Source organism: Pipistrellus kuhlii, unplaced genomic scaffold (assembly GCF_014108245.1).
Source record: "Pipistrellus kuhlii isolate mPipKuh1 unplaced genomic scaffold, mPipKuh1.p scaffold_m20_p_8, whole genome shotgun sequence".
Classification (NCBI taxonomy): domain Eukaryota; kingdom Metazoa; phylum Chordata; class Mammalia; order Chiroptera; family Vespertilionidae; genus Pipistrellus; species Pipistrellus kuhlii.
This window is the reverse complement of record NW_023425584.1, coordinates 68,538,988-68,673,734: the sequence shown is the minus strand read 5'-3', so window position 1 is coordinate 68,673,734 and position 134,747 is coordinate 68,538,988. Positions and strand designations below refer to the sequence as shown.

The window sequence follows — 134,747 nt, the reverse complement described above, 5'->3', positions numbered from 1 at the left end:
GTCCAACACGTATTTATAGAGTGCCTACTATGTGCCCACTGTGTCCCTGGGGAGGCACTAGTGACCCACGATGGTCCCTGCTCTGCACGAGCTTGTAGCTTGTTGAGGACAAATGGTGCTATTATAGAAGTGTGGATAAGAGCATCATTCCTAAGGAAATGACACCAAAGGCGAGCCTGGCAGGTTAGGTAGGGTCATGAAAAGAAAAAGGAAAGCAAAAGACAACATATGCAAAGGCTCGGTGGGCAGAGAGAGCACGGCTTCATGGAGGAACAGAAATATTTCGCTCCCGCTGGAGATGGCGCGTGGGCCTGGGCAGGAGGTCAGGAAAGGGAGAGGACGCATGGGCAGTGGAGGCCTGACCGCACACACTTGAGTTGAGACTTTATCCTAAGGAACTGAGGCTTTCAGCAGGAGAACAAGATGATCAGTGAAATATGGTAGCAACCATACTTGGGTAAAAACTACTGTTTGAATTTTAACCCTACTATTCTGACTTCGACCTTCACTTACTTGCTTTGTTCATCGCGAGATGGGCTTAGGGAGGATGAGTTCAAGTTCTGGGCAAGGTTACAGGTTACAGAATTTTCTTTTTTCAATAAAGAGCCAGCCCTATGTACACTTAGTGGTTATCTCGATGCTGGCTTCGAAAACAATGCTGTTCTGTCCAATTTAAGAAAAGTGCACCTAGCATGGTATTGAGATTGTGGGCATGTCTGGTCTCTGGCCTACAAGGTCAGACAGCTAAGTTTCTCTTCATCATTCTTCAAACGGGCTAATGCAAACTAGAAAGCAACATTTTGTCTGGGAAGAACAGCAGAAAATTCCAAACAACAGTTTGTTGTAGAATGGGGGTTTTCCTTCTCAGAACCTTTAAAAATAACTACCTGCCCCTAAAGTCTCGCAGTCGTTTGGAGTCCGCCTGTGTGTGGTGCTCTTGCGGCTGCCCTGGCCAGTTCAATAAATCCTTGTTTGCTTTTTAAAAATAAATTATCAGCCTCCGGTGGTCTTATTTTGAACCCAGGGTTCGACCCCACAACAATCAGGATGTGGGCTGACTGAACGAGAGAAACACAAGAGGGCGAGGAGACTGTCAGAGGAGGCTGTTGGAGTGAATCAGGCAGGAGATAACAGGAGTCTGGCTGTGGAGGTGAAGTGAAGGCAGAGAAGGGGGAAGCAGGTACCTGTGGGAGGCATTGGGAGGAGGAACCAATAGAACTTGGGAATGGTGTGTGGATGTAGCAGGGGAAGAGGCTGCTTTGTGGATGGGTGGAGGAGTAACTATTTTAGCACTAGGAGGAGAGATGGGCTAGTTGAGAATGGAATCTATGAGAAAAGGGCCAAACCAGGCCCCTGGAAAGGCTTAGGATGGGAAGGCACCAGGTAGGAAGGAGGGCCGGGGGAGGTGTGGGAGGAAGATGAGAGCATAGATTAGAAACCCACCTACCTTCAGAATGCTAGCAGCCAGATACTTAGTCCTTATTCTTAGGATTTATTCTTAGGAGAAGAGAAGAGGTTATGGACTTGGGGGCTCCAGGCACCAATAGTGAGGGTAAGTGCAGGGCTGAAAAGCAGCTGAAAAGCAGCAATTAAAAGTCTGACTATGGAGCAGGCAGGCCTCCAGCCCCTCCCCCTCTCACCCTGCCTGCTGATGGGCATCCTTCCCACTGGCGGGAAAACAGGCTGCTTTAGAGAGAGTGAAAAGTCTCCAAGAAAAAATCTTCCAGATAGTAATATTTAGGAGGAAGGTGCTTCTTCCAAAGAAATGGCAGAATCTCATCTCAGTCCCCCTACAGTCATAAGCAACACAGAGCATCCAATCAACGTGTGTACTTCCTCATTCTTCAATAGGAAGAGACAACATAGCTCATATGTTCCCAGAAATATGAAAGGTCATAAAATAAGAACAGGGTGCTACGAAGAAGGTACACTCATTTAACTGGAAAATCATTCTTGGCAATTAATAGGTAAAATAAAACATTCACTGGAAGAGTTTGACGATTGAGGATGTTTCCCAGAAGGTAGAACGGAGAAATAAGAAACAAGAGAGAAAATGGGGGGGAAAAGAAATTATCAAAGAAATAGTATAAGAAATGTTCCCAGACTTAAAGAGTACATGTCACTGGATTAAAAGAATCTGCCCAGGGTCTAGAACAAAGAATTTTAAAAGACCTGAACCTGAGTGCTTGATCCTAAAATGTCAGGGTAGCAAGCTGATAGCAAAAAATGTAAAAGCTCCCAGAGGTGCAATAAAGAAAAAAATCACACATGGCATTAGACTTCTCCGGAGCAACTGTATCTTAAACTACGACAGAATTATTTCAGTTTACATTTCTGTACTGAGTTAATCTATCGGCCACGTGTGAGAACAGGAAAGAAATGTCTTCCAAGCATACAATGATTCAGAAAACTTCGTTCCCATCCACACTCTCTTAGGAAACTATGGGAACATAGATGCCAGCAAAACAAAAAAGTAAACCCAGACAGAAAAAGACATAGATTCCAGGAAATGGGTTTGTAACCCAGAAGAGTGGTAAAGGAGTCTCAGAGGACATTCTAGAGCCGATCAGGGGGTCACCTCTCCAGGCAGGAGAAGAGTGGAGGGTCCTGAAAAGGAGCTCTCTAGGAAAAAACTAAACTTGAAACATAAATAAGTTTTATTAGGGAGCTTCTGGGAAGAAGTATGGAAAATTATGCAATTACAAAAGGCAATTAAGAACTCCAGGAAAAACAAAAAGCTATGCCGGAAACAGAATGCAATCATAATGTGCTACTTGACTCTGCCACAAACAATATTTACAAAGTCTCAATGATGGAAACCCTGATTACTGACAAAATATAAAAAATAGTGCTTCAACTACAGTATTTTGAAAGCATAGGGAGACAAGAGGTGGGGGAGGTAGTAAGTGAGCTAATATCTCATATACTATCATGAAAACTATCAAGATATGTCACTTCAAAAAGAAGCAGTATAGACATATTATTTTTATACTATAAGGATAACTAGCAAAAGAAATGGGTGAAGCCTGTCTGGGTTGGCTCAGTGGATAGAGTGTCAGCCTGTGGACTGAAGGGTCCTGGGCTCGATTCCGGTCAAAGGCACCCGCCCAGGTTGTAGGCTCAATCCCCAGTAGGAGGGTGTGCAGAAGGCAGCCGATCAATGATTCTCTCTCATCGTTGATGTTTCTATCTCTCTCTCCCTCTCCCTTCCTCTCTAAAATAAAAAAAAATTAAAAAAATGGGTAAAAGTGGTTATCTGAGTGATGGGTGAGGGGACAGTTTTGGAATTTGGGGAGAAAACAGACAGCGACTCTTTTTCATCACAGACTTTTAAAACACATATGAATGTTTCTTAATATAACTTTTTAATTAACATAAATTTAACTAAAATACCCCCCCTCCCCATTTTCACCCCTTAGAGTAGGGGTGTCGAACTCAATCAGAGAAGGGGCCAAAATCTAAAATCCAGCCTAAATTGCGGGCCGAATGGTTTACTGAACAGTCATAAACTGTCATTGTGATGGAAACGCAGCGGAGTGCAGTGATGACAGCGCGGTGCGGGCCACATTGCAAGGCCTGGCGGGACGGATTTGGCCCTCGGGCCTTGTGTTTGACACATGTGGCTTAGAGTGTGGAGAGAGTTCCAGCAGAGGGGTAGCCCTTGCCTTTCAGTCAGGAAGAGAGAGAAAGGCAGGTTGCTGAAAGTACATCCATAGACCAGTGTTTTTCAACCTTTTTGGGCAAAGGCACACTTGTTTCATGAAAAAAATCACGAGGCACACCACCATTAGAAAATGTTAAAAATTTTAACTCTGTGCCTATATTGACTATATATAAAGTAATTCTCTTGAATAGGAATCAAATAAACACAAAGAAAGTATTTTATAATTACTTTATTATGAAATATTAAGTAAACAAAATAGTGAAAAATTATAAAATTCTTGTCTTGTCTGCACCTACGGCACACCAGGCAATATCTCGCGGCTCACTAGTGTGCCGCGGAACAGCGGTTGAAAAACGCTGCCATAGACTATGACTATCACTTCTTAGTCTGTTGGTGAAGATCAAGTGTACAGTCTGTGACTGTCTTCTGAGTGGGGGGCTGTAAGATGAAGTTGGTAAAGTATCCAACACAGAATAAATCCTTAAGAATGTGAATTTTGCCTTCCTTCCCTTTGAAATAAGAACTTTCCATATATTTGTTTATTTAATTGAACAAACATAGTTGAGAAAGGCAAAGGGCCAGGCAGGATCAGATTCCAAAAACCAAGGTCAGAAGCAGACAGAGGGCATGGTTTTCATCTGTGTGACCATCAGAGTCACCTGAAGGGATTTTTAAGACAAGACTTCTGGGCCCCACTCAAGACCTGGGCTAACTCAGACCCAGGGAGGAGGGCGAAGAGACCAGGCCAGACAAAGGCAGGACTGGAAAGAGGGCCCGGCGTCCTGCCCACAACGCTGTGGCCTCTGCACACCCACCTAGGCTTCCGTGCCATCCTGGTTTTCTCATCAATGCCCCCAGTTGGGTCCAAGCAACCTCTACCATGGATCTTTTTGGATAGAGCTGTTGAGATTTGGTGCTGGGGATGGGAGTGGTTGAGGGGATGCTTCCAGGCCCCTGGAAACCAGCTTGGACTCGCCTGCCCAACCTCAGATACCCCCAGACCAGTGGAGCCCCTTTGCTATGTGGGCAGCTGCTTGGCTTCCCCAGATGCCCTCTGTGCCCAGAGGCATGGGATGCTGGCCCAGGGCTGGAGCCAGCAAATCCAGCTGTGGCGTTTGCATGGCCAGGCTAGTGCTGGTGCCTGGTTCCAGCCAACTCTAATTCACGCACTTTACCCAATGGCCAGGGTCCCGCCCACTGCCCTCCTCTCTTCCCTCCCTGCAGGTCTCCCTCCCTGCTGGCCCCCGCAGCTCTTGCCCAAGGACACAGATGTCAGGATCCCCAGGTCAGCAAATTCAGTGGTATGTGGTTGCAGAAAAATCAAAGAGAGACTTCTCTTAGGCTTGCATAATTGCCCCACACTCCTTTTTCCTATATTCTTATAGCTGGGGGCCAAGAAAAATCCTCTTCAGGAGAAGGAATTGAAAATAAAAACTATCGAGGCTTACATTTGCACATCATTTTCTGCGTACAAGCTTTCATATATATTATCTCAGCTATTTGAGCCTCACAAGCACTCTTTACAGTTGTTATTGGAGGCTTGACATCCAAGGACTTACACCGCCTGCGGCCTCGCAACCTCTTCTCTTGTTTCTGCTTCCCTACCTTTGGGTGGAGGGAGAAGGAAGGCTGTTTGTCAAAGGGGGTGCTATTAACACTTCAGAGGACCTCCTGCTCCCCTGGAAGAGCTGGGAGGCAGGCTAAGGGAGGCACCAGAGCAGGAACAACCCAGGCAGAAAGCAGTAGGCACAAGGGGTTTAATGACTTTTGGAAGGATTATGGATGGTTTAAAGCATAACAAAAGTAGACAGCAATGGACTACGATGTATTGATCCCCCAGATTTTTTTTTTTTTAATATTAATTCACCTGGCCAGTGTGGCTTAGTGGTTGAGCCTAGGCCTATAAACCAGAAGGTCACGGTTCAACTCCTGATCAGGGCACATGCCAGGGTTGCAAGCTTGGTCCCTGGTGAGGGCTGTGCAGGAGGCAGCCAATAAAAAGATCAACTCATGGTCACACTTTCTTCCACTGTACCATTACCCACTCCACTGCCCATCTCCACTGCCCATCAACTCCATATTATGGAGTATTATTGCTCCATAATACTTTTGAAGCAAATCCATACCATCATCAAATAGTCAGTGTTCAAATTCACCCTAAATGTCCATATAGCATTTGGTTGATATGTCTCTTAAGTCTCTTTGAATCTATAGGTTCCTGCTCCTCTTTTTCCTTTTTTTCTTGTAAACTTCATTTGTTAGGGAAGCCAGGTTATTTTTCCAAGAGTATCCCATATTCTGAATTATGCTAGTCACATTTTAAAAACATGTTCTTTTGACAGGTATTTCCTGTAAACTGGTAGTTAGATGTATAGATGTGAGGTGTGATTTTGAGCAACGTGCTTCATAGTCACATGATGTTGTACCATTAGTAGGTACATAATGTCTACTGTCTCTATTTTTGTGATGTTATTGGGTATGGATGATCACTATCTAGGTCCATTAGATCATAAAGGCTTCAAAAAAAAAAAAAAAAAGTGATTCTAGCATTGCGTATTCACTTACCAGCTAGAATTCTTTCAAAGAGAAACTTTTTCTCCTCAAATAACAATTACAGTTCCTATATGAAAGACAAAGTGCATTTTTAATTCCCTTCCTTGTTTTTTAGTTTTCAGAATGAGTGGGCTCCCACATGATATTATCCCAAGATGGCCTATGAATTCTCTTTATTATTTTTACCAGAGGCCTGGTGCACAAAATTTGTGCATGGGGAAGCAGGGGTCCTTCAGCCCAACCTGCACCATCTCCAATCTGGGACACCTCGATATGGGAGTATTGGCTCCTAACTGCTCACCTGTTTACCTGCCTGATCACCCCTCACCACTCTGCTTGCCTGCCTGAATGCCCCTAACTGCCCTCCCCTGTGGCCTGATCTCTCCTAACTGTCCTCCCCTGCCAGCCTGATCACCTCTAACTCCTCTGCCTGCCTGCCTGAACACCCCTAACTGCCTCTGCCTGCTGGCCTGATCACCCCTAACCGCTTCTGCCTACCTGCCACTAACCACCTCTGCCTTGGGCCCCTCTACTGTGGCTTTGTCCCAAAGGAGGCCCGGATGACCAGAAGATGTCCAGTCGACCCGGTCTAATTAGTATATTAACCTTTTATTAGTATAAATTATTATTTTGAACTCTGAATTTTAACAATTTTTTTTGTTTTGTTAATCCTCAGCAGAGGATATTTCCTCCATTGATTTTTAGAGAGAGTGGAAAGGAAGGAGGGGAGAGAGAGAGAAGAAAACATTGATGTGAGAGAGACACATTGATTGGTTACCTCCCACACATGCCCCAGCTGGAGTCAGGGATAGAACCTAAAACCCAGGTACATGCCCTTGACCAAGAATCAAACCCGAGATCCTTCAATTCATGGGTCAGAGGAGTTAGGGGTGATCAGGCTCTAACCACTAAAGCCAAACCCGCCAGGGCACACTTTAGTAATTTGGATGTGTTTCCATCTGTTGCACTTATTTCTATTTGTGCTCTAATTGTCCCATCTTTGACCTCCTTACGTTATTCTCCAAATTCTTCTGACCCAAGCTCAGTAGTCTTTGGTAGTTTCCTTGCTTTTAGGAATGGTAAAATGTTCTTGGCTTATCCTGTATATTCCCTGCCTGGGACCTCTACTCTGGCATTCTTTTTTAATATATTTTATTGATTTTTTACAGAGAGGAAGGGAGAGAGATAGAGAGCCAGAAACATCGATGAGAGAGAAACATTGACCAGTTGCCTCCTGCACACCCCCTCACTGGGGATGTGCCCACAACCAACGTACATGCCCTTGACCGGAATCGAACCTGGGACCTTTCAGTCCGCAGACCGATGCTCTACCACTGAGCCAAACCAGTTTTAGCATACTCTGGCTTTCTTTAAGGAACTCTGACTCCTTTTGGTGGAAAATGGTATTTAGAATTGATCATCTGGGCACAGGAGACACTCATTGCTACTAGTCAATCACTGCTTTTGAGTCACTTTAACAGACAGACCTAGAAAACATACATTTTTTAATGCTATCATTTTATAGTTTTGAAAAAAGAAATCAAATTTATGAAGTACAAAGTTGCAAGTAAAGAACAAAGAACTTTCCTCAAACAAATTGAGAGTAAACTGTTGGCATGAGTGTTGCACAGACTCACTTTAGTTGTATTGCCAACAAACAAAAACATTTTCCTCCGTAAGCACAGTATAACCACCAAAACCAGGAAATGAACATTGGTACTTCATACCACATTAGGGCTGTTTTGCTGTGGTCTCAACAATGCCCCTGATGCCAAAAACCCAATTCATAATCATGTGTTCCATTTAGCTGTCGTGCTTCTTTAGTTTTCTTCAACCCAAAACACTTCCCCGTCTTTCCATGAATTCCATGACCCCTATGAGTCAGGCACCCCTAGGTCTTGGGGGTACAGAGTTAACAACAATCCCTGCCCATATGGAGCATGTGTGGAGTCAAGCTCAACAGACACAAAAAATACGTAGTGTGGCAGATGGTGAGACATGCTAAAAATAAAGCCAGGAAAAAAATGTTTAAACCAAAAAACAAGTTTAAAAAATAAAGCAAGAATGAGAGCAGGGCTGGCTTACTGCCCACACAGGCTGTGCGTTTCAGTGTTCTGGCCTTTGGCAATGATTGATAAAAGAACAATGAGATCAGCCCTGGGGCCCTTTGGTGAGATAAAGCTGGTGAGACTGGGGGCTGTGCCAGGAATACTCTGGACTGCAGCTTGACCTTAATTCAGGAATGATTCAGATGTGGTTTGGCTTTGATGAACTCAGTTCACAGGTGATTAAGATTTCTCAGTAATCAATGTGCATTGCTAACTTGCCGGTGTAAAATGGAATGAAATGTTTATGAATGCTAACTCTAAACATAAGGATGGCATACCAGTAATACATTTGTAGACATGAACCAAGTACATATTAGGTTGTGCTGGTTTCTATTTGATTTGGAAAGCCAATGCGTGCTTTTAAATGCCCTGGAAAGGGTCCTAGGTATTGTGCTGAGAGGATAAAACATTTTGTTATGAATTCTCCCATGGGGACAGGTACTCCTGTGGGCGTGAAGATGAAGACCCAGCAGACCTGCTTGCAGAGCACTCATTGTTTATGTCCTTATCTCGTCTGGGCTTCTGCATCCACAAAAAGTAGAACATCTTCTCTCCATTGGGTTGAAGTGTGAGGCTTCAACAAGATTGACCACTCCTGGCCCCCATGCAGACTTGCCAACTCTTTTACCCACAGATCTCTCCTAGTGCCGAAACTGATTTGGTTCAGTGGATAGAGCATCAGTCTGCGGACTGAAGGATCCCAGGTTCAATTTCGGTCAAGAGCATGTACATTGGTTGAGGGCACATCCCCAGTAGGGGGTGTGCAGGAGACAGCTGGTCGATGTTTCTAGCTCTCTATCCCTCTCTCTTCCTGTCTGTAAAAAAATCAATAGGCGGAGCTTGAAGATGGCGACCGAACAGTCGGACTTGTTCTGACTCTGGTCCCAGAACAGATAGAAACAGCGTCTGAGTCGCTCAGGGAATGTTGATTGGCAGCTAAGGGGCTTCGGAATTCTCTAGGAAGGTAAGGAAAGGTCCGTTGGACAAGATTTCCTGACCAAGAGGCCAGCACTGCCGCGGCTGCAGCGGCTCTCCCAGCGAGCTCTCGCGGAGAGAAGGCAGCGCCATCTTACCAGGAAAGGAGGAGCATCCCTGAGGCCTGGAAAAACACGCAGCGGGGAGGTCCATCAAGCAGCTGAGAAGCCCGAATCGGCACGGGCGCGTGGAATCCGGGGAGTTCTTCGGTCACCCACGGAAAGGTCAGAGTTTGCGGGGACAGCCTAGGGGACCGGGGTCCCGCGGCCCAGGCGGCTACGGTAGCCGGGGAGCTCCAACCCCTCCCTCAGGGTAGCCGGGAGCGCGCACTACCGGCCGCCGAGCAGCACCCAAAGCAGGCTGCAGCGACACCTAGTGCTGGGTTTGACGTAATCCTCCCCAGAAGCGGGACTTGTTTAAAACGCCACAGGTCACTGGACAGAGCGTTAAGAATCTCGGCTGTTTCGCCAAGGGCGGAACATCTGGACACCTTGGTGCCTGATCCCCTTCACCCCCTTGCTTCTGAATACTAGGGAAGGACTGCCCAGTTGGACATATCCGGGGAAATTGCAGGGGGAAAGTGCCTTCCTGGAAACAAGGGATCTGTACCAGAAGAGATAGTCTGGGAGCCAGCTGGCACCCTGCCAGCTAGAGCCATAGAGAAAGAAGACCAGAGCAACCAAAAAGACTGGGAGGTCAAACCAGTAACACTGACACCTAAGAGCTGAATTACAAACTGCCTTTTTTTTTTTTCTTTTTTTTTTTTCCTTCTCTTTTCTTTTCTTTTATCTTTTAATTAATCAAAAATAAATGGACACAAATAACTAAGATATAGTCTACTTAAAATTAAGGATTACCTTACAAATCTGAGGTGCAGTGGAATGCTGGGAACTGCAAGACTTTTTGGGCCGAGAATCAGGAGTGCCAAATACATTAACAGAGGAAGTGAATGACCACTACTGGACATTTTTATGCTAATTTTACTATTATTTTATTTTCATTTTTTACCTCTTTTATTTAATCTTCATTTTTTATATCTTTTACTTAAGAAACGATTTTTTTTCCTTACTTGATTTTACCTTTTTAATTATTACATTTTTCAATCTCTATCATCACTATTACTACTGCTATTTTGCAATTTTTTTTTTTTTTTTTTTTTTTTTTTCCCTCTTCAGTACCATTTTATTTTTTTTCTTTATTTTACCTTGGGAGTAACCTTCATTCTATTTTAATCTCTACTATAGCATCATTCAACCCTATCTCAACTCGACCTTTACACCATCACTCTCTTGCTAAACTTTACCCTTTTAGTCTACGGTTTATCCTATCCCTTTCCGGCTTTAGTTTTTCCTCCATTCTTTCTGTATACCCCCTGCTAAAACTCTCACTATACTTATAGACCTATGTTCCAACCCCTGATCCAAGTGTATAAATACCAATCTCTGCACTATATTAACTAGTTAAAAAAAAAAAAAAAAAAAAAAAAAAGAAAGAAAAACTGTTCTCCCCTCTATCCTTTTCGCATTGTTTGTGTGAAGGTTGATTATTGTGAATTTTTAGGCTTGTTAGTGAAATTGTTATGATTATTACTGTGTTGTTATTGTTGCTTTGTATTTTTTTTTAAAAAAATACTCTGTTTTTGTTTGTATCTTTTACTTCTGTATATCATAGCCTTACTTAATAATAGGGGATATTGTAGTTTGTATTAATCTCCAAGTATTGTTACTGGCATTAGCTGGGTTCAGTGGTTGTTCTATGGCAGTTTTCTCCACATATATATAGTTTGTTTCCCATTTCTCTTTTAGTTTGCTTCTTCTCTCTCTTTCTCTTTCCTCTCCTTTCTTTTTTTCCCTGTTTTCCAACTTTATTTTGTCATTACTTTTTTTCCTCTTTTTCTATCTCTTTATCCCTCTTTTTTTATTTTATTTACTTAATTTTTTTTTATTTTAATTTTTACTTTTTAAAATTTTTCTTTATTTTATTTTTACCTTTCTTCCTTCTCTCCTATCCCCTAAGTTGCCTTTCTCTAGTGGTCACCTTTACTAAAGGTTATTAATATTGTAAGTACATTCCTGTTAAGTGCCTCTTGTGTTGTACCAGGTAGTGTTTGTATTTTCAAATTTTAAATCAACGCAGGAGAAGGAACACCACATAACCAGACATCCTGAGAAGAGAGGCCATGGGGAGACAAAAACATAGTCCGCACATGAAAGAAAAGCAGGCATCACCAGAAAAGGAAGTAAACGAGCCCGAGGTAAGCAGCCTACCAGAGCAAGAATTCAGAATAATGATCATAGGCTGGCTAAAAAGAATGGAAGAGAAATTTGACAATAACCAAGAAGAAATGAGGAAGAACCATGAGGAATTGAAGAAGAACCAAGAAGAAATAAAAAATGACATCGCTACCATGAAGAACTCAATAGAAAGCATCAAGAGTAGACTAGAGGAAGCTGAGGACCGCATCAGTGAGCTAGAAGATAAGATGGAAAAAAATACCCAAGTAGAGCAGCTTCTAGAAAAAAAGATTAAAAAGCAGGAGGAGAGCCTACGGGAGCTTTGGGACATTACAAAACAAAATAATATTCGAATAATAGGGGTTCCAGAAGGAAAGGAAACTGAGGTAGACATGGAAAAAGTATTTCAAGAAATAATGACAGAAAACTTTCCTGAAATAGAGAAGAAAAAACCCACACAAATCCAAGATGCTCGCAGAGTCCCAAGCAAAATGAATCCCAGAAGACAGACTCCAAGGCACATTATAATCAAATTGGCAAACAACAATGACAAAGTAAGAATCTTAAAAGCAGCCAGAGAGAGACAGAAAGTTACATACAAAGGAACCCCCATCAGACTAGCAACTGATTTCTCAACAGAAACTTACCAGGCCAGAAGGGAATGGGATGAAATATACAAAGTCATGCAAAGGAAGGGTCTGAATCCAAGAATACTGTACCCAGCAAGGCTATCAATCAAAATTGAAGGGGAAATCAGGAGCTTCACAGACAAAAAAAGACTGAAGGAATTTATCTCCACCAAACCAGTAATGCAACAAATGCTAAAGGGTCTACTGTAAAAATAAAGAAATAGGAAGTGAAGAAGGAACACGGGTATAGAATAAAAATGGCGTCAAATGTGTACCTATCAATAATAACCTTAAATGTAAATGGATTAAATGCTCCAATCAAAAGACATAGGGTAACAGATTGGATAAGAAAACAAGACCCATACATCTGTTGTCTACAAGAAACCCACCTCAGAAAAAAAGATGCACACAGACTGAGGGTGAAGGGATGGAAAAAAGTTTTCCAGGCAAATGGAAATGAAAAAAAAGCTGGAGTAGCAATACTTATATCTGACAAATTAGATCTCAGAGTGAAGGACATAATAAGAGATAATGAAGGCCATTTCATAATACTAAAGGGAACAATCCAACAAGAAGAAATAACCCTGGTAAATATATATGCACCCAATACAGGAGCAACCAAATACATAAAAAAACTGCTGGAGGACATTAAGAGAGAGATTAATAGCAATACAATCATAGTAGGAGATTTTAATACCCCACTGTCACCCTTCGACAAATCATCTAAACAAAAAAACAGCAAAGAAATATCGATCCTAAGTGACTCACTAGACCAGATGGAATTAATTGACATCTTCAGAACACTCCACCCCAAAGCCACAGAATATACATTCTTCTCAAGTGCACATGGGACATTCTCAAAGATAGACCACATTTTGGGTCATAGGCAAAGTCTCTTCAAATTCAAGAAGATAGAAATCATATCAAGTATCTTCTCAGACCATAATGGCATAAAACTGGAAATTAACTACAATAAAAATAATCCAAAGAAATCAAACACATGGAGACTAAACAGCACGCTATTAAACAAGGACTGGGTTACCAGAGAAATCAAGGAAGAAATTAAAAACATCCTGGAAACAAATGACAATGAAAACACAACAATCCAAAATCTATGGGACACAGCAAAAGCAGTCTTGAGAGGGAAGTTCATATCCTTACAAGCCTATTGCAAAAAACTAGAAAAAGGGGTAACAGATGATCTAACTCTACAACTCAAAGAGTTAGAAAAGGAGCAACAAGAAAAGCCCAGTGTAAGCAGAAGGAAGGAAATAACAAAAATCAGAGCACAGATAAACGACATAGAGACCAAAAAAACAATACATAAGATCAACAAAACCAAGAGCTGGTTCTTTGAAAGAATAAACAAGATAGATGAACCTCTAGCCAGGCTAACTAAGAAACAAAGAGAGAGGACCCAAATAAACAAAATCAGAAATGAAAGAGGTGAAATAACAACAGACCCCAACGAAATACAACGGATTGTTACAAAATACTACGAACAACTCTATTCCAACAAACTGAACAACCTGGAGGAAATGGACATATTCCTAGAAAAATACAAACTTCCAAAACTCGATCAGGAAGAATCTAAAAATCTCAATAGACCAGTGACTTGGGAAGAAATTGAAACAGTCATCAGAAAGCTTCCAGCAAACAAAAGCCCAGGGCCAGATGGCTTCACAGGAGAGTTTTACCAAACATTCAAGGAAGAACTAAAACCTATCCTCCTCAGACTTTTCCAAAAAATTCAAGAGGAAGGAACACTTCCAAACTCCTTCTATGAAGCCAGCATCACCCTAATACCAAAACCAGATAAAGACAACTCAATGAAAGAGAATTACAGGCCAATATCCCTCATGAACATAGATGCCAAAATCCTCAACAAAATCCTAGCAAATCGGCTCCAGCAGAGCATCACAAAGATCATACACCATGACCAAGTAGGATTTATTCCAGGAATGCAAGGATGGTACAATATCCGCAAATCAATAAACGTGATACATCACATAAACAAATTGAAAGATAAAAATCATATAGTCATATCAATTGATGCAGAAAAAGCATTCGATAAAATCCAACACCCTTTCCTGATAAAAACTCCTAACAAAGTGGGAGTACAAGGATCATACCTCAACATAATAAAAGCTATATATGATAAACCCACAGCCAACATTATACTCAATGGGCAAAAACTAAAACCATTCCCTCTAAGAACAGGAACAAGACAGGGATGCCCACTTTCGCCACTCCTGTTTGACATAGTACTGGAAGTACTAGCCATTGCAATTAGACAAGAGGACGAAATAAAAGGCATCCAAATTGGAAAAGAAGAAGTAAAGTTATCCTTATTTGCAGATGACATGATATTGTACATAAAGAACCCAAAAGACTCCATTAAGAAACTAATTGACTTAATAAATGAATTTGGCAATGTAGCAGGATACAAAATTAACGCCAAGAAATCCATGGCATTTCTATACACCAACAGTGAAACTACAGAAACAGAGACTAAAAAAGCAATTCCATTTACCATCGCACCAAAAAAATTAAGATACCTAGGAATAAATTTAACTAAGGAAGTAAAGGATCTATATGCAGAAAATTACACGACACTGAAAAAAGAGATAGAGGATGATGTAAGGAGATGGAAGAACATACCATGTTCATGGATTGGTAGAATCAACATCATCAAAATGTCCATACTTCCTAAAGCAATCTATAGGTTCAATGCACTCCCCATTAAAATACCAAGGGCATATTTCACTGACCTAGAAAGAACTCTCCAACAGTTCATTTGGAACAATAAAAGACCCCGAATAGCCACAGCAATCCTGAGAAAGAAGGGTAAAGTAGGAGGGATCTCAATACCGGACTTCAAACTGTATTACAAAGCCACTGTTCTCAAAACAGCCTGGTACTGGCGCAAGAACAGACATATAGATCAATGGAATAGAATCGAGAACCCAGATATCAACCCAAATCAATATGCTCAATTAATATTTGACAAAGGAGGAAAGAATATACAATGGAGTCAAGACAGTTTCTTCAATAAATGGTGTTGGGAAAATTGGGTAGACACATGCAAAAGAATGAAACTAGATCACCAACTTACACCATACACAAAAATAAACTCAAAATGGATACAGGACTTAAACATCAGACGGGAAACCATAAAAATACTAGAAGCATCTTCAGGCAGCAAAATCTCAGACGTATGCCAAAAGAACTTCTTCACTGATACTGCCCCTAGGGCAATGGAAGCTAAAGAGAAAATAAACAAATGGGACTACATCAAAATAAAAAGCTTTTTTACAGCAAAAGAAACCATCAACAAAACAACAAGAAAGCCCACGGTGTGGGAGAACATATTTGCAAATAACACCACTGATAAAGGTTTAATCTCTAACATCTACAGACAGCTGATACAACTAAATAAAAGGAAGATGAATGATCCAATTAAGAAATGGGCAAGGGACCTAAATAGAATATTTTCAAAAGAAGACAGAAGGAAGGCCAAAAGGCACATGAAAACATGCTCAAAGTCACTAATTATACGAGAGATGCAAATCAAAACAACAATGCGGTACCATCTCACACCTGTCAGAATGGCCAACATCAACAAATCGACAAACGACAAGTGTTGGCGAGGTTGCGGAGAAAAAGGAACCCTCGTGCACTGCTGGTGGGAATGCAGACTGGTGCAACCACTGTGGAGAACAGTGTGGAGTTTCCTCAAAAAACTGAAAATGGAACTCCCATTTGACCCAGTAATCCCACTCCTAGGAATATATCCCAAGAAACTAGAAACACCAATCAGAAAGGATATATGCACCCCTATGTTCATAGCAGCACAATCTACAATAGCCAGAATTTGGAAACAGCCTAGGTGCCCGTCAGCAGATGATTGGATCAAAAAACTATGGTACATCTACACAATGGAATACTATGCTGCCATAAAGAAGAAGGAATTCTCATCATTTGCAGCAACCTGGATGGAATTGGAGAACATCATGCTGAGTGAAATAAGCCAATCAATGAAAGAGAAACACCACATGACCTCACTCATTTGTGGATAATAAAGAGCATTATAAACTGATGAACCAAAAGATAGATATAGAGACAGTAAAGCAACAAGCAGATTGTCAAATTACAGCGGGGAGGGGAGGAGGATCTGGGGGAGATAATAGATCAACCGAAGGACTTGTATACATGCATATAAGTACAACCAATGGACATAAAACTATGGGGAGGGAGGGGCTATGGGGGAGGGAGGGAGGGGGGCAAAAAAAAATCATTAAAATATGTAAAAAAAAAATAAATAAATTAATTAAAAAAAAAAATCAATAAAATAATTTTTAAAAATCCATTTACTAGCTCCCCTACTACGTCCAGCAACTTACCAGTCAGCCTCAGCCCTGTGCCCAAGAGCCCGACTCCCAGAGCTGCTGTCACAAAGCCCTGAGCCTGACATGCCAGTTTTATCATTGTGAGCTTCCACCTACTCCCAGTTCCTTCTTCTTCACCCATTTCCTTGGCCAAAGATGTAGCACGAGGACATCTCATTGCACCGCATTCTATGACCAGGCAGGAAACTTGCCTGGGTTCCCCGCTGCAGCCTCTAGAGCACATGTGTCAAACACAAGGCCCGCGGTCTATGCGCCTGTTGGGTCTCCCTGCTCTTCTTTTGAAGTTCACATCTGGTTCTGGTACTTTCCTCTTCAACATTAGTGACTCTGGCACCTAATGTTTGGGCTTGATGCCCTGATGGCAGTGGTGCCCATGGGCACGGAGACACCACCACCACTTCCTCAGGCCACACTGGCACCCTACTGCGTGTGTCCATTCACCCAGTGTCACCCTCTGGGCCTTCCCTTTTCTACCAGAATCAGAACCCACTGCCTCTCATCGGATCACCAGTCCCATAACCTGTCCTGTTTTCCCCAGTCTACGCCTCCTGTTGTTCCATCTGATTTCCTTCCCCTGAGACCTGGAGCTCCTCCGGCCCTTGCATGCTGCCCTCACAAATGACCTAAGCTCAACTAAATGTATACCCTGGGCCCTGGAATATCCTTTCTCCTTTCTCTTCTCCTGTTTCTTGGCTGGTGGAGAAAGTTATCATTCCATGCTAAATGGACCGAAGACAAACTCATTCTAACTCTACCACCGCCTCTGGGCAATTTGGTTCATTTCTCATAATTGCATGCTTCTCATTACTCCAGTGACTATCTCAACCTTGCCCCTTCACCCTCCATTTCTTAAACCCACTCCTGAGGCCAATATCTTAAAAGCACTTTAACTATGACTTTCCAGAAGCCAGTCATTAAGAGCTTTGTCCTGTTTCCTTCTCTGCACTAAAAATGCCTTCCTTGTCTCAGTGGATCAGTTGTCTCTTTGTTTTCTCCAAGTCATAATTTCCTGGCCCAGAAAAAAGGGCACTCCAGGTATTGAAAACTTGTGAAGGGAAACCACTCAAGCGTTCTTTGTGAACTTGAAGAAATCATGGCAAGCAATAAATCAGAAAACATAGTTCTGATTTCCCAAAGGCCAATTCCCGGCAACTATAGGCTTGGTGAGCTTGCCATCAATGTCAGGCAAAATTATAGAAACAAAAGGGCTTCCTTCTTACTTAGAACATGGTTTAGCAAATATTAGGAGCCATCCTGAGTTCTCTAAGCCTCATTTTATCAAGGTTCTGGACAGGTAGGTCTGGAAAAGCCATATACATATGATTTTATCTGGATTTCAAGCAAGATGATAAGCATCTGAGCAAGTAGGAAACTATAATCTGGATTAAAGTTAAATTTGGAGGATTAGGTACCAGGTAAGTGTGCCCAAAGAGTGCCGATGCATCTGAGTCAGAAAGCATGTTTCTAGAAGTTTGCTAGGAGTACTTATCTGAGACCTACTTCATTCAACATTTTCCCAAAGTTTTAGGATGACAATAGAGAAGGAATGCTTATAAATATGTGGATAATGTTGGTAATTGGGATTATGTTAGAGGAAATAAAGCCATAATTAACTCAATAGACTCAAACAGCATATCATTAGTAGGGGAAATTCATTAAATACTATATACTGAGCAAAAGAAACAAGTAATAGAAAAAAAAATTACAATAAGATTCCATTTATATGAAGTTCAAAACAGGCAGAACCAGAGTATTGTTTTTGAAAAATATATGTAGGGGATAAAAGCCAGAAAAAAAGAGAGGAAATGAATATCACAAAAGTCAAGAAAGCCAAAACCGGTTTGGCTCAGTGGATAGAGCGTCAGCCTACGGACTGAAGGGTCCCAGGTTTGATTCCGGTCAAGGGCATGTACCTTGGTTGCGGGCACATCCCCAGCAGGGGATGTGCAAGAGGCAGCTGATTGATAACTCTCTCTCATCGATGTTTCTAACTCTCTATCTCCCTTCCTCTCTGTAAAATATCAATAAAATATATATAAAAATTAAAAAAAATATATCAGGAGAGTTGGCAGGGAGGAAAAAAATGTGATTAGGAACGGGCACAAAGGGGGCTTGGCAGGGAGACTGTTCTATTTCTTAGCGTGGGCAAAAGAACACAGGTATTTATATTATTATCCTTGAAAGTGAATATATATTTCCATGCACTCTTTTGGGTGTTACATTTTACAGTAAAAAATAGTATTTTTAAAAGAATAAATCTGAAGTTTTCTGGTACAAACCGCCCCCCTCCTCGAAGTCCCAACAGACTGATCAACATGAGGGGTGAAAGAAACTTCAGGATTTAGTTGACAATGTACAATAAGTCAAAGAGCCAGGTGATCCAGGCTACTATGGAGAAGAATGGTCTCTACCCTCCCCCATGCGAGCCACTGGGCTCATGGGGGACTGTGCACAGTAGGGAACTACTCTTTCCTTGGGACTTAGGCAAGCAGGAGAGTTGGGGGGACTTGACCCATGTGGTGTGAGAAGCCATCTTCTGCCCTCAGATGCCTGCTCTTCCTGCCAATGGCTGTTTAGAAGCAGTCATGATTGGCAAGTGCTATCTTCAAACCTTTCAAGGCTGTTGGATGGAAGAACTCAATGTGCCCCATGTGACTCCAGAAGACAAAATAATGGGCAGAAGTCACTGCAGGGCTGATACTGGCTCAGTAAGGTAACTTTCTAATAGCTGAATGGCTTTATCAAGTAGTGAGCTTCTCATCTTTAAGGGCATTCACGCTGAGACTGGAGGCATTCTGCTCCAGGATGTTGTAAAGGGAACAGAAGTGTACGCTTGGCTGAGACCACCTTTCCAGTCCCTTCCAACCTCCACGGGCTATGGTTCTATGAAATTCTTTTTTAAAAAATATATATTTTTATTGATTTTTTACAGAGAGGAAGGGAGAGGGATAGAGAGTTAGAAACATCCATGAGAGAGAGACATCGATCAGCTGCCTCCTGCACACCCCCTACTGGGGATGTGCCCACAACCAAGGTACATGCCCTTGACCAGAATCGAACCTGGGACCTTTCAGTCCACAGGCTGATGCTCTATCCACTGAGCCAAACTGGTTTTGGCAAAATTCTATATTTCTACAAAACCTGTGCCTTATGCCCGTGAAGAGAGGCTAGAATCTAATACAAAAGAGATTTGTTTTTAGATAGAAGCATTATATTTTGACAGCCATTTTCTTCTAAAATTACATGGCATTGGTGTAGAAGATTCAGGCATTGTCTACCTCAATGTCTAAGATTTTCATGGCAAGGAGTTTTGAAGCCCATCTTCCACCCCAGAAGTGTAGCTTCTCCAGATGTGCTTTAAGATTCTTGGTACCAGAGGGGGACCAGGTCCTGGGTTCAACCTCACATCCAATTGCAAGAACACAACACAGACTAACCAGGACATGAAAGCTGAGACCCGTGCTATTCTCTCCTGCCACCTGCTGGCCCTTCCCTTCATCTCTGGTTTCTCCAGGACACTGGTTGTGTGCCTTCAGGATAATACATTTCCAGGAGCCACTGCCACCCAGAATTCCCTGGGGTGTGTGCAGGGGAGCTGCCTAAAAGCGTAAAGCTTGGATGACTTGCAGTGGATCTTGTCAAGTCTATGAAAGTCATAAATTCACAGACAATGAGGGCTGCACGAAACTTTGGAACTGGTTCTAACCAAAAGCTCTCAAACAGATAGCTTATGTTTTGGTCCAGCAATGTTAAATACTTTTGAGCTAACATACAAATTGGGAAAGTTGACTTAAAAATCAGATTTCTAATGTAATTTTCTACTGGATATCAGAAGTCTCAAAGCTGAGAGTGGTAAGGTGAGTCCCTCCATGTTCTAGTTGCAAGATACACCAATGACCAGATCACGATGGTGCCTTCACAAAAGACCCTACCTTGGCCCATGTGGAGGATTAAGCAGTAAACCTTCCTTAGATCTACCTTTCTAGGCTCTGCCCACGTTGGGAGAAGCCGACTGCTGGGGAAGGGGGTGGGGAGTGAGAATGGGGGCTGCATTGGAAGAGGCAGAGTGAAGAATCAGACCTGAACCCGAAGGTGGGTTGATATGTTGAATTATATTTGTGATTGCAAGTGTAATTTAAATTAGACTGGGATTTTTAAAAAATACACACACACACACACACACACACACACTCACACACACACACACACATATACCCTGTTTCCCAGAAAATAAGACAGTGTCTTATATTAATTTTTGCTCCCAAAAATGTGCTAAGTCTTATTTTCAGGGGATATCTTATTTTTCCATGAAGAAGAATATGGTACACATTTATTGTCAAATGAAAATAAAGTAAATTTATTACTTATATACGGTATGGTAGTACAGTAGTTGTCAACACAAACCAGACAAACTGTGAATCCTACAGTATCAAGAATTTACTCATTTATTCAGTGATAATCATGTCGTCTTCTGGAACATCATCATAACAATCCAATTCCTGAATTTTCTGGTGAATTTCTTGTCACTCCATTTCTTTCAGAATCAGTGGGCCAAATCTCTCATGTTTAGCAATAGCACTGTCTTTAAATGAGTACTTCTTGTCAAGGTAGCCTGCTCGCAGTGCATTTGCAATGCAACTGTCAGTGATTTTCTCCCATGAATTCTTCACTTCTTGCAGTTTGTTTCATAAAGCTTCCACAATGATTTCTCTCCATTCTATTTTCAATGTAGTCATTAATTTCCATGTGCAAATTGTCTTTGAATGGCTTGTTTATGCAATATCAAGAGTCTGGAGATAGGCCGTCATTCCTGCGGGAATCATTATCTGATCTCTTTTTATTTCGTGAAGAAATATCTTCATGTCTTTAGCTCGGTGAGTGCTGGCTGCATCCCAGACTAGCAGACCTCTTTGGCTCCCTCGCATAACAAGCGGCAGCATTAAATCAACCCACTTCCTTATAACTGCTTGGGTGGCCCAGGCTTTTTCAGTTTCAAGAATAAAAATGTCCAAAACATGTTCAATCTTTTCCTTCTTGCCCTTAGAAATGATTAAAGGTGGGATTTTAGTGCCATCCAGACGAATTGCCAACATACAGGAAACACGTGCACTTTCGTAAGCAGTGGAGGGAATGTACACTAAGGAGGCACCCCGATGTTCAATTGTTGTTTGAGATGATTGGCCCATAAACACTGCAGTTTCATCCATAGAACTCATGTTGGAAAGATTGTATTTAGAGAAGTCAGCATCATCAATAAAGGACTTGAATGCAAGTGCTCGCTTAATAACTTGAGTATCTTCCAACCTAAACAATGTTGTACTGGTAGATCTTCTTAAAGACAGTTCACTTCGCTGAAGGAAATTATCCAGCCAGTGTTGTGATGCTTTGAAGTCTTTGGGGGCTATGTCAAACTGTGGTGCCATTGCAAGGGCAGATTCTTGAAACTATTCTTGAGCCCTATTCACAACCAAAGCCTTTGCTCTCCTGTCAACAACCCATTCACAGATCAGGTCTTCCAGCTCGGAGAATAATGGTTGCCAACCTGATCCACACTTGCGCTTTTTAGCATTTCCCTTGTCCACTTGTTCAATGAGGTTACCATATTCTGCTCGCCATTTTCGGACCAATCGGATACTCAACATCTTCTCTTTGCAGAAAGCAGTAAGATTTTGGCCCCAAGAGTCTTCCACGATTCCTTTCTTGTACTCCACGGAGTAGCTTTTTCTTTTTGCACTCATTTCTAGGGGTAAAAAAAAGGATTTGGGGTATCAAGGTGGGGGGAGGGGGATCACTTAAAATGACACAGGGGGGATCAGAGGGGGAAATCAAAATGGCACAGGAGAATCAGAGGGGGGATTACTATTTTAGTAACCCCTTTTGATCCTCCTGTGTCATTTTGATTGCCTCCTCTGATCCTCTGTGTCATTTTAAGTGATCCTCCTCCCCTCACCCCTGTGCCACTGAACACCTTTACCAGACATCCCACCTACCTCTTTATCAGACATTTACCCCCTGGGGCTTGCCTGGGGTCTGTCACTGGGCTTGCTGAGGCCTGGATCTGGGTTGGAGCAGGGTCTGCCACTGACTGAGAACCTTCAGTCATCATGAGGACGGCCGCGAGCATCAGGTAGTGTCACCAGAGACAGACCAGCACTCACCACCTTCGCTGCATCCCATCCACTATAATCCTCCTGCTCTTCTACACGCATCTGCAAAAGTCTCCTCCTCTTTCCTGCCCTGCGCTCACTGCTCACTCCAACCTCCACTCCGCCTCCACACAGCAGTGACATCAGGACTCTGCATAACGTCACTGGTTGCTAGACGCCAGTCGGGGCGGCCCTAGCGACCAGTTTACGGTAAATTAATTTTCATTCTGAGACAGAGCCTAGGGGGGCCTTATTTTTTGGGCGATGCCTTATATTTCACTCAGAAGGAAACCTGTAAGTAGGTCTTATTTTCGGGGAAATATGGTGTGTGTGTGTGTGTGTATATATCTATACATATACATACACACACACACACACACACACATATATATATAGCTTTTACTGACTTCAGAGAGGAAGGGAGAGGGAGAGAGAGATATAAATATCAATGATGAGAGAGAATAATTGATCAGTTGCCCCTGCACGCTCCACTTTGGGGATCCAGCCCACAAGCCAGATATGTAACCTGACATGTAGTCCAGATGTGATCTCCTGGTTCATAGGCTGACACTCAACCACTGAGCCATGCAGGCAAGGCCGAGACTGGAACTTGTAATATGTATAAGGAAGTTACCATTTAAAAATAGAACTGCTCCTGTATTGAGAAGTGATCAGAAACTCACAGAATCTGGTCTATTCATCCAAGATGCCATCGAAGGTTTGGGAAGAGAAATCAGAGTATTAAAGAAAGTGACTGGAAGAAAAAAGCCATTTCTTTTTTCCTTGACCTATCAAGTTCAGCCCATCAATGAATCAGATATTCATTGGTTTCTCTTATAAACCTTATTTCCCCATGGCAATTCTTAGCCAGAGCAGCTTCTTTAGTAGAGTTAGGAGCTCATACAGGGTGTATACGCACACTTGCTCACCTTGCTCATCAGCCCTTATGCCTTTTACATGCCTGATCCCTACAGCACTGGAATTTAGAATCCTTTACCTAGCTCTGTGGTCGGCAAACTGCGGCTCGAGAGCCACATCGGTTCTTTGGCCCCTTGGGTGTGGCTCTTCCACAAAATACCATGGCCTGGGCGAGTCTATGTTAAAGAAGTGACATTAGAAGAAGTTTAAGTTTAAAAAATTTGGCTCTCAAAAGAAATTTCAATCATTGTACTGTTGATATTTGGCTCTGTTGACTAATGAGTTTGCTGACCACTGATCTAGCCCTAGTCTACATTTTCCAGTGGACACAAGGAAGCCTGGGACAACTGACTTGTCTATGTCAGACAGAAAAGCAGCTGTATTCTACAATCCACACTCCTAAAGGTAAAATCTAAGGGTGGAAAAGGTGTATGGCTACCTTTGCTTCCTCCTCCTGTGCACATCCTCACCCACACTAGATCTTTTCTCCCATCCTTCTGACATGGTAGGAAGGTGTACCAGGACACTGGGTAGCTAAGGTAGCAGACTGGGGGTGGAAGAGAAAATCAAAGGGAAGTTGGGGCGGTGGCATCTCCAGTTGCCTGAGGCCAGTCTTGTTCCCAACACCTCCAGCCCCGCCCTGAAGCACAAACAGATGAAAGCAAGTGGCGTTCTTCCTGTCCCTGGATCATTCTCTTTAACTGGAACACAGGTGCTTATTCTGAGACAACCTGTCCTGTGACTTGGGGCACAAGCAGAGGCTGGTTAGTAAGTGGGGACATCATGGCACTCCTAACCCTCTTGTTCCTCTCCATTTCTGAACTCATCGCCTCTCCCTAAGCCCAGCGGCCAGGTATGCTGTCTGGGAAGTGGCTGGGCATTTTCTCCTGGGTTAAATGCCCAGGATGCAAAGGCAGAGAGAAGCACCTCTCCCCTCATTCCTTAGCTGAGTCACTGCTACATCCAGGCCACTAAACAGGCAAGAACCCCCATGCTCACTGAGTCCAGATCTAGAACTACTGTCTTTAATCAAACAAACAACTAGTATAGTGGCTGCCTTCAAGAAGGGAAGCTGTAGGGGGAGGGGGGGATGTTAAAATATGTACACAGATAATAATTTAATTAAAAAAATTAAAAATTTTTTTTAAATAAAAAAAAAAGGGAAGCTGTAAACACTCATCACCCTTCTTCTTTGAAGGAGACTCTATGTATTCAATATATTTTTATTGACCTCAGAAAGGGAGAGGAATAGAAAGAAACATTGATGAGAATCATTGATTGGCTGCCTCCTGCACACCCCACACTGGGGATCAAGACTGCGTAACCTGGGCATGTGCCCTGACCGGAAATCGTACCATGACCTCCTGGTTCATAGGTCAACAATGCTCAGCCACTGAGCCAATGTGGTTGGGCTCCATAGCTGGTTTTAAATGTGGCAGCATGATGCTTTCCACCAGCAGAAGAGGGACCAAGCGGGAAGGGCTTCCCTTTGGGTGTGTGGGGCAGGAACATGGACCACCTCCTCCCTTCTTGTTGAAAAGGGGACGTTTTCTAACCATCTGCACCAGTGAAGCTGTTTCTGTTACCAAATTTAAGCTCTATTTCAGACCTTCCACCCCTTTCTAAAGACACTTAAGCAATTCTAATTTTGAAAGAAGTTATGTAAGCCTCACTGTTGCTGAGTAGATAACTATAAAACAAAAGTTTCAGGCCTGGCTGGGGTGGCTCCGTGGTTGAGCATTGACTTGTGAAACAGGAGGTCATGGTTTGATTACTGGTCCGGGTACATGCCTGGGTTGCGGGCTTGATCCCCAGTTGGGGACGTGCAGGGGCAGTCATCAATGATTGTCATCATTGATTTTTCTCTTTCTCCTTCTCCCTTCCTCTCTGAAATCAATTAAAAAATATTTTTAAAATTTCAGTTTTGGAGGAATATGTTATAATGAAGGGCTTCACAGCTGAAGAGAATTCTGGCAAGGCTGAGCTAGGTAAAAGGGCACTGCCTCTAATATTTTTCTCAGTCTGTAATTTTGACCTGTTGACCCTGAATTTGACCAGAGTGAAAACGGTTCAAGACCAACAGAACAGCCTGCAACACCTGAAAGATCCTTTCCTCCAAAGCATGTCCCAGAGACGATAAGCAAATGTTAGTCTTCTCCATGCAAGGCAAACTGCTGAGGCAGAAACCAAAACACCAGGCAGAACGCAGGCGGCTCAGGCCTCATCTAGGCAGGATGTGAAATGCCAGGCCATTCGTCTTATATTTTTACTGCGTGGTTACAGGATGGGGTTGATGTGGGAATGAAAAACAATACTGACTCGAGAAAATTCCTTCTTTTTTTCAGCCTTAAATATTGACACCCACTCACCAGGTTTGGAAATTAGCAAAAGCTACACGGGCTTCTAGGGTGAGCATTCATTTCCCTTGGCCTCCATTCCTTGGCTGTCCACAAAGGCAGAAAATGCCAAGTCAGCGCCAGTCAGTGCATGCCAACAGCAGAGGGCAGAGACCTGTTTCTTTTCTTTTTTTTGTCAGTCCTCACCCAACCGAGGATATTTTTTCCATTGATTTTTTTTTTTTCCAGAGAGAGTTGTTTCTTATTTCATTTGGCGTAGTGCCGAACTATAGTCACCATCACTATGGTAGAAAGCTCAGAGTTCTTCCAGTAACTGCTACCACCATGAAATCAGAAAGACAAATGAAGCAAACAAATGAAACAAAAAAAAAAAAAAAAAAAAAGAGGTGCATACATTCTAATGATAAACCATAGTTAGTTAATTCATGGCATTTGATAGGTATTTGTATTTTCAGTATACTCCTGAGTCTAATAAGTATACTTATGCATCTCTACATTTTTTCATATGAAAGTCTGGTTCCAACCTACAGGTATATTCCCCATCCTATACAATAAAAAGGTAATATGCAAATTAATCAGAGGAACAACTGGTTGCTATAACATGCACTGACCACCAGGGGGGCAAATGCTCAACACAGAAGCTGTACCCTAGTGGTCAGTGGGCTCCCACAGGGGGAGCACTGCTCAGCCAGAAGCTGGGCTGACAGCTGGTGAATGCAGTGGTGGCAGTGCTAAGGATGTACGACTGCCAGCTTAGGTAGGCAGTGGGCTTAAGCCATCAGACATCCCCTGAAAGGGCACAGGCTAGACTGAAAGGGCACAGGCTGGGCTGAGGGACCCCCCTCTCCCCAGGGCACAAAAGTCATGCACTGGGCCTCTAGTGTAGAATAATTTACTAAAAAACCACAAATCCCAGAATTCTACCTAAGGCCATTAAAACCAAAAGGATGCAGGTATTGATTGCCCTGATTAGTGAGAAATATAATCCAAATGTCAACTAATAAATATTTAAGAATTCAAATATGCTTTTACAGCTGGGAGAATGTTTCTGTGGCTCCCTCTACCCCAATACCTTTCTGAGTGACGTTAGAGTAAGCGCTACCACAGAAGGGGTGAATGTATAAACAGAACACAGGTCTGGAGCCACTACCTTCATCAGTGGTACCATTCCAACAAGTCTTCACGTTGGCAGCCTCACCCTGGTCAAGACCTCAGGCAGAACCCCTGGGGTGGAGGGGGGGATACCAAATAGTAAACTTCAAATCCTGACCCTTACGCTCCAGGTTCCATGGTTCTCTTCCTGGAATCCTTGGGCAATCTTCGCTTTACTCTAATTGGATCTTCTCCTTCAAAGAAGCAAAGCCCAGTTTGAAGGTATCAGGTCAGGCAGCCAAGAACCTCCTTCTCCCTACTTGCACATCCCTGACTGAGTCTTGGAGGAGAAAGCTAAAAAGTGAAAACCCAAACACACACACACACACACACACACTTGGTTTTACTCAAACTATAAGCTTTTATTATATTTTACATATCATTCATCCAGGACATGGTAAATAGGCAGTTGGCACCACCTCATTTGTGAAATGGCACAATGCAATCAAGTCTCTTGCTCCAGGCGAGGCCCACGGGTGTCCGGCAGCGAAGAGCTCCCACTTTGCCACACTGGAATGTGAGCCTGCTGGGTGCCAGCAGCGCTGTCCTCATTTCGGGGTCGTCACATACTCGCTGGGCCAAGATTGATATTAGCTTGGACTTTTTAAGTTTTACATTTTACACTTACAGTTTGTTTCACGATCTACTTTAACATCAGTCATGCGCTCATTCTTCAATGATCATTCTGAGTCTGGGACTTGTTACACACACAGTGCGCACATGCTTCAAATCCAGCAGAGAAAGAGAAGGCTTCGATATCACAGCTCAGGAAGGCTGGACAAGTGCTCATTTCTCTGTCCTGCTCAGTTTTTCCCCATAACCTACTCCAGCCTGGAAAACAGCATCCCCTCTTGGACTGATGGGAGGAAGAGCTCTGCTTTTAACCTGGAGGCCAGCTGAACTCTCCCTTTCTAATCTTGATGTATGCGTGGGCCCCTTCCTTCCTGAGGGGGGAAAACCATTGGCACTAAACAGTATAAAAAAAAAATTAAAAAAAGGCTCACCAAACCGATGCTTCAAGAAATTAAAATATAACAAAAGATACTGCAAGGGTTCAACTACAGCCTATGGCTGCCTGCTAATGTACAAACCTTCCATGCTGGTAACTTCCCAAGCACTCAGACAGAGCTCTCTTGTCCAAAGACTGTGATCTAGATCCACAAAGGCGTATAAGAAACGAATTCTAAAGCTACAGGAATATAATAGAGCAGTTTGTGAAATAAATGACAAAGTGAACCTCGCCTGCATGCAGATCTAACAGAGTACAGAAACTGGAGACAGTTGGAAAGAGAAATCCTTGGGATGTACAAATCTGATCAAGGGCACCGCTCATAAAAGACCACTAATTTGGAATTTTCCGATAGGAAGTTTAGGAAACATGCCAGCGGCCAGAAATGAAAGGACTTCAGTGCCAAGAGTCTGACCTGTTGACTCTGAACCAATGTTCTCAAAAGAGAAGATCCCTGCTTTCTCTGGGACCAAGAGACCCGGGGGGAAAACTCCCCAGCACACAGGCACAGGCAACGGCCGAATAGCACAGAGCAGCTGAAAAGGTTTGAGCTTTGAATCAACTTGGAGAATTCAGAAGAGAGGCCTCTGACATTTAAAAGCCGAGAGTTATGGAACATTTAAAATTTGGACCCTTGGGTCCCTTAAACTACAGCCAAAGTACATGTAGTTTCCAAAAACCTCTAACTATATATGCTGTAATGTGGGGTACAGAAACCTTGAGAAGCAGAAAGTTGAGGTGACACAGGTGACGCTGGAGGCAAAATCCACCCCTTTCGAGGCTGCAGCAATGTTAAACAAGTGCTTCCAGTAACCAGGCAGGATAGCACAGGTACTGCTCAGGCACCTACACCACGCATGTCAAACTCTAATGCTAACATGAGCCAAATAAATAAGGCATGCAGCCCTCGGGCCATGAGTTTGACATGCTTGACCTACATCCAATCAACAGTGTGTCTGGAAAAGGTCATCCACTTTGACCCAGTGGGCCTCTGGGGAGAGATGCATCATTGAACCCATGATAGATGACTTTTTTGTTTTGTTTTTATAGCCAGAGGCTCTCAAAACCAACTTGAGGATAGGGATAACAAGCAAATTCTAACAATGTCTTTCCAAATTAAAAAAATATTCTTTATTATTATACGTATATTTAAATCACAGAACTCCAGGCTGAATATCATTAGACACACACACAATTTCTGGAATTGTCTCCCATACTCTGTCTCAAAATTTGGCCAACTTACACCTCGGAGTTTTCCAGTTCAACCCCGTACCCCAACTGGAGATAAAGAGAAACACTGAAGTCTTCTGGTTTTAGTCTCTGTCCCAAGGTGTTATTACAGATAGATTTGTTGGAGGTCACTGTTGCTGGGTTAGATCAAGAGTACGATTGCTGCAGATACAGTTCTGGGTGTGGTTAAAACGTGAATTTGAATGCCTCCTGGCCCGCAGGCTTTGTTCTTTCTGCAGGGGCTCTCTTACACACTTCAATAAAAATATATCTTCTATTCAGAATCACACTGGAAAGCAGGTGGTTTGAATGAGTAGTCCTGTTACATAATACATTAGTGATCTACAATGGAGAAATCTGAACTCTGGGTTACAAAGCAAAATAAATATTATTTCAGGGTAAATAAAGAAATTACTTGCTGGCTAGTGAAATGCTAAATTCTTTTTAAAAACATAATTGCAATGAGGACTTTTGCTTTATGCTGTATTCCAAGACAAAACCTACATCAATTCCTAGAGCACCCCTTCGATTTCTCCCCTCAGTGCTGAGACATGAGCCCAGGGCCCGGAAGCTGTAATCTCTGTGGCCTGGGTTACTTGGGAAAAACTGCCACACAAGGGCCAACCTGGATTAACACCAACTATTTCTTTAAGTCTGATGGTACCTAGAAGGCCTTCACTCTGACAATAAGGATGTGGCAAGCTGATTGCTGAGGACAACTCTGCTAATTGACTTAGACAACACCATGGAACATGAATGAAAATATCACTATCATCTTCAAAACACACCATCATCTTTTTTTAATCAGGACATTGAGGGTGAGAGGAACATTTCCTATATATTGTTCACCAATACATTCTCTTTAATAGAAGTGAAGCTATTTTAAGAATATAAAAAGCTTTTCAAGACATCTGTTTTCAGGGATCAACCACAGTACCAGAAATACTTTTCAGAGTAGTTCGTTCTAAAGTCTATTCCAAGAAAAAGGGCAGCCAACTTTCATGAGCTACCAAGATATGTTCGGGCACAAATTTTTTCACTTTCCTAAAGTTATATGCCGTCTTCAAGTCCAACTGTATCTGACATATATATATACACACACACACACACACACACATACATATCTGATCCTTTTCTGTCAACAAAAAAAGGAACACCTTTTAAAAAACACTCCCAAGTTGATATTTGCATAGACTGAGGTTGTTTGTTTCTCTTAACTCAGAGCATGGATGACATCAAAACGCCTGCAATTGTACCTAAATTCACATCTTTAAAAGGTCCATCTCTTCATTCACATGAATTCATCTGAATCATTGCCGTCCTGTAGGAAACAAAAAAGTGAAACCATAAAAGTCTTCAAAAATACATAACTCAATTTATAAAATTTACAATTAAGTCCTAAGTACAATAACAAGCCTCCTTATGCCTAACTGTAGAGTTCAAAAAGAAAAAAGTAAAATAATCAAACTCACTCATCACTTCTCTATCTTAAATTGTTTAGAATAGACTGTTAACAGTTATATTCTCTAAGGCAGTGTTTCCCAAAGTGCATATTCTTTTCTCTAGAGCAGTGTTTCCCAAAGTGTGGTACGCGTACCCGCAGGGGTACGGGAAGAGTTTGGTGGGGGTACGCGAGGCACCGGAGTTTGGTGGGGACATGCACTGCACCATGCTTAGCTGTGCCTAATTCTATGTTCTCATGAGTAAGAGGGGTACTCAGCATTACGAAAAATTATAGAAGGGGTACACATATATCAAAAGTTTGGGAAACACTGCGTTAAGGTGTCATTACATGGCCTGGATTATACAACAGGTGACCAATTATACCCAAACTATTAAATAAGTCCCAACCAATTGAATATAGGATGTAACAGAAAAATGCAATTGTTCCTTCAATAAATATGCCAAATAATAAGAGATCAAAATGTTCTTACGCCAACAATGTTGCTGAAATGCAAAAATACTTTTTGGCCTAAATTTCACTATTTTGAGCTTCAAGGTTATCACATTATTTGTGGCTTGCAGATGCGTTTGATTTTTTTTTTATTTTTTTTTTTAACTAGGAAAAGTTTTTAGGAAGTTATTCAAGTTATTAGGAAGCCATAGGCTTTCAAACTTTTGATAAAAAAACCATACATAATGGTAGATAAAGAGACTGATTTGATTGTATGGCTTACAAATAAGTCCTGAAAAACAAAAACAGAGCCCAAACCCTTCCTGAAATACTGCATTCCCTAAGAAACTGCTCTGGCCAGCTGGTGTGGCTCAGTGGCTTAAGGGCTGTACCCCATGGACCAAGAGGTCCCGGGTTTGATTCACTATCAGGGCACATGCCTGGATCATTGGGTTCCATCCCCAGTAAAGGGGGGTGCAGGAGGCAGCCAATGTTTCTATCTCTTTCTCTCTCTTCCTTCCTCTCTACCTAAAATCAGTAAAAACATTAAAAAAATAAACAAACAGCTCAGAGGGCCAACACTCACTAGTGGTATAAGTTCTGGTACACTGGCTTGAAAATGCCACTTGTTTCAGCTTCTCTCATGTTCCCACGTATGATACCTGAGCTGTTGGACTTGGGCTTCAAGTGATACATGGTTTTCTCCTTAATAGCTCTCATTTGGTAGATGGGCAAGTATGAGATACAGGTAAAAAACAAGAGTTTTGCCCTGACTGGTTTGGCTCAGTGGATAGAGTGTCAGCCTGCTGACTGAGAGGTTCCAGGTTTGATTCCAGTCAAGGGCAGGTACCTTGGTTGCAGGCACATCCCTGGTAGGAGGTATGCGTGAGGCAGCTGATCACGTTTCTCTCTCACTGATGTTTCTAACTCTCCTCTCCCTTCCTCTCTGTAAAAAATCAATAGAATATATTTTAAAAAACAAGGGTTTCGGTGAAGTCTGATATAACTTCCAGCAGTTTTCTGTGAGCCTCTCTTCAATTAGCAAAATAAACTGAGGCCATAGTTAAAATGCCTTAAATAATAATTGTACAAAGAGCACACTAAGGCCTGTCTTGTATGTAAACTCTAGAACTGCGACTGCCCTAGAGTCCTAAACTGAGTAACAGCAGTAGAGCGGTTGAACGAGTCATCCTGTATCTCTTAAGGTGAGTTTTAGATCCCAAACACCGAGAATGAAAAACTCACTAATAATATCCAAAATATATAAGGAATCATAGAGCTCAATGGAAGGAAGACAAATAATTAAAAAATGGGTAAAGGATCTAACTCAAGCATGTCAAATTTGCAGCCCACGTTTATTTAAATAAGGCCCGCTGGCTGCGAGTTTGACATGCTTGACCTCAATAGATACTTTTCCAAAGTGGACATACAGATGGCTTAGAGACATATGAAAAAATCCTCAAAGCCACTGATCATCAGAGATGCAAATTAAAATTACAATGAGGTATCATCTCACACCTGTCATAATGGCTACCAGCAACAAACCAACAAATGACAAGTACTAGTGAGGATGTGTAGAAGAGAGAACCCTAGTACACCCTGGTGGGAATGCAGACTGGTGCAACATTATGGAAAAACAGTATGGAGTTTCCTCAAAAAATTAAATGTGGAACTGCCATTTGACCCAGTGATTCCACTTCTAGGAATATATCCTAAGAAATCCAAAACACTAGTAGAAAGAATGTATGACCCTATGTTCATCATAGCAGCACAATTTACAATAGCTAAGATCTGGAAACAGTCCAAGTACCTATCAGTAGATGAGTGGATAAAAAAGCTATGGTACATTTATACCATGAAATATTATGCATCAGTAAAAAAGGAAAACCTTTTATCCTTTAAGACAGTACAGAGGGACCTGGAGAGTATCATGCTAAGTGAAATAAGTCTGTCAGAGAAAGAGAAGTATCACATGATCTCACTCATATGTGGACTCTAACAAAATAAACTGATGGAGTAGATTCAAAGACATGGAAGCATGGAACAGAGTGTGGAATCTCAAAGGAAATGCGGGTGGTTGGGAGGTAATTAACCAAAGACCTTGTAAGCATATATGCATAACCCATGGGCACAGACAATACGCTAGTGAAGGCCTGGGGCAGGGGTGGACTAGAGGGGGTCATTGGAGGAGAAGATAGACATATGTGACACTTTAAACAATAAAGAATTATTAAAAAGTAAAGAAAAACTCACCAAGATAATTTAGGTTGGTGACAATGAAAATGCATCATTCCCTATAAAGGCTGTGAGTTACATTTGCAAAGAGTTCCCATGTGTCTAAGAAACTGTATTTTAGGATTAGAGTAACTTTTAAATATATATCTGAACTACAAAACTTTATTAGGATAATATTTATATTTTAGACTCCCTTTAGGAGTCAAAATGTTTTTCAATATAGCAAAATAGGTCTCCTGTTACATACACACTTATAAGATGATGAGCACATAAAATGTTAAAAGTAATTGTTATGGTTCCTGATACCAAACTTAGAATGGCTAGAAAGAAATTATAGATTGAAGAGAACCAATTTAAATAGGAGAGCACAAACTCAAAAGTGAAACCAGCTTAAGAGTGTAAGACTAATATTTCTCCCACTTGTATAAACTAAATTAAAAATTACCTTACATAAACACCAGCTTTAACTGAAAACTGACTGATCATGTTGCCAAAATGGATCATGAAAGGCCTGTATCCCCTTAACAGAAGATGCTTACAAGGAGAATTAAAGCTTAATCTTTTGAAGTACAAGAAAAAGCTATAAAAGTCTTTCCACTGCAAGAAATGATCAAAACCAGCACAAAACTTCCTTGGAAACTTGAATGTGATTCAAACCTGGAGCTCAGGAACAGGGCAGCAAATAACAGATAGAGAGGAAAAGCTGGATTAGTAATCCTTTGGTCTATAAATCTGATTTCCTAATCCTAGAACTTTTTTTTTAAAGATTTTTAAAAAACTATATTTTATTGATTTTCTTTACAAAGAATGGAGAAGGAAAGGGATAGAGAGTTAGAAACATTAATGAGAGAGAAACATCAATTCAGCTACCTCCTGCACATGCCCCACTGGGGATGAGTCCGCAACCAAGGTACATGACTCTGACGGGAATCGAACCTGGGACTCTTCAGTCCGCAGGATGACACTCCATTCACTGAGCCAAACCGGCCAGGACTAATCCTAGAAATTTTAACATCTGTTGATAATCAGATGCCATATATATATATATATATATATGGCACTTTCAAATATTAAAGCAGTGCTGTTTAACAGTATTTTCTGTGATGATGAAAGTGTTCTATTTCTGCACTAATATGGTAGTCTCTGGACACATGTGGTCAATATGACTAAGAATCTGAGTTTTTAAGTCAAATTAAACTTTAATTAACTTAAATTTAAATAGCCACATGCAATCATGCCTAGTGTATTGGAAAACACAAATCTAAAGCACATATTTGTAAATATTCAATATAGCAAACATATTCACTCAGTTTTATTTTGGGCAAAGACAATTTAATAATAGCTCAATTGTGCTACCTCCAGACATTTCAAAGTAAGCTCTGGGGAAGATAGTACTTGTGAACAATAATATGTCAGTAAATAACTAGGTGCTAATGCTAGAAGATCCTCAGATAAGATAGACTACTGCCATTTCTCTTTGATTCAGGTCTTGAGGAACATGAAAACCATCAATGTAGTCACTTAGACTACAGATAACGTCTTAGAATTAATATTTCTGTTTTATTTTTTAATTGAAGGTGATAATTTTGTTCTCACTTAATTATAATATAAAATGTAGTCACATTCATATAGGACACTAATAAATAATGGCACTCTTGCCTGCCTGCAAGTAGGAAAGAGGGAAATGAAGGAGAAAGACCCACACTTCACAATAGACAAGGAATGACACAAGGTGACCTACTCAAAAACAAACACATGAGGAAGTCCAAAAGGAAGGAGAGGCAATGCCTAATAGAATCCTCCTGAGTGTTCTATAGTTGTGCAACATGTGAGTCAATATTGGCCAGTAACTCAATTATTAATAACTCTTACTGAATTATTTCAAGGCACACATTAGAATAACTTGTGCATACCTGATTTGAAGACATATTCTCAGCTTTCATTAGTGATGAATAGCTCCTGGAAGAAAAAACACATTTAAAATAAGGTTACTCAGCTGGCAAGAATTACTCAAATATTACATGTATCTAGCACTGCTGAGGGTCTTTCAAAAACAAAAATACAATCCCTGTCCTCAAGGAGACTACAATATAAAAAGGATAAATATCTACAAACAATAAGATGTACACAGACACAGCACTGTCATAGTTTACGAAGCACTCATACTCAATAACTGTGAGGAAGGTGGCATTATCCAAATGAGGAAATTCACCTATAGCCAAGGGCAGATATGATTCATATATCCATATCCAACTCATGGTCTTCCTCACTATAAAAAATTATTGGTGCCTTAGCTGGTGTGGGTCAGTGGTTAGAATGTCAGTCCAGGCACCTAAGGGCCTCAGGTTTGATTCCTGGAGCTGGTTATAGGTTCAATCCCCAACCCCGGTTAAGGTATGTGTGGGGGAAACGAATTAATGTGTCTCTCTCACACTGATGTTTCTCTCTTTCTCTCCTTCCCTTCCTTCCACTCTCTCAAAACGGAAAAAAAAGAAAAGAAAAGAAAAATATCATTGGGTGAAAATTAACAAAGAAAACAACAAAAAGAAAAGGCTGAGCTCTTTTCCAGTATTCTCTACCTTAAAGAATTGCATTACTATCCATATTCCATTCCACAAACCAGAAACCTAGGAGTCATTCTTTTCTTTCTTTTTATTTTATTTTATATTTTATTGATTTTTCACAGAGAGGAAGAGAGAGGGATAGAGAGTTAGAAACATTAATGAGAGAGAATCATCGATCAGCTGCCTCTTGCACACCCCCTATTTGGGATGTGCCCGCAACCAAGGTACATGCCCTTGACTGGAATCGAACCCGGGACCTTTCAGTCCCCAGGCTGACGCTCTATCCACTGAGCCAAACCGGTCCCGGCCATGAGTCATTTCCCCTGTCTCTCCCCTAAATTCAATCTATCTTCATTCATATCCTGCCAAAATTTCTTGTCATTGGTCCACTTCTCTCCACCTCCCATCATCACCACAGTCCAAGGTACGTCACATGAACAACTGCAATAGCTTCCTAAGTGGCCTAGCCACAACCACCCGACTCCCTTTCCAAAACACGAAACTATCACACTACCTCTTACTTAATGACCTTACAAAACTCTCAGGATGAAGACAAACATGGTCAATGAGGCCCCGCATGGACTGGCACCCTGACTCAGTGATCCCTCATGCCAGATGCTCCAGACATATTTTTCTATTTTTAGCCCCGTGTTTTGCCTTGCTCCCTCTTTGCATACATGGTTCCCTCTACTAAGAGCTCTCTTTCTATCCCACCTCTACCCCCAACCCCTTTAACCAGCAAACAGTCTTGATCTTAGCTCAAGAGTCACTGCATAAGGGAAGCTAATCTCAGTTACTTATTCATCTATAAAATACTGACTAATCACCCACTGCATATGCAAAGCACTGGGTCACATAGAAGAAGATACAAGGATGTATGTAAGTGCTTCTCTGAAAGAGCTTATCATTAAAACGAAGAGCTATGGCACAGGGCATTATTTATAGAAGGCAGCGTGGTAGTGTGTCAGAGAGAAAAGGAGTACAATTACAGCAGTCAATTCCGCATTAGACTATATCATCCTTTTAATCAATGATCTCACCATTACCTCTTCCTACGTGTTGCCATTAAACTCCTCATCCTTACAAGTCTACTTCCTACTAATATCCCAAGAATATTATAATATCAATTACAACATGAAATTTTAGACTTAAAGTTTTTTATTTTTTTAAATTTCCCTAAGTACAACCTTGGCTCTGGCCTTGTCAACTTGTTCATCCTTGCCTTATAGGCAGCATGGTACAGTCACAGTATGGACTTCAGAATTACAGACTTGAGTTTGAAATCCTGCTTTGCTATTTATCAACTATAACCTCCTTGCTGAAGTAATCTTTGCCTCCAAATCAAGTTCACATCAATGTTCAAACTGATGATACGTGTACCCGTGTGATTTGCCATTTTACCTGGGTCTTGTACTTCTGACTTTAATCACCTGAGCCTTAGGTTCCAATTCTGATCTCCCAGCCACTTTAAATATCCCTATCTCAGGGGTTGAGCACTGATCTATGAACGAAACTGACCTATGGTTCAATTTCTGGCCAGGGCAAATGTCCAGGTTGTGGGTTCGACCTCAATAGGGAGCATGCAAGAGCAGCCGATCTCTCTCTCTCATATTGATGTTCCTATCTCTCTCTTCCTCTCTGAAATCAATAAAAAAAATATTTTTAAAAAGCATGTAAAAATTTAATTTAAAAAAATACTGTCTATAGAAGTAACGACCAGAATAGATAACTGAGTATATATGAAGTCTAAGGGAAAAATTTTCATTATTGTTTAAATTAATAAAATGATTAATAGAAGGTGTTAATATATTGCTACTCTCTAGTCTTCACACTTTGGTACCCTCCCAACCACCCAAATATTTCAAAAAACTACCTAAAAAACGATGACCTTTATGTAGATCTGTTTACATGACCGATCAGTATCATATCTGCTCACGAAGGACAAATGGAGCTCCAGGGGCTAGTGTTCTTTCCATTGGAGAAGGAAGGCAGCACCTTCTTTGCTCTGTTTTGCTCCATTCATTTCTGAGCAGAGAGCTGATGGATATGATCCCAACCAGAGCTCAAACAACTCCCATCAACTTCTCCCCCGCCCCCCACCCCGGCAGTAGAAATTAAAAGTTTCCTGCCCTTCTTCTGCCCTTGTTCATAAAGTTAGAATGGAGTCCAGGGTCTAAATAATGGCTTCAGGATTGAAAAGAAGTTGGAATGTAACTCTTCTGGATATTGGGCCAAATACTTTTTCACTGAAACCATGTGGAAACAGTGGGGATAGTGCCTGGGATAATAATATTTTCTTGATTTTATCTGTGGAATCCCCTGAAGATTCAAATGTCAATTTCTTAAGCAATCACAGCAACTTGACATTCTTTAACAAATGGTCCAAATAAAAGAATCAGCCAGTTGGTAAAATTCAATGGTACTTTCATTGTCAGAAAGTCAAGAGAAAGACTTTAAAATAAGGAAATTTTATAGTCAAAGCATTTGATCTCTTAGGTTGAAGAGTCAAAAGGCAGAAATTAAAGTGATGCCAGTACTACAAATGTATAAAAACAAATTATAAAACATCAAAAACTTAGAATTTGTTGCTGGAATTTCACAAAAGCTGCAGAATACAGCATGCAAACAGCAACTCTGCACATGCCAAGCGAACCTTTGATATGTCACTGCTTCACATTCTTTTACCTTCTGCAGCATATGGAAGTCATTTTTGTGGCACATACTTCTCAGAAATGAACACACCAACTATTTTTGGTTTTCTGAGGCTCAGGGGAATTTATTAAAATAAAAGCAGCAAGGCCCTGGTGGGAGTGGCTCAGTGGTTGACAATCAACCTATGAACCACATCACAGTTCGATTCCGTGTCAGGGCACATGACTGGATTTCGAGCTCAATAACCCAGTAGGGGGCATGCAGGAGACAGCCGATCAATGATTCTTTCTCATTATGATTAATGATTCTCATTATTGATGTTTCTCTCTCTTCCTCTCCCTCTCCCTTCCTCTCTGAACTCAATAAAAATATTTAAAAACAAACAAAACAAAAAACGAATAAACTCCTCTACTAGTAAATCCCACAATTACTCAAAATTTCAAAAATTTTAACACACTGATGAGTTGATCATTTCTCTTCCACTCCTAACAAAAAGCAGACTTGCAATTCTAGGTAATATCAAATGTTTAAATCTAGCACTAGTCTGATTCATGTTAGCAAATATAACCCAGGATAACACTTGGGAATTCTATGAAGCTCCTCATTTTATTTTAGCAGAATCCCCAACAGGAACATGTGTGTATATGGATAACTAATAAGTTCCAGTACTTGGTCATAATACCGAATTCTGACCCAATAATCTTTCTAATATTTCCAAGTATTCCAAAGAAACTGGGACATGGCAAGACAGCTCATTTTGTTACAATACCCTTCCCAAGAGTATAACACATCAATTACCCCCCCCCCCCCCTTTTTGGTCCACTTATCACATGATATCTATGGATAACTAGGAAAATCTAGGAATTAGTCACAGAATTAATTTTCTTGCTATACATCTATATATAATAGATTCAGTATGGTAGACAGATAACAATGCTACCCCAGGATGTTCACATGCTAATCCTTAGAACCCATAAATATGTTATTTCATATGGCAAAAGGGACTATTCTGCAGATGTGATAAAGTTAAGGATCTTAGGTGGGAGAGTACCATAGGTTATCTGGATGCGCCCAATGTTACCACATTGGAACTTGAAAGCAAAGAAGCTGTGATCGAAGAGGGGACTATGACTATGGAAGAAGGTCAGAGATGCAATGTTACCAACTTTGAAGATGGAAGAAGGGGTCACAAGCCAAGAAATGTGGGTAGCTCTAACAGCTGGAAAAGGAAACAGATTCTCCCCTAGAGCCCCAGAAAGGAACATAGCCCAGCCGACACCTGGATGTTAGCCCAGTAAGAACCACATCAAACTTCTAACATACAGAACTATAAAATAATAAATATAGGCTGTTTTAAACCACTATATTTGTGGTAATTTGTATAGTAGCAATAGAAAATTAATACAGTTAAGTATTCTTATAGCCTTATAAACTAGAATTTCAGGATCCAAATTATATTTTTAACTACTCTTTATTATTTAAAAATGTAGTGTTTTGATGCCCTGGCCAGTGTGGCTCAGTTGGTTGGAACGTTGACCTATGCACCACAAGATTGTCAGTTCGATTCCAATCAAGGCTGTGGGTTAGGTCCCCGGTCAGTATGTGTACAGGAGGCAACCGATCTATGTTTCTCTCTCTCTCAAGTTCAATAAAAAAACACATTAAAAAATAGTAGTGTTTTGAAGAAGAAATTAAAGATACAGACAACAGTATGGTGATTACCATAGAGAAAGGGGGATGGAGGAAGTAGAAGAGGATATGAGGGGGGTTAAATGGTAATGGCAGTAGACTTGACTTCTGAAGTGAACACACAATACACAGATGATATATTATACAACTGTACAACTGAAACCTATATAATTTTATTAACCAATGTTACCCCATAAATTCAATAAAAAAGAAAAAAATTCAGTGTTTTGGAGCAGACCTCACTACATTAATTACTTTGAACTTTCAAAATGTAAAACACATGAAATGTACAAAAAAGGTTTTAAAAACAATTTTTAAGAGTTACTAGCACTAGCCTTTAGAGCTAAGACAACTCTATTCAAATATCATAGCTAGTGAATGTTAAACAATCAATACAGCATCTTTCCCCCTGAAGAGGTTTACAAACCAAGTTTATTATGGTTTATTCAAAAATGAAATTAGCCATTTTATTTCATACGCTCTTATGTCCTGCCCTTATACAAGGATAATTCACTTGACCAACACAATATAAATGTATTTTTCTAACTCAGTTAAAGCTCTGAGCTTGTTTTATATCACTTTTTCCACCAGCATATCATTCTCTCTCTCTCTCTCTCTTTTTTTTTTTAGGGTATCGTCCTGATTAAAATGACAGTGAAGAATCTTCAAGGTCAATACCAGTACTACAGCTCAAACATACCTAAGTTCATCCATTTCCCTCTTCTTCTTCATCTCTTCCTTTTCTCTCCTTTTCATTTCCTGAATTTGGGCTTTTTTCTCATTCCTTTCCTCCCGGTCTCTGCATTCCTTCTCTGCTGCTAGGTCTGGGAACCGCTCCGCTCTGGTCTTTTCTAATCTGTTCAGGATCTCATTTACTTTCTTCTCCACTGTCACAATTTTCACCTTTGAGGGAGACAGGGGGAAAATATTGAATCTTTATTATATGATTTCCCCGCAAGAACAGGGGAGAGGCTCTCCAGGGGCTCAGTCACCAGCTTAATTTTCCTTAAAAAACATACATCATGCTGAGCCCTCAACAACAAAGATGTTAGACGGAAAAGACGATACCCCACTCAGTGGCAGGACTCCGCCTCCCTCGGTGGTGCAGGACACTTACATCCTTCTGCCTGTGAAAGCCTATCTGTCCCACGTCCATGTCAGCGGTTTTCTTCAGGTTAGACCACGGTGTATATACCACGTTGACGTTGTTCATCTTGCAGCCTGCCAAGAGAGACTATCTTCAACGTGCAGGCAGGATGGCACTGAGCAAAGTGTCCCCTTACCCACTGGCAGATCACCATAATCCAATGAAGGAAAAAGCTTAGATTGAACAAGGCATCAAGTGTTTCAAACTGCAAATCAACCACAAAAGGCAAATGGTAAAGTTGAAAAATACAATTCAAGCAAAATCATGACAGTAGAAAGCAGGGTCCATGGGTTTGCTTTAGGGACTTCTGAGACTCCCTAAAATTGAATGCAAAACTTACTATATACGGTTTTTAAAGAGATTTGCTCAGATTCTCAGAGGAGTCCTTGACCCAATAAAAGATAAGCAGCAAGATAAAGCAAAATGCCATGGCCAGGGATTTAAGAGACCGGCACTCTATCCTGGCCCTACAACAAACCAGCTGTGCCACCTTGGGAAGTCCACACAGCTCCCGGAATCTCATGTGAAACATGAGGTCACTGGACTAGTGTAGCAACATTTTTGTTTTTGTTTCTTTTAGCAGTGGAACCTCTTTTACTAAAGAAACATATCATACCTCTACGCCAACAGCCTTAGGCAGCTCAAAGAATCACAGGTTAGCCCTAGTTGATTTGGCTCAGTGGATAGACCATCGGTCCTCAGAGTGAGAGATCGGGATCCAATTCCGGTCAGTGGCATGTACCTCGGTTTCAGGCTCAATCCTGGTTGGGGTGCATGTGGGAGGCAACCAATCGATGTGTCTCTTTGACATCGATGTTACTCTTCTGTCTCTCCCCCTCCCTTTCACTCTTTCTAAAAAAATCAATGAAAAATATCCTGGGGTGAGGATTAACAACAACAAAAATTATCAGTTCAATTGCTGGTCCAACACTCTTTAAGGCCCTTCAAAATTAGATGGCAATATATTTCAGTTTATTAAATCACCAAGTACAATGGAGAAATCTGTGGCCACCACCTTAATTTGCTTATGAAGTATTACTGCCTGAAAATTTGTAATGCGATCTTATTCAAGAGGAAGCACCAGACCAATCTAAATCACGGGATATTCTACAATTGGTCTCCATTCTAAAAGTATTAGTGCCCTAAAAGACAAAGAAGTGTCTCCAGATAAAAGGAGAGTAGAGAGACATGACAAGTAAATATAACACATGATCCTGGATTAGAAAAATGCTATGAAGGGACAGTAGTAGAACACTAGGAAAACTTATATATAGACGGTATATGAGATAACTGATAGCATAAGTATATAGTACTTATAAAAGCTACAATAGTATACAGGAATATCCTAGGCCTTCACTCATCACTAGGCCTTCACATTCACTCACTTAATGACTCACTCAGAGCAGCTTCCAGTCCTGAAAGTTACATTCATGATAAGCACCCCATACAGATGTACCATTTTTCATCTTTTATTAATATACCACATTTTTTTTAAATTGATTTTTTACAGAAAGGAAGGGAGAGGGAAAGAGTTAGAAACATTGATGAGAAACATTGATCAGCTGCCTCCTGCACAACCCCTGCTTCGAATGTGCCTGCAAGCAAGATACATGTCCTTGACCAGAATCGAACCTGGGACCCCCTCAGTTTGCAGGCTGATGCTCTATCTACTGAGCCAAACCAGTTTCAGCCATTGGTTTCTTTCTTTTAATTTTTTATTTTATTTTTTAATTTATTGATTTTTTACAGAGAGTAAGGGCAGAGGGATAGAGAGCTAGAAACATTGATGAGAGAGAAACATCGACCAGCTGCCTCCTGCACACCCCCACAGAGGATGTGCCCGCAATCAAGGTACATGCCCTTGACGAATCGAACCTAGAACCCTTCAGTCCATAGGCTGACACTCTATCCACTGATCCAAACCAGCTTCGGCTATACCACCTTTTTAATTGTACCTTTTCTATGTTTAGACACACAGATACTTATGATTGTGCTACAGTATTTACTAGATGAACATGCTGTACAGATTTGTAGCCTAGCACCAACTGGCTACATGTGTAGCAGGCTATTCTATCCAGGTTTATATAAGTTCGCTGTATGATGTTTGTACAATGACAAAATTGCCTAATGATGCATTTCTCAGAACACATGTCCATCATTAAATGACACATGACTGAATAAGCAAATGTAGAAAAACAGCAAATACTTGGTTTGGCTGGAGTGTGAAATATGTGCAGGGAAAAGGAATTATGTAGTCAGATCAAAGAGGCTTAATGCCAGCTTAAGAAGTCTGGTTTTAATTGTATAGACAAGGTGAGGGTGTCATGAAATATCTAAGCTTTTAGAAAGTTTAATCTGGCAAGAGAGTAAAGATGAATATAAAATACGCTGACCTGACTCTATGAATACAAACAAGTTTAACCCCAAGTCCCTGGGTTCTGAGTGCTGAAGGTGGTCAACCACGGAGGAAAATATTTTAACCACTCAGTGACACAAATGGAGAGTACTGAGCAAAGCTCACAGAAAAGAAAATCTCCTTCACTCTTCAGCATCCTCTGCTATTGACTCACAAGAGTGAAGCTCTTAGTTAGACCCAGCTCCTTTTTCTGCTAAGTGAGCTGTCGCTGTGCAAGGCTGAGAAGAAGAATTCTGTGTCATGACTCTTACCCTTTTTCTGTTTTCTCTAAAACTAGTGATCTACAGAGATTAAGAAAAAAGAGGCTGGGCCAAGAATAAAGAATCCAAAGCTCTTTTAATAAAGTCACATCTGCCAGCCAGGGGCATGGAAATGGGACAAGAACACGTGAAAGGATTTGCAACAAACAAGAAAAGAGAATATAAGTTTTAGTTTGTATTATTTTTTTATGTGAATAAAATAGACAGGCACCAAGCCCAGTATTACAGACCCTACCTGAAACATTTATCACCAATTCTCATTTCTTTCTGCACATTAGAATCACCTGGAGAGCATATCAAGCATACCTATACTCACAGATTGCCCACGATCAATTAAACAAGATTCTTTGGGGGATAAACAACTGATTTGATACCTTCACAATTTACAGGGAGAACAAAATAAGGAGAGAAGGTAAGAAGTGAAAGCAAGAGTGATTTGGAGACTCGAGTTCTAGTATCTAATGGCAAAGAGTGGAAATAAAGACATCAAACAACATAAAAATAAAACCGTGAGAGACATTTCTTGCTTAGCTATTAACATATCCTGATTTCTGAAAGTCTACAAATAATCTTAAAGGTAGGCAAGTATAGACAACTTACTATTCAAGGTAAGAAAAACAAACCTGGCCAGCATGGCTCAGTGGTTGAGTGTAGACCTATGAACCAGGAGGTCACAACTCGATTCCCTGTCAGGGGACACGCCCCGGTTGTGGGCTCAATCCCCAGTGGGGGGCATGCAGGAGGCAGCTGATCAATGATTCTATCTCATCACTGATGTTTCTCTCTCCCTCTCCCTCTCCTTTCCTCTCTGAAATTATATATGAAAAACAAGGTAAAAGAATTGAGGCAGGGCCATAAACATTAGAGGGCTGGGGAGATTAATTTTTAGTTCTTTGATAGGTAGCAGAAATTCCATCTTATAGAACAAAACAGGGCAAAGGCATATTACATGGCAGTCCTTTCACTCAAGCCAAAGTCAGGAATATTTTCTCTAAAATGTAATCCATTTCAGACACAGGGAAATCATTGCTAAGTCTGAAAGCACTTGGAGGAAAACTGACCTTGAATGCTATTGGCCTTCACAAGATGGGCACAGTCCATCAATACTTCCTTGGGAATGTCTTCTATGCTCTCCCCCTGAAACACAAAGATATCCAAATGTTCTTCTATATTGTTACTGATGGATTCTAGTGCACTCACTGGGCTTTGCTGACTTACCAGGAACAATTTTATTAAAAGCAGAGGCTCTTCAACTGTATTTCAGATCATTGAAAACTGGAGCCTGTTACAGGAATGTTTGTTTAAACTGAGAGAAGGCAGTGATATAGAAAGTACTGATACATGATAAGTAAAAAATACAAACACAGGGTATAAAAGAAAACTACCAAAATATTAACTATGTTGAGTAATTTCTTTCTTCTTCTCATTCTTACTTCTAGAAACGTTTGCGGAAATGGTGTCTATTTTTGACAACTGGATGTCTTCTTAGCTGAGGTCCCTACAACGTTCCTCTCAAAGAGACACCTTATAGCTTTGGATCTCAAATATCTACCGTGTTTCCCCGAAAATAAGACATCCTCCGAAAATAAGACCTAGCGCATGGAAAGATAAGACATCCCCTGAAAATAAGACCTAGCGCAACTTCGGGAGAAAAAAATTAATATAAGACACTGTCTTATTTTGGGGGAAACATGGTAGTAGGTCATCTATCCTTAGCCTTAATCAGGAAGCAACCTCTTTGGTATGTTAAATAAAACCACTCACTATAAGGAAGAAATAATATGGATTCTATTCTCTACAGATAATGTATCAAAGTCAAAACTGAATACCATATTTTCCGGCATATAAGACGACCCCCTAATTTTACAGTTAAAACATAGGTTTAGGCCTATATTCGCTATATAAGACTACCCCCCACTTCCGAGGCAACACCAGTTCTTTTTTTAATAGACCGCCTCTCTGACTCTGGCCAATCTGAGCAGGCTTTTTACTAGAACACAGTGTCGTCTTATACGCCGGAAAATACGACATAAGCAAAGCCATTTCAGAAGAAAAATATTTCAAAGGCAAGAGCAAATGGAAATCAGCCCAGTATTGACTCCTAGTAGGCATGGGATTACAGAAGAGTTCTGTTTGGGATTGAAATGTTCTACCTACATAAATACTTGAGATAAATTAAGTGTATTCCATTATGTTTCCACACATTTTCTTTACATTCAATGATTTAAATGGGAATCTCTCAAATATATAAATTTTGACACAAAACCGAGTGATTTAAGTGTCACTACTTTAGTGATGTATCTCATCCTGTGCTATTCCCTGACCACACTGAGGATTTCTGAATTTAACATCTTGATTACACAATGTCATCATTATGGATATCAACCATTATAGTGATAGTGATGCCTTCAGGGGCTTCTACAATACACAGGAGCTGATGGACCCTGTGCTAAATAAATCAAAAAGAAAATAAATACAATAGTCACCAGTTTCTGAGTACACATCACATGCCAGGTATTACGTAGTCATACAAAATGCATTGTATTACCCTCATTTTACCCATGAAGAAAATGAAGCTTAGTGAGGTTAAGTGGGAAAAGTCCCACATATCTAGTTAGTGACAGAACTGAGAGATAAACCCAGAACTAGAACAATGCTCTAAGAATTGGCCCAGAAATGGTGCTTATGGAGTTCTTGTGGAAACATTAGTTTGTTGGCCTTGATGTCAGGCTATATCCTTGATGTCAGGATATTTCCCGTCTTACTACCTGTGGCTGTCACTATTTCTGGAGCAATCTCCACTTCTATTTTGCAACTTCTAATATAATATGAGCAGAAAAACAAACCTCACTCAACTTAGCATTATTCGTAAAGTCAGAGCAAACAAATTGGAGAGTCTAAGGAACTCTCAAGATGTAAAGATCAGAATTTTAACTGTGGGCTTTGTGCCATCTATGTTAATATGATAAGAAACCTCTAGATAAGTGAGATTTTTCTATGGGTTTCTAAAAATAAAAGAAACCTAGGAAAAAGCACAGCTGAATATCTGTGATCTTCAATGTTTGGGCTGTATTCAACTGAATTCAGTGAAAAAAAGAAAAGAAAAGCCTACAGTGCTTAGCATGTGCCAGGCATTATTCTAAGTCAGTGGTTGGGAAACTCAATAGTCAACAGAGCCAAATATCAACAGTACAACAATTGAAATTTCTTTTGAGAGCCGAAAACCGACTTCTGCGCATGGGCCACGGAGTTTTAATCGCACTGTACATGTGCGCGCTTGCATGTGGTATTTTGTGGAAGAGCCACACTCAAGGGGCCAGAGAGTCACAACTGGCTCGCAAGCCGCAGTTTGCCAACCACTGTTCTAAGTGGTTGAGAGATAAGCTCATTTAATCTTTACAATCCTATCTATACTAATAAAAGGGTAATAAGCTAATTAGACTGAAAGACTGGATATCTTCCTACAGTCCGACTTCCTTCTGGACAAAGCCATGATGGTGGGGGCCGAGGGAGAGACAGTTAGGGGCGATCACCAGTAGGGGAGGGCAGTTGGGGCCATGAGGAGCAGATAGGCAGCAATCAAGCCAGCAGGCAGGAAAGTGGTTAGGAGCCAGCGGTCTCAGATTGTGAGAGGGATGTCCGACTGCTGGTTTAGGCCCCATCCCACATGGGGTCTAAACCGGTAGTCTGACATCCCCCCAGGGGTCCCAGATTGGAGAAGGCGCAGGCCAGGCTGAGGGACCACCCCCTTGTGCATGAATTTCTTGCACCAGGCCTCTAGTCCTATATAATAAAAGGATAATATGAAAAATAGACCAAACAGTGAAACGACCAGTTGCTATGACACATTAACCATCAGGGGGCATACGCTCAACGCAGGAGCTTCCTCCTGGTGTTCAGTGTGCTCCCACAGGGGAGTGCTATTCAGTCAGAAGCCCAGAAGCCAGGTTCACTGCTAGCAAGCACAGAAGTGGTGGTGGGAGCCTCCGCTAAGCCATCAATTGGACATCCCCTAAGGGCTTCTGGACTGCAAGAAGGCACAGGCCAGGCTGAGGGATCCCTTACTCCCAACCAAGTGCAAAAAGCTGGTGCACCAGGCCTCTAGTGACCCAATAAAATTGGTATTGTTAGCTCCCTTTTACACATGATGAAATGAGCACAGTTAAATAATTTGTTCAGAGTCACAGCAAGCAGCAGAGATAGGATTCAAACCTAGAAGTCTGAGCTCGGAACCACTTAGTCCCATTGCATCTCCAACACTTACTTGGTACCTAATAGGTACAAAGATCTATGTCATTTACTTCAGGAGATCAACCATGTAAGAGTTTCTGAAAGAGTACATATTTTTATTGAGCCCAATATGTGCTTCTAAAGAAAAATAACATTAAAACTTCTATTCAAACAAGTAAAAACTGGTGGTAATGCAAACTTGGGATAACCACCATTATTTTCATTTTGAACACAGCAGAACCCAAAGGAAAAACTTTCATGTGAACCAAAAGGAAACTTGGTAGCACCATACTCTATTTTTTCTAAACTTAAAATAGTTCCAAAATGGCAAGAAGTGGCCTAGGAGAATTCAGAATTTTGTTCCAGCACAGAGTTCACAATCTTCCTCTTTTTCTTTACAATACAGTTTTCAAAAACAGCAGTATAAGTAAAGATGGAGTACAATGTTTAACTTTGCTAGCAAGTTAAAAAATGAATATTATAACCATAATAAAATAGCATCATGTATTTGGTTGCTTTTTAAGTTACAAAATTACCAGAAGTGTTGGGAAAATCTGTATTTATGTGATAGCATTTTAAATTAGCACAATACTTTCAGAGAGCAATCTGGCATAAAAGGAGTTACCAAACTATATCTTTGACCCAATAATTATATTTCTGATAATTACTCTAAAAAATAACTTAAAAGAAAAAACAGAAAGCAGTTCATAAAAAATATTTCTTGTCCTGGCCAGTGTGGCTCAGTTGGTTGGAGTATCCTCCCATACAATCAATGAAAGGTGGCGCTTTCGATTTCCCGTCAGGACAATACCCAGGTTGTGGGTTCGATCCCCATCAGAGCATGTACTGGAGGCAATCGAATGATGTTTCTCTCACATAGATGTTTCTCTCCCTCTTCCCTTTTCTCTCTTGTTGGAGAGTCACAATGCTGAAAACTGTAAACAATCTAAAGTTTGACATAGAAGCTTTCATATTAATTGTGGCATACTGCCAACTCAAAGCAGTCAGCAAAAACAAAACAAAACAAAAAAACAACAACACAGTAACATGAAAAAGTTTATAGACTGTCACTTTAAAAGTAATACAATAGCCCTAGCCTGTTTGGCTCAGTGGAAAGAGCATCAGCTTGGGGACTCAAGGGTCCCAGGTTCAATTGCGATCAAGGGCATGTACTTAGGTGGCAAGTTTGATCACCAGCTCTGGTTGGGACATGTGGGAAAGCAAACAATAGACATGTCTCTCTCACATCAATGTTTCTCTCTGCTTCTCTCCCTTCCACTCTCTCTAAAAACAAATGGAAAAATATCCTCAGGTGAGAATTTAAAAAATCAGCAACAACAAAAAAAACATACAAAAACTTTAAAGCAGTGGTCTCCAACCGGTGGTCCATGGACACTCGTCTGTGATGCCCAAAAGGTTGGTGACCGCAGCTTTAAAGCCCTTGTAACAACAACTTAAAAAAAAGAGTAATACAATCAACCAGGCAATGCCAGGCTGGACAGTAGATTGAGACAAAACAATCTAATTGTATTACAGGCTTATGGCACAACATCACTGAAGGGGATTGGGGGTGGGTGGGAGGAGAGAGCTTATAAGTAACTTTGGAAAACTGTTTTGACTAGAAACTATAAGACAAAAAAACAAAAACAACTGCACATAAACACTATACTGTAGTTGATATAGTTGTTTCATTTGGGAATATGGGTTAACAAATCTGAAGCCATTTACATATATATTGAAGTCAAACAAATAAGCAAATAAAAGTGGATGGTGGGAGCTAGGTTTCTCACTGTCAGAGAAGGATCTTACAGATAACCAAGGAGGAAAAGCTAGAATGGCCCGATTGTAATGGACTGGACAGAGACAATGGCACGAGCTCCTATTTAGCTAAATGTGGACACAGGTAGAGATACAAAAACAACTGTTCATGAGTGTATACATGAATTAGTATAAACACATTATCTCCTAGCTCTGTCAAGTGAGAGGACCTTTCTGCTGTTCTTCCTTCCAAACCCGTAACTGATATTTTTGTCAGATTAAACCCAATATGAAATACTTCACCAATACTTCTCAAAATGCCAAGATCATGAAAAACGGGAAGACTGAGAAACTGTCACAAACCAAAGACGAGGCAGACATGACAACTAAATGCACTGTGGGATCCTGGATTGGATCCTGGAACAGAAAGAGAATGTTAATGGAAAAATGAGGAAACCAATAGAGTCTGCATTTTAGTTAATAATAATGTATCACTGTTGGTTTCTGAGTTCTGACAAATCTACTGTGGTAGTGTACGATGCTAACATGGAGGGAAACTGGGTGTGTGGTATCTGGGAACTCTGCACGTTCTTTGTAAATCTAAAATTATTCCAAAATAAAACATTTTAAAGAGCAATACATATAATAAGTATATATACACTCTGTGACTCAACTATATAAAATGTAACTTATGGATGTAAAGATAAATTGGAAAAATAGTGGTTTTATGTTACTATAGCACATTCACTTTTTCCTTTACTAGTATAATGGTGCTTTAAACCCCAAAGCCCCTGATAACTGGGAACAGCTGCCCTTGGTGATGCAAGAAAATCACAAGCCTGAGAAAAAAGAAGCGCCACCGGAGAAGATAGGAAGTCCAGTAGTGTCAATGGAAATGAAAGGGAGAGAAACAGAGGAGACAGAGAACACATCTGAAATGACCGAATAAAGCAGTGCTTCTAGCTTGGAAATGGTACTCAAAATCATTGGAATTTCCCTTAGTGATTCTCTGTGTCTGGGGAAGACATCTCTTTATTTGCTAATTTTCACACTTTTGCACATATTTATTACTTTAAGCAATTTAATTGCATAAAAAAGGATAGAGGACAAGATATGATGCTCATCACTAAAGAAAAAGTCATGAATCCATGTTTAAATCCAATTACCTTATGTAATCGAAGGTATACATGAGCCGAAGAGAGTTTGTCCACATGAAACCTACAAAGAATGAAAACCACTTTTAGCAAGTTGTACAAGACAACCATCTTCTTGGGCCACCTACATTTAAAACATTCCAATCCAGAAAGTATAAACTCAGTGCCTACCACATGCTAAGCATCATGGGGAGTATAAAACACAGTCACTGCCTCCACAGGGCTCACTATCAACCGGGAGAGATAAGATAAACTTTATGGAAAGTTCTACAGCTGTATGAGACTAAGTGTCAAGAAGAGTACTAGAGACAATGAGTGTTACATGCCGGAACAGGTGCTATTTCAAGTGAGAAAATGCTATCCGTGACAAAAGGCTTCACTGGCAAACTGAAATTTGGTAGGTCCCTGACTGAAGCACAGGACTTAGAGAAAGTAGGGCAAGGAATTTAGTTAAGAAGAGAAGAGAATAAAAGTAGTCAGCAAGACTCCAATGCTGCAAGCCTTGGGAGATTTATAGGACCAGTGACAGAAATACCTTACAGCAGGAGAGGGCACCAATTTAGAGTAAAATTTGAGGAGTTTGGTTTGGGACATCCTGAGTTTCAAGTGAGGGCAAAACAATCCAAAGAGAATGTCAAGCAGAGCTGGAAGAGTCAAGTGAGGAATGAAGATAGTAAACAGAGAATTCACCCAGCCTTATATCTGGCAATGGCACTACCACCAGGATACATCTCCTAGGAGAGCCTGGTGATTGCCCTTTATGAAACTGTCCTAAAAAACTCCAAATGCTCTCCCACCTCAACGTCCTAAATTTATCTTTCATTACAGCTCTATCATCCACCAATTTAATTAAATCTTTTAAAATATACTTTCTTTTTCACCTGATTAAATATTTTGGGAAGTTTTTCATTTTTACAATTTACCAAATGAAGTTGACTTTCTCTCTTGCAACACGGAGATGTCCCAGAATCCTAGCATTACATGATAACACAAGATTGTCACTCTATGATTCTGTTAACTTTAGTCATCTCTTCCTTAGTCCTTGCCTTTCCAGACTGAAGAATGTACAGTAAAACCCTAAGAAGGCACCATTACATACCATCATATACTTCTCTAGACATTTTCTTGGCATTAATGTATTTTTTCACAAGTGAAATGTTCACACAGTGTAATTCTATATAAAGGTTAAGATTATGCTGTTTCTAATGTCCTCTTTAAAGAGGTTAAGCATCTTGCTAGTCCCTTTGGATACAGAAAAATATTATACATTTTGGCAGCCTATGACAAAGCTAGATTTTATTCTTAACCATTACTGATAGCAAGAAGTGAGTATAAATAATGTCTTGATTTTTCCCCCAACTGATTAACTCATTTGCATCTCCATGTAAAAGATTCCTACAGATTATCATCTCCAGTTTGGCAATCCCCCTTTCCCTGAAAAATTTGTGTGTGTGTGTGTGTGCCCAAATCTAGAAATTACATATGCCATTTTTCCCTTTCAGGATCTTAGAAAAACACCCCATTAATAAGCAAGCTCAATTGAGGAGTAAGTTCTTCCATTCCTTGTTTTAAACCATTTCTCTATTTACAACTCCCATATATACCCATAATAGCTCAATTGTATTCTGATTTTCCTTAAAGGCCCTGATGCAAAATTTGACTAATGAAATACAAAAACAATTCAATATATATCTAATGGGTTCATAAATAAATAGTCAAAGTACTAAAACACATATAGGAATATCACTGCTGGGATACACCATTTTCAGGCAAGTAAGTACAATTCTACCTTCAGGGCAGGCGATGTATAAAAACATGGGTCTTGCCCTAGCTGGTTTGGCTCAGTGAATAGAGCACTGGCCTACAAAATGAAAGGTCCCGGGTTGCAGGCTCAATCCCCAGTGGGGGGCATGCAGAAAGCAGCCAATCAATGATTCTCTCTCATCAATGATGTTTCTATATTTCTCTCCCTCTTCCTTACTCTCTAAAATCAATTTAAAAAATATTTTTAAAAGATTTACAAAAGGTAATTACATAACAGGTGCAGCCATTCTTATCCCCCTTGACAGAGTCTGGAATTCTTTGGGCTTTAAGGGCAACTGAAACAATCCATTGGGCGTGACAGGTGCTCAAAATGGAGATAACCAGAATGCAATTATTGTGAAAAAATGCCCAGTGGAGATCATTTCTACACAGGCAGAGAGCTAGTTGATTAGGAAGTCAACAAATAGTTACTGAACCCATGTGCCAGGTCTTATGCTAGGTACTGGGAACCTAATAGTTAACAAAGCAGTCTTCATGGGGCTTACAACCAAGGGTCTTAGGAAGGTAGGCAGCAGCCAGCCCAGAAGCCCTCTGCAGTGCAAACTGTCCACCTGAGGTAAGGGAGTACCAAGCATTGTCTATCTCGATGACATATTTGAATTCAGAAGATGGGCCACTGTGCTGGGACAGGGGGCACATAAAGACTTTAAAATTCCTCTGGTTCCTACTGCCTCTTGGTTCCTGGCATGTAGACTTTAGAGAAGGCAGACAGTCAGGAAAGCATTTCCACTGGGGTCATGAATTAGCCCTTCATAAAGGGGCAGCAGTGGAGGCACCCTTTAGCCGTGCCTACAGACAGGTCTGAGGATACCAAATAAGTGAACTGAGTCTAGGGGTAGCTTCAGTTAGTCTCTGTAATATTTTTCCTACTAAATGTTCACTGCTGTATACTTTACTGAAAATCAACTCTTTTAAAAAGTGGCAGCCTTAACTCTGTCACTGTAGGGAATTAAGTGAAGGACCTGGGCCCACTTGGAGAAAAGAGGTCCAGAGAGATCCACAGCCACAGCTTGAGGGAAGAAAGAAGTGACCTGCAGCCAAGAGTAGCAGTTTAGAGGGACAGAGAAGTTGTGATTTAGAACTACAGCTAACCAGAGGCCAGCAATAACCAGAGCAGATCTATTCAGTTTCTCATAGCCTTAGTTTCCTTATCTGAAAAATGGGCATATCAGTAACTATTTCACAGGGTTGATTGAAACTAAATGTATTAATGGAGTAAACATTTAACAGTATTTGGCATATAGTTAAATGCTCAATATTGTTCATTACTAGAAGTCCAGCACGTGAAATCACGTGGTCCCACCCACCTTCGTGCGCCTGGCAGAGCTCACAGCCCTGCCCACCCGCACCTGTGTCAAGTCCCCCCCCCGCCCTGCGGCCGCACACTCAACCTTCAACCTCCTGATGACCAGTCTTTGGTCTTTCCACCGTGATGGCGTCACAATCATGGGGTTTTTTATGATAGAGATTATTATTATTATTATTATTATTATTATTATTATTAAAGTAATAGGATCCATAAGCTTATCTTTGGGGAGAGCATTTGGTAGGGGTGTTAGGAGCTGTGGAGATCATATCCCACTCTATAGGCAGAATGAGGCTGTAGGAGACAGACATCACAAGCGTCAGAATGAGTAGTGGAAGCAGAAGATGGAAAAGTTTTAATCATAGGATTCAGGTGGCTGGCCAGGTCTACGAAAGTAAATAATGATCCACTGAAAGCAGAACCCAAATTGTTACTTACCAAATATCTTCAGGCCAGCCATACTTTATTAGATCCTCATCTATAGGGAGATACAAGAGAACAAAGAAAAAATAATAAGCCGTCAAATGAAGATATGCCAGATAATAGATAACTAGAGGCCTGGTGCACAAAATTAGTGCATTGGGGGGGTGGGGCAGGAGGGATGCCCCTCAGCCCTGCCTGCACCCTCTCAACTGGGGCCCTCAGGGGATGTCCAACTGCCATTTGCAATCTGGGACTGCTGGCTCCTAACAGCTTGCCTGCCTGCCTGCCTACCTGATCACCCCTAATCCCTCCTGCCTGCCTGTCTGATTGCCCCTAACTACCTTTGCCTGCCTGATCACCCCTAACTACTCCCCTACTGGTCTGATTGATTACCCCTAACTACTCCCCTGCTGGCCTGATCGCCTCTAACCACCTCTGTCTTGTCCAACACCCGGGACCCATGATTCCCTCCTTGGGCTGGCTGCAGCCCCAGGGAACCGTGGGAGGGTAGCCTTGCCAGGACTGCACCTGCAGGTGCCCAGGACTATGGGGCAGGCGGTTTGTCCCTCTCCCAGGCTGCAGCCCCAGCTGCTGGTGCTTGGGACTGCGGGGTTGATGGCTTTTCTCTTTCCCAGGCAGCAGTCTGGCTGGTCCCCATTCCTCTCTTGCAAGCTCATTTGTGTTTGGCTGATCCCTATTCCTCTCTCCCCAGTGTTGACTGTCTGAGCCATAATGGAGTGACAGTGTAAGGGTGTGAGGACCATTTGCATATTAGTTCTTTATTATATAGGATTGGAAAGGGAGAAATATCAATCCTTTCCTCAAATTTGTTTTCCTCCCTTAAAGAAGAAATGAGTAATTCAGAGTCTTTGATGCTTAACAATTCTGTAAAAATAGTTTCTACAACTGGACAATTATAATTGTTATAATTATTTTATAATATTATAAAGTTCAAAGATTGTTCTATTTGAAGATAATAAAACTGACAAATCAGAGCAGTTAAATAGTTAGATGATGTCTTAGAACATGTCAAACTTGTGGCCCACAACGATTATTTTTATGGCCCCAGCCAAAATAATGATATGTAAGAAATGTTTTAATAAAAATTTCATAACTTAATTTTTACAATATTCTGTTATACATAATTATTAATAACGAACTACAATGTTCGCTAATGACTGATTACTATGATTGTGTTGCATTTATTTTCCTTACAGGCCTTACAGGCAGGCACACCATTTCTTTCCACTAATACTAACAGCAAATACGTTAGCAGCCGACTGCCAAGTCATTAGTCTTGTTCTGACTTGTTTGGTGTGTGCAAAAGGAAATATTTCACTTTCAGAGAACAAGAAAATAGGTTTGTGTTACACTTATTAATTTGTGCAGTTATTCTGGGCCTGTAAATTAATGCTGAAGAAAAATATTAATTTTTATTAAAATATTCTATTATTATTTGATGTTAACAATTACTCATTTACTTCAGCCCTTTGTATTCAGCATGTCTGTATCAAAACAAACCTACGTTCCTATGACAATTGAAGCTTTTGGGTTTTTGCAGCCCACATAAACTTAAACCTTATTTGTGGCTTGTGTTAGCCTTTGAGCTTGACATGCTTATCTTAGAAAATTGAATCACTGAAATAACACTTATACAGTGAAACCTCAGTTCTTGAACTTAATTCGTACCAGAAGTCTGCTTAAGAAGCAATTTGTTAAAAACCAAATCATTTTTCCCCTCTAGAAATAATGTAAATTGAATTAGTTCATCCCCAAATGATTCTTACATACAGTACATGTCTAATGAACTTCTTATATACAGTACATGTCTAAAGAACTTCTTATATACAGTACATGTCTAGTGAACTTCTTAATCTATAAATAAATATACTTTTCTTACATTGAACCATCCCCTACTAGCCCAGTGGTTGGCAAACTGCAGCTCTCGAGCCACGGTTTGCTGCTCTGTTGACTAATGAGTTTGCCGACCACTGTACTAACCTTAAAGGAAGTTTTCATATATCACTGCCTACAAAATGCTATCATCAACTAACTGCTTTTTCTTTATCCAAATCAACAATAGTTTTTCACTCCATTCAATTGCCCATACTAGCTGTTTCCTGAGCACTTTTACACCCCTACCAACATTAGTACTCCTGATGGCCTCTTTATGCTTTGAATTGTGCTAAAGGTAGATTTAGCCAGCAACAAAAGCATTCTCTCCTTTGTTGCCTAAGAGATGCTTTTTATCATGCTGAGGTATTCTGAAAAGGTTGTCAGCTGGAAAACTGAAATTTTGGTCAACAACCAAGGTCTGACTGTAAAAATGCTTTTGCTAAAACCAATGGCATTACATTTTACTTCTTAAAAAAAAATCTTCTCAATTATAAAATTACAGAAAATAAAGGAATAAATCAAACACCCAAAGTATAAAAAAAGAAAATAAAGTTTGTCTCAATTCTGTCACGTGGAAATAAAATAGAAGAAATAGCTAAATGTTAAAAGTAAGGTCTCTCTCATCCAGCCAGTACAGCTCAATTGGTTAGAGTATACACCAAAATTGCAGGTTCGATCCCCAGTCAGGACACATACCAGAATCAACCAATGAATGTGATAACTTAATTCTATCATATGGAAAACTGTAAATCTGCTTTTGCCCAACCTTGTACTTCTCATAGCTATGAATAATTAGTAATTAATTATGTTTAATACAGACACCATAAAAATTCTAAGATAAACAAAATAATATATAATCTAATATGTATCCAAGAGCCCTAGCCGGTTTGGCTCAGTGGACAGAGTGTCAGTCTGTGGACTGAAGGTTCTCTAGTTCAATTCTGGTTAAGGGCACACGCTCGGGTTGGGGGCTCATTTCCCAGAGGGAGCATGCAGGAGGCAGACGATCAATGATTCTCATCATCAATGTTTCTTTCTCGCTCTTCCTTCCTCTCTGAAATAATTTTTTTTTTAAATGTACCCAAAAAAGTATTATCTATTCAACTCAATGGGGTATTTCTTTCCCAGAAAAGCAAAAGGATGGTAAACCTTGTTTGAAGGTACTCTTAGCAACTACAGGCACCATGAGTTCTCTGAAGGGCCATCTACTAGCTTAAGTGGGAAGCTGAGCAAATAGCAGAAAGGTAATGAAAAAATAAGGGAAATCTAAAAACCTTTTCCTTAGGCAATGTTTGGCTCCCTGGTGACACCTGCTGGCTTAAAAAAGGAATACACCTGAAAGCTGTTTAGTGAAAGTAAAAAATTCAATTAAAAATGCATTTATATTCCATCCAGCCCTTAGTCTGAAGTCATCAAAGCTATTAGAAATTAAGTGTGATGTGGTAGGAGCACTAGGATAAGGGTGCTTTAAAAATGTTATATCTTCTGCCCTAGCCTGTGTAGCTCAGTTGGTTGGGTATTGTTTGATTCTGGGTTAGGGCCCAGGCTCAGGTTTCAGCCTGATCCCTGGTGGGGGTGGGAGTGAGGAGGTGGCATGCGGGAGGTAGCCAATCAATGTTTCTAGCTCACATCAATGTTTCTTTCTCCCCCCTCTCTCTCAAAAAAACAAAACAAAAAAATCAAATAAAAAAATTCTTATAAGAAACTTGACCCTATGCTTCCACTGCTTTTCTGTGCTGCAAACCAATAAGTCACACCTAGAATCAATGTCATAAATTCATTATAAATAAGTTACATTATTCTGTTTTGCTTTTCTCTCTTGGGTAGGATGTGGTAGTCTTGCTTTATACTGATTCTGCTTTACAGCAACCAGTATTATAGCAAGGTTCTAAACTATTTATATAGATCTGATTTATAACTATATTTATATAACAATTACTGATCACATTATTATATATCATATATATGCTATCTATTATGCACATGTCATATCTTAAATATAAATAAGTATACAAATACTAACTATAGGGGCCCCCCCCAAAATGTATACACACTTTGAGTAATTAATAATTCCAATGGGTTAAATCTGAAAAGATACATCAATTGAGCTATCCCAAAAGAGTGTGTATACGTTTTTTGGGGACACCCTGTGTATAATTACATCACTGCTCTTTGACATCTTTTAATTTTGGCCTTATTTATTTCATTAATGTAAAATATCTCATACTGAAGAATGTTATACTTGCCTCTTTTAAAGGATCAAGTTTAAACTGTTGTCAGTTTCAAACTGCACCTAGAACAGACACTGATGGTTTTAGAAAAGAAACAGAAAGTATACCTGGAGGTTAAAGAAAGGTGATTGTAGTGAATTAGCCAGCTCTCAGACTACTAAGGCAAAGCCATCAACCCTGAGTGTTCCAGTGAGAGAGGAGGCAGCTTTGAGGAACTAAAGATGCTCCAGTGCCCACTATGGCTCAGATACTTTACTCAGGCTCTTTCATTAATTCTCACAACCCTGCAAGGTAGATACCACCTCTTAATCATCTTCTTACAGCTAACAAACCTGAAGTTCAAAGAGGTTAAGAAACTATAGCTAGTTTGCTAAAAAACTGGAATTGTAACTCTAATTGGCTTGACTTAAAAGCTATCTTTTCCAAAACATTACACTACCCTGAGAGATAAGCAGTGTGTTCTCCAAGCCTAAAGAAGAGTAATTCTGGCATTTTTCTCTGGAGCTCTTATTGTCCTTCTTTTCTCCTCACTTCTGTGTTCCGTACCCTGAGGGTCAGTGCTGTAGATTCACTGCTCTCCGGATTAAGAAAGCTAAATTTCACCTTCATCTCCATCCTGCAGTCAAAAGGTTATCCCTCAGGCAATGTTTTTCTTTTTAAAATTTAGTTCCAATTCATGAGAGAGTCAAAAACACAATCTAACAAGTTGTGTTTAGCTTTTAAAACATGAAAAAACTGAAAACAGAGGGCACAGCAAATAATACGGATTTTTTTGTAAATTTTTGTTCTAGTTACGTGTGTACACCATTTAGTTATATGATTGTGTACGGTATGAAATAATGTATTTCATTCTAAAAAGAATGGTCAACAAAGTTAAAACTGTTATTATTTCATGACTTAAGAGCCATCTTCAGGGGGTAGGGACTGAGTGAAGGTGGGCAAAGGGGGTGAAAGTTGGGACATCTGTAATACTTTTAACAATAAAAATAAAGAAGAGCCATCTCCAGCCCAGAAAACTATCAGATATGTTTCCACTAACTTTAAATGTGGTAAAAATGTGCAGAAAATGATCTTTTCAAAGTCCAAGTCACAGATTATTTTTATTTAATCTAAATTAGCAAAGGTTAACCTCTGATTCACATCAACCTAAATCAAAACTCTTTGTCAAGTTTCTATTGAGCAAAAGGTGGTCCAATTAGCTAAAATATCATCAATATAACTAAATTTTAGGAAGGTTAATCCCTTATAGTTATTTATAATGTGTTAGTAGTAGCTGAAAACTCAGATCCAAAAAACCATTGGGGAAAAGCAATTAACACTTACCTTCTGGAAATTTCAAAATCAAATGCTTTGGAAAACTTACTTTCATATTTATCCTTTCCCATGTAAATAGTGTAAGCAGATGAGTTAACTAAGACAAAACAAAAATAAAAAGTGGTTAGATAACTTCATCACCAAAAGTGTTTCATAGGAAAAACAAGCGACAAATGCTTCGATTTGGGGTTGACAAAAAACATGGCCTACAGGCCAAATCCAGCCCTGCTTTTAGACAGACCTCAAGCTAAGAATGATTTTTATGTTCAAAAAACAAGAAAGAACAAGCTACAGAGACATGGCACACAAAGTCTAAAATACTTACAATCTGGCCCAAACAGAAAGTTTACAGACTCTTATTAAAAAGTAGAGGCTCAATGCACAAATTCGTGCACCAGTGGGGTCCCTTGGCCTGGCCTGTGGGATCAGGTCAAAACCAGCTCTCCGATATCCCCTGAGGGGTCCCAGATAGTGAGGGCCCAGGCCAGGCCGATGGACCCCACCGGCACACGATTGGGGCCTGGGAGGAACATGGAGGTCGGCTAGCTGGGGAGGAACCAGGGAGGGCTCCAGGGAGTGTCCCGCCCATCTTGCTCAGTCCCAATCAGCCGGACCCCAGCAGCAAGCTAACCTACGGGTCAGAACATCTGCCCCTTGGTGGTCAGTGCACGTCATAGTGGGCCTTAGTATATCATTAGAATATTATGCTTTGATTGGTTGAATGGATGACTGGACACTTAGCATATTAAGCTTTTATTATATAAGATTATACAAAATAGCTACTTTCCTCAATAGAATTTAATGCAATTTTAGTTCTGTCCTTTGCTTTTGCCTTCTTCAAAAGAATTAAAAACAAAAAAACACAATAAAATACTTTCACCCCATCACTTAAAAATAGGTTCCTATACTTAGTCAAGTTTTATTTTTCATAATTCTAGTTAGCAAATATTAAATTACATTTCAGGTGTGCTACAAATTATAATGGGATCCCTGTTCCATTAGGAAGAAACATGACTCTTAAACTTGTAAAAGTGACATTGTAAAAGTCATGAAATGTTACTCTGAATTCTGATTACATATTAGAATCGCCTAAGGATACCTCAGCTCCACCTAAGACTAACCAAATCCTGATCTCTGGGGGCAGGCCCTGTTTTTGTTTTTGTTTTTAAGATCTCCAAGTGATTCTAGTGTGAAATCATCGTTAGGAACCATTATTCTAAATCAAACCAAATATTCCAGGTATGGCTTACAGTAGGAATGACATTTATTTTGCCGAGCTAGAGTTTAACAAGGGCATCCTCCATTTGGAGTAAAACAAAAAGTTAAGTTTTCTAACTGATATGCTAACTGGGTCCTGGTTTCCAAGTTAGTCTACCTAAACTTATTTGATCCCATTTAGATCTAAACTCCTAGTTACTGGGTTCTCAGTCTACAAAGCCTGACACACAGGTGGCAAAGGTTGGGCTAGGCCAGTGGTCGGTAAACTGTGGCTCTCGGGCCACATGTGGCTTTTTGGCCCCTTGTGTTGCTCTTCCACAAAATACCATGTTCGGGCACGCACACGTACAGTGCGATTGAAACTTCATGGCCCATGCGCAGAAGTCAGTTTTCAGCTCTCAAAAGAAATTTCAATTGTTGTACTGTTGATATTTGGCTCTGTTGACTAATGAGTTTGCCGACCACTGGGCTAGGCAGTCTGTTGGGTGTCACTCCAGAACACAGAACTATCATATGCAAGTGGAGCTGCTGCCAAAGAGCAGCATTCTTTCATTGTAGATTCTAAAATTCAGGATTGCCTGTACTTTCGGTAATGAAGCACTCCTAAGTCATCAATTGTGGTTCTCTCTCTTGGGGAAAGAAAACTCCCAATGCCTTCAATTAGCAGTTATAATGACTACAATCCATAATTACTTAAAAGTAGTTGAAATAGCTTGAAAGGAGAGAATGTTTGCATTGATTAGCTAACTGAAATATGGTACTTATCTACAACTGAGCACTATATTAGCATGATAAGGCCTTAGCATGGCATATAGCAAATGCCAAAAGTACAGGAATAAAACTAGAAAGTGTTTCAGAGTTTCTCTGCACAACCTGACAATAATATTATACATGTTGATACATGTACCTTGTTAATCCTATGTCACCACTTGGAATACATCCTAATTAAATACTTCATCAAGCAATGATGTTCTTTTTACAATCTAAACACTAATTATACTAGTTAAACACATTATAGTACATCCATTTAAAAATGCCATGTACCCATTTAAAAAGATATGCCCACATGATTTTTGTCTTTCTATATACAGTAAGATTCAATTGGTAAAAAAAAAAAAAAAAAATATATATATATATATATATATATATATATACACACACACACACATATATATATATATATATGTACTTTGTATATACACATCTAAATATCTTTTTTTAATATATGCACCCATTTTCTTTCTATGTACAGAAGGATATACAGCTTAACAAGTTACCTTAGTTTTCTCACAGAATATACAGTTGGTTTTTGCATTCAGAACAAAATTAATTTTAAAAACGATTAAAATTAAATAAAGCTGTTTGTGTTGGCCAAGGTATCTAACTTAAGCCAAGAGAATGACAGATGACTGTTTGGATGGTTGACCTATAAAATGAGATGATTAAGAACATTAACTGCTAGTAACCCAAACTGAGAGGCATTCTACAAAACAATTCAACTAACTGAGTCATGAAAGGCAGAGACTGAGCACACGCTCCAGATTAGGAGACTAAAGAGTAATGAATGACAACTGAATGCAATGATTTGTAATTTTCCTTTCTTATACACTAGTAGCCCTGCACACAAATCCGTGCACCAGTAGCTCCCTCCTCCCCGCTTCCCTTCCCCACAGCTTGCTGCCCTGCCCCCTCCTGTACCTCTCGGCTTCCTGCTGATAGCTCGCTTCCCCACCCTCCACCCTCCAGCTAATCTGAGATCTGGTCATTACTTAATGGTCATTATGCTTCACAGAGAGCATCAATCAGCCTATGGACTGAATGGTTCCAGGTTCCATTCCGGCCAAGGGCATATGCCCAAAAGGGGGCATGCAGAAGGCGCCAATGATTCTCTTTCATCACTGATGTTCTCTCTCTCTCTCTCTCTCTCTCTCCCTCTTCCTTCCTCTCTCTGAAATCAATAAAAATATATTTTAAAAATTAATAAGATAATGTCCTTAGTTTAGAAAAAAATACTTAAGTATTTAAGGGTAAATTGCAACTTACTAACAAATTGTTCAGGAGAAAATATTGTGCGTGTCTGTGTCTGAGGGGGTTAGAGCAAAGGGGAAAACTAAGATAAGACAAATGTTAGAATTTGGTTAGAAAAGGTAAAATGTTAGAATTTGGGGGATCTAAGAGAAAAATAAAAAGGAAATATTTTACTGTTCTTAGAACTCTTTTGAAAGACTGCAATTATGTCAAAATAAAAAATTAAAAATAAAATGAGGATGACTGCTGATCAAGAAGCAAACAAAGAAAAAATAAACTGGATTATTTTATTATTCTCACCCAAATAAAAGGGTTGATTAGTATGGGAAAGAATCATCTTGAGCTTTTAGCACATGTTACCAATTATGACTAAAGAATTTAATAGATTCAGCATTGCATTAAAAAAAAAAAAATCATCTTGAGACCTGATTCAGGTGTAGCAACCAACCCAATTTTAGAGGCTCGGTGATAATCTCATACTTTACAGAACAATTTATCCTAAGATAGATGCTATTAAAGGTACTAAAAGTACAAGTGGACTTAATGAGCAAAGTGCAAGTATTTTATGGGTCCATAAAACATATGGTCTTGAATTTGATATTGGAAATACAGTAAAGTGAATGTCTCATTATGCCATTATGAGAAAGCATGAAAGAATAAAATTGAACAGATTTTAGTCAGAGATACTAATCTTAAAACAAAAGGAAAGGTAAACACTTTCTACTGAGACTTTTCTCCCCATTTAAAAAAAATGTTTTATGTGGTAACCACTTGGTTAAAAGCTTGGCTACCTCTACGAAGTCATTTCCTAAAGATTCTGCATTTCAAGTTTTTTTGTTTTGTTTTTTTGTGTTTTTTCCCCCTGTTTGGAATACGTATGTAGTTTTACTATTTCCCTGGAAAAGTTATAATTTTCCCATTAACTTTGGAATTTTAAAAGATTTGCTGCACAAATGCAGTTTTAGTAAGGCTAAGTATTTTTCCCACAGAAAGCAATTCTGACATTATAATGGAAGCCAATGAGAAAAATATGATTCACAAACCGGCTGAAGCACTCTCGTTCTATTAAGGGCACCTGCATATGTATGACCAGTGCTCAAAGAATTAGAATAAGCTTTGAGGAGAATAAAGTAACCAGCATAAAAATAATTTTATACCTGTATACCCTGCCTGTACTTTCTGTTTCCTTTCAAACTTGAATAGATATCTATGTTGTTGGGGACTTTCACGAGTGAAGAAACTCCAAAGAGATGCTCAAGTGATCTTATGACAGAGGGCGCAAGACAGAACAGAGGAAGGACTGAAAATGCGCTCAGGGGCCTATGAATGCTGTCAGGATAGTTTGAATGTAGTGTGTAGTGATTTTAATATGGGTCCGATAAACCAGATCTACAGAGGCAGAGAAATAGCATATGGCACACTGTGGAAGTCTAAACTATTGTACTGAGAAAAATAATGGGATGTGACCGTGTAATTGAGTAGATTGGGTCTGGACCCCAATGTTCTCATCTCTAAAGAGAAAGTACAAAACGCTACATACCCATTAAAAAAAGGGGGGGGGGCAAAAGCAACATGGAGCTCACCTTTAACAAGCAAGCAGGGTCAGTAGCAACAGCAAAGTGTGTTATTATTAAGTAAAAAGATTACATTCATTTACCCAACAAGCCATCTACTGAGTAACTATTATGAGCCAGGCACTATGCTAGGAAAACAGGATAAAGAGAAGACATCTGGTCCCTGCCTTCCAGGGGTTTACTACCTTACGTACAATGCCAAAGGTATACACGGAGTGTTAAGGAGTGTATCGAAGAGGTGTATCAAAGCAATCTCTCGGATGGGAGCTGGGTCGGAAAAGGCATTTGAAGAAGATAAGCCAGAGCTGTCTTAAGGGTGTAGTACTTAAAACTGGGCACTGATTTTAGCAAAGGGAACCACATAAGCCGAGAAACGAAGTCTAGGCACAGCACTGAATGCCAACAGCAAACCAGAAACATCATCCGATGTCACTTCTCAAGATCCGAGACGTCAATTCTGCCCAGGGAGTGGCTTTATTGCCATTCTAGGGTCTTTTCATGGCTCTCTGCTGCATCCCAGACCCTAGAAGGCCAGGGCGTGCTTGCCATAAGGCAGAGTTGCTGGCAAGTGTCTTTTTTTGTTTTGTTTTTTTAATCAAAGAGCATAATTACCAGGGCACAGGCAGAATAAAGGCCACGGTAGTGGTGGTAGTAGTAGTAGTGGGTCTTGAAATGAGGTGTCAAGAAGCCCACAAACTGCCCAATTCCAGGTAACGAAGGGAGCTCATCTCAACTCCTGGATGCTTAGACCGCGGGGCGGGGGGGGGGGAGGGGTGGAGAGTCCCTCCGCAAACCCCCCATCCCCAGACCCAGAGGAGGGGGCACTCGGAGGGAGACCACCGGAATGAACGGCACAGGGGACCGGGAGGGCGCGGGCAGAGGCAGCCAGCGCGGAGGAGGCGCTTCCCAGCGAGGTCCAGGCTCCGCGACAGCCTGGGGGGAGCCCGGCTTCGGGAGCGCCCCGCGGGGCACGGACGCCGGGGTCGCGGCGCCCACTCACCGCTGCTGGTGAAGTAGAACACCATGATCGCGGCGGCGGGCGACTCCGGCGTGGAGCGGAACCACCCGATTCTCGAGGCTCCGGATACCAGACGCCGAGGCCACCGGTTCCCGGGAGCCTCTGCGCGCACTTCCGGCGGATGTTGGGCAGCGTCATAACGCAGGCTCCGGGGGCGCCATGTTTTATCCTGGCGCGGCGGAGGGCGTTGGGCGGGGCCGCGGTGTTTCTGGGCCCAGAGGATGGTGCCAGGACGACTGGTGGTTGGGAAATACAGCGGGAAAAGCCATATTTTATTTTTATTGTTTTTAAATTAAGTATATATTTTATAGATTTTTTTTTTTTTTTTTTTTTTTTTTTTTTTTTTTTTTTTTTTTTTTTACAGAGAAGAAGGGAGAGGGATAGAGAGTTAGAAACACTGATGAGAGAGAAACATCGACTTGCTGCCTCCTGCACACCCCCTACTGGGGCTGTGCCTGCAACCACTGGAATCGAACCTGGGACCTTTCAGTCTGTAGGCGGACACTCTATCCACTGAGCCAAACCCGTTAGGGCTATTCTTTAAAATTGAGTTTATTGGGGCAACATTGGTTAATAAAATTACATGGGTTTCAGGTGTACAATTGTAATAATATACATCATCTGTGTATTGTACTGTGCACTCATCATCCCAAGTCAAGTCTCCATCACTGTTTAGCACCCCCCATATCCTTTTTTACCTACCCCAATCCCCTTGAAATGCCACCATCTTTAAAAAATATATATATTTTATTGATTTTTTGCAGAGAGGAAGGGAGAGGGTTAGAGAGTTTGAAACATCAATCAGCTGCCTTCTGCACACTCCCCACTGGGGATGAGCCCGCAACCAAGGTACATGCCCTTGACTGGAATCGAACTTGGGACCCTTGGTCAGGGCAAATGCCACCATCTTAAAAGAAAAAATGTCACCGAAACTGGTTTGGCTCAGTGGATAGAGCGTCAGCCTGCGTACTGAAAGGGGGTATGCAGGAGGCAGCTGATCGATGTTTCTCTTTCATCGATGTTTCTAACTATCCCTCTCCCTTCCTCTCTGTAAAAAAATCAATAAAATATATTAAAAAAAGAAAAATGTCATTAGCTGAATTTGTTTTCAGAACCTTCACCCAGTGGAAGGTTAAGTCCTGAGGCTTATCAGTTGGTTTTATCTGCTTCCCCACCCCTAACCCCATTCCCTGACCCACCTGGGCTCCCAGAAGAACAGAAACTGTTTGTCTTCTTCACAGCTGGGTGTTCACTCCACCAATGGCGGTGCCTGACACTTCCTTAGTTCATTAAGTTTTGAATGAACCCAAATTCCTCCACTTTTGTCATTCTAGGTCCACCACTTGTAAGGCACACCTTTTGATTTTTCTGTGCTTCACTTAATATGCAAAATGTAGATGGTATAGATAGTGGAGCAGCTCATTCATAGATTATTTTGTTAGGTTTAAATACGTTAATGGGAGGGAAGGGTTAGAATATAGCACTCAAGTGAGTTGCCGACAGGCAATATACTTCTTGGAATTGGACTACCACTGTTCTGCCTTTAAGATCCACCAACTGCCCAAGCCGGTTTGGTTTAGTGGATAGAGTGAAGGGACTGCAGCGAAGGGTCTTGGGTTCAATTCCCAATGGGGGCACATGCCAGGGTTGTCAACTTGATCCCCAGCAGGGGGTTTGCAGGAGGCTGCCTATCAATGGTTCTCTCTTAGCAATGATGTTTATATATCTCTCTTCCTTCCTCTCTGAAACCAATAAAAAATACATATTTTAAAAAACCAACCGTTACTTGTGAGATGGGACAAATTACAAACCTGTGACTCTTAGATTGCTTTCTGCTGTAAATTGGTAATGATTTTACTCCGGTGAAGCTGTTACTCTTATGTCATAACTTAAATTTACTTAGAACTAAAAGTGTTCCAGAGAGTACCAGGAGTTGGTAACACAAAGATATGGTAAAAGTAATAGCTAACAACCAATGACTGTTAGGAACATTCCAGTTCCCCAAAGTAGGAACCTAGTTATATCCTATAAATAGTGATTGTTTTCAAGTCCTCTGTAAAATGGGAATAGTAATACATATCTCTTAGATTGTGATGTGGAGTAAATAAAACAACACACGTAAAGCGTGCAAGAATGTCTGGCACATACCAGATACTAGTGCCATGATTTAATTTTTTAAATTTAACTTGAAAAGTTAAAAAAAAATGCTAGAAACCTGACGTATTACAAATAAAAAGGTTAACTAACGCTAAGGTTGCAAACTTGAAATGTAAGTTTATATCGAAAAGGTTACTTCACAAAAACATCTTACACCAAGTGAACCCCAGGATGTTCAAAAGGGCGCCTCTATTTTACGGAAAAACTACAACTCCCAGAACGCACCTAAACAAGGCCTGGCCGCAAGGGGTTGTGGGTGACTTTCGGGAAGCAGAGTACCTTTGGCCTCCCAAGGGCGGGAGAATCTTGGAGACCGCCTCTGAAGTGGGTGGGGCAATAACTAGAGCACGACCAATCACCGAGCCAGTTTCTGGAAACTCTGAGAAGCGGCCAATCAGAACGCAGCAGCTTCCGCCTCGCCGGGCGCGGGATAATTTGAATACAGCGGCGGGGCAGCGGGCTTGGCTGGGGAGAGCTCGCCAGCTCTGAGGTGCAGGTAATTGCAGTGAAGGCTGCGGTTTGGGATGGAACGAGGGGGGCTGGAGATTCTATAGGACGTGGTGGGGCTGCGTGTCAAGGAGCGAGAGAACTTTTTCTCTGGACTTGGCGCGTCGGCGGCTTGACACCGAAGCCACCAGCCGGTTCGGCACACTTCCAGGTCGCCGGGTTTCCGTCTTCCCTACGCCGGGGTTTTCTGGTCTTTTTGCTCCGAAAGGCACTCTTTTCCTCATTCCGTCGTAAAGAGGTCTTCTCGCTTATAACTAGGTTCTTGCTTTGGGGAGCTGGAATGTTCCTAGCACAGTCATTGGTTGTTCGCTATTACTTTTACCGTATCTTTGTGTTACCAGCTCCTGTATGTTACTGTCGGAACATTTTTAGTTCTACATAAATTTAACTTATGACTTAAAAGAGTAATAGCTTTACCGGAGTAAAAAGGGGCCGCAGCTAGACATTAGTTCCCAGAGACCCGGGTCTTTCCGTTTAACTTTGAAATCACGCTTTTAAAAACATGAACCTGACCCGAAGGTAAGAGGAAACTTTTACCGAGCAAACAACATGCCATCTGCTCGAGAGTGAAGTTACATGATTGTTCGACCGCCGTCGAAGGTCAGGGCGTTTTATAAAAGGGAACCAGCGGCCCTGGCCGGTTTGCTCGCTGTTCAGAGCATCGGCCTGCGTCCTGAAGGGTCGCAGGGTCTCAGGTTCTACTCCCGTCAAGGGCTTGTGTGTTAGACGCTGGCTCATCCCCTCCCCGTGGGGGCGTGTTGGGGAGGCAACCAGGCGACGTGGCTCTCACACGTGGATGTTTCTGTCTCCCCACCTCCCTTTCATTTTCCTAAAAAAAAAAAAAAAAATGCCCTCGGGTGAGGATTAACAACAAACAATAAAATGGTGACAAGGATAACATAAAAAGTGAAAAAGCAGCCGGGGCCGGTTTGGCTCAGTGGATAGAGCATCTGCCTGCAGACTGAAGGGTCCCGGGTTCGGTTCCGGTCAGGGGCCTGTACTTTGGTTGCGGACACATCCCCAGTGGGGGGTGTGTAGGAGGCAGCTCATCAATGTTTCTCTCTCATCAATGTTTCTAACTATCTATCCCTCTTCCTTCCTCTCTGTAAAAATTCAATAAAATATAAAAAAAAAGAAAAAGTGAACAAGCGGCTTGATCCAGGGTCCTCGGCTAATAAAATAGGAGAGGTTTATGCTTTGCCTGTTTTTTTTTTTTTTTTTTTTTTTTTTTTCTGGATTCTGATGAAAATTACAAACGATTCATTGCATATACAGGTTATTGAGAAACCGTTATATCAACCAGAAAATGTGTTAAATGGAATATAAAGGAAGCATAGATGGATTGGAAGCATAGGACAGCATCTCACAGTGGCGGGTGTAGGCTGAGGGCAATGTCAAGGGAGGCGTTCCAGATGAAAAGTGTTTTAACTTGGTAGGAATTAATCAGGCTAATTACAAGAGAACATGTGCCCTGAAATGAGGTAAAAAATACTTCCTTTCTGATAGGGTCATTTCCCTGCTTGTATTTCCTGTTCTCATTGCTACTGTGATGTAGTGTTTTTCCTTTTTTTTTTTTTTTTTTTAATATTTTTTAAATCTTTATTAAAGTAATTTGCTTTAGAAATTATCCTTTTCTTGGATCTATAACCATTACCCATCTGAAAATTTTTTCAAACTTAAAAAAATATATATATTTTATTGATTTTTTTACAGAGAGGAAAGGAGAGGGATAGAGAGTTAGAAACCTCAATGAGAGAGAAACATTGATCAGCTGCCTCTTGCACATCCCCCACCGGGGATATGCCTGCAACCAAGGTACATGCCCTTGACCGGAATCGAACCAGGGACCTTACAGTCCCTAGGCCGACGCTCTATCCACTGAGCCAAACCGGTTTCGACTTTTTCAAACTTTTAAGATATAATTTTGGTATACTGGTTTTTATGCACATTGGGTGAATTTGGTCATTGTAATTGTCTTGTTGCTTTTAGGGTTTCAGTTAAGAAGATGTCAGCTTTTACTCCAAGAAAGAGGAAGCAGAATTCTTTGAACTGTGACAAGTGAGTCTCATCCTATGGGTAGAAATTCAGAAAAGAAGAATTCACCTTTGGACTTTCTTATCTTCTCTTAAAATGTCCCTTCTTTCACTGGCCTACTTCTTGTAGCTATAATAATATTTTATATTCTAATTCTAGTCTGGGAACACTGTAAGCTTTTATAATTAACTAGAGGCCCAGTGCACAAAATTTGTGCACTCAGGAAGTCCCTCAGCCTGGCCCGTACCCTCTTGCAGTTGGGAAGTCCTCAGGGCATGTCTGACTGCCAGCTTAGGCCTGCTTTCTGTGGGGAGTGAGCCTAAGCCAGCAGTCAGACATCCTTAGCACTGCCAAGGAGGTGGGAGACTCCCACCATCACCGCCACTGTGCTTGCCAGGCTCAGGGCTTCTGGCTGAGTGGTGCTCTCCCTGTGGGAATGTAGTGACCACCAAGGGGCAGCTCCTGTGTTGAGCGTCTGCCCCCTGGTGGTCAGTGCGAGTCATAGTGACCCGTTGTTCCACCATTCTGTTGATTTTCGTATTAGCCTTTTATTACATAGGATTATTTAATGCTTTTGCCAGGAAATCAGAGAAAGAGCTGTTTCTCTGTGGCTTCTAAATGTATGTCAAATCTTTTATTACCTTGCTCCTTTTAACTCTTTATGTAACAACATAGCATTGTTTTAAAATTATTTTTTATTTTTTTATTATTTTTTTAACATAGCATTTTGCATACAATAGATACTTGTTTGTAAGCAATGCTAGAAAGTCTGGGTACTTAGTACTTTATCACATGTCATACCAGATATAAATTATTCCCCACAGAACAGGCCCTAATTACATAGAATTAATTATTTTAGGGGACTTATAGCCACTCAAGCAAAGTATATGGGCTATAATTTGTATATGGCCAGGACTTTGAAATAGATTTTAAAACACTTATCTCTAAGCTTCTTTGTAAACTGTTTTCATAAACACTGTCTTTTGAAAAATAATTGAATGCTTTGGTAAAAACGTAATTTGAGAATCCTACTGTTAAAACAAATAATGTGTGTGAATGGATGTTTGGTGAGAAGATATATTGTTTTGTAGTGTGACCATTGGGTAGAATTTTTTATTACTTAGTAGATTGACATAAAAGATTGAAGCAAAATAACAGTTCTTAACAATGGACTTTTTTTTTTTAGCCTATTATCTGACATTCCATCAAAGAAATTAATTTTGGATTTTACTGAAAATATGTTTTCATCACCTAATAAAAAATATATTTGCCAAAAGAATGAAGAAAACTGCTGTCAACCAGACCATTTCACTTCAAGTCTTCTCAAAACAACTAAAACAGAGAGATTACCATCTGCAAATCAAGGTTCACCTTTTAAATCATGTGTGTCTACTGTATCCTTTTACAACAAAAATAATAGTAAGTGTTACCTCAATCCATTGGAGAGAAAGATGATAAAAGAGAGTAGATCCATTTGTCTAAAAACTAATAATGAAGATACATCTTTTCCCAGTGTGACAGAAAAAATGCAGGAAAAACCAATCTGCTCCAAGAAGATAAAGAAAAAACCACAGAAGAGTTTAACTGCTAAGTGTCAACCAAGTTATAAGTGCAACAAACCTGTATCAAAGAATTCTAAAAATTCCAAGCAAAATCGAGTGGCCTACAGACCAATTGTAGGGAAAGAGAATAGTTGTTATTCAGCTGAAAATAATTTAAATGCTCCTCGAGTTCTAAGCCAAAAAGTCAAACCACAAGTAACACTCCAGGGTGGAGCAGCATTTTTTGTTAGGAAAAAATCCTCTCTTAGAAAATTGTCTCTGGAAAACAAGCCATTACTGGGACTCACCCAGGAGAATAAATCAGAAATGATTAAAGATTCTGATGTAGAGACTGTCAATGAAAGAAAAAGTTTGGAGACAAGGCAAGTGCCAAAGTGCTTGTTGCCACAAAAGGAACTGAACATTGAGCTTCTGGGTATAAGAAATAAAAATGAAGAGAAATTAATAAAGGTAAAGAAAACTAAACATACCATTTTAAAAACTAAGTTGGCTATATAACAAAACTTCAGTATACATACTATATATGTAACATAATTGAACAAAATGTTTTTTTCTTTGCATTCTGGATGGCTGCTTTTATGAAACCAAATAGCATAGTTTAATCACTATAAAAAATTTAGAGGCAGGATGGAAAGATGGGACTTTTCTCCCCTTTTTGGCTTAAGGAAGCCTACCAACATTTCCTTGGCATTAACGTATACATTTTTATTAAATTTCCTCATGACAAACTGAAGTCCAGAAAAACTTAACAACTTTTATTCGATAGTGTTTTTAAACAAAATTCATGTAGTAGGTTTCCAGAGTATGAGCATATGGTGTTTTGTTTTAACTTATTATTTAAAGTACTGGATTGTAGAAAATTTAGAGGTCACAGAAAGTATAAAAGTATATCTTCTGTAAACCCATTACTTGGAGATGATCACTGTTAACATATCACTAGTTGGATTTTTGTTTATTTTTTGTAGCATGTTTTCATGGTTGCCATTCTATGCTTTTGATCTTACTCATAAATTTAATACAGCCAGCCCAGACTAACTAATGTCTGTTAGAAATAGAATAGAAATAGAAATGCATGTAATTTAAATTTTTTATGGCCACATTAAAAAGTTTTTTGAAAATGTTTAGCCTAATAATATATAGGTAGGTGTGTGTATGTGTGTGTGTGTGTGTGTGTGTGTGTGTGTATTATATATATTGTATATATATTTTAAATTTTAAAAAATATATATGTTTATTGATTTCAAAGAGGAAGGGAGAAGAAGGGATAGATAGATACATTAATGATGAGAGAGAATCATTCATTGGCTGCCTCCTGCACACTCCTGGGGATTTGAGCCTGTAACCCGTATACCCTGATCTGGTTCATAGGTCAACGTTCAACCACTGAGCCACAACAGTCAGGTCAAAAACCTATATCTTGATGGGGGTTTTGAATTTAGGTTCATATAAGTTTATCAAAATTCATCAAACTGTATACTTTATATCTGTGCACTTCACTGTATATAAAGTGCCTAAATTTTTAAAAATTGGGGGGACCATTCAAGCTAAAATTAAATCTCAATCCAGCACCCAGTCATCGAGTTAGTATTCTCTATATTTGGTAGAGTGACATGACTAATTATCTGAATGCTCTTTTCTGCTTTATTTTCTGAGCATCATTTTAAGGGTCTGGATATTAGATTCTATCTAGTTGTCATCAGTCTGAGAAGCTGCACTTTTGTGTATCTTAAATTTATGGAACTAGGCTCTCCTCTCTTAATATTTTATTAAGTACTCACTACTACTGTTCATTTCTACTAGCTAGGGATAAAGCCCATTTTCGTTATTGAGTTAAAACCTCTCCCCAACTTGTTATGGAGCCCTACAAAATGGCAAATTGATGGATTATCTCTACTGAGATATTATGGTCTTGTAAAGCAGTTCTACTTTAAGCAAAAGTTTTTTTCCTTTCCCACAAACTAGTATATATTTTCTAAATTTCACCGAACTATAGTATTAGTAAAATTTATCAGAATTCTATTTTGCTTTTTCCACTTCCCAGCTCCTGCCCGAAAAGTGGAGTTTGAAGCCTCCCCAACTATTCCAGAATGTTCTTTTTATGACAAAAAGTCCCTTTCCAGTTTGGTGGCTACTGGGGAAATTTTTGCCATTTTCACTTTTTCTTTTCTTTTTTTTTTTTTAAGGGGTAGGGTGAAAGTTCTTTAGGAGTCTTTTTTTTTTTTTTTTTTTTTTTTTTTTTTTAATATATTTTATTGATTTTTTACAGAGAGGAAGAGAGAGTGTTGGAGAGTTAGAAACATCCATGAGAGAGAAACATCGATCAGCTGCCTCCTGCACATCCCCCACTGGGATATGCCTGCAACTAAGATACATTCCTTTGACTGGAATGGAACCTGGAACCTTTCAGTCCGCAGGCCTCCACTGAGCCAAACTGGTTTCAGCACTATTTCTTTTTTGATGAATTACAAAAAGGGTGTTCAATAAGCTTAAGTCTGCCATCTTTACCAGAATTATAATATATTTTTTATAGGATGACAAATGACGGACTTGTCTTTTAACTGTTTTTTTTTTTTTAATTGATTTGAGAGAGAGAGAGAGAGAGAGAGAGAGATCATTGAGAGAGAAAATATATGGATGCCTCCTTCATGCCCCCACCTGGCCATGTGCTCTGACTGGAAATCGAACCAGCAACCTCTCAGTGCATGGAATGATGCTCAACTATCAATAACTGAGCCACACCAGCCCAGGCTACACTGTCTTTTAAAGGGTTATGTATACTTAGTAAATATGCACTAAATTCTCCTTAAAATAGGATGAAAATTGAGAATTTAAAATCATGTTATAAAATAATTCATAATAAATTAGGTATTTTGTTTTAGAAACAGATCTATTGGAATTCATTCACTAAGTGAAAAATGGTTTTCTTAAATTTTACCTATTCATTATCTTCAGGATTTATCAAGTGGAGTAGTTTCTTCAAGAGAGTATAAATCTGAAGAAAATAAGTGTTTTTCTTCAGAAGATTCTCACAGTGAAAACAAGGCAGGTAAGAGAAAATTTCCCTTCCCATGTATATCTTTGTTGAACTGTACTCAGATCTTTTGCCCATTTTGAATTAGACTGTTTTCTTATTGTTGAGTTGTAAGAGGGTTTTTTGTATTCTGGATACAAGTCCTCGATCAGAAATATAATAGGATTGTAAGTATTTACTCCTACTCTGTGGCTTGTCCTTTCATTTCTTGAGTATTTTTTGCTGAGAAAAATGTTTAAATTTTATAATTCCAACTTAATTTTTCTTTCATCTATTGTGTTTTTGTGTGGAAACTTAGCACAAAACCCAGGTTCATGCAGATTTTTCTCTTATATTTTCTTTTAGAAGTTTTATAGTTTCACATTTTACATTTAAATATGTGATCCATTTTGAGCATGGGTATATATGTAAGAATAGTCATTCTTTTGCATATGGATGTTCAATTGTTCCAGCATTTGTTGACTATCCTTTCTCAATTGAAGTACCTTTGCCTTTTTGTAAAAAAATCAGTTGATTTTATTTGCATGGGTCTGTTTTTAGGCTCTCTATTTTGTTCCCTTGATCTATTTGTCAATCTTTTTGCCAATATCATACTGTCTTGATTGCTATTTCATCTTAACTTTAAGAAATGTATTTGGTCCCATTAGCCTTTAAAATCTTAAGATATAAAGCTTTGAGTTTATTTTGTAATACAAATTATTAACTTTTCCCTCTACCAGTTTCTTCTGAGTCCATTGTCTATCCCATCTTCAGTACATCTTCAGCCAATACAAAAAGGTAGGAATTGTTTTCATTGTAATGTTGTATGATAATTCAATTACTAGAGGCCTGGTGCACAAATTAGTGTATGGGTGGGGTCCGGCCAGCCCTCCCCCATGGGGGCTGATCAGGGCCAGGCAGGCAGGGCCGGGAGAGGCCATACCAGATTGGAGGGTGTGATCAATGCGCTGATCGAGCTGGTTGCCGCCACAGTGCACGTCATAGCAACTGGTCCTTCCAATTGTTCTGTCATTTCTGTCACTTGGCTTTTATATTTATATATAGATGAGTCCTGTGAATCTCTCTCTCTTTTTTTTTTTTTTTTCTTGTACTGTTTTATTTGGAGAGCAATTTTTCCTTTTTCACTAAGGAGAAATTAAGAAGATGGAATCATATCTTTTCATAGACACTTCCTAAGAACCTAAGAGTTGAGAGAAAAGATTTTTATGAGCTCGAAAGAGAAAGTTCTTTATAATTGCTAATATTTTTATGTATAACCGGCCTATATCCATTATATATCCATTATCTCATTTAGTCCTCACAACAACCTAGAAGGAAGATGGCATTATCAATTTCATTTTTAGCTGAGGAAACTTAGTAATTCAGCCACAGCTACACAGCTATTAGGTGGCAGAGCCAGGACTAGAATCCACATCTGAATCAAAGCCCATTGGGCTATATTGCCTTTCCTGGGTGATATTAGTAATAGTTAATGTTTAATGAGCATTTTACAACCTTATGATGTAGGTACCATTATTATCCCCATATTATAGATGAGAAACTCAGGTAAGAGGAGTAATTTGCAACAGTTTGATAAATTCCAGCTGAAGCTACCCCTGTCCTGGTCAAAGCTAAGAGTGGGGTGTGAGAGGCATTTATTTACTACCTATTACTTTAGGCAGACTACAGATTCTCTGGTTCACAGTTTCACATTCTTTTTAGTTTGTTTATTCCTATATTTGGTGAACACCTATGGTATTGAGTACTATGTGGTATTGAACTAACCTGAGTTTTTAGAGCTGTGAAGATGAATAGTACATGGTCTTGCTATGATTAGAGGAGGATAGGCATTTAAGTGAGCACATATAATAAAGTGTTAAAATTGCTAAGACAGAAGTAAAGTGATTGTGGTCATGCATGCTGGGATGGGAAAAACTGAGTCACCTTAGCAAAGGTTGCATAAAGAAGAGGGTGCCAACAACCTAGCCGAGTGTTTTCTATATTACAGGTATTTAACCATTAAAAGCTTGTCAAATCAGTTTAAGCTATTCTGTCAAGTATATTTTCAAATTGATAACGTTGGGCGAAGCTAGTAATTTAGCAGCATTTAAATGGAATACTACATCTCTCTTAGTGAAACATTTTTTTAGTTGTGTGTGTGTCTCTATTGGTCATGATGTAATATAATTCTTACCATAGGTTTGCGAAGTCACTTTGAAAGCCATTTTAATTAAATGATCACAAAACAGTTTGGCTTAGCTTAAAGCATTAGACAGTTTTTTCCCCAGAGTTTTCTTTTTAAAAAAATACATTTGATTTATTTTTACAGAGAGAAAGGGAGAGGAATAGAGAGCTAGAAACATCAATGAGAGAGAAGTATCAATCAGCTGCTTTCTGCACACTTCCTACTGATTATGTGCCTGCAACCAAGATACATGCCCCTGACTGGAATCGAACCTGGGACCCTTGGGTCTACAGGTCGAAGCTCTAGCCATTGAGACAAACCAGTTAGGGCTCCCCAGTGTTTCCTTATCAGATTTTTTTTTTTTTTCCTGTTTGAATCTTTTGCTTTAGGCACTTGGTTTGTTTCCTTGACTATTTTCTCTTACCTCTACTCTAAGGCAAGGATTACAAACTCAAATGCCTACAGAGCCAGCCAGGCTGGGTGGAGACTGGAGCCAAATGGAGAGTGCATACCCCATCTAAAAGAGCAGGTGCTGTTTAGATTGATCTAGTAGGTTCTTAGAAGAAATAGAGATCTAGAGATCTTATAGTGTCTCTTACAGTGTTGGAAATATATATATATATATTTCATTAATCATAGTTTGATTAATGAGCCAGGCAAAGGTACGGAGCATTTACAACCTTAATTGTACCTACATCATAAGGTTGTAAATGCTCATTAGCATTAACTATTATATATATACATATATATATATATTTTTTTTTTTTCAAGAGAAATCTCTAGATTTTTTAAATATTAGTAGCTAATCCAAAACATATCTGCTAGCTGACTTTAGCCTAGGGGTGTGGGAGCTTCAATCTGCAACCTTTAACATTGTTTTTGAGTGGGGAAAAGTTTCCTCAACATCTATCCAGCCAAAAGATTTTTTTCCTAGGAATTTGAGAACAAGTGCATGTATTAGCCTCAACCACTGCACAAGTAAAAAGACGTTTATATGCTGATGGCTAACTTCCTGTGGACCTACCTGTAAGCTTTAATATTAGAGTCTACTTATTTGTGTGGTATTCCAGGAATTTCTGTAGACCTACATGGCTAAATATCCTAAGGTTTGATAAAGCAAACAAAAGATTATTTTTTACAAGTGAAATCAAGTTACTAAGCGATCCTGCATATGTACATTTGATACCATAGATGAAAGCCCCTTGTGTTTGTAGTTTTAAGACGAGGATTTGAGTTACCACCATTCTTTCCAGTTACTTAACCCTGAGTAAATTACCGATCCTCTCTGAGTGGGAATGAGATTTCTCATTGTTCCTGGTAATTGTTCCTTGATATCAAGTTATTGTCTATAAAACGCACTAAAAATTGTCAGGTGCTCTGCAGATTAAATAATGTTTATCAACTTTCTATTTTAAGATCTCTAGTTGGAGAACAGTCTTCTGCGGCATCCATCACACCTACTAACTTTTTGAAACAGACCAATACACAGAAAAGTATTAATGCCAGAGATGCAAACAAAGGAACAAAAAACCAGTTCGTCATTGTGAGTAGATTTAAAACAAAGCTCCTATATGTGACTCTCACATATAGAACCTGTTGTCTTAGCATATGTAATATGGAATATAGATATTCTGAGTTTATAAATGCCAGCTTTGTTGGAGTGGCAGTGTTTAAAGCTATTTTGTCAAGTATATTTTCAAATTGATAGCGTTGGGCGAAGCTAGTAATTTAGCAGAGTGCTGATGAGTGAGTTGTCTTCAGATAAGGAAGATTATTGATTAGCAAAAGATTTAATGAAAATAGCTATAATACATTGTTTTAGGTCTGGGTTGGGCAAATTATGACCATGGGCCAAATCTGGACCATGGCCTTTGAGCTTAAAATGGTTTTTACATTTTTAAAACGTTAGGGAAAAGAGAAGAATATGTGACAAATCATGTGTGGTTTGCAAAGCATAAAATATTTACTATCTGGCTCTTTGCAAAAAAGTTTGCCAGCTCCTGTATCAGACTGTTCAGAACCTAGTATTTTTAGTAGTATTAAGCAAGGCCTTATTATATAGAGTGTGGATTTATTAATGAGCCATGACATTGAATATTTCTGACTTCCCTATATTCATTAATTTATCTGTGCTTTCCTTAACTATTATGTATTATATTTATTTTTATCAACCCTAGGGCAAAGGATTTTTATGGTCCTAAACACTTAAGGAAAAAAAATACATAATGAATATAGAAGTTCTAAAACTTTTGCCCTTCCTCTTTGGAATAAGGCTTTTAGGTCTCTATTTAAGAGCTTAATAAAGAAGTTTCCATTATTCATCTTAGCTATAAGTTTTATGATTTAATCTTTTACTTCTTAGAACTATGGATCTATCTAGCCAAAGAATCTTGAATGTTTTTTTTAATTTTTTTCTTTTGTTTGAATCTTGATTAAAAAAAAAAAAAAAAAATATATATATATATATATATATGTATATATATGTATGTATATGTGTGTGTGTGTGTGTGTGTGTGTGTGTATTTCAGAGAGGAACCAAGTGGGAGAAAGAGAGAGAAATATCAACGATGAGAGAGAATCATTGATCGTCTGCCTCCTGCATACCCGCACTGTTGTTTGAGCCTGCATTCCAGGCATGTGCCCTGACCAGGAATCGAACTGTGATCTCCTGGTTCATAGGTTGATTCTCAACCACTGAGCCACAACAGTGGGAGATTTTTTTTTTTTTTTTTTTTACAATGTTCATTCCAAGAGATAATTCGAGATAATTCCATTTATTTTATTAATTTACTAGGAGTCCAGTGCATGAATTTGTGCACCTTGAAAGGAACTGTGGGCAGTAAGGCTGCTGTGGTCACAGAGGCAGGTCTTGGCCCATCCTCCATACCTTTACCTGGCTCCTCCCACCACAAACCCCCTCACCTGTCCTCTTAGTCCCCTGTCTGCCAGCAGCTTCTGCTGCTGGCGCTCCCATGTGCTGATGGCATCGGCCCCACTCGTACCCTCTGACGGCACAGATTGTGATTAGGGCCGGTGCCAGCAGTTGGTTCAAGTGGGGCCCGTGCCATCAGCAGGTCTGAGTGGCAGCTGCTGGCCCCAAATGCCCCTCAAGAACAGGAGGTGGTGGAGAAGCCCTAAGGGGCGATTGGGGCTAACAGCCATTGCTTGCACCTGCTGATGGCGCCAGGCACTGGCAGCAGGAGCAAGTGGGGCTGGCGCTGGCTGCAGATGCGAGCGCTGGGTGGGACTGTGGTGCCGGAAGCAGAGTTTTCAGTAAAGACCAGAGGCTTTCCCTGGTCTGGTGCTTTGCCTTGGTCTGGTGCCCCCATTCACTTGATCCACCATCCTGCCATGGCCAATGCCCACCATGTTCCAAGCTCTGCCACCTGCTGTCTATGCCTGCCATATTCTGCATGCACCCCCTGGTGGTCAGCACACATCATAGCGACTGATTTTTCAGTTGTTCTGCTGTTCGCTCTATTTGCATAATAGGGTTTTAAATATATAGATTGTATTTTTAGGTCTTTTTCATTTTGTATTTTTGGGGGAGGAGGATATTATAACTAAACTTCACTTAGTATTTCACTTTTGCTAGCATAAAAGAAAAATAAGGAAAAGTTTGAATGAATGGTTACATGTATTAAATGTAGATCTATTTGTGATATGTTTAGATGTGGCCTCCCCCTTCATTAACAGGACGCAGGTCAAAAAAATTTTGGAGCCACCATGTGTAAGTCTTGTGGCATGATCTATACTGCTTCCAACCCTGAAGATGAGCTGCAGCATGCTCAGCATCACCACAGATTTCTGGAGGGAATCAAATACACAGTAAGTCAAAGAATCTTTCAATTTGTTTTAAAAATAAAAGTGCTTTATAAGATATATATATATTTTTGCTTAAATATTGAAAGATCTGATACCCATAAATATTTCATCATCAACTACAGTTTTGTTGTTCTTAATATTTGAGGCTGACAGTATTAAAAAGTTAACTTTTTTTTAAAGTGCCATTTTAAACTATCCTGCTATTGTATAAAAGAAGTATTGTTCTAGGTTAAGTGAATACCCTGTATTCTTCCCTCTAGCTTTCTGAACAGAGTTTAACAGTCAACAAAATTCAAAAGACTTGAGGATTGTTGTCCCTCTCCCCACCACCACCATTTTAATTTCTTCTTTATAGATAACCTTAGAAACAGCTTTTTTATGACTTATCCAAGATTTTTCTTTCCTGAAAGGAGAAGTTTCTTTATCAGGCAATCAAGCAACTATCTAGTCCAAATACATCCTATTGTGGGATGTATCTTTATGACCGATCCTGCTACTCAAATCATCCTTCTCTCCACCGCAACCCCACCCCACTCCCGTTTTTTTTGTTACAGTTCATACCTTCATAATATTTTTAGCTTACCGTGTTTCCCCGAAAATAAGACATCCTCCGAAAATAAGACCTAGTGCTAGCGCATGGAAACATAAGACATCCCCTGAAAATAAGACCTAGCGCAACTTTGGGAGAAAAAATTAATATAAGACACTGTCTTATTTTCGGGGAAACAGGGTAGTTTATTATCTTCCCCCTCCCCTAATTTCCCACTCCTAATAATTTATTCCTTTCCAAGTTAGTAGGTATAATGGATCCTACACATTCCTATGAAGAGCACTTATTTGACTTCACCTTGTTTTATAATAGATTGCTCGCCTCTTATATAAAAGGCCCATCGCCATAACGCCTTCACGACCAAAGGAGCAGCTGGCTCTCATGGCGGGTGGGGCAGGGTGTGAGCTACTTGTAGTGGAGAGCAGAGCGGAGGAGGGCGAGTCAGCAAGCTACTAGTGGCCGAGAGCTATGAGCAGCAGAGGGCAGGGCAGCGAGCTACTAGCGGCAATTGGCTGGGTGGCCATCTGAGGCAAGGGGAAGTGAACTATGAGCTCCGGATTTGTGCACGCTGGGCCTCTAGTATACATATATCCCAGTAGGATGTCAGCCCCTTGAGGACAAGCACTTTGGGGCATCTTTTATTTCCCTTTCCCCATTTTTTTAAAGTTAGATTTTGTTGTATCTTTTAAAATATTATTTACTCTTCTTTTTTGTCTGCTCCAGGGGTGGAAAAGAGAACGTGTAGTAGCAGAGTTTTGGGATGGGAAAATTGTGTTGGTCCTGCCACATGATCCAAGTTATGCTATCAGAAAGGTATGGAACATTAGCCTTTTAATTATTCTCCTATTCTCTCCATTTCCCCACCAAGAAATCACATATGTTGAGGTGCAAACTACTTTTGTTGATTGATAACCTACTTTGGTACACATGTAAGGATTGATAATACACTTTGGTACACATACCAGTTCATAACAACACTAGCCTCAGAATTACAATATAAGGAATGGCAGTTGGGAGATTAAAGACAATAGTGTTAGCCCTAACCAGTTTGACTCAGTAGATATTACGTCAGACCGCAGATTGAAGTGTCCCAGGTTTGATTCCTTTCAAGGGCACATAACTTGGTTGCAGGCTCATCCCTGGCCTTGGTCGGGGTGTTGAGGCAACCAATCGATTTCTCTCTCTCTCTCTCTCTCTCTCTCTCTCTCTCTCTCTCTCTCTCTCTCTCTCTCTCTCTCTCTCTCTCTCTCCCTCTCTCTCTCTCCCTCCCTCCCTCCTTTCCCCCCCTCGCTCTCTAAAAATCAATGGAAAAATATCCTCAGATGAGGATTAACAACAACAACAAAAGACAACTTTACCTTTATCTTTCACTTGTTAAAAACATAAACTTACTGAGAGATGAATGGCCCCAGAATCTGTTTCTTAACGTTAGTGTTGCCTGTGTTTCTTGGGTAAGATGTTTAGCCCCAGTGAACAATGAATAAAACTGAAACAAAATCTGTTTTGGCACTTCCTACTTTTTCTCCCTTCCAGGAGTCTGAGTTTCTTTCTCCTGAAAGTGATCTTTAAAATAGGTTCTTAGAAACCTGTTGCTTCCAAAGGGGCAGATACATGCATCAATAATGAAGTGATTGGGAGGAGTGGGTTTGTAAATTTAGGAAATATAGATAAAATAGGCCAAAATGACAGTAATCATAAATTTTGTATATATAATTATATGTAGCTTCAATTATAATTTTTAAAACATAGTCACCTCTTTTGATTTTTTTTAATGTCATTAGGTAGAAGAAGTGCAAGAACTTGTTGATAATGAATTGGGCTTTCAGCAAGTTGTTCCCAGATGTCCAAACAAAACCAAAACATTTCTCTTTGTATCTGATGAAAAGAAAGTAGTTGGGTGTTTAATTGCAGAGCCCATCCAACAGGTATGTTATACGTCTTTTAAGTTATTGACATAATTTGTCAGCAAAATAGTTAGGAAAAGTCTCAATAAATCTCAAGCATTTAAGATTACTGCCATAAATAACATTTTTTCCTACTAAAACATCTTTAACTGTATGAATAATCTGTTAATATTTGATATAAGCAGGTAAGTCGATCTTATGTGCATGTAGTCATTTCTATACCTGGCCTATAAACTATGGTAATTTAGAGCCCAGTTATTGAATATTGGTTTATTGCAAAAGTCATTATTTGTCCCTTAATTAGAATTTATTTTAGGTACTAATTAGCATTGTTTTAGAAAAGGCATTGGTAAATTTACCTGTAGGCAAAATATGGCTGCCATCTATTTTTATAAACAGTTTTATTAGAACATAACCATGCTCATTAATATCTGTATTATCTGTGGTTGCTTTTATGCTATAATGGCAGGGTAGAATAGGTGCAAAGAGCCTAAAATATAATTTGGCCCCTCACAGGATTATTCTAGAACTAGAGGCTTAGTGCACAAAATTTGTGCACAGGTATGGTCCCTAGACCTGGCCTGCGATCAGGGCCATCTTCCCCAGCTGCCACCCACCCCCAGTTCCCTGTTCACTATCGGGTGATTGGAGCCTGCCAACTGGGGGAAGGAACCAAGAGGATGGCTGGCAGGCCCCCATTGGGCAATGGGGACTGTGGGCTGGGGCAGCTCCTGCATTGAGCGTCTGCCCCCTGGTGGTCAGTGTGTGTCATAGTGACAGTCATTCCACTGTTCAGTCAATTTGCATGTTGCCTTATTATTATATAGGATAGAGATTGTAGTTTTTGCTTTCAAGGAGCATACAGAGTTATCTTTAGCTAGAGATTTACACTGAGTGGCCAGATTATTATGATCTCTGAACGCATAATAATCTGGCCACTCTGTGTGTGTGTGTGTGTGTATGTGTGTGTGTAAATATATATAAATTAGAGGCCTGTTGCATGAATTCATGCATGGATGGGGTCTGGCCAGCCTGGCCAGAAGGAGGGGACATGGGCGGTTGGCCAGCCTGCCTGCTGGTTGAACTCCTGTTCGAGGGGACAATTTGCATATTAGCCTTTTATTTATAGGATATACACTGAGTGGCCAGATTATTATGTGTTCAGAGATCATAATAATCTGGCACTCAGTGTATAGATAAAATGTGTTCTTGCCTGATTGTATCATAATGCATACTCATGTCTCCTTCCTTTTAAAAATACTTATTGCAATACATCTTGAAATGAAACGCGTAAATTTATCTTATACTTTCTGGTGGAGGGAAAAGGTGGGTAGAGTTATAAAGATGTAGCAAGAGGGAGAATTTTGTGATGATGCAATACCTCTGTATTTTGAGTGTGGTAGTGCTTAAATGAATAATTATAGAAAGTAATGAGTTGTCATGAAAGTATACACCTACACTATATCCATACTTTCTTGCTTTTGGTATTGTATCATAGTTATGGAAGGTATAACCCTTGGGGGGAACTGTTCTAGTTTTTAACTTCCTGTGAATCTATAATTATATCAAAGTACAAAGTTTTCTTTAAAAACCTTACATGCCGCCCAGCTGGTGTGGTTCAGTGTTGAGCATCAACCTATGAACCAGGTCACAGTTCAATTCCTGGTCAGGGCACATGCCCTGGTTGTGGACTCCATCCCCAGTAGGGGGCATGCAGGAGGCAGTTTATCAATGTTTCTATCTCCCTCTCCTCTCCTCTCTGAAATCAATAAAAATATTTCTTTAAAAATAAATAAGCCTTAGCTGCCAACCAAATTTCATAGTTAAGATGTAAAAATCTACTGAAACTGGTTTGGCTCAGTAAATAAAGCATCAGCTTATGGACTGAGGGGTCCCAGGTTCGACTCCGGTCAAAGTCATGTACCTCGGTTGCGGGAACATCCCCAGTAAGGGGTGTGCAGCTGGTCGATGTTTCTCTCTCATCGATGTTTCTAACTTTTTATCTCTCCTATCCTCTCTGTAAAAAATCAATAAATATATATTTTTAAAAAGATGTAAAAATCTCCTTTGTGTTATCAGTTTTTATATATTGGATATATATACATTTTAGGCTGGAGAGACTGAGAGAAGTATATATATTTTATGTACTAAAAGTCAAGAGTCTGATTTTTAAAAATAAATAAATAAAAGAAGTTTCATAATGGTGTGTAATACACTGGCATGTTGGAAATGGCTCAGTACCACTAGTACTTTTTTCAAGCATTGTGTGGCTAAAAAAAAAAAATAAGTATTGCATAAATATGAATGAATGTTAATATTTTTGGTGAAGGTATAATAAGAATAATTCTAAATTCTTAAGTTTTGTTTAAGGAATGGCTTTAAAAGAGAATTGTGAACTTATCTGTATTAACTCTAGATGCTTCGATATATCATTACAGGCCTTCCGTGTCCTGTCTGAACCAACCAGCCCAGAATCCCCAGGCTCCAGAGAATGTCACAGGGCTTGGCGATGTTCCAATGAGCCAGTACCTGCAGTCTGTGGGATAAGTAGGATCTGGGTCTTCAGGTTTAAGAGAAGAAAACGCATTGCAAGACGACTGGTAGATACGCTCAGGTAAGAAGTAAAATAAAATGGATTTAGACCCAGATTAGCTTTCCCAGAATCTTTTCTGCTCATGACCCAAAGGGATGTTGATAAGACACTGCTATATAAATTATATCGAAGTCAGGCTAAGAAAGGTAAGTACTGGCAAAGGGAAAAAACCCTCAGTTTTGGGCATATTCCAGATCTGAAACATTTTAACCCAGTGCTTTCACCCAGTGCAGTGAAGTTTGTTACAGACCAACACTTTAAAAAAAGAATTAAAATGAATTCCTAGAAAATTAAAAAGAAAAAACAAAAATAAAGGAAAATGCCCTAATTTTATTTGAGTCAATAAATGTAAAATTAATATTTCAATAAATATATTTAACATAGATAAATATAAACATAGTTAAACATAAAATGAAGAAAAATTTTAAAAGAAAAAATAAAATAAAACGAAGAAATAGAGGTTTAAAAAAAGAATTACAGAAATTGTACTGAATGGCATCCATCATGGCCAAAGTGAACTTGAGGAGGGTGGTGAAGGATTAATGAAAACAGACAAGAGAATACACACTGAGTGGCCAGATTATTATGATCTCTGAACACATAATAATCTAGCCTCTGTGTGTGTGTGTGTGTGTGTGTGTGTATGTTTATGAATTCATGCCTGGGTGGGGTCTGGCCAGCCTAGCCAGCGGGAGGGGACATGGGCTGTTGGCCAACCTGCCTGCTGGTCGAACTCCTGGTCAAGGGATATTGGCCTTTTATTATATAGGATAGGATATACACTGAGTGGCTAGATCATTGGCCTTTTATTATATAGGATAGGATATACACTGAGTGGCTAGATTATTATACATTCAGAGATCATCATAATCTGGCCACTCAGTATAGTTGGGGCCATGTAGGATCACTTTGCCTGGATGAGGAAACAGACACAGCCTGTAAGTCGAAACTTTATTTTATATCAGATCACACAAGCAAAACAAGGGCAAGATGTTTACAGTGTTCTTGCGAATTTCAAATCTGCTTCTTTCCTTTTGTTGCCATTCTCTGAACTCCATCAAGCCTTGTTTTGGCAGCACTTGCTGTGCGTACACACACACACACATGCACACACACACACAGCCTACATTGCTCAGCTACCTAGGACTTCAGGGTGGATTATAAGGTCAAGCTTACAACCATAGCCTTTAGGCTATAATTGTGTTGGGAGGGCTTTGCCCTCCAAGCTAGGACTTGCATGTGGCTTTGCCACAAGTTATTCCAAGTCTTGAACCAGTATAAATGCTGTCGCCACTCTCCACGTTGTATATGTCCATTGATAGTGTGTAAGTAATTCTTACTATAACTCATAACTAAATGTAAGTATAACTAAATATAAAAGCAAATTAGTAAGACAACCCACAGAATGGTAGAAAATATTTGCAAATAATTTACCTAATAGTCTATTACATCCAGAATAAAAGAACTCATTTAATACAATAATAAAAAGACATAACCCAAATTAAAAATGGGCAGAATTTCAATAGACATTTCTTCAAAGAAATACAAACACATGAAAACATGCTCAACATAATTAGCTATCCAAAACAAATCACAAATAAAAACTACAAGATTCCACAGTTCATATCCACTATATGACTAATCATAAAGGGAAAGTAAGTATTGGTGAGGATGTGGGGGGAAATTGGAATCTTTGTACTTTGCTATAGTAATGTAAAATGGTGCAGCAGCTGTGGAATGCAGTCTAGCAATTTCTCAGAAAAAAACTGTTACCATATGACCCAGCAAGTGGACAAATAGTATATATGCCAAAGAAAGGATAAGTCCACACAAAAACTGGTATATGAGTGTTCATAACAGCATTATTCATAGTAGCCAAAAAGCAAACAGCCAAGTTTATGATTAATGGATAAATATAATTTGGTATATTGATACAGTAATATAGTAAAACTAGAGGCCTGATACATAAAATTCATGCAAGGGGCTCAGCCCTTGCAACTCTGGCTTTGTCTGGAAGGTTGTCTGGACGGTTATCTTTACTGTTTGGTCTAATTAGTATATTAACTCTTTATTATATAGGATATTATTTAGCCACAAAAAGGAATGGAGTATGAGACATACTACAATATGGGTGAACCTTGAAAACATTATGCTAATTGAAATAAGTCAGTAAGTTTCCAGGGTAAATGGAGAGTGACTGCTAATGGGTTCAGGGTTTCTTTTTTGGGGTAATGAAAGTGTTCTGGAATTAGATGGTTGCACAGTTTTGTGACTATTACTAAAAAACGACTGAATTATAAATTTTAAAGATTTGATCTTATGGTATATGAATTACATCTCAAAACTAAATTAGTGATTCTCCATTCTAAACTACTGTGTTAACACTGCAAATTGATACTTAAAGTTCTAATGTGACAAATGAGCTTACTTCTTGCTCACGTTAATTTACCTAGTCTAAGGTGGATAAGTGAGCTTCACAACACTTCTATTGACTTCTATACTTAATAACAGATTACAAACCAGAAAATGACTACACCTTAACCCACTGGTTAGCAAACTGCGGCTCGCAAGCCACATGGCAGCTCTTTGGCCTCTTGATTGTGGCTCCTTAAACAAAATACCATGGCCTGGGTGAGTCTATTTTGAAAAAGTGGCATTAGAAGAAGTTTAAATTTAAAAAATTTGGCTCTCAAAAGAAATTTCAATCTTTGTACTGTTGATATTTGGCTCTGTTGGCTGAGTTTGCCGACCACTGCCTTAACCAAACCAAGAACCACATTTAAAAAAAATATATATATTTTATTGATTTTACACAGAGAGGAATTGAGAGGGACAGAGAGTTAGAAACGTCGACGAGAGAGAAACATCAACCAGCCGCCTCCTGCACACCCCCACTGGGGACGTGCCCGCAACCAAGGTACATGCCCCTGACCGGAATCGAACCCGGAACCCTTCAGTCCGCAGGCCAATGTTCTACCACTGAGCCAAACTGGTCCTGGCAAGAACCACATTTTGAGTAGCACTATTCTAGCCCTTTCAGTTACATACACTTTTTAAGAAAGAACACCAAAGACCCTGTGGGGATCCAATCTTTGGCTATAATCCTTCCCACCCATAAAGGGGAGCATTGAGAAACACTGGTCTATAGAGATTTTTATTGGATAGTTAATTATAAAATACCTCTATTTTCTATACTTTGTATTAAGAGCTACATAAATTTGATATGAGAAATAGCAGTATCTAAGCTACTCCCAGCAGACAGTAGTCTAGTGCTTCTCAAACCTGAAAGTGCATATGAATCACCTGGGATCTTATTAAAATGCAGGTGTGATTCAGTAGGTCAGGTTGGGGCCTGAGATTCTGCATTCTTACTAAGCCCTCAGGTGATGCTGAATGTTGCTGGTCTGTAGATCATACTTTGAGTACTAAGGCATCTCTAAGGAATAACAAATGTTACCTCTAAGCAATAACAAATGAAAATTAAGTTGCCTGCCAAGGAGAAGTAAACATTCATTTGAGAACATGTCTGTCTTTTCTCACATCCGAGTTGAAGATACAAGTAACAATTGACAGCTCCTCCTGCATATGAGGAGACTTAGGTTGAATTGTCTCTTGTCTATATAGGCAATATCTATATGTATAAAAGCCTAACCGGCCAAACAACTGGTGGCTATGATGCACACTGACCACGAGGAGACAGACTCTTAATGCACAGGATCGGGCTCCGTCCTGTCTGGATTGGGGCCTGCAGGGATCAGGTCGAAACCGGCTATCCGACATCCCCTATGGGGTCCTGGATTGTGGGAGGGTGCAGGCCAGGCCAAGGGATCCCACCAGTGCATGAATCCGTGCACCGGGCCTCTGGTGTTTAAATAATCATAAGAATAGAAAATTATTTCTAGTTATTTTACAGAAGAATCACCTGTGGCTCAAATGGGATTATAAAGTCAAATTTACTGATGAGCTATAGAAGTACAGAGTAAGGACTCAAACCTACAGATGTAATATTTTTCCTATAGCTGATATCACTAATAAAGACAATAAGAACTTTTAGTCAAACCAATATTTTGCTTTGGACATTTAGCAATAAACTTTGTATTCAGTGATATAGTAAAGATACCAGAAGCTTATATCTTAACTTCTAATTGAATCTAATTCTTTAATTTTTATTTTGAAGTAATTTTAAACTTACAAGAGTAGCGGTAGTTAAAAAGAGCCCCTGTGTGCCTTTACCCAGATTCAAGATTTAACATTTACTGTATGTTCTTTGTACTTTTAAGAACAAGGATATTCTCTTACATAAGCACAGTTCAGTGATCAAATTCAGGATATTTAATATGGATATAATGCTTCTGTCTAATGTATAGTTCATATTTCAGTCTTGTCATTTGTCTCGTGTCCTTTATAGCATTTTCCCTCTGTACAGGATCCAATATTGCACTTAAGTCCTCTTATCTCTTTAGTTCTCATTTTCCTTAACCTGGAACAGTTTAGGCTTTCTTTGCTTTTAAGACATTGAAGAATTTGAAGAGCACAGGCCAGTTACTTTATAGACTATCCCTCAATTTTGTTGAATTCTTTCAACCATTTCATCTTACTACTTTTAATTATAATTGAGCTCTGGATCAAGGAGAGTTTAAGTCAAAATATGGAATAGTTTTTGCCTTCTTTTTCCCCTCCCAAAATAAACATTGGGAGAGTTTTTGGCTTCTTAAAGCTCTGAGTGTGTGGTGTAGTTGAAAAGAATATTGGTGATGTTATTTTTTTTCATTATCTATGGTTTTAATTTATCTGTTTTTTAAATTAATCCCCATCTGAAGATTTTTTTTTCTATTGATTTATTTTTATTTTTTATTGATTTCAAAGAGGAAGAGAGAGGCAGATATAGAAACATCAATGATGAGAATAATAATTGATTGGTTGCCTCCTGCATGCCCTGCGCCGGGTATGGAGCCCACAACCCAGGCATGTGCCCTGACTGGAAATCAAATCATGACCTCCTGGTTCCTAGGCTGGCGACCAACCACTGAGCCACACTGGCCAGGTTTTATTAATTTTTAGAGAGTGGAAGGGAGAGGAAAGACAGAAACATCAATGTGTGTTGATTGGTTGCCTCCCCCATGTTAACTGACCAGGGATGGGGATTGAGCTTACAACCAAGGTATGTGCCCTTGACTGGAATTAAACCCACGACCCTTCAGTCCGGGCTGCTAACACTAGCCACTAATCCTAACTGGCTAGAGCTATTGATGGTTTTTAATTAGCAATATTACCTCTTATTAGTTGTTCATTCCTATGCGTCAGCTGGAGTCAGCTGTTATGATTCCCTTTACCTCAGCAAAATTTCGTCTGGACCTCAGCTTTCTCTGTGAAATAGGCTTCCGTCTCTAAAATCTAAAGCATTAAGTCATTTTATCATTTAAAATGTGGATTTTAATTGAGTATTTAGATTGAATTTTTATATTTGGATTGCTAAAATAAAGTGTGCTAATGTTTTTTTTGTTGTTGTTGTTTTTAAAATATATTTCATTGATTTTTTACAGAGAGGAAGGGAGAGAGATAGAGCTAGAAACGTCGATGAGAAACATCGACCAGCTGCCTCTTGCACACCCCCCACTGGGGATGTCCTGCAACCAATGTACATGCCCTTGACCGGAATCGAACCTGGGACCTTTCAGTCCGCAGACCGACGCTCTACCACTGAGCCAAACCGGTTTCGGCAAAGTGTGCTAATGTTTAATCAAAATTGTAATTTGGTTCCATTGTTAAGTTGTCTTTTCCTCTTTTTTTTGTTTTTGTTTTTTAGGAATCGCTTCATGTTTGGCTGTTTTCTCAGCACTAATGAAATAGCATTTTCTGACCCAACACCAGATGGCAAGTTATTTGCAGCCAAGTACTGCAACACCCCTAATTTCCTTGTATACAATTTTAATAGTTAAAGCCAATTCCAACTGTAGAATAATTATTATATGGATGAATTAAGACAACTTCTTATCATATAACTACTTAGCAAATATCAAATAAAAATACTGAAACGCGCGCGCGCACACACGCGTGCACACACACACACAACCTGGCTGTTTTAATCCTATAAATTGAAAAGTCAGGGAAAGATATCTTGAAAATTATCTGGAGATTCAAAGAAAGGAAAAACCTTTTGGATGATGTGTACTGACTAACACTCTGAATCCTTAATTATGAAACTTTGTAGATATAATTGGAAAATTACTTGCCCCTTACATAGGAATACTGACATGTTTTCCATAGAAATGTGACCCTTTATATTTAATTAAGCACTTTTGAACCAGGATTATCTCAAGCTTAATCAGAAGCAAACAGGAAAATTTAAAGACAAATAATTTCCTTGCTAATTTTTAAAGTAATTCCTGAATTCTGTACACAGAATAGGTAGCAGCTTAAATATATTCAGAAAGTCTTTAAATGTCTAATTTGTACAATAGTAAGGAAACATGGTAAAGAATAAGATTTTCATGTAGAACATAATTCTATAGTTTGTTTTCCACTTTTTAGAAATCTTTACTCAAGAAATTCTCACCAGATTTAATTAAAGTTAAACTTAATTGCACTACTGTCATTTAATTTTTGGTATATGGATGTTAATTATGCTACTTATCTTTAGTGTACTTACTACTGCTAATTGGAATGATCAACTAAATGAATGCCCTATTGGGATGATTCATATTGTTACATTGTAAAATTTTTGCATGTCTAAAATACATCTTATTCTAACAAATGTATATCTAACAAAATGTATAGTATCAGAACCAAGGTTAGTGAATAAATATATCTAGGTTGATGGGCCAGAGAACATGACATTATATGTTTGGCTGTTTTAATCTAAATGTTTTAATCTCTCTAAAAATCAGTTTTCTAGTATAATTCTTGGGTATTTTGAAAAGCAAAGAATTATTCAGATTGTTGATTCTAAAAAACATTTAATTGCTATCTGGCAATAATACCCTAGGGAAATAGTTTTCCAGGTTATGACTTTATGTAGAATATGTTCATTGCATTCTTTTATTTGCCTGTAAGTTAACATGGTTCCAAAATTTAAAGGCTTGAGTTCCAAAAAGAATGTGGAAGTGTTAAAAATGTGTGTAATTATGCAAACATCTTATTTTCTGCACTACTGTTTTTCTTTTAAATATTTTATTTTAAAAGTTTTATTAACATTATTTGCTTGTTCAATGCTTTTGTGATAGATCAATTAAAATTCTTTTCAATATTTTCTTTGTCTATTTAATATAATAGAAGTACTGATTTTAAGTTATTTTTTGTGGCTGTAAAAATAGTACATGTTCCCCCATTCTGATAGCTCATTTGGTTAGAGCATTGCCTCAATATGCCAAATTTGCAAGTTTGATCCCTAGTCAGGGCACAAATTGATGTTTCTTTATCCCTTCCTCTCTAAATTGAATAAAAAAATTTTAAGTGCATGTTTTTACTTGTTTAAGTAAAAACCTAATCATTGAAAATATATCCAACTATTCAAAAACTGCAGTTATTTATAGCAAGCTTTATTCATCATTGTCTACACTTGGAAGCAACCGAGATGTTCTTTAATGGATGAACAAAAAGCTACATCCAGATAGTGGACTATTATTGGGCACTAAAAAGAAACCACAAAATGGCATGGAGTAACCATAAGTGAATATTACCGAGTGAAAGAAGCCAGTCTGAGACTACATTCTGATTCCAACTATACGGCATTCTGGACAGGCTAAAGTTTGGAGACGGTAAAAATATATGTGGCTGCTATGGATTGGAGGGAGTAGGTGGAACACAGGATTTTTAGGCCAGTGAAGATATTGGAGTACTAGAGGCCCGATGCACAGATTCATGCAAGAATGGGCCTTCCTTCCCCTAGCTGCCGGCACTGCCTTTGCTTTGGCCAGAGTTGCCTTTTTGCTCCAGCCCAGAGCCACCTTTTCACCTTCTCACACTACCCAGAGTGGCTGGGGTAATGCTGAATGCCTGCATCATCGCCATGGCAACAATGTAAGCATTCCACCCCCAGCTGTTCAGGACCTGCATATGCAAATTAACCCACCATCTTTGTTGGGTTGATTTGCATACACACTCCTGATTGGCTGGTAGGCATCACGAATGTACAGTCAATGTGCATCTTACTCTCTTTATTAGTGTAGATACTGTTATAGTGGTAAATAGTTGCTTTTATACATTTGCCCTAACTCAGAATGGATACCAAGAATGAACCCTAACTTATCACTATAGATTCATCAGTTGAAACAAATGTACCACTCTGTTTGGGGATGTTGATAATAGGGGAAACTATATATATATGTGTTGGCAGTGGGTATATGGGAATCTGTGTATCTTCCTCTTAAATTTGTTGTGAACCTAAAACTGCTCTAAAAAACAAGAAGTTAGAAAATATTATAGACAAAGAGACATGACAACTAAATATAATGTGGGATTCTGGAAGGGATACTGTAATGGTAAAACTAAATAACTGAATAAATTATGGACTTTAGTTAATAGTAGTGTATCTGTATTGGTTCTTTGTGACAAATATACTAATGTAAGATGTTAATAATAGAGGAATAGGTGTGGGGTATTTGGAAATTCTGTCTTTGCATCTTTTCAGTATCGAAAGTTTCTCAAGGTTTATTTTTCAAAAATGTACAAATAGTTATCACAAATGCCTTCATAACTACTACCCAGGTTAAAAAAAAAGTCACCTTCCCAGAAATCTTCCTCTCGCCCTCTTCAATTATTATATCATCTTCCTCAAATGTAACTACTTTTTAAATCCTCATCTGGGAATTTGTTTTTTATTGATTTTAGAGAGAGGTAGGGGGAGAGAGAGAAACCTATGTGAGAGAAACATTGATTGGTTTTCTCCAGTATGTGCCCTGACCAGGAATCAAACCTGCAACCTTTAAGTATATGGGATTCTGCAACCAACTGAATCACCCAGTTAGGGCATGTAACTACCTTTGGATTACTCATATAAATTGTATATGGCAAAATATTTGTTATTGCATTAAAGTGAATCTCACTTTTATTACTATATAATATTCTACCCTGAAAATACATCCTAATTACACTGTTGATGACCATATTATTATAGATTGTGACTACTCAAGCCTCTTACACTTTTATCTGTTTTTTTGTTTGCTTGTTTTGTTTTAATTTGCTATCTTTGTCAAAAATTGTTTCCATATATGTGCAAGTCTATTTCTGCCTGTTTTCCACTAGTTTTATTGGCTGTCCTATACCAATACTATATTCTTGATATTTGGTATAGTAAATTCTCCCAGCATTTTTTTGTAAGTTATGCTATAATGGGCTCATTATATCAGTTCCGATTTTTGGGCCTACACTTGGTTGGCTCTTTGAGACTGGGCTCAGCTGTTTGGGGCTAGGCTCAGTCCTTCAGATATTGGCAAAACCTTTGGGACTAGGTTTGGCTCTTTGGGATAGGCTCGGCTCAGGCACTGGGGTTAGCCCTTTGGGACTAGCATCGGCTCTTAGGGCTAGTCTCGGCCCTTCGGGGCCAGGCTTAGCTCTCTGGGGTTAGCTGGTCTTGTTGGGGCTAATCTTGATTCTCTTGGGCTAGACTCAGCTCTCTTCAGAGCTATGGTTCACAGATCGAAATTACTGAGCCACGTCACCCTCATTTTACAGACTAATAAAATAAAGCCAAGAGAGAGAAAGAAATCTACTCACATTCATTTGCAACTTTAATAACACTCAGATCAACAGGAGTATAAAATAGATAACACATCTTCTGGTAACTTAAGTGTCTTTTATTCTATATCATCTTATTAGTTTTATTGTTTTTACACCCAAACTGTAAAATGCTTAAGAGCTAGATTAGTAATTAAAAAATAAAAAGGGACCTCAGTACAGAAATACATTAAATAAGTGAAAGCAAAAACCAAAGATCTGAGAAGAACCAAGAGGACAAGACAAGCCTTAACTGTAAGTTTGGAAATACCCAAGGAGCTACTCTGAGCCATATTCTCTCGGCTTCCAATGAACATATTTAATAAGCACAACAGCCAAGAAAGACCAGCTTTTATGTTTTAAAAGATAATCAAATGTAGACTTCTTTCGTACTTCAAAGAGCTAATTTAAATAGATCCATTTAAGTAGAGAATATGCAAGAAAGATAATTAGTAAAAGTGTTGGTCCCCCTACCCAAATGTTAGACATAAGAGTTTGACATTTTGCTAGTGTTTTAAATCTCTATGAACAAATTTCAATACTTGTTCCTTACGCCTAAATATTTAAGTTTTATAGAAAACCCACTACGATATTAAATGCTGGTAAGTATACATGAAATACCTTTATAATAGAAAAAGTTTTTCATATGTTAATAAGGTGCTATGGTTCTAAAATTTAAATAGTCTAATAATTATGGGTTATCACAGTAACAACATAAATGTATTACAGTAAAGAGAACAGTTATATGCATGAGCCATACTTGAAGCTCAGGTGTTATGAATATGAGATCACTGGACAAATACTTCCAAAGCCTCAACAATGTGCGCAGCAGAAGGACGGTCTTTAGGATCTTCATTCGTGCACACAGAGAAGAGCTCGATTACTTTCTGGTATGTCTCATCCAGCTCTTCCATATTAAGAGGTGGCCTCGTTCCCAAAGCTGCATAGTATGCTTCATCATCGAAGTCACTTTCATCAAAAGTTTTATCTGCTCATGAGAAAGTTTGAAACAAAATCACTTTCAATCGTGGAAAAACTTACCAACTGCTCACTCACCCTCCTGAAACAATTCATCACCCAGTGTGCTTTTCATTATACCAGTCTCCACTGTCCTGCCATGGTGCAGATTAGCTATTGTCATGAATTTATTATATGGACTTAATCTGTGGTTATCAACCTTTATAATCTCAGGCAAAGAGTTTTTAAGGTAACTTTTTGCTCCTCTGAATTTTCTCAATTTACCCCTGTTCTGAATTAATATACATCTCATTTGTATGAAATTAAACTGAGATGGTACCAAATCAGCCATCAGTAACAATATAATCTATATCTCATGCAACTAAATCAAATACCTTGCTCTTTTTAAAATTAATAGAAAAATAAAATGTAACTTTATATACTATTATAATTTTTCAAACCAGAGAGATTGGGTTTTACATTAAAAATACGTATTTATACCTTCATCATAGTCGTCATCATCTGAAAGAGTAATGTGTGGAATACTTAAAGTCATCATTTCCCACAGGGTAAGGCCAAAGGCAAATATGTCTGCTTTGTCCGTAATAATACCATTCTCCTCCAAAGCTTCCTTGGGTTTCCAAGGCTCAGTGCCAATGTAACAGGCTTCAGGGTCAGTTACTGAAACAAGCAAAACAGGTAAAACTGTCACAAGGGCCAGCACAAGAACTCCCTAAGAAAGGCAAACAAAGACCACCACCTGCTTAAAAAAACCTGGACAAATGATTTGACAGGTGGCTTAAAGGTTATCAAGTATAGCCAGGAAACATGAAAAAATACACTCAACCTCAATAATTAATACAAATTACTTTTTCCTATTCAGATTGGTAAATATTTAAAAAGTTTGATAGTTGACAAAGTTGAGAATCAGCAATTCTTTTTAGAAAGTGGTAAGAACATAAATAGATTGTGGATGTTAGTTCATACTCTAGAACAAGATGGTCTTGCCTGGGTTCAAAGACATTTACGAGCTCTGTTACCTGAAACGTTTACTCTGTGCCTGTTTCTTCATTTTTAAACTATTATTAGGCTGAGAGAAAAACCATTTCTATGCTTCTGATTGCTAAATCAGGGAAAAGGGGAGTTGAATCACATATTGGCTTTTGCTCAGGAAATGACTCAACTTCATAAAGGTTACATAATGAAAATGTATTCCTTTGGGTAACTTTGACCATATCAAATCATTTTTAATTTGTTGTTACATTCTCATTTTCTAAATATTTTACAATTAGAATTTGATTTCTTTGTTCAGCCTAGAATCAATTATAAGTAATTACTAAAAACTTTGGGGTTTTGTTTCCAACTATGTTACTAATATCTAGATGTATATCACCAAGGACAATGAACATCAACCATTAGGCTATTTCTACTTTTTGAGGTTTTCTTTTATAACCTAACCAATATATATAATCAATTTTCTAATGCATAGATTTACCTTATCTACTCAATCTTTTAATTTTTTTTTACATATTAGTTTTATCTACTCCATGTATTAAGGTTTGAGAAAATTATGTTAAAAAATCTTATATATTTAAAAAAAATTCTCCTTTCCTAAAGTTCTATATTTGTAGTACCAGTAGTTACTCAGCCTGAGAGTTCATAGTTTTATTTTGAGTTTTTCCTTCAATTCAACTTATAGACCTTAACTTTAGCTAGAAATTAAGGTATATATGTATATGTGTGTGTGTGTGTGTGTGTGTGTGTGTGTGTGTATTCTGACTAGCATAAGAGAAAAGTTTAAATATGTTAAAAGCATAAGCTTTCTCCTTGAGGCTGTCTCTAGGTTCTCACTAAGAATATATCCTAAATTCCCTAAGAGAATGAACAGTATCTATATATACAAAATGCTAAATGACCATCTGTCTGACCAGTAGCTATGATGCACATTCACCACCAGGGGGCAGACACTCAACACAGGAGCTACCATGACACACAAAGAGAAATGACACCACAGACCTGGCACTGACAAACCAACACTCAGCTTCCACCAAGACCCCTATGGCACAAAATGCAGCCCCCAGCCCAGCCCAGCAATGGCTGCTGTGGGTGCCAGGTAATGACATCATGTAGCAACGCCCAGCTTCCTCTCCCTAGCAACTAGCATCCTTTGAGTTTCTTCAGCCCAGGAACCTGACTTGCTTTATAGCCAAGTGCAAACATTTTACAGTTTAATAAAATGTTTGTGAAGCATTTTCCCATGCCTCATCTCATTTGATCCTCACAAATTTCCTGGAGTAGGTAGATAGGAGACTTAGTAGAACCCTATTTTTTTTTCATTAGCAAGATGCAAAAAGCAACATTAAAATATTTCTTCTAATTAATTTCCTTTCAATGTGCATGAGTCCATGCACCAGGACACTAGTTTACAATAAAGTGAGATGGGACAGGGTAAAAAGCAGAAGACTGGCTTTTACTAGCACCTCTTTCCTACTTCCACTCCAGTTTCTTCTATCAGTTTCCCAAACCTTGTCACTGTACTGATGCTAAATGAATTCCTTTATAAAACCTTATTAAAATTTTATTTTCACCCTGGTTGATGTGGATCAGTGGTTAGAGCATCAGCCCAGATACCAAAGGGTCACAAGTCCAACTCCTGGCCCCGGGCACATACCTGGGTTGCGGTCCTGGGCCCCACTCAAGGCATGTGTAGGAGGCATCTCTTGCATCAATGTTTCTTACTCTCTTCCCCCCCTTCCTCCTTCCCGTCCACTCTCTCTATAAAAATCAATAGGAAGACTATCCTCAGGTGAGGATTAACAACAACTAGAACATTTTTAAAAAATTTTATTTTCTATTCCCAAATCTTCTACCACTTAAAAATTACTAATCTAGGTTAGAAATAGTTCCTAAAGTTATCTTCAGTTAACATACACTGAGTGGCCAGATTATGATCATCTCTGAAAGTATAATAATCTGGCCATTCAGTGTATATCCTATATAATAATTCTATCTCTATAATAAAAGGCTAATATGCAAATTGTCCCCTCGACCAGGAGTTTAAGCAGCAGGCAGGCTGGCCAACCACCCATGTCCCCTCCCCCTGGGCTGACCGGATCCCACCCATACTGAGTGGTCAGATTATTATGCGTTCAGAAATCATAATAATCTGGAGTATATTAATAAGAAAACAATAATTTATATTGTGTATGTGGCAAGAGACAGGGCTGGAGGCTGAGTAAAAAGGAGGGATAATTTTTACTGTATACTTTATTATTATTAGTTTTTTATTTTTGAAGAATGTAAACAGTTACTTATTTAAATATGTGTAAAAATTAGAAATTTTAATATATAAATTTTTTTTAAAAAGTTAGAATATTACTCACCTGTCATATTTTCATCCAATGGTAGAGAGACTCCTACATCACAGATTTTAATTGTTTCAAAATCACCTTTAATTACAACATTTGAAGACTTTATGTCTCCATGAAGCAACTTCTTATCTTGGTGCAAATACTAAAATAGTGGAAATTTAACATATCTGAATAAAAATGCAAACTAAATACTCATAAATAACCTTCAAACAAATAAAATCTGAACCCCCTTCCTAAAATATAGGATTATACTATCATTTCAAATTATTTGAAGCTACAGAAGGAAATATCTTATGTTATCTTGGTCTGCCATACACATCAGAAATCTAAAAAGTTTGTTGGAAATCTTATAAATTTTTTATTTACAAACCCATCTTACATATTTTTACATTAAAAAATGCTACAGCAGAAGCCCCAGCCAGGTGACTAAGTTAGTTGGAGCATTGTCCCGTACATGAAAAAGTTGTGGGTGTGATTCCTGTTGGGGCACATACCTAGGTTTTGTGTTTAATCCCCAGTCAGTGTGTGTGTAGGAGGCAACTGATCGATGTTTCTCTCCCTCCCTCTCCTTTTCCTCTCTCTTTAAAAATAAGTAAGCCCCGCCAGTGTGGCACAGTTGGTTGAGTACCTTCCCGTGCATCAAGAGGTTCGATTCCCGGTCTGATTGTGCCGGAAGCAGTCAATTGATGATTCTCTCATTAATGTTTCTCTCTCCTTGCCCCCCCTCTTTTACTCTCTCACTCCCGCTCCCCTCCCTGATTCTTGCTCCCTTCCCTCCCTTTTCCTCTCCATCTTCCCTCTAAAATCAATGAGAACATATTAAAAAAATAAAAATAAGGTAAAACACATCCTTGGGTGAAGATTAAAAAAAAAAAAAAAATATATATATATATATATATATATATATATATATATATATATATATATATATATATATAATGCATGCTATGGAGATATCAAAATACACCACAACTTTATTTGGAGTTAGAAAATTGTAGGAATAATTTTGGAATCTTAAAAAAGAGACTTTTTTTTTTTTTTTTTTTAAATTGAGATGATGTAAAACAATAAATAACTCAGTGCTGCAGAGGGCTACTACAAGAAGATGAAGCAGAAATGTAATCTAAGACTTGTCTTTTGCTTTATACACTAAGCCTTTCTTAGTATTGACAACAACATTCATCCATAATAAAGTACCTTATAAACCTGTTATTTTTTCATTTATCAGCATTTGAGTATCTACTCTATAACTGGGTTTAAAAATGATGCAGAGATAATTCTTGTAATATAATTTGAAATACTCACTGTGCTTGATTTAAATGTTGCCCATCATAAAGACAATATGCTCAAATACATAATTAATTCATTATATATAAAGTCATTTATTAAATAATCAAATTGTTGATTTAGTTTATCTTATCCACTTAAAATTGTTTTTTTTCTATACACATATTAAAAATATATACTTGGCCTGACCAGCAGGGCTCAGTAGTTGAGTGTAGACCTATGAAACAGAAGGTCACAGTTTGATTCCTGGTTGGGGCACATGTGCAGGTTGGAGGCTTGATCCCAGTGGGATGCATGCAGGAAGCAGCCAATCAATGATTCTCACTCCCTCTCTGAAATCAATAAAAATGTATTCAAAAATAAAAATATGTATCTTTAGAAATATTGCCTTTTTCCAATTTCATGCTTCATAGATCAATTTTATTTAAACTCTAACATACAATTTTGACATCAGTATCATTACATTATCTGCATTTGGGTTGTTCAACAGTTTTGTGGCACCATCACTACTTCTGTTTAAGTTATTTAGGATATGGAATTATTTTCATTTCTAACACTGTGTCCATCCAAAGGCACAATAATTTGTTTGCATAAAATTAAGCTTTTTTTATTTGACCTGTAGATCAGCGGTCGCCAACCAGTGGTCCGTGAGGTCCAAAAGGTTGGCGACTGCTGCTATAGATGACTATTCGTGATGCCAAAACTATCCCAAATTTTTTTTAAAATATATATTTTTATTGATTTTAGAGAGGAAAGGAAAGGGAGAAAGAGACTGAGACATTAATGATGAGAGAACCACGGATTGGCTGCCTCTTGCATGTCTTCCACTGAAGACAGACCCACAACCCAGGCATGTGCCCTTGATCAGAATCGAACCCGAGACCCTTCAAGTCTGCAGGCCGATACTCTATCCACTGAGCCAAAAACAGCTAGGGCCACAAAGCAATCTTTAAGAAGCTTGTTTACATCAACAGGGGGTTGGGCTACACTCCCAGTAATAATTAGTACATTTCTGTTAAATTTAATCCTTTTCTAACTAAATCTAACATGTGGTCTCAGTAAGCAAAACTGCCTAACTTGGATTATTTCAGACTATGTGAAGGCCTTTCAAAATAAGGAAATAGTACACTCTGCAATATAAAATATTCCCTAAGGCCGTGGGTCACCAACTGGTGGTCCACAGACCACTGGTGGTCTGTGAGGTCCGAAAGGTTGGCGGCCACTGCCATAAGGCAACCCCTTCTTTTGTGGGGGGTGGGGAAATCCTACCATGTAATTAGGTTGTTTTTAATATGTTTTTATTTCTTAGAGAGAAAGGAAAAGGAAGATAGAAGCACCGATGAGAGAGAACATTGATTGGCTGCCTCCTGTATGGCCCTCACTGGGAATCAAGCCTTGATCAGGAATCGAATGGGCAACCTCTTGGTGCATAGGTCAACACTCAATCACTGAAGCACACCAGCTAGACTGTACTTAGTTTTTTAATGTTCCACAAAAAAATATAATGGTACAGTTACCTTTAACATAAATGAACATAAAATATAATGGTACAGTTACCTTTAACCCTCTTGCCATGTTCAAAGCAACTTTTAAAATTGTGGCTGCTGGAAAAGGACTGTGGCTGTCTTTATTTTGTTCTTCGATTAAGTCATTTAGAGACTTTTCACCCCCATATTCCATAGCAAGACACAGACTCCCATCATTGGCTTCAGTGAAAGCACGATAACCTTAAAGAAACATAACATTTTCTACTAGAATAGGGAAGAACAGCAGTACTTAAGTTTTTTATAGTACTGGGACTGAAAATGGACCTGGATTACCGCTGACAAATATATAATGAAACAGCTATCTATATATATAAAAGCCTAAGTGAATGGCTGGTAGCTATGATGCACAATGACCACTAGTGACAGACACTTAACACAGGAGCGGAAACCATAGGCATGGAAACATGGAACAGACTGATTAATCTCAGCGAGAAGGGGGGAGGGCAGGAAGAGATTAACCCAAGATCTTATACACATACTAGAGGCTGAGTGCATAGATTCGTGCACTGGTGGGGTCCCTCGGCCTGGCCTGTTGGGATCAGGCAGAAACTGGCTCTCCAATATCTCCCAAGGGGAGATATTGCAAAAGGACACAGGCCAGGTCAAGGGAACCTAGATATTTATAAAACTAATTCAATCATCTATTCTAAAATGCCGTCAGTGTTTATAAATAGTATCACAAATTAAAATTTTAAAATATTTTATGAATTCCTAAATATAATGGTTTGAGCCCTACTTATATTAAAAATGAAAAGGAAATTATCTATTTATTTATTTATTTATTTATTAAATATATTTTATTGTTTTTGTACAGAGAGGAAGGGAGAGAGATAGAGAGCTAGAAACATCAATGAGAGAGAGTCATTGATCAGCTGCCTCTTGCACACCCTCCACTGGGGATATGCCCACAGCCAAGGTACATGCCCTTGACCGGAATCGAACCTGGGTCCCTTCAGTCCCCAAGCCGACGCTCTACCCATTGAGCCAAACCGGTTTCGGCGAAAAGGAAATTATCTAAATGAAGATCACTCTATCTTCCTGAATTCCTCACAGTATCTGCATCATGAGTATTTATTTAATTATGTATTTTTAATATTCTTGAGAGAGGGAGAGATAGAAACATCAATGAGAGAATCATCGATGGGCTGTGGGGATCGAGTCCACAATCCAGGCATGTGTGCCTGACGGGAAATGAACCCAGGATACTTTAGTCTGCAGGCTGATGCTCTATCCACTGAGCCAAGCCAGCTAGGGCATGACTACTCCCATGATTTTTTAAAATTATTATTTTTTTGAATTTATGTTTACTGTTAAAATTATTAATTTCCCCCTTTCCCCCCACTGACTCTCTCCACCCTGATTCTGCCTCCTCCCCATGCCTTCCCCACCCTATTGTCTGTTCATGGACAACGCATATATGCTTATAAGTTTACTAGAAGCCCGATGCACAAATATTCGTGTTAGGATGGGCTTTCCTTTCCCTGGCTGCCAACACTGCCTTTCCACTCTGGCCCAGTCCCTTTCTGCTCAGGGCCCAGAGCCGCCTCTTTCGGCTCCAGCCTCACCTTCCCATGCTGCCCAGAGGCCCTGAGACCAGGGTTAGGGCAGAATGCTTGCATCATTGCCATGCCGTCACTTGGTGCATGCGCATACAAATTAATCGCCATCTTTGCTGGGTTAATTTGCATACCATTCCTGATTGGCTGGTGGCATAGTGGAGGTATGGTTAATTTACATGTTTATCTATTATTAGGTAAGATCGATTAATCTCTTCCCCCCCACCTCCCACCTTCCCTCTGAAACAAGTCAGTTTGTTGCATACTTTAATGCCTCTGGATCTTTTTTATTCATAGCTTATTTTGTTCATTAGATTCCACATGTAAGTGATCCCATGATGTTTTAAATACATACTTAAACATCTAAAAATGTATACTAACTTTTATTTCAGAATGTTTACATTACTTTGATTCTTACCAAACTCTACCACCATCCTCTTCATTTTTATTACTGAAAATGGTTAAGAAATTATATAAACTGTTTCTGATAAACAGAATAATATATAAGTTCCTGCTACCAAATAAAATTTAAACTTACCTATAATATTTGGATGATTAAGGCTTTTCAAAATCTTAGCTTCATCAGTTAATCTCTTTTGATACATACTTTGATAATCACCATTACATTTAGAATTAATCTTTTTCACAGCCCAAGGAGAATGAGACAAGCCTCTTGGAGATCTTAAAAAAATAATCATAAAAAGTATAAAGATAACTAAAAATAATACATTTCCAAATGACTAACAAGAACTTCCAACTTTTGAAAAGGACTTGATAATTTGTTGTTATTTTTTTTAAATTTGCAAAATTTTATACTATCAACACCTCTGCTACATTTCCTTTTCAAACTGGAAGAGAAATAGCTGATACATCAATTGATTACAAGAGTGGTCTGATATTTATTGCTGGAAAGAAGAGATAAAAAGGGAGAACTAGAAGAAAAAAGAGTTCTTATAAATTTATTTTTCAATTTTTCTAATCAAGCATGCCATACTACCAACTACTTATCAAACATCTATACTAATAAAAGGGTAATATGCTAATTAGACTGGGAGACCTTCTGGACATAGCCATGGTGATGGGACCGAGGCAGAAGTGGTTAGGAGTGATCAGATAGCAGGAGAGGGCAGTTGGAGGCGAGCAGGCCATCATCGGGGCAGTTAGGGGTGAGCAGGCCAGCAAAGGGGGGGGTGGGGGTGGGGAGACAGTTGGGGGCCGAGCAGGCTGGCAGGGGGGACACAGTTGGGAGCGAGCAGGCTGATGGGGGAAGGGGGAACAGTTGGTGGTGAGCAGGCTGGCAGGGGAGCAGGCCGCCAAGTGAGCTCATTGGGGGTGAACAGGCCAGCTGGGTGGTGGGGGGGGGGCAGTTGGGGGCAAGCGGGTCAGCTGAGGGGGGAATGGGGGTGAGCAGGCTGGCAAGGGGGGGCAGTTGGGGGTCATAAGGCCAGCAAGGAGGGGGTCAGTTGGGGGTGAGCAAGCCAGCAGGCAGGTGAGCAGTTAGGAGCAAGCGATCCCAGATTTCAAGAGGGATCCCAGATTGGAAAGGGTGCAGGCCAGGCTGAGGGAAAACACCCCCATGCACAAATTTCATGCACCAGGCCACTAGTTTAACTATATGTACCACAGACAAGTTCTAGAATGCTAAATAACAAACACTAATCTCTAAAAAACAATTTAAATAAGAGACATGTAAGGAACATTTGGTCCATATGTAATCATCCATATAACAGACTGTTCTCCAACAAATATTGTGCCTCTCCACTAACCAATCCATTTCTACCTTCACTGAATACTCAAAGACATGAGCTAAGGCAATAATAATCCTAATATATAAAAAGCCAGGGGCCATCATGACCAAAACAACTGGACAGATGACTGAACACAGGCTGTGTGGGGTGACAAGGCTGGCAGAGGGATTAATGAGGGACGACCAAACAATTGAACAGCAGGCTGTGTGGGGCGACCAGGCCGGAAGAGAGGGGCAGTTGGGGGGGGCGACCAGGCCAGTGGGGGGCAGGGGAAGTTGGGGGTGCCCAGGCCAGGCAGAGAGGGGGACCAAGTCCATCCTTTACCTTTTCCATAACATATCCTGATCTATATAATGACAAAAACTATAAAATCTGAATAAAATACCGTATTTTTCGGCCCATAAGACGCACTTTATTCCCCCCAGAAGTGGGGGGAAAAAGTACCTGCGTCTTATGGTCCAAATATAGCCTACACATATACTTTAAAAAAAAAGTTTTTTACTTGCCCGGCTCTGTGTGGTCTCTGTGTGCTTGCCCGGCTCTAAAATGGTTCTAAATGCTGCTGTTTACTTTACAGGGTTGATTACATGTGTTTATGACTGTGATGTTGGGTTTTAATGCACATAAAATATTTTAGGACACTATTTGTTTCAGAATCTTTTTTTCTTCATTTCCCTTCTCTAAAAACTGGTGCGTCTTATGGTCCGGTGCGTCTTATGGTCCGAAAAATACGGTAATCAAGCTAAATGTTAGTTTACTAAAAAGGCTAATAAAACAGCGATTGCACAAGAAAAAAATAAAAGGAGGTACAAATAATATTGCAATAAAAAATGAGGACATAACTATAGAAACAGCAGAAATTAAAAAATAAAAGTGAATAAATAAAACTTTTAGTGGGCTGGAGTAGGTCAAATGGGGAGGAGGGAGACATATGTAATACTTTCAACAATTAAGATTAAAAAAATAAAACTTTTAAACCAATAAATTTAAAAGACAAAATGGTCAAATTCTAAAGAAAAAAATCTGCCAAAACCAGTTTGGCTCAGTGGATAGAGCATCAGCCTGTGGACTAAAGGGTCCTAGGTTCGATTCCGGTCAAGGGCATGTACCTTGGTTTTGGGCACATCCCCACTAAGGGGTGTGCAGGAGGCAGCTGATAGATGTTTCTCTTTCGTCGATGTTTCTAACTCTCTCTCCCTCTCCCATCCTCTCTGTAAAAAAAATCAATAAAATATAGTTTTTAAAAAAAGGAAGTGGCTAAAGCAGAGATCTTTAGTTTGAGGTTTACTGGTAAAGTTGAATGTCTGTGAACATACAGACACACAGTAATTCATAACCATATGCATACTAAATATTCAATGAGTTTTCATATGTGCTATCACAACCAAAACTTAGGATGCCATTTTAAAAACGAGAATTTTCAGATAATTAAAAACAAAATAGACAAAATTGAAAAACTTAAGTATAAGAAGATGAAGTTGGGGAAATCTCTCAGAAAATAGAACAAAGAGAACATAGGAAAATCAGGGAAAACCAGAGATCAGTCTAATAAGTAAAACATCCACATAAAGAATAGGAAGACAGGGGTGGAAAATGTCAGTAAGGAATTTTAATAACTTCTTAAAAATTTAAGGATAGGAATTTTCAGAATACAAGAGGCCCACACCCATACATGTCACTGTGAAATTTAAGAACACTGGTGATGAATGGATCTGGGAGACCACTGGGAGAAATAGCTAACATAAAACAGGTAACAAAAAGAATCAGCAATCAGGAAAGCTTCAGAATTCTCAGTGGGAACACTGCAGAATTTTCAGCAGGCTAACAAATAATGGAACAAAATCCTTAAACTTGTGGAGGAAAATTATGTCCAAAAAGAATTCTGGCCCAGAAAAACAAAAAGAACCATTCAAGTATTAGTGTAGAATGAAAACATTTCAAAAATGCAAATTCTCACCGAAACCAGTTTGGGTCAGTGGACAGAGCTTCCGTCTGTGGACTGAAAAGTCCCAGGTTCGATTCCAGTCAAGGGCATGTACCTTGGCAGCTGATCGATGTTTCTAGCTCTCTGTCCCTCTCCCTTCCTCTCTATAAAAACTCAATAAAATATAAATAAATAAATAAATGAATAAATACATGCCAATTCTCAAAAACGCATGTCCTGTGGCTCTAGCCAGTTTGGCTCAGTGGATAGAGTGTCAGCCTGTGGACTAAAGGGTCCCACGTTTGATTCTAGACAAGGGCATATGCCCAGGGTCTCGGGCTCGATCCCCAGTAGGGGCCTGCAGGAGGCAGCCAATCAATGATTCTCTTTCATCATGTTTCTCTTTCCTGCCCTCTCTGAAATCCATAAAAATATTTTATTTTTAAATATATCTCCCGTGTACTTTTTCATAGGGAGCTACCAAATGTCCTTAAACAAAACAAAATATAAACCAAGAAATAGTGAGACATGAGGTACAGAACAACAGGAGATCCTGTTCACCAGAGAAACAAAGGGTCTCCAGGCTGCAGGAGGGAAAATCCCAGGCTGACAGGGACACAGTACAAGAAGTAGTAGGACCAGGCAGGGGACTGCTATTTTTCAATCAGCCACCATATGAAGCTTTTTTATTATTCTATACAGAACTTATTAACAACACACACAAACACCCACTTACATATTATTGCTATGCTATTCTCAATTAATTAGCTTTATATTAAAGCATTTCTATCTAGAAACAATATAAACCTAAAGACATGTTGTGTTAGGAAAAATGATAAGGTAAATTACTGTTCCTTTAATAATCCATTAGGAGAAAAGTTAAAAGAAATGTATAACAGGTAGGGATCTGGTAAAGTTATAAAAGGTTCTGAGACTGAACACAGCAGGTTCAGGAAAATACCTCAAATCTAAATACTTGAATTTTCCTATTCCTTTGTCTCCAAGTACAACTGAAGGATGGTTCCATTTAAAAGGTTAATCTAAAATCGTATACTCACCTTTTCATTAGGTAGACATTTACCCCTGTGCCATAGCCAAGCTTCTGCATAAACGGAGAGGCAGGAATTTTTATACATGGAGTTGAACATAACACTAAATGTCAGAAAGAATTAAAAAATAAAATTAGTATTTGAAAAGACAAATGCATCTGAACATTTGCAATACACTATTGATAAGAGTATTAATTGGCATAATCTTTTGGAGAGCAATCTGACACTAACCATCCTAGTTTTAAATGGAGACCCCTTGAGCAAGTTTACTTTTGGAGCTCTATCTTACAGTAACACTGAAGTTTGTTTTTATATGATCCAGAAGTTATGAATTGTTTTTGAAAGGGTTGATTTAAAAAAAAAAAGTATTAAGAAAATGCAATAATGTTTCTGTATGGCCAACGAAGTCTAAACTATTTACTATCTGGCCCTTTACAAATAGTTTGCCAATACCTCAATACAGCATGTGCCCAAAGACATCATACACATACATGCATGCAAGCATATATATTTGAATATTGGGATTCACTTTTGTAGCTGCAGAAAAACCTTAGTAATAATCATTGGTCATAATTATAGTATATCTATATTACAAAGCATTAGCCTATCTAATAAAGAGGGAATATGCTAATAGACCATCACACCCACAGGCAATAAGGAGGGAATATGATAATTGGCTGTCATGCCCTCAAAGATAGCAACACCTAGAGCCACAAGATGGCAGTGCCCAGTCCCCTCAGCCCTGCCTGGGTGGCAGGCACGCGGCCCGGCCACTCCCTGTGCCTGCCTCTGGAGTCCCCCATACCCTCAGCCCCCCAGCTGCCCAGGGCCTGCCCGAAGCACAGGCAAGCCTCGGATGGTGGCTGCCCACGGCTCAGGTAACTAGGGCCGGCCGAGCCTTGCACTGCCAACAATGGCAGCAGCAGAGGTATGAAGGGGAAGTCGCCTTCCCCTGATCGCCAGGTCGCTTGCCGCCCCTGAGGGCTCCCGGCCTGTGAGAGGGGGCAGGCCAGGCTGAGGGATCCCCTCTTGAACACAGAAAATATTAGCAAATTGAATCAAGTTATATATAAAACTAGAGGCTTGGTGCATAAAATTTGTGCACGGGGGAGGGGGGTCCTCAGCCCAGCTTGCACCCTCTCACAATCCAGGACCCCAGGGATCAGGCCTAAGCCAGCAGTCGGACATCGCTCTCGCAATCCACGACCACTGGCTCCTAACCGTTTGCCTGCCTGCCTGCCTGATCACCCCTAACCGCTACGCATGCCTGCTAATGATTGCCCCTAACTGCTTCTGCCTCGGGCTTCATCCAGAAGGACATTTGGAATGATGGCTGGAAGGTTGTTTGGCTGTCTGGTCTAATTAGCATATTACACTTTTATTATTATAGATACCTCATGACTTTGGCTTTACCCCAAGAGTGAAAGTTTGTTTTAACATGTTAAAATTAACAGAATTTACCATATTGACAGACTAAGAAATAAAACTATCCCAATATATTCTGAAAATGCTCTTGACTAAGTTTAATACACATTCATGATAATCAGGAATAAAGGAAATCAGGTCACAGATGACCATGTCCTGGCCTACAGTGTTAGTCTAATTTGTTAAGATCAACATTATAAAGATGACTTATTCTAAAATTGTGGATGGTAATTAAAGCATCAAACTACACACCGAAACCGGCTTGGCTCAATGGATAGAGTGTCTGCTTGGGAACTGAAGGGACCCGGGTTTGATTCCGGTCAAGGGCATGTACCTTGGTTGCGGGCATATCCCCAGTAGGGGTGTACAAGAGGCAGCTGATTGATGACTCTCTCTCATCGATGTTTCTAGCTCTATATCTCTCTCCCTTCCTCTCTGTACAAAATTAATAAAATATATTTTTTTAAAAAAAGCATCAAACTACAGTTTTAATAACAATAACAAAAAAGTTTTACTAGTATACCTATCTTACCAGATTTTCTTTTTTCAGATAATTTGCTTGGTGTCTTAAAATTATTGATTTCGTCCATTGTAATAATCACTCTAGGTCCTATGATAAAAATAAATTGAAAGTTACATTGCAGTTATAAAGAGCACAACTCTAATTCATTAAGAAAAACCTTCTATACTAGTTCTCATTTTATCATATGAAGCATTAAATTTGAAAACTGAAAAAGACCATGAAAAATATCTAGTCCAGAGCCTCCCTTCTCCAGCACAGCCAGCACGGGAGCCTCTTAAGACACCGGGAGCACGGACCCCAGGGAATGCTCCTGCTTATCTGGAGGAATACGCATCTGTGGAGACAACTACAAACGCACAGCTTGCAACTGTAAAACATGTTGAAAAAGCTACTGCTTTCCCCCCACCCCTACCCCCCTCCATGTGTGCCTAGGGCTGCATCTGCAAAGGAGGCTCCAGCAAGTGCAGCTGCTGCCACTGAAATGCAACCTTTGTGCTGAGGGTGTGGCCTGGGAAGCTTCTGTACAGTGCATTAGTTGGGAAATTGAGATGATTGTGCTTTTTAATATATTTGCCCCAATGAGGTGTTGGTGACATTCACATATTGCTTGGAGCAATCAAGTTTTCACTTATGGTAAAAAATATTTTTTTAAAAAGAAAAAAGATAAAACTATCTAGTCCAATTTTATTTACATGAGAAACAAGAAAACTGAAACCCAGACAGGTGCAATTACTTACCCAAGGTCATACTATTAGTAAAATATATTTTCTGTTTTTTTGTTTTGTTTTGTTTTTTGGTCCTTACAAACATTCCTAATTTCTTTTTTTAAAATTTTATTTTGTTTAAAGTATTACAAATATGAGTACACATATCTCCTTTTGTTGTCTTTATATAGTTTTTTTTTTCTTTTTTTCCAGAGAGGAAGGTAGAGAGAGAGAAACACTGATGAGAGAGACACATCCATCAGCTGCTTCATGCATTACCCTACCCCTACAAGGGATTGAGCTCGCAACCCAATCAAACCAGCAGAGAGAAAAACATGGATATGTCTCATTTGTGATACGTTGCCTCCTGCACAGGGCGGGGGCCAGAACTGAGCATGCAGCCAAGGCATATGCCCTTGATCAGAATCGAACCTGGGTCCCTTCATTTCCCTAACTAGGACATTTTTTGTCTTAATTAAAAACTTGGCTTAAAAAAAAAAAAAATCAGCACTACAAAAAGGTAAAAAGTAATCTCCTTTTCACACTTCCTGAAAGTAGTTAACAGGGCTTTCATACCCTTTAAAGAAATTGTCTATGCAAGCAGCATTATTTATAGTAGCCCAAAAAAGAGAACAGAAATCCATCAGATGATGAATAGATAAATAGGTAATTCTACGTACAAGAAATGCCTAGAATGGGCAAATCCAGACAAAAATAGATTAGCAGCTGTCAGGGGGTTGGGAAGAAGTGGGTGTGGGGATTCTTTTTGGGGTGATGAAAATGTTCTAAATTAGGTAGTGGCTTAATATATTCAACAATAGGACTGAGTATATCACTAAATTATATACTTTTAAAGGATGAATTTTATGCTAGGTGAATTATGTCTCAACAAGCTATTATAATAAAAATCATCTATGCAAATAAAATGTACATACTGCACATATATGCAAGTTAATCTAAGCTTTTTATTTCTTCCATAACATATTTCTTAAAGATTTTCTTTTTACAAAATTAATTTTTTTTTTCTTCTAAAAGTGAGGTTTCATATTATTAGTTACTGTAAAACAAATTGTGCCTACATGCCTAAAGCTCATTTGGTTTGTCTATAAAAAATATTTGGTTTAATTTTTTGTAGAACCCTTAAAAAACAGCACCTTTAAAAACTCTGTGCCGCTGAAACCGGTTTGGCTCAGTGGATAGAGCGTCGGCCTGCGGACTGAAGGGTCCCAGGATCAATTCGGGGCAAGGGCATGTACCTTGGTTGCGGGCACATCCCCAGTTTTGGGAGGGGGGTGTGTGTGCAGGAAGCAGCTGATCAACGTTTCTCTCTCATGGATGTTTCTAGCTCTCTCTCCCTCTCTGTAAAGAAATCAATAAAATATATTAAAACATAAAAACTCTTGCCAAGGGAAAAAAAATCATCTTTAAGGCCCAGCTTTAATTCCTTATTGAGGAGTTTGTTCATTTTTTTAAGGGTAGCTACAATCACCACTGTCTATTTAGAGTCACACTGAAGACCCCTTTTTCATTATCGTGGAACCCACCATACGGCTAAACAAATACATAGATAAAGCTAAAGCGTAACAACCAATAGAAGCAACACAGAGGGGAAACGCGGGATGCAAACCAAAGGGGGAAGCTCTGATCAGATTATTCCTGAGGTCCTGTGCATTCTGCACCCTCTGCAGGACTCCCGGAACTAGAGGCCCAGACTGTTTATCCCCTCTTCTAGGAGTTTATGGAGGGGCTGGCGGTTCAAATCCTTCTCCCACCTGCGCAGGCAGCTCATCTGAAAACCGGGAGCCACATTCGTGGAGGGATTCAAAGTAGGGAACTGCGCGTCACGCTTCTTCCTCAAACGCCAGCCCCCTCCATTCCCACCACAAACCCTCCACCGGTTCTAACCTCCCTTAAGAGATGAGACTGAGCCGAAGCCGGTTTGGCTCAGTGGATAGAGCGTCGGCCTGCGGACTGAAAGGTCCCGGTTCGATTCTGGTCAAGGGGATGTGCCTTGGTTGCGGGCACATCCCCAGTAGGGGGTGTGCAGGAGGCAGCTGATCAATGTTTTTGTTTTGTTTTGTTTTTTTTCTCATCGACGTTTCTACCTGTCTATCCCTCTCCCTTCCTCTCTGTAAAAAAAAAAAAAAAAAAAAAAAAAAATATAAAAAAAAAAAAAAGACATGAAATTGAGCCGACAGTTTCCCCCGGGCATGAGGGCGCCCCACCGACACCGGCCTAAAACCGGGGCCTCCCCGCGAGCCCTCGGAACCGCCATGTCAGCTTGCTGGGCCAGGGGGGGAGGTCCCCCAAATCTGTCTGACCAACGTCTTCTCTCCCGGAGCCCCCATCAACAGGTACAGATAGACCGCCAGGCTTCGCTTCGAGGAAGGGCCACTGCTTTCCCGGGGCCCCATCCTACCCCGCGATGCAGGCGCGCACTCGAGTCTGGGTCGCGAAGAGGAGCCCTAAGAGAGTTCCCGGTTTAACGCCTCCCGTCCAACGTCTTCCACTCGCCCGCCAGGCCGCGAGCCGGTGCCGACGCGAACGGGCCGCCCGCCCGCCCCCCGCCCGCCCCCCGCCCGCGCGCGCGCGATCGGGTCCGAGAACCGAGGAGGGAGAGGCCCGCTTACCCGGCCGCGGCGGCCACGCTGCAGGTGGAGGAGGAGCCCGCGGCCCACGGGAGGTCCAGGCCAAGGCTGCCTCAAACTCTGGTCCCCAGGGGCCGCCGACAAGACCCCACAATCCCTTGGGCGTCTCGCTGGCCCTGCACAACGTCTGCTCCCGAAGCGCCTGGAACCCGCCCGGCTTTCAAAATGCGCGCGCCATTCCCCCAGCGGCGGCCGCGAACTACGGGGTGGCGCGAGGGACAAAACTCGTCGTATCTGTCCTTCGCCTTTTCTTTGGTCTTGCTTTGGACTGATTCCATTTTACCACCAAATAGAGATCCTTTTTAAGATAAATAGAAAGAAGAGACATGCAGGGAAGGACAAACTGCTTTTTATAGAATGCCAGCCCTTCAGAGGGACAACTCTGGCTTAATAAGACTATATATATATATGCCTGTATATAAGGCTGAACTTCCTCCCCAGTTACAAATACTCTCAGAATGTTTGATTATTATGTAATTTTTATTAACGAAAAGCGCATTAGCATAGAGTAGCAATCATTTTGTGTGTGTGTGTGTCTGAAAAGAAACATAGATATTTAGAAATTCTGCTAACTTGTAATAACCACATTCAGTTCAACGTGTGTTCATTTATTGAACCAATGTTTATAGAGCACCTGTTGCAGGTGTGTATTGAGTGCCCACCGCATAGGAAATGCTGTAGCAGTTAGTGCAAGAGAGACAGACGGGTGATTAAATCACAGAATCTTATGCGATAGGCTCTGCTGCGTAGAGGGTGGGGAGATGTCCCAAGAACAGAAACACACACACACACAAACACACACACACACACACACACTTCATAATACAACCTTCACACTTCACACTGAGGATTTGTGGACTAGAGCACACGGTGTTCTCCTGGGCAGGATGGCTTCCCTAATTCTTTGTCCATCAGAGTTGAAGAATGAAACCATGGGCAGAAGATGGTATAACAAAGATGGACATTTATTGAACAAGCACAGACTCCCACGTGGGGAAGAGGAAAGAATCTCACAGCACAGACTCCCACATGGGAAGGGGGACATAGTCCCTCCAAGTTCCCTTTTCCCTGATTTATAAAGGCTGTACTTTTTGTGCCTCAATATCCCCTCTGATTGTCCACCATTCCCTTGATTTGGTCACTATAGCAACTCCTGAGCTCAAAGGTCAAACCTCACGTGGGACATGTGAGGCCCTCCTTCTTCATTGTTCTCATATTCCCTCTGGGCTTTCTTCATTTTGTAAACTAGAGGCCCAGTGGGGAGCTAGTGGAAGAACCTTCCAAGTAGAGGGAAAGGCAACTGCAAAGGCATTGAAGTGTTCAGGGAACTGAGAAGAAGGTAGGGTGGCTGGACATAGTTGAAAGTGACCCAGGATGAGGTTGGAGAGTTGGTGTCCTCCTGGTGCAATAAGAAGCCATTGAAGATTTAAACCAGAGAATGATAAGGTCTGGTTTTTAGTTTAGGGTAAAACTCTGGCTGGAACATAAAAAGAAAACAACAAAAAACCCTGTCATGCCTTTTCAACAAATGATGCTGGAGCAATTGGACATCCATAAGCAAAAGAAAAAGGAGGAGAAGAAAAAAGGGGAGGAGGAGGAGGAGGGGGAGAGTGGAGGGCAAGGAGGAGAAAAGAATCTTTACTTAAACTTACCTTATACAAAAATTAATTCAAAATATAATATCATCTTTATCTAGATATATACCCAAATGATATACATAGGTGGATCAAAACCATGCACATAATTGTTTATAGCAGCATTATCTGTAGCAGCCACACTGGTAAACCACCCCAATGTCCATCAGCAGCAGAAAGTCTACATAACTGGTGGTAGATTTATACAGTGGAATCCTACACAGTATTGTCATTGTGCGCTCCCACAGCCAACCTTCCCAGACCCCCCACCCCCCGCCCCACCCTCATCCAACAGGCCCCATCTGGCAGTCCCATCTGGCGTCTGGCAAGCCCCAGCCGGCCTGACCTCCATCGGGACTGGGCGAGATGGCCCCAATAGGCCCTGATAACTTGTCAGGCCTAGGGACCTCACTTGTGCACAAATTTCATGCACTGGGCCTCCAGGCTCCTTATAATTCAAATACTTTTAGTTTCAAACTGCTCCTTTCTCCCTAAGGACAGTTTAGATGGATGGTGGTCATGAGATAGAAACCAGAAAACAGGAATGGGAACATTGGTGAACTCTTAACAGGTACTCTGCTTCCCTCGAGCAGTTTCCTAATACTGGGGTTCTGGGAGGAGGGCAGTGCAGCCTTGGAGGAACTGGGAAGCTCTCCACACAGCTGCCTATCAGGAAGGCTGAACTCATCATCCTCAGTGGCTAAAGATTTCCACTTGCCCCTCTCTGACTTTTCCTACCTCCCAACAAGAAGAGAAATTGTGCTTGTGCTGGGAACATGGGGTTTGAAAAACAAGAAGTCTTTGGAAAATACGCTGGGATCTGAGTGGCCTGTAATTGATGAGTCCCTTCCTCCACTGTGGTCCAGCGAGCTGAGGAGATGTGACACAGAATTCTAACCCTCCCTCAGGGGAGACGCCTACTTAATGCCTCTGCAAAGATGAGAATTCTGTCCTCTGTGATTGTGTGAGACGCCTGGGCTGGCCCAACTTCTGGCCACAATTTCAGTGCCCTGGCCTTGTTTTTGCTCCACGACGTTCTTTGCTTTCTAATCCAGACGGAAAACATTTTCTTGGTCCTCAACTGCTTAGGGTGAATCAATATAATGAATAATAGGAAAGGATTTTCTGATTTGTTGTTTTAATGTTTTTATTGATTTTTAGAGGGAGAGGGGAAGGGAGAGGGATAGAGAGGTAAAAACATCGATGGGGAGCCCTGACCAGTTTGGTTCAGTGGATAAAGCGTCGGCCTGCGGACTCAAGGGTCCCAGGTTTGATTCTGGTGGAGGGCATGTATCTTGAGGGCACATCCCCAGTAGAAGGTGTGCAAGAGGCAGCTGATTGATGTTTCTCTCACATCATGTTTTGAACTCTATCCCTTTCCCTTCCTCTCTGTAAAAAATCAATAAAATATGTTAAAAAAAAAACAAACAAAAAACACAGATGGGGAGAAGCATCATCGATAGGCTGCCTTGTGCCTGCTGCCTACTGGGGTGGAGCCTGAAACCCAGGCATGTGCCCTGACCAGGAATCAAATCACTGACCTCTTGATTCATGGGTCAATGCTCAACTACTGAGCCAGAAAATATTTTTGATGGTTTACCTTTGAACTACTTAATACTCACTTGGAATGTATAGGAAGTCCAGGAGACTGAGTGGGATGAAAGTCCTGTTTCCTACATGCTGTTGGAAATGATCCTGCCAGTAAGGAACAGCATCTACTGAACATATATGTAAAGGGAAATGAACAAGATGTCCTCAAGGCATATGAAAATCATAGATTCAGGTCCTTTTCTCCAAGAAGATAGTTCAGTGGGGATGCTGGTTGGGCTGTATACTCATGAGCCATGTATTGAAATGCATGAAGCAAATGCCCAGAGCTTGTTAACACCAGACCACCCTTAACCAGAGATAACTTTTTCATCATCACGATACATTCAGGGTTTTGTTTTTTTTTTAAATATATTTTTATTGATTTTTTACAGAGAGGAAGGGAGAGAGATAGAGAGCTAGAAACGTCGATGAGAGAGAAACACCAACTAGCTGCCTCTTGCACACCCGCTACCGGGGATGTGCCCGCAACCAACGTACATGCCCCTGACCGGAATCGACCCTGCAGACCGAGGCTCAACTACTGAGTGAAACCGGTTTCGGCTACATTCAGTTTTTTTTTAAAGATATTTTATTGAATTTTACATAATAAAAGGGGAAGGGATAGAGAGTTAGAAATATCGATGAGAGAGAAACATTCATCATCTGCCTTCTGCACACCCTCTATTAGGGATCAAGCCCAAAATCAAGGTACATGCCCTTGACCAGAATCGAACCCGGAACTCTTCTTCAGTCTGTGGGCCGGTGCTCTATCCACTGAACCAAACGGGGTTAGGGATACATCCAGTTTTTTAAATAATTGCCCCACAGGCACCCCAAAGAGCTAGGAGGATAGCAGAAGGGAGTTCTCCCCCCCCACCCCCTCCTGCTTTAAGGGCCCAATACCTATGCCCCTTCACGTACCTATTAGTATTAGTAAATTCAGCAATCATGAATCTGAGAACAGTCCTAAGCTAGGTATGAAGCTTATTAGAAATGACTGCTAAGCTGAATGGGAGATAGATTAGCTAGATAGATTTAAATGTGAATCTCAACTAAATGGACATTGATGAGATTCTTCCCTGTGTGGGGGAAGGATTGCACTTCTTAAAAAATTGCTCTTGAAGATTCCCAAAGTGGGTGAACTCAGTCATTTCTTCCCTTTCTCTCTCATTCATTCATTTATTCATTGAACAATGATCCTGAGCCAGATGAAGGTTAAACAAATGAAAAGATGTACTATGAACCAGCCCGCTTTCAGGGAGCATACAGACTAGTTAACGGATGGATACAATGCCGTGTGGTGAGTAGAACCTGACTGTGCTTGAGGTGTGAAAAGGTTTCACTAACCTCGTCTTCACGGATGAGAAATTTGCCCGACCATCCTGAATGGGGACAGAAGGCAAGAGAAAGGATGCTTAGTTTTAGAGCAATAAATAGTAGAGAAAGGTGACTGGGGAAAGAGGGAGAGGCCAGATCATGGGCTTTTTCAGAGGTAGGAATTTGAATTTTGTTTTGTAGATATTAGGGAGCTATAGAAGGACTTAAAGCAAGAAACTGACAGGAGCAGAATCATGTGTTAGCTGGAGAGATCTCCTTGGTATGTATTGGAGGACAGACAATGGGAGATTGTGGTGAAAGTCCAGGTGAGAAATTTTTGGGCTGGTCTTGCTAGGATTTAATTACTTTTTAAAAAATATATATTTTATTGATTTTTTACAGAGAGGAAGGGAGAGAGATAGAGAGCTAGAAACGTTGATGAGAGAGAAACACCGACTAGCTGCCTCTTGCACACCCGCTACCGGGGATGTGCCCGCAACCAACGTACATGCCCCTGACCGGAATCGAACCTGGAACCTTTCAGTCCACAGATAGACGCTCTACCACTGAGCCAAACTGGTTTCGGCAGGACTTAATTACTTTTATAAATATTTTCAGAGAATAAACTTTGGCTTTGCTCACGTTCTCTATTGCTTGTCTGTATTTTGTTTCATTAGCTACTACATTTACCTTTTTAATTCCTTCTACATGCTTTGAATTTAATTTTCTTTGTTTTCCTAACTTTTTATTTTTATTTTATTTATTTATTTTTTTTGTGTGTGCACCTTTCCTAGGGGTACTGCAATGCCAGGTCAATGCGTGGAGTGGATGGAGCAAGCTCCTATTCCATCTCCCTATTCCAAAAATACATTTAATATAATGTCCTCAGAGAATGTGTCAGATATTAAATTGATAAGAACAGATACTACACTTGATTGTAGCCAAAAGGCTGAGAAGTGATGTTCTCCTAACTTTAAAAAAATTTTAAATCTTTTTATTGATTTGTGTGTGTGGATATAACTGGAAACCTAAGTTTGTACCCTGACTTAGAATTGAACCCACCACCTTTTGGTGTATGGATCGATGCTCCAACCAACTGAGCCACACAAACCAGGGCTTTTCCTAACTTCTCAAGGTAGAAATTTAGATAATTGATTTTACACTTTCTTTTATAATATAAGCTACTATACATTCCCTCTAAACATCACTTTAGCTGCATCACATATATTGCATTTTCATTATATTCTAGTTCAAAATATTGCCACAGTTTTCTAGTAATGTACAATGTTCTTTAATGGAGTATGATTTACAATTTCCAAACATTTGGAGGTCTTTTTTGATATCTTAGTATTAACAGTTTCTAATTTAATTCCACTTATTCAGAAAAAATATTCTTTAAAGTTTTTGTTTGAAATTTATTTTTAAAGATATTGAGACTTACTTTTTATGACCCAACACTGGTCTATATTAGAGAAATTTGCATTTTTAGAAAGGATATAGTCTACAGTTTGGAGTGAGTTAGCTTATACATGTCTATTAGATCATGTTGATCAGCAGAGTTATTCTACATATAGAACAACATATGTTCTACATATATAGTGTCTTCTAGCTACTTACTGATTTTCTCTCCACTTGTTCTGTTGATTATTTAAAGAAGGCTGCTAAAATCTTGAATTATGATTGTTGACGTTTCTTTCTACTTGTAGCTCTGTTAGTTTTTGCTCCATGTGTATTAAATCCTAGGTGGTGGCATGTTTGTTTTGTTTTTTTTATCATGAGGCAATTTTCTGGTTGTCTCTCTTTCTATGATATTCAATCCATAGATCCATTAATTTATGAGAGGTTACAAATTAGTGATTTAAAAAATTTACTTATTTTAAATTTTTTAATTGAATTTATTGGATTTTATTGAATTTATTGGGGTTAGTAAACATTGGTTAATAAAATTATATAAGTTTTAAGCGTACAATTCTATAATATAGCATCTGTATATTATATTGTGTGCTCACCACCCAAGGTCAAATCACCTTCAGTCTAGTTTTAGCCACATCTTCATCCCCACTTCCGAGAGCAACTAATGCCACTGAATCCTACGTTTTGGGGGAATTCTGTTCTTCTTCACTTACTGCTTACCATTCTAAGTCAATCACCACTCATTCACCAGCTTTCCAGTTTCAAAAAAGTTGCTTTTTCTTTTCTTCTGTTAGCTTATTCTGGTAGGGTTGTGTCTTTAAAAGACAAAAATCTCTCTGTTCTTTTCACCAGGGTTTTGGGAGGGAGTGAAAAAAGGTGCAGATGTCCAATCTACCATTTTAATTTTTTTTTTAACCCTCGCCGATGATATTTTCCCATTGATTTTCAGAGAGAGAGGAGAAGAGGAAAAGACAGAGAGAAAAATTGTTGCTAGAGAAACACATCGATTGGTTGTCTCCTGCACGCGCTCTGTCCAGGGCCCGAGTCAAGGAGGAGTCTGCAACTGAGGTACGTGCCTTTAATCGGAATCAAACTTGGGACTCTTGGGTCTGCAAGCCGATACTCTACCCATTGAGCCAAACTGGCTAGGGCCAAGCTACCATTTTTAGCTCGAAAAATCTTTCCTTTATTTTTATATTCCTTTTCCAAGTATACACTTGGTTACTCCTTAGTAAATATTTATGGAAGAGAACTACCCTCTCTTGGTCTTGCTTGGGACAAGGTGGGCCAGACCAGGATGTCCTGGGATCATTCCTTTCCCTCCACCCATCCCTGGCTTGGCCGTGTGTATTCCCTGGCAATTGCCTCATCATTTAGGTTTTCAATCTTGAACTTGTGCAGCCCTGAGGACTGCTAGTTTCAACACATGTCTGATTGATTAGACTTCCTGATTCGGTCAGGCTTAGGGTCCATCCTGTCTTGGTTGTTATCCTTGCTATTGACCGACTGGCTGTCACAGTTTGACCCAAAAATCTGATTCCCAGATGATTTCACTGTCAGCTCAAAGCTGCCGTAGAGAAGAGGAGAAGAGACACAAGAAGAAGCACCTGGTGCAGAGCCCCAATGCCTATTTTATGACTGTGAAATGCCCAGGATGCTATAAAATCACCACTGTCCTTAGCCACGCACAAACTGTAGTTTTGTGTGTCGGTTGCTCCGTTGTTCTATGTCAGCCAACAGGAGGAAAAGGAATGCTTACAGAAGGGTGAGTGGAAAACCATCCCAATAAACACATTTGGAATAAACAAACAAACAAACAAACACACACCCCACACAAAACCAAACTGTCGTACAATCCTTACAGCTGAGCAAGCCCCGCATATATGCTGACTTTGAGGCCTGTCGGCCTTCTCAGACTGGAAGAAAGCTACAGGAAAGGACCATTCTGAGCTGTCTGTGAAGCATGGAATGTCATCAACCACATCTCCCTTTGGCTTGATGGAATCTAAGCTTTTCTTCCCACCCTACGTCCAGAGGGGAGACTTTTTGTGGCCAGAATTATGATTTATTTCAAAGCACATTATGCTGTGAGGAAGAGGTGGGGAAAAGACACGTTATTCTTTTGGATGTTATTTTGTTTTGCCCCAGTTATGCCTCATCTTCCAAATAATTTGTGGGATGAGTGCATTACCTGATTTTTCTTGTGAAGAGGAAAAAAAGGAAGAGAAAAATAATTCTTATAATTCTCTTGGGGAGCGGCATGGGATTACACATGGAAAAGGAGGCACCAGCGATACATGCCATTTACCTCCAGCAAACACCGTGCACGGACGCCTTGACCACAGACGCCACGCTGCCAGACACGAATGCCGACTCCTTTTTTTCAAAAGTCACATATTTTCCACAGAATTTGATTCTGATCTTTGCTGTGTGACTGCCTGTGGCCACTCCGTTTCTGGAAACCTACAGTGCCAATTATTTGCTAAGTGGCTTTGGCAAGGCCTTTGCTAGTGTTTAATCACAGTAAGAAGGTTCCAGAGACTCTTGGCTCTATAAAGGGTTTTAGAGAAATTAGCCTCAGTTGGACGAAGCCCAGAGCAGCTGTACTGCTCTTCAAGGACGGGAGAGTTTCTCAGAGATATATTATGATAACAGAAAAGTAACCTGGGAGTTAGCCCTAAATTATGTTAATAACGAACCTAAATGTTCCTTACTTTACAGCTGTGTTCCTGAAGAATGTTAATTTCTCAACCGCTTCATCTCCATTTATGGCTGGATGTCCATGTACACATTTATCTTTTCAATTCCTCTGCTTCTCCAACTTCCTGTATCAAGCAGTTGAGTATAAAAAATGTAAATATAGTATATCATGATAGCTATGTATTCACAGAAGGTTTTATTAACTATTTTGGTAAAGTAAATATTTACTCAGTATTTTGATTTTTTTTATATATTGACAGAAATTAAGTCTTGGCTTTATCCAAAATGTACAAATGGCCAAAACCGGTTTGGCTCAGTGGGATAGAGCGTCACCCTATGGACTGAAAGGTCCCAGGTTTCTATTCTGGTCAAGGGCATGTACCTGGGTTGCAGGCACATCCCCAGTAGGAGGTGTGAGCTGATCGATGATTCTCTCTCATCGATGTTTCTAACTCTCTATTCCTCTCCTTTCCTCTTTGTAAAAAATCAATAAAATATATTAAAAAAACCCAAAAAAACAAAAAAACAAAATGTGCCAAGGGGAGGGGTGCCTTGCCAAAACAAGGGAGCCCATTAAATTTGCCATATTTTATTTGGTTTGCCTGTACATTTTGATGGTGCCAAAATGCCAATTTTCGGATCTGTCTGTAACAAAGGCCTACCCCAAAAGGAGTAAAATAAGGAATGTAAATGACATTTTAGAAGGCCAAATACACTCAATTAAAAAGATTACCCTTCATTATACATTCCATGTATGGTCTTGATATGAAGTGTATATTAACAGCACTGTTATAAAGTTATTATAAAAGCTTTTCTTTGTGTAAGTTTTAACAAACTTTTAAAACTGTAAGTGAGGAATAGTTAAAATAGTATTCAGTGTGTGGAACACTGGCCTATGAGACAAATTCCATGATCCTTCAAACAGTAAAAACAGCTTTGGTTGATTATTTTTCTTCAGTAATGGGTTAGTCTTACTTTGGGAAATTTTTTAATTCTCAAGAATGTTATTGCCAAAGATAATAACTTTGAGTCATACTTTAAATCTTTTTTAATTAATTAATTATAAGATGGCAAATGGCAAGTTGAGCATATTCTTGATTCTTAGCTAGACCAGTGCAATTAAAATTTTAATCAATAAAATTTATTCTCTATTATTTCTGGTTGTCTGTCAAATATTTTTCTGACATTTGAATTAACAGAATTTCTGAGAAAATAATTCTTAACAGATTATTACTATTACCTCTTTTTAAAAATATATATATATTTTATTGATTTTTCACAGAGAGTAAGAGAGAGGGATAGAGAATTAAAAACATTGAAGAGAGAGAATCATCGATCAGCTGCCTCCTGCACACCACCTACTGGGGATGTGCCCGCAACCAAGGTACTTGCCCTTGACCGGAATGGAATCGGGACCTTTCAGTCCGCAGTCCGACGCTCTACCCACTGAGCCAAACCGGTCCCTGCTACTTATTACCTCTTAATATCTATTTATTGTGATCAAGGTATAAAGGTTGCTGATAATAGGACTTTAGGTTTAGAGGAGGCCGAGGCCAATATACAGGGTCGTTATTATATTTCTTGGAAGCTTTAAGAGAAACAATAGTTGTACGGTATTATATCATAACTAGAGGCCCGGTTCACAAAATTAGTGCATGGCAGGGGGCAGGGGCTATCTGTCAGCCTGGCTTGCACCCTCTCCAATCCGGGACCCTTCAGGGAATGTCCAAGTGTTGCAGGAATTGGGCCTAAACTGTCAGTCAGACATCCCTCTCACAATCGGGGACCACTGGCTCCTAACCACTTATCTGCCTGCATGTCTGATTGCCCCTAACTGCCTCTGTCTTGGCCCCCACCACGATGGCTTTGTTTGGAAGGAAGGCAGATGTCTGGTCAACCCTGTCTAATTAGTATATCACCCTTTTATTATATAGATTGCTTGACAAGTGTCATCTCTGAATTATAGTACTCAAATAAAAGTTATGATCTATGTCAAGAAAAAAAAATATCCTTTATAATCCTGAGATTATGACCTTCTTTCTTTATCAATGCTTAAATGCCTCTCAGATCTGAAATGGTGATGACTTCTGCAGGTCGTTTTTAAAAAGATGTCCTTAGCCCTGACCAGTGTGGGTTGGGCATTCTCCGGGGTACCAGAGGTTGCCAGTTGGATTCCTGGTCAGGATACATGCTTGGGTGGGGCCTGTAGGAGGCAGCTGGTTGATGTTTTGCTATCACATCAATGTTTCTCTCTCTCTCTCCCTTTATCTCTTTCTCAAAAGCAATAAAATAATCTCTCTCTTTTTTTTAATGTTCTTAAATGAAAAACATTAAAAGTAGGCAACCTTACAACAGTCTCCCAATATTTTTTTGTAAATTAACTGGGCAGTGAAACTCTAAAGTATGTAATCCACTAGTTTACTTAACCTAAAATGTATTTGCCTGTATATGTATATGTGTGTGTGTGTGTGTGTGTGTGTGTGTGTGTATGCACAAGGTTGTGGTGAATGAGAAAAATATGCTCTTCCTTTTAAAATCATGCATGAAAATATCTTACTGTTGAATTAGATGCAGTCAATATTCTTTCTATTAATCATTAAGTTTATCACTTTCTACTTAATCTAATTCTTAATTTATTTCAGTGCTTGATTAGCCAACATTAGTGTTTCTCAAAGTAAATCTTATGGAACTCTGCTTCTCTGCGTAATAGTTTTCCATGCTGTCCAACAAATGACCACAATCTGAGCAGCTTTAAACACAAACATTTAGATTTCCACTTTTGAAATGACTGGCGTCTGGAGCTCAGCAGTCTCCAGCAAAACAAGCATACCTCATGAAAATTATTTTTAAAATCTCTGGAAATTGTCCTTAGGCCATATAGCAAATAAAGAAATATTTATGCAAGGAAACCTAGTAAAACGTGGTAAGAACAGTGAGAGTCTGTAGCATTTGAACCATGAGTCATTCCCTCCCTCCCCACTTCCTGCTCAAAATGACAGAAGCTCCATCCCAGGCAGGTGAAGCCAGGAACACAAGCCTTCTTCTCCTCCCAGCTCTCACTTAAGGGTCAGGGTATCTTCCTGGGAGGGGCAGGCAACCAGAAGTTTTCATCAGCCCAGCCACATGTTGGCAAAGATGTGGAGAAATCGGAACCCTCATGCATTGCTGGTAAAAATATAAAATGGTACAGCTGCCTGGGAAAACAGTTTGGCAGTTCCTCAAAAGTTTAATCACAGATTTGGCATCTGACCCAGCTATTCCACGCATGTACACATGTCCGCATGAAAACTTGTGCATAAATATCCACAGCAGCATTATTCATAATAGTCAGGAGGCAGAAACTACCCAACATCCATCAAATGATGAATGGATAACCAAGTGTGGTATATCCATATAGTGGAATATTATTCACCAATCTTTAAAAAGTGAAGTGTATGCCCAGCCGGCATTGCTCGGTGGTTGAGGATAGACCTGTGAACCAGGAGGCCATGGTTTGATTCCTGGCCAAGGCATATGCCTGATTTACAGGCTCAATCCCCAGTACACACACACACACACACACACACACACACACACACACATATATATATTTATATATATTTATATAAATATATAAATATATATAAATCACTTTCTACTTAATCTAATTTATATACTTATATATACTTATATATATTTATAGCATGGATAAATCTTGAAAACGTTAGGCTAAGTGAAAGAAGTCAGTCACAAGAGACCACATGTTGTATTATTCCATTTATATAATACCTAGTGTGCAGATTCGTACAGCGGTGGGGTCCCTCGGTGAGGCCGAAAGTTCCAATCCTCAAATGGTTGTTCCTCTGGTAACCAGATCCAGTTCTCCAGAGACACCCTGTTAGCATAAGCTCAGGTACGGTTGAATGGGACTTATGAGTACCAAAAGATGCCCTCTCTCACCCTTATCACTCAGAAAATCACAAGGCTTTTAGGAACTCTGTCCCAGGAACCAGGGTCTAAGACCAAATATATCTATTTCCCATGATCACAGTGATGCAGAAGCCATTGATAAGCTTGAGATGATTTCAGGGTAGATGGCTGGGGGTTGTACTATGCTGAGGAAGGAGTGGGAAGTGAGGAAATGGAGTCAGTAGGTCATCTCTTGAGATTTGGCTTTGAAGAGGAGACAGATAGGATAGTAACTGTAAGTAGGATCAAGGAAATTATGTTCTTAAGTCTTGTCAGAATTTTAGAATTTCCAAATCAGGACCTGACTTTTTTTTTTTTTCTTTCATTCCCTTGCTCACCATTCGTGAGATCCTGCCGTGTGCCAAGCACAGTGGCACTTGCTGAAGAAGCAGCGCAGAGTGTGATGGAGTCCCACGGGACAAGAACTTGCCTGTACCCAGCTCCCAAGCAGAGCGGACACTCCTGTGTGGGACATTAAGGTACAAGAGCTTGTTCGCTAGCTGCATTTTTCTTCTGCAGGCATTGTGAATTTTCTCCTAGGCTGGTATTAACACAGGTTAGAAACTCATCTTTTATATGAAAAATGTACAATTCAATTTTGAAAAATAAAAATATTTATTATGTAAAAAAGAAAAAAAGGTCTTAAATTTTGGAATTGGAAGGGAATTGAGAAATCATGTAATGCAGCCCCTTCTTCTAACAAGTGTAGGGATTGGAGTCCCGGAGAGGCTGCCGAGCTTGCCCAAGGACACACATTTAGTAAGCGGCTGACTGGGGATCAAGCCCTTATCTCCTGTTTCCAGTTCAGTGGGTTTTCCACTCCCTGTGCCAGATCCTATATAGGCATCCATTTCTGCGTTTCTAAATTCATACAGCTTACCCATTGCTTTAAATGGTAATGTTAATGAATTCCATGAGTCCGTGCTTATTTCCATATCCTGCCGATTAATTGTAGTTTAGGGGTAGAATTCATTCCAAAGCCCTGGATTATACAGTACAATGTCAGCTGCCTTTTCAAGGTTACTCACTCCAAATCTTGGGCCAATTATACCTACTATAGCTGAGCGTAGGCTGGACTTGCCTCTAAATGTCCTTGAGCGAAACTCAGTAGTCCTGCGTGTTTCCCTCACTGCCTTGCGCCAGAGAGCAATTGTGGCATGGGGGAGGAGAGGTTTCCAGAAAACCCGAGACAGTGGATACCTTGGGGAATGTAAGGGTCAGGCCCGAGGCAACCTGCTGTAACCTGGTGGGTGATGTGCTAGAGCCACTGCTTTGGGAGTTGGTTTTTTAAAAAAAATATATTTTTATTGATTTCAGATAGGAAGGGAGAGAGAGAGGTGTGTGTGTGTGTGTGTGTGTGTGTGTGTGTGTGTGAACATCAATGATGAGAGAGAATCATCAATCAGCTGCCTCTTGCATGTCCCCTACTGGGGATCGAGCCTATAACCAAGGAACATGCCCTTGCCTGGAACTGAACCTGGGACCCTGTAGTCCATGGGCTCTATCCACTGAGCCAAACCAGCCAGGGCAGAAGAATCTCTTTTTTTGGTTTTGTTTTGTTTTGTTATTGCAGCCAGAGATGGCAGTAGGAAGAATTTATGGTTCTCACCTTGGCTCCTCTTCAGCAATCTGGACTGGGCTTCTCCCCTCGGGAAATATCCATTTCATTTGGAAACCAGGAGCATCTTCTACCTCATTTAGAGCTGGTTACTTCCTCAGCCAGCAGCATGTTGAAGAGAAACAGGAAAGATAAATTATCCGTTGTACAAAACAGCCATTGCCATGGCCAGGGCGTTTGGTGACCTGATTAATCTTTGGTGGCCTCTGCCATACAACCTGATCTCTTGAGTTCATCAGAGGAGACTAAGCTGGACCCATGCTGTTCCATCTGAGCAGAGGGGCCCTGGGTAACTGACATTGTATTAAATATTAGAGATGGATGCCCTGACCAGTGTGGCTCCGTTGGTTGGGCGTTGTCCTCTGCACCAAAGGGTTGCCAGTTCGATTCCCTATCAGGGCACATGACTGGGTTGCAGGCTCCATTTCCAGTCAGGGGCATGCAATTGATGTTTCTCTCTCTACCTCTCACTTCCTCTTTTTATTAAAATCAATTTTAAAATCTTAAAAAAATATTAGAGATGGAAAGCCTTTCTGAAATCACATCGTTTGCTATTACAGACAAGAAAGCCAGGTTTAGAGAAGTGAAACACCTTACATTATCTACTCTTGGGGTGTTTCCTGCTTTCTCTCTATGCTCTCAGCTTTCTCACCTATGACTTCTAATCTCCTTCCCACCTCTGACATTTCCTACTCCGAAAGTCCCGAATAGCCTGCTCCTCCGCAAGTGGTTGTGACCAAGCAGACTTGCAGCATCGCCTGGGACACACCTGCAGAATCTTGGGTCCTACCTGGGCCTACTAAAAGGGAGTCTGCATTTGAATAGAATCTCCAGCTGATTTTATGCACTTACAACAGGCTTCAGAAATCTGGTTGATTTGGGCCTTAGACATTTAGTTCTTTCCATTTCCATTCATTCTCTCATTAGCCTGCAGATGTCACCAGAGAGCCAACAGAGGTCTTACTGAAGAGGAGGGAAATACTACTCAAAGTTTTTTTCCTCCATTTACTTGACATTTATTGTTCTCTCCCGACCTTCAAGTTCCCTTAAGCTCCTTGGCCTGTTACCCAGTAAAGTTACAGGACAAGGGGCCATGAAGTGTATTTTGAAGCTGTCCTAACTACAGATTCTTCAGCAACTGCCCTTCCAGAGGATGGGACCCCCTAGGCACCTTCTAGTCTCATTTCGATTTTTATCTAAATTTTATCTATATTTTAAAAAAATACATCGGCATAAAGTTGTTTATAATATTCTCTTATTTTCTTTTTATTCTCTGCTACCTCTCTACTTTGTCCTCTTTTGCATTTCTGAAACTTTTATCTTCTCTTTTTCTTCTTGATTAATTTTCCTTCAGACGTATCAATATTATTTGCCTTTTTAAATTTCCAATGTTTGGCTTTGTTCATCCACAATTATGTTCATTGTACGGATATGCCACAGTTTGTCTATCCATTCACCTGTTGGTAAATGGAGCCCAGCTCCATTTAGGTTGTTCCAAAGTTTGTGTAATACAAATAAAGCCGCTGTGAGCATTTGTTTACAAGTCTTTATGCAAACATGTGCTTTTATGTCTCTTAGGTAAATACCTAGGATTGAAATGTCTGGGTGGGGTGGTAGGTATATATTTAACTTTCTAAGAAACTCCCAGATTGCTTTCCAAAATGATTTCATCACTTTATATCCCCATGCAAGTCATTGATATTATTTTTTGAACAGTTTATTACCTTTCTTTTTTATTAAATTTATTGGGGGTATCATTGATTAATAAGGATATATATTGTAGGTTTCAAGTGTAGATTTCTCTGATACATGATTTGTATATTGCATTGTGTGCCTCCCATCCAAAGTCAAATCATCTCCATCACCATATATTTGGCTCCTTTTACCTTTTACAAAAGCCCCATCCCAGTTCATCATTTTTCAAAGAGATTTAAATGCCAAGGAAAACATTGGTTATATTTACCTAGGACTGACCATCATGGCTACAAGCAGAAGTAGCATTCTAATTTTAATTAAGTACCTCTTCTTATTTAATATTATTTTGAGCTTTTTTCGTGTTTCATGATATAAATATATATAATATATATTTCATGTATATATAATAATATATACCATATATATATATATATATATATATATATATATATATATATAATACACACATATTTCATTGTTTCCTTTACACAATATTCTAAAGTATGCACCCACCACATTTTATTTATCTGATTCCTTGACATACATTTCTCTGACATGCATTCCTAAGAGTGGATTGCTTGGTCATAGGCTTAATCATATTTAATTTTGCTAAATACTGTCAGAATATTAATCAGAATAGCCATAGCAGTTCTCAGGCCAGCAGTGCACAAAAGTTCCTGTCTCCCATAGCCTCATTCACACTTGGTATGCTCCACATTTCTAGTTTTGCACTTCTGATGTAGCTATTTGAGCTCACCCTCAAGATTCACTTCAGGGGCCTGCACTCTTAGGAACCTTTCTTGCATGCCTCCATCTGAGTTAGCGGGGCCTCTTCTGTGCTTTGGTAACACTGATAATTAACTTGGCCGTGGCAGTTAGCAAACTTAGTTATTGCCAGTTTTGCTGTCCATCTTTCTTTTGAATTGAGAGCACCTTGAGGGCAGGGACTGTGTTCTGAGATACTAATATTGCCTACTGCCCGTTGCTCCTAAGGTGAATATTCCACCCACAACTCCTAACACAGAAGCAGCGTCTCTGCCACGTGGTCTCTCATTGGCACCTCTAGTTGGGCTACAGCTGATTCGCTGTAGTGAGTGGCTTGCACAAAATCCTGTAGGTAAGCTGTCTGAGTGGGTCTCTTCTTTGCAATCATTTGTGGCTTCAACAGACTGTCTTTGCCGAAACCGTTTTGGCTCAGTGGTAGAGCGTCAGTCTGTGGACTGAAAGGTCCCAGGTTCGATTCCGGTCAAGGGCATGTACCTTGGTTGCGGGCACATCCCCAGTAAGGAGTGTGCAAGAGGCAGCTGGTCGATGTTTCTCTCTCATCGACGTTTCTGGCTCTCTGTCCCTCTCCCTTCCTCTCTGTAAGAAATCAATAAAATATATTTAAAAAAGAAAAAAAAAACAAACGGAAAAAAAAAGATTGTCTTTTGTAACGTGTGTCTCCAGCACCCAGCAGTGTGCCTGGTAAGGAAAGGGATGAATAAACATTTAAATGTGCTACTTCCTGTCATTGCACAAATTGAGAAACTTAAAAGCAGGTTGTCATTTGGAAAAATGTTTCCATGGCAGGATGGGGTGTTCGGTACCTCCATCTCCTTCATTCCTCCTTATTCTCCCTTCTGGAGGGGAGGGGATCATTTAGCATCACACATTGTGCTGAGAGGCATTCAGGAGAAATAACAGGTTTGTGGATGTTGTATGTGCATTCCTTGCAGAAGGACTGACCATCCAGGATAGCACCTTGGTCCAGAAGCTGGGACTCTGGGGGTTGGGCAAAGGGGTAAGGAAGGAAGAAAAGAAGCAGACCTCAAAAGAGGGGGTATCTAGTTGCTCATCTAAGTTGGACTCTGTAGAGCCTACTGTGTAGACCAAAAGATACCCTGGCAAGAAGAGTGAAGACAGGTGTTGCAGCAGTACAGTCACGTGTCACTTAGGGACGATGATACCAGTACATTTTGAGAAAAGCATCATTAGGCAATTTCATTGTTGTCCAAATCTAGATGGGATAGCCTACTACACACCTAGGCTATATGCCTGGCCTATTGCTCCTAGGCTACCAGCTTATAGACCATGTTACTGTACTGAATTCTGTAGGCAATTGCAACACAATGGTAGTAGTATTGGCACATCAAAATATATCTAAACATAGAAAAATGTGGTATAAAAGATTAAAAAAATATGGTATAAAAGATAAAAAGATGGCACACCTGCATAGGGCACTTCCCATGAATGGAGTGTGCAGGACTGGCTGTGGGTGAGTCAGTGAGTGGCGAGTGAATGTGAAGGCCTAGGATACCACTCTACACCCCTGTAGACCTTATAAACGCTGTACACTCAGGCTACACCAAACGTACAAAAGTATTTTTCTTTCTTTAATAATAAACTCACTTTAGCAAACTGTAACTTTTTTACTTATAAACTTTTTTGATTTTTTAACTTTTCAACTCTTATAATAACACTAATTTAAAACATAAACACCTTGTACATCTGGACAATAATATTTTCTTTATTTCCTGATTCTATAAGCTTTTCTCTTTTGAATTTTTGTTCTTATTGTGGATAAAAACTAAGATATAAACACACACATTAGCCGAGACCTCCTCCACAGGGACAGGATGGTCAATATCACTGTCTTCCACCGCCACTCCCGTCCCACGGGGAGGTCTTCAGGGGCAGGAACAGCATGGAGCTGTCCTCCCTGTGATAACAGTGCCTCTCCCCGGGACACCTCCTGAAGGGGCTGCCTGGGGCTTTTCTTGAGGAAGCCTCACTCTTCAGAAATATCTAGGTCCCTGGTGGTTTCCTTGGTTTGCTTCTTTTTTTCATCACCGATTTGCTTGTAAGAAGATAATGCACCACGAACATTTCTCAGTAGTGAAAACCTTTCTGTGTTGGCGTCCATGTGTTCTAACTTTTCAAGAAGCTTGTAAAAACTTCTGCCAAATCCTTCACCTTGAATTTTCTTTGGGTTCTTTTTATTTTTCTCTTGCAGTTCCCTTTTCTCTTGCTATAGGTTCCAGTTCCAACAACTCCTCATGAGTCAAGTCCTCAGGAACCACCTCTAGGCTTCCTCAAGGTCATCCTCCTCCACATCCCACTTAATGTTGGTTGCCATCTCTACCACAGCCTTGTAGATTTTTCTCAACCTCCTCATTATTGGAAAATTCTTTGAAGTGACAGATAAACCTCTTGAGTGTCTTCATCCGAAGCCATTCATACTTTCCTTGCTGATATCACCCCAAGCCGAAGGAAGGCTCTTGATGGAATCGTAGATGCTATAACCCTTTCAGAATTGCACCAGTGGTTTCCTCATTTGCACCAATAGCTGAGCAACGATCTTTCTCAGATAGTAGGCCTTAGAAGCTGCTATCACTCCCTGATCCATTGGTTAAACCAGAGGTGGTGTTTGGAGGGAGAACACCATTTTCGTACTGGGATACAGAATACAAATAAAAGGAAGATGTTCAGGAGCATGATCAACAATAAGCAAAATCTTGAAAGGTAAGTTATCTTCCAAACAGCGCTTCCCCATTTTGCTGGCAAAGCAATTTAGGAAGAGAGGCTGGGCCATCAAGGCTTCCCATTGCTCCTATAGGACACGGGCAGTACGTGCTCGTTGACATGCTTCAAGGCCCTGGGGTTCTCCCCACCAGATCACAAAGGGTTTCCATTTGTGGCCTGCAACCTTGCCCCCAATCAAGACTGTTATCCTGTCCTCAAAAGTCTTGAAACCTGGCTTAGCCTCCTCAAGAGTGAAAGTCCTTTCCTGCATCTCTTCCCAGAATAAGGAGACTATGTCCATCTTGAATATTTGCTCTGGCCTGTAATTTTCCT

General features: G+C 39.9%; 3 protein-coding genes, 1 non-coding gene and 1 pseudogene across 11 annotated transcripts; 2 read left to right on the top strand and 3 right to left on the bottom strand.

Moving 5' to 3' along the window:
• Positions 1-27,489: 27,489 nt before the first annotated feature.
• CCDC25 (coiled-coil domain containing 25) lies at positions 27,490-66,347 on the bottom strand. 5 transcript variants are annotated; one of them, XM_045576306.1, is made up of 9 exons: positions 66,198-66,347; positions 60,387-60,474; positions 54,952-54,991; positions 51,396-51,447; positions 45,303-45,378; positions 41,536-41,639; positions 41,119-41,321; positions 35,427-35,472; positions 27,490-30,705 (listed from the first exon to the last, which is right to left on the bottom strand). In XM_045576306.1, exons 2-9 carry the CDS (start codon positions 60,430-60,432, stop codon positions 30,676-30,678), a joined length of 597 nt encoding a protein of 198 aa, XP_045432262.1. In that variant the 5' UTR covers positions 60,433-60,474; positions 66,198-66,347; the 3' UTR covers positions 27,490-30,675. The 5 variants fall into 5 exon arrangements, with proteins under 5 accessions (XP_045432262.1, XP_036279577.1, XP_036279578.1 ...); XM_036423684.2 differs by having other exon boundaries at positions 60,427-60,474; XM_036423685.2 differs by lacking the exon at positions 60,387-60,474 and having other exon boundaries at positions 66,198-66,311.
• Positions 66,348-68,774: 2,427 nt separating this feature from the next.
• ESCO2 (establishment of sister chromatid cohesion N-acetyltransferase 2) lies at positions 68,775-93,789 on the top strand. The gene is made up of 11 exons (XM_045576522.1): positions 68,775-68,868; positions 70,869-70,937; positions 72,100-72,925; positions 75,428-75,521; positions 76,226-76,283; positions 79,087-79,213; positions 81,367-81,498; positions 82,769-82,858; positions 83,827-83,970; positions 86,388-86,563; positions 92,349-93,789. The coding sequence occupies exons 2-11, from the start codon at positions 70,885-70,887 to the stop codon at positions 92,479-92,481; spliced, it is 1,833 nt and encodes a 610-aa protein (XP_045432478.1). The 5' UTR covers positions 68,775-68,868; positions 70,869-70,884; the 3' UTR covers positions 92,482-93,789.
• Positions 93,790-96,247: 2,458 nt separating this feature from the next.
• PBK (PDZ binding kinase) lies at positions 96,248-115,184 on the bottom strand. Of its 4 annotated transcripts, none has more exons than XM_045576523.1 (8): positions 114,978-115,184; positions 111,644-111,730; positions 109,705-109,798; positions 105,513-105,655; positions 103,429-103,598; positions 100,597-100,726; positions 97,715-97,894; positions 96,248-97,244 (listed from the first exon to the last, which is right to left on the bottom strand). In XM_045576523.1, exons 2-8 carry the CDS (start codon positions 111,708-111,710, stop codon positions 97,045-97,047), a joined length of 984 nt encoding a protein of 327 aa, XP_045432479.1. In that variant the 5' UTR covers positions 111,711-111,730; positions 114,978-115,184; the 3' UTR covers positions 96,248-97,044. The 4 variants fall into 4 exon arrangements, with proteins under 4 accessions (XP_045432479.1, XP_045432481.1, XP_045432480.1 ...); XM_045576525.1 differs by having other exon boundaries at positions 111,653-111,730; positions 114,978-115,183; XM_045576524.1 differs by lacking the exon at positions 114,978-115,184 and adding an exon at positions 114,767-114,896.
• LOC118711829 lies at positions 111,861-112,284 on the top strand (annotated as a pseudogene).
• A 5,126-nt stretch (positions 115,185-120,310) lies between the features above and the next one.
• On the bottom strand, positions 120,311-120,497 carry LOC118711990. Its single transcript, XR_004985923.1, has one exon. It is a non-coding gene; the product is annotated as a U2 spliceosomal RNA (small nuclear RNA).
• Positions 120,498-134,747: the final 14,250 nt, after the last annotated feature.

Coding starts and splice junctions, on each gene's coding strand:
- ESCO2 (XM_045576522.1), top strand. CDS start 70,885: ATGTCAGCTTTTACTCCAAGAAAGAGGAAGCAGAATTCTTTGAACTGT. Junction 76,284..79,086: donor TCTTCAGCCAATACAAAAAG/GTAGGAATTGTT, acceptor TTCTATTTTAAG/ATCTCTAGTTGGAGAACAGT. Junction 86,564..92,348: donor CGACTGGTAGATACGCTCAG/GTAAGAAGTAAA, acceptor TTTGTTTTTTAG/GAATCGCTTCATGTTTGGCT.
- CCDC25 (XM_036423684.2), bottom strand. CDS start 66,222: ATGGTGTTCTACTTCACCAGCAGCG. Junction 54,992..60,426: donor GGGAAAGGATAAATATGAAA/GTAAGTTTTCCA, acceptor ATCTCCCTATAG/ATGAGGATCTAATAAAGTAT. Junction 41,322..41,535: donor GCTTTCACAGGCAGAAGGAT/GTAAGTGTCCTG, acceptor TCTCCCTCAAAG/GTGAAAATTGTGACAGTGGA.
- PBK (XM_045576523.1), bottom strand. CDS start 111,710: ATGGACGAAATCAATAATTTTAAGACACCAAGCAAATTATCTGAAAAA. Junction 105,656..109,704: donor AATGTCTACCTAATGAAAAG/GTGAGTATACGA, acceptor TATTTTTTTAAG/ATCTCCAAGAGGCTTGTCTC. Junction 97,245..97,714: donor TGATGACGACTATGATGAAG/GTATAAATACGT, acceptor TCTCATGAGCAG/ATAAAACTTTTGATGAAAGT.